The sequence below is a fragment of the Rhipicephalus microplus genome, chromosome 8, assembly GCF_043290135.1.
Source record: "Rhipicephalus microplus isolate Deutch F79 chromosome 8, USDA_Rmic, whole genome shotgun sequence".
Taxonomy (NCBI): Eukaryota; Metazoa; Arthropoda; class Arachnida; order Ixodida; family Ixodidae; genus Rhipicephalus; species Rhipicephalus microplus.
In genome coordinates, this window is record NC_134707.1 from 90,530,591 (window position 1) to 90,674,769 (window position 144,179).

Genomic DNA, 144,179 nt, shown 5'->3' on the forward strand with positions numbered 1-144,179 from the left:
TGGGTCCCTCCTCTGGAAGACATCCCAACTGACGGGGTCCTTTTCCGCTTGAATGTGGCCGTTTGATGTGATCACGTTGGTATAGAAGACGTAGTCACAGTACTCGGCGTCCGGGTACATGTCTTCTGAGGTGGCTGTCTCGCTTACGGTGCAGATTATCAGTTTCGCTGGGAATAGACAGCAATGAAACACAGCATGACTCTTCGGTGTCTGTTACTTATATTCTATATCACGAGGATAGCCATAGATATGCCTCATCAAACAAAAACTGAGCGTTGGCGTTGGAGGAGTCAACACTAGTATTGTGAAGGAGACTCATCGCGTAAAAAAATTTGTCTTACGACACCATCATAACGCAAGATCAGCGACACTTGGGACGTCAATATCACTTCAAATATTGAAGATATTTGTGATGTTTTACCGATGCTAGCGAGACTACACCACCTCACAATTTCACTTGGCGAAAAAAGCGCACCGTTCCCGAAGGTGCGTCATTTGCCAAAAGCTGACAGTATGCCTATCTAGGAGACACAAAAGCCACAATAAGTGCAGAAAAACTTTGAATAGGAAAATTCACTTCCACTCCAGCAACGATTTTCACTTCAGCAGCTTTCCGGCTGTGGCACTAAAACCCTCTACACACGCAGTACGGTCGATGGGCTCAGCCACAACAAAGTGGCCCGTAATCTCCACTTTATGGCTACTTAACCTATCACGTGTAGTTGTCAAACTCATAGTACAGGCTATGAGTTTGACAACCACACGTTTATCATATCGAAACCCCAATATGCCTGTTTAAATATGGCCCCGTAGTGAAAAGCTCCTGGAATTTCAACCATATGATGATTTGATATGTGGGGTTTAGCGTCCGAAAACCACCATATGATTATGAGAGACGCGTATTAGAGGGCTCCGGAAATTTCGACCACCTGGAGTTTTTTAACGTGCATCCAAATCTGAGCACACGGGCCTACAACATTTCCGCCTCCACCGAAAATGCAGCCGCCGCTACTAGGATTTGATTTTACAACCTGTGGGTCAGCAGCCGAGTACCTTAGCCACTAGACCACCACGGTGGGGCTTCAACCATATTGAGTTTTTAACGTGCATCAAAGTGATAAAGCTAAACACACGAGCCTCAAGCATGTTAGATTTAAGTAAATATAAGTTGTTCCAGTCTTCAAAATTGAAACCTTTTAACTTTGCGTGTGCGTATTCACTGCCTAATGCATGAGTTGCGAGAAAGCCAGAGAGTCCACACACCCACCTTCACTATTCTCCTAGCTTTCTACATGCGGAGGAAGTATTCAGCACGAGAAAGTGGCCGGGAAAACTGATTTGCAATGCAACGAACACGCGGCGTTAAACGTTGCCAACGTTGGCAACGTTTAACGCTAGAACCTTATTTAGTGAGGGAAGTCTAGCTGTACTATTCGAGGAGCGAGAGGGTGTTAAACGGGATGTAATAGGGCTCAGTGAGGTTGGGAGGACAGATGAGGCCTATACGGTGCTACAGAATGGGCACGTCCTTTGCTATCGGGGCTTGGCAGACAGAAGAAAACTGGGAGTGGGGTTCCTAATTCACAGAAACATAGCTGGCAACATAGAGGAATACTGTAGCATTAATGAAAGGGTGGTAGGTATCGTAATTAAACTGAATAAAAGATACAAGATGAAGGTAGTACAGGCTTACGCGCCTACACCCAGCCATGATGACGCTTCAGTTGAAAGCTTCTATGAAGACGTCGAATCGGCAATAAGTAAGGGAAAAACACAGTATACTATAGTGATGGGTGACAATAATGCAAAGGTAGGGAAGAAGCAGGCTGGAGACCAAGCAGTAGGAGATTATGGCACCGGTAATAGAAAGGCCAGAGGAGAGCTACTTGTAGAATTCGCAGACCGCAATAATTTACGGATTTTGAATACCTTCTACCGAAAACGAGAAAACCGCAAGTGGACATTGAGGAGCCCCAATGACAAAAATAAGAGACGAAATCGACTTTATAATGGGTGCACACCCAGGAATCGTGCAGGATGTGTAAGTGGTTGGCAAGTTACGATGCAGCGACCATAGAATGGTATGGTCTCGAATTCGCCTAGACTTGAAGAAGGAACGACAGAAACTGATACGCAAGAAGCCAATCCATGAGCTAGCACTGAGAGGAAAAGTACAGGAATTCAGAGTGTCGCTGCAGAACAGGTACTCGGCTCTTAGTGAGAAAACCAACCTTAGCGTAGATACAATGAATGATAATCTGACGAGTATAATCACGGCGTGTGCAGGGGAAGTTGGAGGCAGGGTAGTTTGACAGGACCGTGACAAGCTTTCCCAGGAAACGAAGAACCTAATTAGGAAGCGTCAAATCATGAAAGTGTCAAGTACAACAGACAAAAGATAACTAGCAGAGTTTTCGAAGTTGATTATTAGACGTAAGGTATGTGATGTAAGAAGGTATAGCATGGAGAGAATTCAACACGCTCTGAAAAACGGAGGAAGCGTCAAAGCAGTGAAGAGAAAATTTGGGATAGGCAAAAGTCAGATGTATGCACTAAAGGACAAAGAAGGCAAAATAACTACCATTATGGATAAGATAGTTAAAATAGCGGAGCAGTTTTACAGAGATCTGTACAGCAGCCGAGACAACCACGATCTTAATACTATAAGAACTAGCAGTAACCCAGATGACACCCCACCCGTATTGATAGAAGAAGTCAGAAAAGCTTTGGAGAGCATGCAAAGAGGCAAAGCTGCTGGTGAGGATCAGGTAGCATCAGATCTGCTGAAAGGTGGAGGACAGATTGTGTTAGAAAAACTAGCCACCCTGTTTACGAGGTGTGTCCTGAAGGGAAGAGTACCAGAGTCTTGGAAAAACGCTAACATCATCTTAATACATAAGAAAGGAGATGACAAGAACTTGAAAAATTACAGGCCGATCAGCTTGCTCTCTGTAGTATACAAGCTATATACCAAGGTAATTGCTAACAGGGTAAAGAAACGTTGGAATTCAATCAACCAAAGGAACAAGCAGGATTTCGAACAGGCTACTCAACAATAGACCACATTCAAACTATGAATCAGGTAATAGAAAAATGCTCAGAATATAACCATCCACTATACATAGCCTTCACAGATTACGAGAAGGCATTTGATTCAGTATAAATATCAGCCGTCATGCAGACACTGCGGAAACAGGGCGTAGATGAATTATATATATACATTCTGGAGGAAATCTACAGGGGATCAACTGCTACCATAGTGCTTCATAAAGAAAGCAACAGAATACCAATCAAGAAGGGTGTAAGGCAGGGGAACACAATCTCCCCAATGCTATTTACCGCGTGCTTACAGGAGGTTTTCAGAAGCCTAGAATGGGAACAGTTAAGGATAAGAGGTAATGGAGAATACCTTAGTAACAAGCGCTTCGCCGATGACATTGAATGGCTGAGTAACTCAGGGGACGAATTGCAACTCATGATTACGGAGTTAGACAAGGAGAGCAGAAAGGTGGGTCTTAAAATATTCTGCAGAAAACGAAAGTAATGTACCACAACCTCGGAAAGGAGCAGCGCTTTGAGATAGGTAATAGTGCACTTAAAGTTGTAGAAGACTATGTCTACTTAGGGCAGGTAATAACCGCAGAGCTGAACCACGAGATTGAAGTAACTAGTAGAATAGGAATGGGGTGGAGCACATAAGAATGGGGTGGAGCACATTCGGCAAGCACTCTCAAATTATGACAGGTAGATTGCCACTATCCCTTAAGAAGAATGTATATAACAGCTGTATCTTGCCGGTACTTAGCAACAGAGCAAAAACCAGGAGACTTTTAAAGAGGGCTCAGTTTAAATTGAGGACGACGCAGCGAGAAATGGAAAGAAAAAAGGTAGGTGTAACCTTAAGAGACAAGAAGAGAGCAGAGTGGATTAGGGTACAAACGGGGGTAAAGGATATCATAGCCGAAATCAAGAAGAAGAAATGGACATGGGCCGGGCTTGCAGGGCGTAGACAGGATAAATGCTGGTCATTAAGGGTAACTAACTGGATTCCCGGAGAAGAGAAGCGGGTTAGGGGGAGACAGAAGGTTGGGTGGGCAGGTGAGATTAAGAAGTTTGCGTGTATAAATTGGCAGCAGCAAGCACAGGACCGGGTTAACTGGCGGAACAAGTGAGAGGCCTTTCTCCTGCAGTGGACGTAGTCAGGTTGATGATGATGATGATGAACATGTGGCCAAACTCGTTTTTCCGGGTTAGCTCGCGACGCCCTAACGCGGATAGCGCCGTGGTCACTGTAAAAAAACAGCTCGAATGTACTCACGATGGCTGCTTAGGCTGTAAAAAGAGAGAGCGAGGGTCGACTCCAGACCGGCCGTGATCGCACTTTTGCTTTGGGAAAAACGTCGAATGGGACGGACGCTTAGAAACGACGTGTTGAAGAAAGCAATCGCGTAGGTCATGGTCATGATGAATCACTGCACTTTACCAAGAAGGCTGAAACACTACAGTGGTAGATATAAAGGACGTATCGCTCAATGCGTACAAAGTAAGGAATCATGGCGCAGTGGTTAGCGTCATTTCAGTGACTGAAATATGTCACTGAAGTATTGGTGAATGCCAGCCTAAAACACTTTGGTGTTAAAAAATTAACGCGAAAATAGTCACAGTTTCACCATAGGAGCGAAGCAATGAATGTGACAGCAAAAAAATTTGAATGTTACATGACTAACTGCAAGCAGCTGCACACCTTTGGCGAGCAGCTGAAGCACATAGACGGAAGCTCAACATGAACGCTCCAGTGCGAACAGAACAAGTGTAATCTAACAACTTTCACTATACTTGTGTCGTTCAATTAGTGCCAAGAAATAAAACTAGACGCTCTGACATATTGTTAGGTGTGAAGCACCAAGCCGTGGGTGGTCAATCCGCGATGTATGTATGTAGTAGTAGTAATAGTCATCGTCGTCGACATCCTTGTAGTAGGTAGCCACCTCTCGTTTAGTTCTTGGAATGTCCACTGGATGGCGGTACTTATATGATGAACACATGAAAAAATGCGAGAAGGCGGTACTTGGAGTGTTTTCTAGATAAATGGACGCATGGACGAACGCGCGGACGAACGGACACACATAAATATACACGGATGAATGAATGGACGCATGAACGCATGGACAAATGAACAGACGCACGCACAGACGGACGGTTGGTCGGACGGACGCACGCAAGGACGTACACTGGGATCGACACACAGACGAATGCAGGAATGGACGTATGGACAGACGCATGGATTCATGGACGGACGCACGAACGTACAGAAGGATGCACAGACGGTCGCATGGACGGTCTCACGGACTTACGCACCCAAAAACGGAAGCAAGAACGAACGAATGGACAGAAGCGCGGATGGACTGACGGACGCTTCGCCCCACTCATCATCAGTCACTCCGCGGATATGCTGTGATTTTTTTTTGTTCAACAACGCAAGCGTTCACAGAAAGGGGCCAGTTATGCGTGTCCGTCTCAAGGACAGCTTTAGAAGCGTAAAAAACTCTAGGAACGATGCGTGCCAGCAAATGCGCTCAAGCTCGTCTGAGATCTGGAAGCCATCAGAGGTAAATATCTCACCCTTATTGCATCGAAATATGAATGACGCGTGGCTCAGTGCTCTAAAGCAGCACGCTGCGGAGCGTCACTGCTTGAATTCCCGGTTAGATTGTTTGAATCGCCGGTGGGGTGCACCGAAATTGTTTTATTTGTGTTTTATCTAGACATCTATATTCATATCATGACATGAAGGTGACGGGAAAGTTCGCTGAGATTGTTCATGCAACTGCTATCGCAATAAAGACGTCGTGGTTCCCCTCATGGAGCCTTGCTTGGCGGGAGCTTTGTTGACTCGATTTCCAACAAAGTTACCATTAGGGTATCAATTTATTCTTTTTTAAGGTGGCTGCCCTTCTCTTAAAATCATGATGTTAATTACCAAGCAGAGGTGCGTCCATCAGGAACGCCAGCTTCATCAAGTGCGGAAATTTAACAGTACCGCCAGACTTTTAGTGGTTGTGTTGATTGATTGATTGATATGTGGGGTTTAGCCTCCCAAAACCACCATATAATTATGAGAGACGCCGTAGTGAAGGGCTCCGGAAATTTCGATCACCTGGGGCTCTTAAACTTCACTCAGATCAGAGTATACGGGCCTACATTTCCGTTTCACATAGAAACAGCGCCATAACGAATCATGTCGTACCAACCCGCCCAAGCAATCACGTTACCTACATTTACGCCTCCGTCGGAAATGCAGCCGCCGCAGCCGGGATTCGATCCCGCGAAGTGGTTGTGTTGTTCCATTGTACTGCCAGCAAAGTACAAATAGATGTTGTATTCGATTTGTGTGGTGATCGCTGAGTGTAATGTTGCATTGAACAATGTCTTTCCCTAAACGAAGTTGCCGATAAAATATCGCTGGTGGAGCAACGAGTCACACATGAGTCGCACAGTCCCCACTAAAGGAGGTACGGCTGGGTAGAATCCGCATAATTCGTGTACGGCCAGTCATCGAAGGTGGACCAGCAGCGAAAGTACTACTAGCCCCGACGTCCCTCACATCTTCATTTTGCCACTCTAAGAATGAGAGCTTCATTTTTATGCTTCGTTTAATTGTTACTCGTATAAGTACTACGCAAATATAAAGGAGTAATAAAAGCACTGACTCTCAGCGCAGATTGCTACGAAGTTCTGAGACGAGTGTGGTGAGAATCAAGTTGAGAGTCGGTGAAAGAGGAAAAACGGTGGCAAGTTGCCAGAGTATGGACCCGACGAAGACGTGGTGACCCAGTGTTCCGTGCTCTGGAAGCCAAGGCTAAGCAACAGCGAATAGCTTAAGACATTGCGTTTTGGGTGAGGGTGGTGGCGTAACTGGAGTGCCACGACAAGGCTCGAAGGAAACAAATGTGTTCGAATACCCACCAACAAAAGGTACGCGACACTTGCTTAGGACTTCTGAAAAACTTCCATCTGCAATGAACAGAGGCTACATCCTCAGCTGAGGAATGTAACTCTGGGCAAACGAAGGGAAGCAACTCAGCCAAGTAAAAATTTCGTGTTAAGTTCGTAAGCTCTACTGAAGTGCGCTCTCCACCATGCTTCCACAATGACAGAAGTGATGTAAATACAGGCTACTCTTGTCAGTTCCAGCATTGCATTCGCTAATGTTGGCTATTTTCTATGGTAACGATTTAATGATTCTTTATTAGCGTCTTGAATTGGGCTGGTTGGTACATACTGACTATGAAAGAAGAAACCACGCAGACTAGAAGACTCGACAGCGTCAAGTTTTTGTCTTCTCGTCTCCGTCCTGTTCCAGCACTGCTTCTTCATTTCAAGTTGATAAATTTTAGCACGCGTCCAGCCATGAATACCACTCACTCTCTCAATTGTATCAATCTATAAGACATTTCACTTTGAACATATATATAAAATATATACCTGATTGGAGGTTATGTGCAGGAGTGTATGAAAAACAGGTGCTTACCTTGGCTCAGTGTAGTAGTTGTCGTCGTGGTAGTAGTGGTTGTAGTAGCGATCGTGGTAGTACTGGTCACGGTTGATGTGGTTGTAGTCGCGGTGGTTGTTCCTTTGGTGGTTCTTGTGGTGGTTGTTGTCATTGCACTTGTCGTGGTTCTTTTTGTTGTGGGAGTAGTAGTCGTGGCTGCAGTCGTAGTGGTAGGCACAATCGTGTTTACTGCCGTCGTGCTCCGTATAGTCGAGTTTGTTGTAGCCGGTACAGTCAGGGTCGTTGCAGTGGTAGTCGTGGTTTTTGTAGTGAAAGTCGTTAAGGTAGCCGCAGCTGTGGTCGCTGCTGTCGTGCTCGGCATTATCCAGCTTGCTGTAGTCATAGTCGCGACATTTGCTGTTGTAGCCATTGCCGTAGTTGCTGCGGAAAGTTTTATGTATAAGCAGTATTCATTCATCTTACAGCTCAACACAAAAGTATGAAGGGGCCACTACATAAAACGTGCAGCTCTTATGTCATATTATTCAGTACTTTCCACCTACCTAAACTTCATAACTGCACGTTTATACGCATCGAAGCAGGTACAGCTGCAGTGTTGATAATAAAATGTCCGGATTTCTTTGTACTCTTCTTGAAATTACGGAGGAACTTTGTGTTGTTTGTTGGAGGGTACCATAAGCTTTTTAGGTCGTAGTAGTCGTGAAAATTCAATATCTGAGACATTGCGCGTTTTTGTCATACCCAGCTGGGTTGGAAGGACCTTCCTTCGTGTGCCAGGGAGTTCTCACCTACGTAGATGCATGTGTGCGGTACAAGAAAGAGCCTCGCGCTCAGGGGCGAGGAAAAGTGGCAACTCAGATGGTGCGTGGAATGTGGTTTTCAACTTACAGAGTGGGTGTTCAAGATGGTAGCGTGGGTGAGGGCTCAACAGGCATCCTCCGAGTCTACAAAATTAGTGTTATATTGAACTAAACGTTCACAAATTTTTACAGTCCTTCGTAATATATTTTATATATCGACATCTCGTACAATAAAAACGCGAAAAGCAGGTTCGGCGATGCATAGCCGTCTTTAGCTCCAGATTTTCTGCAAATACAGCGCTTATAACACTTACCGATTACCTCAAAAAGGCAATTGATAAAGGTGAATTTGCATCATCAATAATTTAAGACCTATCTAAGGCCTTTCATTCTATTATTTACCGCATTCTTCTTGCAAAATTAGAAGCTATAGAAATAACCAGTCTGCCCTTGCTTTTAATGAAAAGTTATCTACATGACAAAAAACAAATAGTTGGTATTTCTGGATCTTATTCTAAAGAAGCAACTACGAATACAGGTGTACTGCAGCGGCCCATCTTAGGTCTCGTACATTCTTAAACTTTTATCAATACTTGCCGACTAGCCTTTCATCATCTAAGTGTATTCTATACGAGGACGATGGGAGAATATTTCGCTAATTTATTTATTTATTTATTTTGTTTTCCAACACAAAACAGTTGGGGTTTCCTCAGACAAAAAAGCTGTTAAATTTAAACGGCTGCCTATCCAAACTAAGTAGTATGCTAAATGAAGGTCTTCTGAAAATTTTCTCGTGGTGCACACATGACAAGCTGAAAATCAACCATAATAAGTCCAATTTTGTCATCTTTACCCTACGCCAACGTCCGTCTGATCTTTGTCAATCGATTTTCATCAACAGTCACATTATGTCTCCAGTTGATCACTGTACATTTTAGGTGTGTAACTCGGCTGCCCCCTTAAATTAATTTACACCTGTCTACTGTAAAAAAGAAACTGCCTCACGGTATACGCATTCTTGTGAAATCGCAATTGCATTTCTCCTTTATTACTCTCTTATCCCTTTATTATGTTTTCGTGCATTCTCACCTCAATTACAACATTTAATCATGGGGTGACACATACAGCAGTCACCTGTCATCATTGCATACCATTCAAAACCAGGCCATTCGTCCAATGAATTTTACATCGCATTCTGTTAACGCGAATGAGTTATTGCACTTCTACAATATTCTGAGTGTGTCCGATCTTAATATATATAATCTCACCATATTTCTATTTAGGCTCCTACAGAATGATATCCTGGTGTCCTTATTACTAAGGGCATCGCTCATTAATACTGACAATTGTACATTCACTGGAAACAAGAATTTTTTTTGCCCATCGGTTCGCACAAACTACGGCAAGCAGTAGTTACCATTATCAGCACTTGCTTTTTGGAATTCGCTACCGCCTACTCTAAAATTAGTAAATGCTCATAGGTTCCGATCTGAACTTGGGCATTTTCTGTTTGATTTCTCTGATTCCGGTTTTTCACTGCTTCAGGTGTACTCATCCGGTAGTTTCTGTCTATCTTCTCGTCTTTCCTTATTCTTCTGTCCTCTTTCTGTGATTTCGTCTATTTGTTTTTATATACCGTTTATTGATTTGAACTTTACTATGTTTTATACTGCATTACTGTTTATTACTTTTGAATTGTGTCCCACACTGTTCTTACTCTCTTCGAGTATGGCACATTACTTGTTCACTGTTTTTGTTAAATCTGTTTAAAGATATTTTCTTACTCAATTTGAATCAGTCTATAATATTAATAATATTATTACTATTAATATTAACACCCATATTTGCCAATTTACTTGTGTTATTCACTATGTTGTCATGTACAAGAGGTCCGAATTCAGTTTGTAACTATGAGACGTTCTTCTGTATATACTAATCATGTATTCTTTCCTTTGGTTGACACGAAAAATAAAATGATTCAGAAAATGATCCTGGTTTGACCTGATTCCGTCATTTGTGACTAAGCACAAGCTCTTTGCTCAAGAAAACTTGTGGGGTATTCATATTATGAGCAATTGCTCAGATTTTGTCTTTGCTGCACATTAATTTATTTCATACTTGGCGCAATAAAGAAAACAAAATTGGCAGCAGGTCACTATGAAGCAGTAGACGTGTAGTGGGACTTAAGAAAAGTGCCAGTCTTGCACAGTAGATTGCTACGCTCAGGTAAAAGTTCGCATTGCTGGGCACTCGTATATTCATATAGGCTGTATCACTCTGTCCTCGAAGCCACTTTAAAAGCTCGCACGTAAAATAGCACAATCTGCACGTACCTTTGTGTACTGAGGTAGACATCCTCCATGACGTGACCCTTGGGCTGCCTTCAGTGTGCCGATTCGTTGAAACCGTTTCTAGGACTAATATATTCTCAGGTAGAGAGGAGGAGGCTCCACTAGCGTAAACGAGGTCCTCCGCGGGGGTGTCAGTAGATTCGTCCAAAGCTACAGGGCAATGCGCAGTTTGTGACGTAAGGGGCAGCGCGTCTGATGCAGAACGCACACACAATAAATGAAACACACATTCAGCGCCAAGAGTGCGTCTCCGCCGTGTTTTACTTGCGTCCGCCATGTTAGGATACACTTTTGTCGACAAGATACTATACCGACAAGCCCAGATGTAACACTGCGCAACAGCACGGATCACTAATGTGCTGATTTTGTATATTGAGCTCTCTTCGTTGCTTCGAACTACGTGGCACATTGGCAACATGATCGAAATTTCGATGCGACGTCGTATGCAGTGTTATCATCTGTTCCCGCGATTTTTTTCATTGCTTCTACTTTTTCATCTTTATCTAAAGTAATGACATTCTTTTGTTTTACGGCCATGTAATTCGACATTTTGTGATTGACACCAAAAACCTACCGCTCTCCTGTCACCATTATTGCAAGGAACGAATGAAAACCAACAGAAACACTGCTGAAACTTCTGCTTTGGTATTCGTCAGTGACCACCATTGCCAAATACCCACGCAGTACGAAGCCTAGTACAAGTGAGCAGACCCTTGTTGATCCTCAAAGATTTACGCTGGTCTCCTCACTTCGCACTATGCTGTGGCGGAGCAGCATAAAAATAATTCCCATGTTTGCTTTTCTGCTAGTGTAACTTGAAGTCGTAAGTAATACTGGCAATACTTTTTTTTCACAGAGAATTTCCTGATAATCTAAATACATAATTACACAATTAAGTGTAGGACAAATGAAGAGTTGATTTTCCTGACAGCAAAGAAATAAAAAGTGCTTGGGAAGAGGGAAATACTACTCCGCCTTATAGACAGACATATGAAACACCAGCTGTATCAGCACAGTATGAAAAATAAGCTGCAGCTCAGTAATGCTAGCTTACAAATGCCAAGAAAAATTCAACGCAACATGCTCTTTTTCATGTTTGTCTATTTGACACGTGTATTTCGGTCAAGTGGAGTGTGAAGGGTGCACTTACCTGTATTGGCTGTAGTTAAGCCGAGTAAAACTAAAAGGCAGAACAAGACCCCCAGACATACGCACATGGCAACTGCCAACAAGGTTTGTCCTGCTTGGGGGACTCTGCAAATAAGTTCATTTTTTTCATTTATTTAGAAATATTACTGAACCACGTATTCAAGAACTTCCTTTCATTTGGCATTCCACCTCGACTCGAGAGTGTCAAAGGCTAGAATGCTCGCTACATTTGAGCAATAACCGGCATCGATTCGCCAGAACCACTCAGTAACTTTCAGTCGAGTGGTAGCGCTTTGCTCAGTTCGGTCAAGTGCAGGGTGAAAGTGGAGTCAACGCTTGTTTCAGAATGCGTGGGTAAATACTGTTAAAAAGTTGGTGGCGTTTATACAGGATGTGCTTACTGTGATAAAAAAACAAACAGACCAGAGTCCTTATGACTGCCTAAAAAACGCACGCCCCTTTAAGCTTCTTCGTTTCTTGGTCTTCCTTCACAATATATACGTAACAATATGGTCACTACTTTAAAATGAATGTGTGTAGAATTCTCAGCAGATAAGAAGACAAAAATGCACTCAACAATCAATAGTTTATCACACAATAAAGTTTATTGTCATATGGTAATGCAATAGCTTGATTAGTTTTTTAAACACAACGTAAATCTGATATGATAATTACTCGCACATCTAAAAATGACGTGGTGTGGCCGCTATGCAGAATTGCCATTTGTAGTCTTATGAAGAGTAAAGACTCGCTATGATCGAAGAACCGTTAACGAAGGTTGTAGGTTCGACCTCTGCCGGCGGCAAGTTGCCTTTTGGTCCACCTTAGTTTATTCAAATCTCAATCGTATTTACAACAGTGCACTTAAATTAGTGCAATTAGCGTCCCCTATAGGTGCCTTGCCTTCCTCTTCTGGTTCTTTTATTGAGGTTATATTATAATCACCAAGGTCACGTAATATATAAATTATAGTGCCTTTATCCGCAAATTATATGAGTAGGCTGATTGGTTCTTTTTTCGCCTAATGAACGTGATTTGCACGTCGGTGGATGTGGATGATTAGCTACGAAATACCGATAAAAATGCGGCGTCGTTGTCGATATGATATAGCTTGCAAAAGGAAATTCAGCCCGCGCACCTAATGAGCCGCGTCAGTGCGCACATGATTTCGTAGCATTCCTGTATGCCAGTTCTAACAAAGAAAGTAGTACCTGATGGGAATTTTCAAGGTCATTCAAGTGAAAAACCATGCCGATGTTTCATAAAGATAAGAGCATGTATGTACAAAAAATGCCTTACGCTGACATTTGCTAGAGAATATTTCAGCTAATCAGAATGTGGCAGACATCATGAGCATTCGATGCCCGCAGGCCAATGCGCTAAAACACATATGATACAGAAGTGCGTTTCGAACGAGGATGCGATGAGAAGAAAACCCTAATACACAATCGCGTTTTACTCTTGAAGGCTATGCTCAAGCGTCTTCCAATAATTGTGTTTCGCCGCGGCGCTTCATCATATGGCAGTTATTATCTGGGCGGTTGATGCTTGCGAGTTCATTTATTCTATCCTAGAAAAGTTCGGTGGTTCTACTCATACACAACAGGAAAAGTTCAGGTACCGAAAACTATGGCTATACATTTGTTTCGGTGAAGTCAAGGTGTTCGCATAATAGCATGCTTATAGCATAGTTTCGCAGTAATCTTTTTAGTGTAAAGGGTTGTCGTGTCAAACGAAAACAAAAACTAAATATGACCAAACATTGCACGTACCTATAACATTACCGAAATCAAACAAAATGCCATGAAATTAGAAAACTTTGCACTTCGCAAAACTGAAGTAAAATTAGTCACACACGTGCGAGAAAAACTGCACTGTTTTTATTTATACTAGAACATAAGTAGTCTAGATACTAAAACTAGCAGGCCACAAAAAGATGTGGATGAAGATTGCACGATATAAGCAATATTATTTTAAAGAGTGACGAAGACTTGGGCATCTTGCAAAAACCGCTCTTCAATCATTTAGCATGACGTTTGGTACAAAAACATCAAAACTGAAACTTTTGTTATGAAGCTGAACACAAGCTTGAAAGAAATGTGCTGAAAATCAATGATTCTGTTAAAATGATTGCATTGTTGATGCTTTTGCAAATATTTAGCGCGATAACGATGTCCGAGGAGGACATTTAAAGAGCCATCTACTACGGCATTCTGCGTAATCATGATATGATATTTTCACGCAAAATTTTTAATAATGATATTGAAGTTCGAACACTCTAATTTACTGAATATCCATCAAGGCCTAATGCAAGAGAATCGCAGAAACGTATCGACGAAGATGTTTCTCTAACGCCAATGAGTGCTAAACGCCAGTCGCTGCCATGATACTATGTATTGATAATATGGCTAAAGTGAAAGCAACCAGAAAGTACTTAGATCGAAACAAATACATAAAATACCTTTTTTGGTGTTACAAGTCTAAAAAATTAGTCAAATATGCGTAATGCAGCCAAACCAGAAAACCCTGGAAGAACATTTATTCCCAGGGAACAACCAGTTACTCAGTTCTAGATGAATTAGTGGAATTGTTATGCGCCAATAATCTCAGTATAGATTTATTCGGCGACTCCTTCTTAGGGCAGAACTGTTCTACGGAGATGGCTGTTGACTGAGGAGTGTCCGTCGTGTCACGCTTCGGTTCCCAGATGCATCCACAGATGGTGCTAAGGACGAAGTGGCGTTGGCCGTAAAGGTTAGCTTGACAAATACCCTATGTTGGTTGGACATTCGAACACCAAAGCGAGGGCATGAAGTGCGCGATGAGGATATGCGCCGTGACGAGGAGGAGACTCGCTGTAGGCGTAAGAGAAGGCCTCATTGTACGCCACGCCTTTTCCGAAGGCCAAAGAGGTTTTTCATGCGCCAGAGGAAGAGGGTGCTCATCGTGAGTGGTAGCCAGAGCTAGCGTGACAGCGCATAATTGTCTCGACAAGTTCAATTGCTTTGAAAAGGCTCTACCCTTACTTTTTTCATTACCTCAAACTGCTGTAGTAAAAACGAATAATGACAAATACCAGCCTTCGTGATTTCTATTGTAATCATTGCATGTCCAATTTTACGGTTACTGGGATTTACAGTTTTTAACTATACTAAACCGAAGGTGCAGCATACGGTTGTAACCTTTATTACAGGCAGTTATAACAGGTACTGCGAGGCAGTTACGATAAGTGCGACAACTTTTGTGACTAAATATGAAAATGTTAGAGCGAGTAAAACTGCTAATACGCCGCTAGCGATGTTGTTTCGTTGAACTCTGGACTTGTCCTGCACCTCTCGAATATGAAAAGAGAGAAAAGAGCGTGGAAAAACAAAAACTTACGGCTCCTGGATGTCTGAGGCTGTAGAGAAAAAGCAGGGATGACAATGAAAAAAAAAATATAGGACTTTATTTTGAGAATTTTATGGGCTATTTTGACACTGATTATGCGTGATTGCTTGAAAGATGTGTAGTGATTACAGGTTCATATGTCAAGGCCTATGCAACACACAATACATCTTTGTCTGTACCTTGGTCCTTGAGCTGGTTGTTCCTTCTTCTCATGCTCGCACAGTAGACAGCTCCCCGAGAAAGAACTGATTTCCCACATACTTTATAGACGAATATCCCCAAGATGTTTTCGAAGTATATTCATAATAAATTATAAAAAAACGAGGCATAGACGCACGTGCATGTACGACAGAGGTCGGTCGAGCTTCAGAGAAAGCGGACGACAGCTTGCAAATGGTTGAGAACAAAAAACGATTCTTCTAGAGAAATTGTGTGGTTCATAAAAAGAAAACGTTGCCATTCTGAAATTAAAAGGTCCATCCTTTTAGAGGCGTGTGAGAATTTTGCGCATTTGGCTGACGCTTACCACAACCGCATGAACCTCAAGGTTTTATTGGGAAATCTGTGCGAAAAGATTACAGCAATAATCTTGTTTGCTGATTTCAGTCATGCCCAATCATATTTTCGTGCAAGTTGAACAAGTCTCTACGATGGTTACTACAACAAAAAGTCGTTATTTTGACCTCCAGGGGGACAATAAAATTGTTCGAATTAAGCAGAGTTGGTAATAGTGGGTGGGAGTTAGAATGAACGAACATCACCCCACTTTGCGCGGACAGAACCTAAAGAAGCCTCTTCTTGATTCCTTACCGCGAACTATGTGCTGCTACTCATTCTTCGCAAGCGATTTTGCAAATGTAGGTAATGGAGATATAACAGCGAAGAAAATAATTGACCAGTAAAGTGATACACGTTTAATTTGATGCAAGTATTCACGCCATCAGAATTGAGTGTAATCAGTAAATTGTATTTGGAAGAAAAAAAATACCTCATTTCGTATACGGCTTGTTAGAAAACTAGACTCCCACCCAAGTGTTGACTGGAAGGTTCTGCCTCGTAGCAGCTTCCTCGGCCCACTGGATTGCCCATAGCTGATCGTCCAGGGCTGAACTGAGCAGCACGGCCTCGCAACACATGCGGAGGGGGCGGGAAAGGCAGCGTTCTCAATCCGTGTTTTAATTTCACGGATGCTCATAGGATACGTTCTAAGGAAGCTCTTGCCTGACAGTATTTGCTTTGATCGGTCGTACAAATATTTGGATATATGACGTGTGTTATCGTTGAAGTTTTTTGAATCTGGTTTAAAATTGTCGCCATTGGTCAGACTGTGCCCTGTAGAGTTTGCTTCCGTTCCTTCTATCGGGACTCCATATGGGCATCGTATGCAGCTTGCCCAAGAGTTTTAGCGCAGCGGCCAAACGTTTTCCTTTTCAGAAATGTTGTTTTCGTTGTTTCGCGTCTCTAGTATATTTGGTTTGGTTTAATTTGCAAAAGATTGTAATCACTCTAAAGAACTTCTGCAAAGAGTGACTACAACGATGACCTCCCAGTTCAAGTTATCCGCAAATACCGACGCGTTGTAATTATTGGGGGTTTCGCCCCGTAGGCAAAGACAGTGTTGTGCCGGGACCTGGGTGTCAGTTCGAACTGACTGTTGGCTCGAAATAACTGTGCTTGTATTTAAGAAGGTAGATCTGTACCACTACGTCACTTGCCTTACTGCACAGGGTCCTGGCGTGCTACGCCTTCATCGTGTGTACATAATTGCTGAACAAATATGCTTCGTTTGTGTGGTCGGAAGACGCTTACTTGAAGTTATGGCACTATTTCTGAGTTCCTAATTGTTTTATTGTATTTACACCACACAGAGCTACCTAGTTTTGAGTGTAAAGCAACCGTAATAACTGACTTGAATTCCAGCACATTGTATTGCTCAATTGCTCAACACTTGCAATGACCCAAATCATTTCTCGAAATTCTCGTGTGGTATACTCTCTAATACATATCAAGCATAAAGAGAGAAGCACTTACACTGTAAGAAGAAGTCTGGCTGGGGAGTTGGTGGGGAGCCAGCCACCAATGACATCTCTTCTGAAAGTGAAGCGAAAAAGTAGGCAGAAGCCCGTCATTCTGCGTGGCATGCAAAGCCGTAGGTGCCACGATATTTATTGTTTCGCGTGAAGCGTTGCGAGGTAAACCGACCCATTTGTGCATCTTGAGCACTTGCTGGTATATCGTGGAAAGGACCGTAGCGAGTACCTTTTTTTTCGCAGGAGAGAGGGTATCACTGGGTTCAAGGGGAACTCTGGTGCATTTTCGACCGTATTGGTGCAATGCCGTTTTGAAATAATACTACCAGTCCTGTTAGCGCCAGAAGCCTATTAGCGGGTAAGGCAAGCTTGTTCATAGGCAAAAGTACGATGTATGCGTCGAGGAACAAGGAAGGCAGTTCAATAAGCAATAGGAATAGGATAGTTGAAGTGGCGGAGGAGTTTTATTGAGAGCTGCACAGAAGCCGGAACAACCAGGACGATATCGTAAGAAGCAATAACAGCCCAGCGTAATTCGACATCCTACCTGTAGCGTTAGGGGAAATGAGGAAAGCTCTAGAAGAAATGCAAAGATGGAAAGGTGCTGGTGAGGATAAGGTAACAACGCCCCTGCTCAAAGATGGCGGAACATTTGTGTTAGAAATACTAGTCACCTTATACACAAAGTGTCGCTGGACGGGGTGGGTACCAGAATCGTGGAAGAACGCCAACATAATTTTAAAGCCTAAGAAAAGAGACAGCAAAAATTTGAAAAATTACAGGCCGATCAGCTTACTGACCGTTCTCTACAAACTGTTTACGAAAATAATACCTCATAAAATTAAGAACACATTAAAGCTCAATACACCAAATGACCAAGCAGGATTTCATACAGGCTACTCCACAATAGGCCATATTCAAACAACCATTCAGGTAACAGAGAAATGCGTGTAATACAAGCAACCGCTATACATAGCTTTCATACATTACGAGAAAGCATTCAACTTAGTCGAGACACCAGCAGTAATGCAGGCACTACAAGATCGCAGCCTCGGTGAACCCTACAATAAAATAGTGGGAAAAATCTACAGTAGATCCACAGCCATCATAGTTCTTGAAGAAAGCGACATAATCTCAATGAAGAAGGGTGTTAGGCAAGCAGACACAATCTCTCCAAGGCTATTCGCCGCGTGTTGGCAGGAGGTTTTCAGGACCCTAGATTGAGAAGAGTTAGGGATAAGATTTAATGGAGAGTATCTTAGTAACAGGCGATTCGCAGATGACATTGGCTTGATGAGTAAGTCAAAGGATGAATTACAGCTCATCATTTCTGAACTGGACACGGAAAGCAGAAGAGTAGGTGTCGAAAGTGATATGCATAAAACTAAAGTAATGTTCCGGTAGAAACGAGCACTTTGCGATAGGTGGAGAGATGCTGGAAGTTGTAGAGGAATATGTCTGCTTAGAACAGGTAGTTACCGCGGAGCCGAAGCATGAGAGTGAAATAACTAAAAGAATAAGGATTGGGTTGATAAGATTCAGCAAGCGTTCTCAAATCATGAATGGTAATCCGCTACTAACCCTCAAGACGACGGTATACAAGGGTTGCATGTTGCGTGTACTTACCTACGAAGCAGAAACCTGAAGCCTTACAAAGATGCCCGAACTTTAATTGAAAATGATGCAGTGAGCAATGGAAAAGGAAATGATAGGCGTAAGGTTCAGGGACAAAAAGAGAGCAGAGTGGGTCAGGGAACAAACCGGAGTGTGGGATATTACAGTTAGAATCAAGAAGAAGAAACAGAGATGGGCCGGGCACTTAGCACGCAGGCAGGATAACAGCTGGTCATCAAGGTAACTGAACGGGTTTTTAGATAAGGCAAATGCACGACGAGGAGACAGAACGTTAGGTGGACCGATGAGAGAAAAAGTTAGCAAGTATAACGGGGCAGCAGAAAGCACAAGACCAGGATGAATGGCGTATCAAAGGAGAGACCTTTGCCCAGCAGTCGGAGTAGTCAGGCTGATGAGGAATACCGATCCTGTAGCAGCAAGGGTGGTTTATTTCACCTAGAAACTTGTCAGTGATTTTAAATGAGAAAAAAACAATGAGTATAGACGGAAACCGATGTAGGTAGCTGCTCCAGCCTGCTTTACGGTGACGTCACGACATGCCACCACCGCTGACCGAGGTGTGCACATGGCACTCGCGTTTCTTCAATCGTGCAAAAAGCAAGCTGGCGATGTCTTTCGACGCGGAATCACGCTGTGCGAGCTCGTCTAACCTACCTGTGACACGTTTAGCGATGCCTTTAGGTAATATCTTAGCGCGAAAGCATCATCAATTTATTTTGATTCGCCGGTGCTTGAAGTATGTGACATGCCGCGAATTGATCTCCTCGTTGCTCGATATTGCCCATATGATATGCAGCTGAGAAAACAGACCTGCTCTCGCGTCTTCGTCACCTCATAGAAGAAAGTGCGTGCTGCATACACTAGCTGGGCAAGTCGAAGTTTCGAAAAAGAGTGGCCACTTACGTCACATGCACAAAGTGGCCCACGTTTGCATGTGCGAGTCCAGAATAAGCTACTAATTTCAAAAATTTCATTCTCTAGAAAACTAAATCACTTACGGTTCTGCAATGTGGGACGTACAAGCATGGAAACAACAGGAAGTATATTTCCGAATTTTTATAGAAATTCATAAATATCAAAAAATGCCGGAATTCGCCTAGGTGTGAACTATTGAGAAAAAAACCTATTTTTATGAAAAAGAAAAACCTATATTAGAAAGAAACAACTTGCCGTGAGAGGAAATGGAGAGATGCTAGGCCTCTTCACCCACCAATGACTATGGAATTGATTGTGGGTCTACGAAAATCGCCGAGCGGGGTGATTCCCAAAGGCTACCAATGGTGTGCGAATTTGCGTCAGCACTCACGATATGGCAAAGAAGTCGGTCTTACCTTTATGAACCACACATCCTCCATATCATTATCATAAGTGGTTTGTGCCACATTCCTCACGCTTATCCACTCGTTGAGCATAGCTTTGCGTTTCAGAGTAGTTGATATGTAATGCTCATTTTTATAAAGCTGATAGCGAATCCCGTGAGCACAGTTTAAGTTTCCCAATTAGATGCCATTTCAGGGCATTTTTCGTTAGCACTTTGAAAAACTGGCGTAGGCCGAGTGGCTCTGTGGTACTTCACTTTTTTTCAAAATGCATGGGTTTGATTCTTCTTCAACTGTGGTCTTCCCCTCACTCCAATTTTTCTCTGACCGACAACGCTGTCGATGCCTGCCCCGCATTCTTCGGGACGCAAGTTTCCGTTTTTTGGGACGGCTTTGCGCAAATCTTTTTGAGAGTCGGTGTTACCTTTTATAGTTTCATAGATACACTCTGCGGATCGCGTGCGGCACATACGCGCATTTCTCGGGTCGTGGTATAGGAGTGTGTGCCCCACGAGACTGAAACAAAGAGTTTTACGACTCGCACGACGAGCTCCTAACGCTGTTTATGTCATAACCTGTTCATCGAGTTCGTTACACACTAATGCCCTCCCACGCAAATGTTGGCGTCTAAAGTAAAGGAGACGACCACAGACGTGCCCAGATGTACGCGGCTAAATATACAAATGCTTACACACGAACAAAACAATCGATTTGGTTCGCTAATAAACACACGTCATTTAGTAACCAGGTGTAACAAAACGGGAATACGAAATTTATTCGGAAAACTTAGAGTTCGGAGTTTCCCTAGATCAGCCGAATTCAGCTACGGTACTTTCCAACATAGTTGAGTATATTCAGCGTAAATTTAGCGCTAAGGTCTGATAAAATTAGCCACCACTGCGTTGCTTGATGGGGTGGCGCCGAAGAACAACAGGGAAACTTTCAATTATAGGAAGTCCTTCCGAAGACGGTGGTACACTCGCTTCGCAAACGGTACCGTTACGAAATGAAGCAGTCACCGTTCTGAAAACGTGCGAAGCCTTTTAATGCTCTCACTTGGACAAACTAGGGAAGAAGCTGGCCCCGTGAGAAAATATTTGTGTTTTTACGGGAAAGATAGGCACAGATAGGTCAATATATGCAGCATTTACTCCCGAATCTGCACGCGACATTTCCACGCACTGCGCTGCAATACCAGCTCACGCCAGATTTTTCCGAACGCTCTCATTGTTTTAATCATTTCAAGAGTGCTAATACTGCTTCTATCACAGAGTGATATCGCCTGGAAGCGTTTTAGTGCTCGCCATGCACCCTATAACGTTACAAAGGAATGCAGCTGTGGCCGAGTTGTCGGCGCTACTTACCCGGAGTTTGCATTGTTATAGAAAGGTATTACAAGTGTTGCTGCTTTAATATTTGCTTTAGAAACCGAGGTGTTCGCGGACAACGTTTGTCATGTGTCATCATCACAACTCTTCTATGACCTCAATCGTGGCGGCGATCAAGCCACTGGCGTATGCTCGGCTTCGGGAATGATTTTGAGAAGCTCACACGTGGCCCTGCAATAAAAATAACCAATTTATAGCTTACCCATCATTAGGCTTCCCAGTGGTACTCTTTGCAATCAGTGGGCGGCTCAGTGCATTCGCCGTTGCTCCGCCAGTTCGCACCAGGACGAGTACGTGGTAGAACTCCTCTGCTGTTCGACAAAAATGAGAACTTGAATCAAGCGGCCAAGTTTGTTTTCAAAATTTTTCACTCAAATGGTTTCTCCAAGTGCAATATAGAACGAAAAATCTCAGCGCGCCCAGTCAAGGCTAGCACAAGTATTGATAGTGAAACCGCATTCACCTCAAGCCTACGCCCACAGGTGAATATACCTCCCAAGACGCAGCCGCGTCTTGTCAACGTTTCTGTCCGTTCACCCCCGACCAATATCTTAGCTACTAGCTCTTCCCAAAAGCTTACTGACCCCTAATAAAAAAAATCTACCAAGCCAGTTAAGTAATTCACCTGCAAAGTGCTACGAAGACCCAGCTTCTTGTTCTTGTTCACCTATTGATCATAGCACATACCCACTATGAGGTATTGGCCAAGAATCGAGTGGCTTTAAAAATTCTTGTTGAGATTTAGAATAATGGAGATATACTAGAAAGATTAACGATGACCTAGGAAAGTGTGGTGCTCTTAAGAGCCGAGACCACGCGAAAGAACAGGAAATGTTGATGATACCTGAACCATGGCTAATGCCCACTCAAAGGGATTAGCCAGGAATCGGTTATGTGAATTCCTGGTCATTAAAGTAAAACTGATCCTTAAAAAATAGGGAAGAACCTATATGAACTGAACGCTGGGTGAGTTCGCAATCCACAACTGCAAAAGCTGCACAGAGAAAAAGGACACGAAAGATTTTTCGCTTGGATGTCCGGCTTCTGTGTTCTTGTGTTTTTTTTTCGCGCACTTTTTGTAGTTGAAGAAACATACATAAAAACAAAAATATTGCACTAATTACTTTTAGCATTCCGCCCAGACAGTATAAGTCTATGTCTTCAATATGAATTACAGTAATGTCGAACAAATTTATTGCTTAGATTTTGAATTGCCTATTGAAAACACAGCTCAAGTTTTCTCAAATTTTTCGTTAAGTAACTGATTTGTTGGGTAGGGTTATTGTGTTTCAAGATGCACAATTCGGTCAATGCATCAAGGGAGATAACCACAAGTTGAAAAAGACAAAGTGAGCACGCACGGGAGCGTGATGATGATACCTCCTCCTCGCACAATTCTGTCCGAAAAAAAGCTTGATGAGCTCTGTTTGAAAAACTTCAAACTTAAAAGTGTTCAGTGTAGCAGGCTTGGCGCACAAGAGCAAAACAAAAAGAGTGGTGGTTGCCGGGCTACTGAACTTCGCTGATCACCTAATCCTGACACCAACCCTACATTGCATAATTGAAAGAGAAAAAAGGGAATCGAAGGCGTTTCACATCTAGGGTACTCTGCACTGATTTACCTGAGCAAACGGTCAACCGACAAACCGCATGTTATTTCTAGGTATCACGTGCCGACTGCCCCCGTGAAATATTAGCTGCTCGAATCACACGAAAATTATTCCGGAAAATAATACAGCTTTTGCTCCAAACCTGCAAAGTGGAATCCCGTATATCATGCCGTATACATTATTTTTATTGTCAATATCTAATAATTTTAGTAAAAGTCTTGCAGGATGCGTGAAGAGATGACTTAGCAAGAGCGTAGGACGCTTGTTGTACACAAAATAAATAACGGATTCGAAAGCACACAGACGTTGAAGGTTATTTAGTTAGTTAGTCAGTTAGTTAGTTAGTTAGTTAGTTAGTTAGATAGATAGATAGATAGATAGATAGATAGATAGATAGATAGATAGATGGATAGATAGATAGATAGATAGGTAGATAGATAGATAGATAGATAGATAGATAGATAGATAGATAGATAGATAGATAGAAATTTGGGGAGCTATGTTCACGGTCTCCTTGCCAGTTTGTGCCACGTGATCCGAATAGGTCCCAGAACCCAACCCTGGGTCCATAAAAACTTCAGTCCGCTAAATAATGCTTATGAGCTACTAGGAGAGAAAAAAAAGAGGAAAAATAAAAAAAACAGTAGAGAACGAAGCAGGGAGAAAAAACTAGACAAAGAAAAAAGCGAAAAAAAAATAGAGAAAGAGGCAGAAGAGACAGAAAAAGCAAAACGCGGTACGGAGCCTTCGTCGAACAGATCTGGTTGCGAGAGCAGGACGAAGGCTGTAATAAGCTTGTTTATACCGACGCGGACAAAGACAAGCAAGGCGACGCTACCATTACCACTGTTTAAGCTGGAAGATAGAATGTAAAAAAAACCAGTGTCCCTTATTGTATAGAGTTTCCTGAAATTAACTAAGGAGGGCTTTGGCGCTGCGATCATTTAGCGGCAATGGGAATGATGGGTATTAAGACGATCGAGACCAGGGACTGCTTTGAACGAATACGGTTTATTAGAAGAAGTGAAGTAGCGCGCGCTCCCTCCAGGCAGCAGTATTCTTTCTTTTTCTTCCGGCGTTTGATGATGATATTTTATAGGCTCCCGCCCGCCGAAGTTGAAATGCGATAAGCTCTCGCGGGCTATTCGAAACGACCTTCCAAAGGGTATACGTGGTTCACCGATCTTCTTAGAAGCTCTTTTTTGCCTGTGCGAAGGAGACAAGCTCTTGTTATTCTGTCTCGCCCAGGGTACAGTTTTTATATCTGGCACATTTTCCAAAATGTTCTTGAAGCCTTGTCCTCAACCAACACGATGTCACCCTGTGAGAGTGGTTTTGCTTGCCATGTCTTGGCTTTGACCGTAGCTCTTATTTCCTTGATATATTCTTGATGCCATCTTTTCCACCAAGCGCGCACGAGTTTGCATCTGCGTCGCCATGCGTCTTTAATGTCACCGTTGAACAGTCTTGTTTGTCCGCTTTGAAGCTGTCGCCGTCCACCTATGATGTCTGCCGGCGTTAGAGGCATTGGCTCGTCAGGTTCTCCATATACGTAAGTCAATGGTCGAAAGTTGAGTGTTCCTTCAACTTCTGCTACAATAGTGCGTAGCTCCTCTACCGAAGCTGTGCTTTTCGATATTATTTTTCGCATCGACGTCTTCAAGCTTCTTATGAGGCGCTCGCAAAATCCTCCCCACCATGGCGCGCACACGGCTATCGTTTTCCATTGAATTTGTTGGCCACTGCAGTAATTCTTTAAGACCTCGTTTTTAATTGTTTCGAGCATTCTGTTGATTTCATTTCCAGCTTTTATAAATGTTTTGGCGTTGTCCGAGTATATTACTGGTGGTATTCTCCGTCGAGCTGTAAATCGTCGGAATGCTTGTAGAAAACTTGACGATGACAAATCGTTGGTAACTTCCAAGTGTACTCCTCTTGTTACCGCGCAGGTGAATATCAGTACATATTGCTTCACAATCTGGTACTTGTCCTTTGTGTAAAGAGGTCCTGTGAAGTCAACTCCCGTAACTTTGAATGGCTCTGCTTCAGTGACTCTGTCTGCCGGAAGTGGAGGTATGTCTTGAGTCGATGGTCGGGAGTTATGCCTCTTGCAGACGACACATTTGTTTAGAACGCTTTTCACTGCTTGTCTACCCTGCAATATCCAGAACTTAGTTCGAAGTTGCGCTAGCGTCACTTGAACTCTTCCGTGTGATACCATTTTATGCACGTGACGTTATTAGCAGTTCCGTGAAATGCTCATCCTTTGGAATTACTATTACGTGTTTGTTGAATTCTTGGCTGCACTGCAATCGTCCTTTTTGTCTGATGATTCCATCGTCATCAAGGTAGACTTCGTGTCCATTAATTTCAAATGATCGATTGTTTGAATAGGCCTCACCCTTTGTTTCTCTCAGTGATATTTGGGTCTGTCTTATTCAGTATTTCTCTGCATTTGTTACCTCTTTTCCTGTCAACGGCCCTTTGTGATTTTCCTTTCTTGTGTTGTTTATGAATCTGAACACCCATGCTGCCACTCTTATAAGCTGTCCGTATGATGAATACCTTTCGATTTCCGAGATTGGCGCAATTTCGGCTCTTCCCATGCATTGGTGACATTGTGTTTTATGCTGGTCTTCCACATCTGTATTTGTGCCAATTATGCTTACTAAGTTCTTTTCGAGTGATGTTAATCATTCGGAACCGTTCCACCATAACTTTGACGTTATTAATGCCTTTGCGCTTACACCTCGTGTAAGTAGGTCAGCGGGGTTGTCGTCACTTTGAACGAATGACCAGCTTGCTTGAACTGTTTTTTTCTCTAATTTCTGCGATTCTGCTGGCAACAAAAAGATCTCTTTTGCTTGTTCCCTTGATCCAGTGCAGCACAATTATCGAGTCCGTCCGGCAGTGTATTTCCTGAAAACTTTCGCTGAAGTGACCATTTTGTTGTACAATCTTGCGCTCAAATTCTTCGGCCACTTCATTTCCGGTGTTATTCAAACTATTTCTTGTGATCCCCATTGACTCCAGGCTCCAGAACTTCTGTAGCTCTTGCTGGAGTTCTGTCTCCGCAGCTTCGACCTTCAGAACCATGACTGCTTGATTATGTGTTAGTTTTGCCTTGCTTTGCTCTGACGGCTCTTGCACTACCCAACCCAGTATAGTTTCTACAGCCATCAGTCTGTCCTTGATTCTTTGAGTTCCACCAGTAAAGAATTCCCAATAATAATCTGAGCCGATCAGTACTTCTACAGAATTTGTTGCAGTCGTCTTGGTCCTGTGATCAGCCACTTGCATATTTAGCTGTTTCGTTTTCTCGCTGAGTTTCTTAGTTGGAGTGGGTATACAACTGGGCGAAATAACGTCGACTTGTAACGCTTCAATCACTGTTGTCGTGCTTGTTTCTCGTGATCCTACAGTCACTTGCACCACGTTCATTAGTTTGACCTTTTCGTCTCCTCCAAATGAACCAATCGTCAGCCTTTCCTGTCGCAACACCTTCGCACCTATTTCTTTCGCTAATCCCGCTTCAATAAAATAACGTTGACTTCCGCTGTCTAATAACAAACGGCAATGTCGGCCACATGTTTCTCCTTCTACGCAGGCTACATCCGTCTGCAAAAGCACAAACTTATGCTTGATATTTTCGGTTGCTTGTAGCGTAGACGTCGTCGCTTCGGCTTGCGCTGATGAGACCAGCTCTGCCTTTGTTTTCTGCATCACCGTTCTACATACTGACGTGGCATGTGGTCCCTTGCATCGCTTGCATTTTACTTGGGCCTTGCAAATGCATGCAGTGTGGCTCGGTGGCGTGCATCTGAAGCATGCTCTATTTTCGGTAAGCACAGCTTCCTTTTCATCCATTGGAACGCTCCTACGACAGTTTTTGGTTGCGTGGGTTTTCTGCTTGCAGAATAAGCATATTCTGTCCGCTGAGCTATAGAAGCTTGAAGTTGTGCGCATCTGTCCGCGGTTCTCTCCTGGTTTTGCAGTTATCCTTTCTTGTTCACGTTGTGTTTCTTCACGAAAAGCCGCGTGCTCTCTTAAGAATAACATAAGCCTGTCCAGCTTTTCCTCACACGCTTTTCCCGTTGCGTTGTTTTGCTCGCCGTTTTCTGAAGCTGAGCTGTTTCTCATAGCCTTTTTTTAATTGAACTGCACTGATACTTCTGGTGGAATTGCTATTTTCAATACCGGTAACAACATCGGCGTATGGCTCTCGGTTTCCACTTTTAGTGACTTGAGTGCCAATATGTTAACTTGCATTCTCTGTACTAGCCTATTTAAGTCATCGGTATCTTAAACTGACCTCACTTTCTCCAAACTCAATAGCTCATTCATGAGCATTTCAATGGAATGTTTTCGATTGCCGAACACTTTTTGCAGTATTTTGATTGTGTTATCATAATTTTCCTCTTCCGGGTACTGAAGTCCTTCAATAGCAGCCGCAGCTTTTCCGGTTAGTGATGCTAACAAGTAATTGAACTTCTGCCCCTTGCTCATGTTCGGTCTCAGGTGAACTGCCGACTCGTACTGAGACCAAAAGCGGTTCCACTCCAAAGTTTTTCCACCAAACTTTATCATTTCAAGCTTTGTTAGCTTAACTAGCTCCGTTGCTTCTTGTCCTGTACTTGAGGGCGTCACCTGCCTTGTCCTATCGCTTGAATCCGATTGTTCAGGCTGTCGAAGTCTGATTTTTATTGCAGATAAGATCGTGGTCAGTTTCATGTCGTACTCTATGACGCTTTCGAATTCAGCTTCGGCATTGTCTTCTTTTAGAAACTTTTCCATTTGCTCGTTCGCGCTCTTGAGACTGTCGCTTATTGCTTTAATCTGCGCCTGCGCTGTAAGCAGCTGCTCTCGGTTAGCTCCATCATTATTTTGCTGCTCGGCTGCGTTAATCAGTCGCGTGACCTGGGAGCGAAGCGCTTTCCTTTTCTTCGTTATCACTTCTTTGCTCATATTGAGGCGGTTAACAATGACTGCTTACTTGTAAATCGTTCGTTCTGATGCTCGTACTGTCCACCGTGGTCTCGTCGCTCGATCCAGGTCGATCCTCTGCTCCTCCGCCGTTTTCTTCTCTGCTGCTCTGTGGCAGGTTGACCTTTCTTGCCAGCGAGGAGGTAGTATCCTGGCTCACGGTACCATTATTAAGACGATCGAGACCAGGGACTGCTTCGAACGAATACGGTTTATTAGAAGAAGTGAAGTAGCGCGCGTTCGCTCCAGGCAGCAGTCTTCTTTCTTCTTTTTCGGGCGTTTGATGATGATATTTTATAATGGGTATGGTATACGGATTTGCCTAGTCTTCTCTGCTTGCGGCCTTCAAGCGCCCCTGTCTCCTCGTTTATTTGCTGCATTTTGGTTTTGCTCCGAATGAATGAACAGTCAGTTGTAAGCCTCATGAACCAACTCAAAATGGTGAGCCTGAAAGTTTATTATAGTGAAGTGAAACTTCTGAATACTTGCTCATTCTCCTTTCGTGACTAACCAAGTTCAAGCCAGATGAAGCGAAGATGAACTGAAATCAAGGAAACTAGACAAATCCGTGTACTGCCCATCATTCTCATGCTCACTGAAGCTTCGTGCGTTGCAGCTCTCACGGACACTAGCGCAAGAGTTCCCTGTAGTGTACATGTAAAAAATCCCCGTGCCTCAATAACGTAATCTGTCTGGGAAGCGAAAACTACCTGCTTCATTTTCACCCAAATGAAAATATTGGGCATCCCTGCCCCGTGCGAGAAGTTTCAGTACCTAACCTGGGTTTCCCACAGCCTCCGCGAGTTTCCTTCACCTCCGCTTTACCAGCATCCGTGATGTGTGAACACTATGACATCATGATGACGTAAACTTATGTGGTTGTTGATGACAGGGGGCGTAGTGATTACGTGATGACAAATATTTCTTTCGCTCGTGTTCATGCTGCCAATGTCTACGGTGATGTCGCGTAAGTGATGAGGCATCTAAGGGGCTCGCATTGAAACAGCAAGATAGACATTCGTACGGAACGCTTCGCTTATGCCTATTTCCAACATATCGCAAGGACTACCGATCTTGCATGCCTGTTGGTGTGTTTGTTTAGAAATACACATTCAACTAACGAGAAGCTCGTAGTGTTTATTTGACAATGCGGCTCAATCTTGGCACCTTTCATCCGAGGCGCCCCTCAGCGAGTAACAAAACTGTCTGATGACGTCGAACGGGCGGTCACCGCATTGATTACCGATGCCAACATTGTGCACGTTGTACAGGAGCCATGCGGTACGGGCACGCAACTCTCCGAAGGTCCTTGTCGCGTAGGCAAACTGTGAGGGACGAAATATGTTAACGTAAGTCGGCCATCTTTGTTAATAGTGTAAAGCATAGCACAGGATGATGGTGAAAGAAACAATGACATATACAATGCACGATTTTCATCTATCGTCTTTGAATTTGATACGGACCAACAGTTTTGCACTGATCCAGTGGCATCATATTGTGCAGAAATGAGCAGTGATTGCAGCATATGCAGACATGAACAAGTCTCATAAGGCTTCCAGTACGCCGGTTGAGCAAGATTTGTGGCAAGGCTATTCGGTTGATTCAAAACGGATGATTATTAGCGCAAGAAAACAAACTAAGACGTAATGAATAACAATTTTTTCAGCTTCCTCCAAAGTATTTCTGAAGTTTTTCTTCCTTATTCCACACCAGTGCACCCCTTCGCGCTAATTGCAGCTATAAACGATTCACCTGCATCTACTTTTTAAATGGCGACACATGATACCCTCATGCACTTCTTTCTCGCACCTAACAATTTTTAAAGCATCAATGATTTTTTTAACTCGCCACATGGGTCACACAATGGTGATATATTTTTACACGTGAGCATGCATGCTCAATTTCGCCCACAAACTTCCAATTAATGAGCGACTACAGTGGTAACTTCGCAGTTAACTTAGTATGCAGTTGTTGCGATCGCTTTCTTGAACAAAATACGTTCTTTTGCTTTCAAGTAGAATGCCAAAAATAACTCAACGAACGCTGGTTAAATATTGGTTGTAATGTTCAGTATAACGTGCGTTAGTCCAGTGATACTTTTTTATGAATATTTTGTAATCTACCTTCCCAAGGGTCACGAGCCAATCGTTTCCCTTCACAGCGCTCTTCGGGCAGCCATCTCCACATGCCCGCGCAATCACACTGGCATTTATAAGATAACGTGATGGCGGGGACTGTACTACTCAGACAACCGTATTAATATTATGCTAAGCCCTACCACAGGGCACCAAACGTTTCGACCATCTGGAGCTGTTGAATTGACCTAAATTGAAGAACACGGCCTTGGAGCATACTTTTGCCTCCACCGAAAATTTGGCTGCCATTCTCTCGCTGACGAACCAAGAGGGCTAGCTTGCGTGCGCCATGCTGACAGCCTCGCAAAATGCAACACGTTGCTGGCCTCGCAGGCGTGCAAATAACTAGAACGCCCATCACAATGAGGCAAGAGATCGCCTTGTGCGACAATGTTCTTTTGGTCACCGTCTCGTTTATAAATGTTGTATATGTGAACTTCTCGCAAAGCGGTTGCCAAAAAGCCGCATTCGTTCACATTACAATGACACAAGATGTACGTGGAACTAAACACTTGCGTGAACAAAGCGCCGATACAGCACGGAAGTGTTAGCGCGAACACGTCGGTGATACCACTGCGCCATCTCGTGGTCTCACTTTGGTGAAGGAAGCTGAGACATCCGCGCTCCAATTACACACCATGACAGTGTGTTGCACCCAAGGTGTGCGCCGAGTGAACGCGTGTTAGAAGCTGGGTTAAAGTGCCTCTAGCGGCTGCGTTAATAAAGGACTACTCTTAAGGAGGCATACGTTGTCACTGACTAGTGTTTTACTGCTGATTTTTGCCGGCGTAAGCCTTCACTGAGATAGAAGGATACCGTCATCATCGGAGGCGCTTTTCGGCTTCTACCGGTAGGGCTCGAAATATCCCTCAAAAAAAGGGCAACGTTCCAAGCAGTTGATTCTCTGCAACAATCCCGAGAATAGCAAGCCACTGTGTGTGTCACACGTTCGGCCTGTCGTAAAAAAAATACAGCTTCAACTGTTGCGCCCAGCTGAAACCACCAGTAGCGTAGCTACTGTGTTTTACAGTGAAAGCTCTTATGAGATCGCAACAAGGACTGATTGTCATGCTGTATAGATGACCACCACCACCGCCAGTGCCCGTAACCACTGAAAAAGACCATTAGTAAAATAAGTAATGGTAGAACAGGAATCAAACATGGGCCTCGGTATTCCACAACTAGAGTACGCTGCTGGTGGTGGCTCCGTTGCAAACTCACTTTATTGAGGCTTCACGTCGCGTAAGCAATCGCGTTAGCATGTGCGATAAAGCGTTTCAGAGCAGTAAAGTAACAACTAAGAGTCATAGAATTCGAATGGCTTAACAAGTGAGTCACGAATACCTCAACCCATTACGAAAAACTCAGGACGAATCCTTAAGCGTCATCAGCCAGGAGCATCAACGAAGTGCCCGTACTGTCTCACAACTGTTTAGCGGGTGTCACGCATTTCCGAAGAATGACGAATGATGGCATTGTGGGCGCTTACCCTCTACAATAAATAATGAGTATACATGGCGTAGTGACTGCGACGTAAGGGGTCATACATTCATTGCACCAAGAGTATTGAAAAAAATTAAGCTATAAAAAAACCGCTCTTCCAGCTTTAGCGGTGACTTTACTGCGCGTACCTTGCAGACCTGGCGTTCTCTCGTGTTTTTTTTCGGAAGGAACACGTCGCGTGACAATTATTGACATGCTCATGGCGGATGCATATCAAGTGAGTAGTTATTCAATTTTTCTGAAGCGACCTCACGTCATGTTAAGTGAGGCTGACTATGTGACTAGCTGTTACGCGGTCATGTAAGTGTTCGCCAAGCTGGGAAAGGAAATCGCAGTGTACACGTAGTTGACAGGGAACCCGAGAGGGCATTACAGATCAACCGTTTCTTCTCAAGGCGACACTGAGATATTTCGAGCTCTCAGCGCGCCGCTGTGAAAAAAACCGACATACAGTTTACACAAACAAACAAAGATGAAGTTTACAGAAACAGTTACATGAAGTGTTGGCAATAGTTCGTGTAACGGCTTCCTCTTCCTACAATATGTCATATCAAAATGAAAAATGAATGGAGCCCTGCCATGGTGGTCTAGTGGCTAAGGTACTCGGCTACTGACCCGCAGCTCGCGGGATCCAATACCGGCTGCGGCGGCTGCTTTTTCGATGGAGGCGAAAATGTTGTAGGCCCGTGTGCTCAGATTTGGGTGCACGTTAAAGAACCCCCTGTGGTCAAAATTTCCGGAGCCCTTCGTTACGGCGTCTTTCATAATCATATGGTGGTTTGGGGACGTTAAACCCCGCGTATAAATCAATCAATCAATCAATAAATCAAGATGAATGTAATTTTGTTGTTGAGGTTCATCACGATCACTCGTCTTATGATCTCCATTAGTTTCTCGCACTCAGTTATTTGCTTATGTAGTGCAGTGTCAGACGCAAAAACAAAGAGAACAGCTGGCTCAACTTACATGAGCCATGAGGTTTAGTCAGGAGGCCCCCACTCTGAGCGTAAGTGGGTGCGTAAGGAGACACTCCTTCAGTTTCTGCCAGAATGCCTATGCATTTCATCTTGATGACTAGGGCTCCTCAGTGGACAACCTCTGAATTGTCACTCTTATAATCAGTATCGGTGTCTCTCGGTCTCACGTATCATAAGGTCACGCAAAATACTGAAGAGGGGGGTCGGGGGAGATGTTGCGCCGCGCAGGTCTTAGGCGGATGGCCACGCGAAAATAGAAAATAACATTGTCGCTGAGCATGCGTCATTCACGAGGGAGACAGAGAGGTGTGTCTCTTAGCCTTCCTCGTCACCGAGGCTGCAAATACCTCATTCCCTCGCTTAAGCTATGTTCCAACAAAGAGCGCCTACAGCACGGCGTCGTCATCCACCCCTATTTCAAACTTTTCTACACTCACACTAGGACGAGTTAGGCTTATCTCGACAAAAAGAAACAGAAGCAAAGTTCTTGACAATGAAGACAGTAAAGGCAGCATCACTTACACACCGCTTCTGTTGAAGTGCTTCCAATACGTATTTCGTCATGTGCTACAGTATGTAACGTAACGCTTGGTATATCATTAACCTAAATGTACCGAAACAGCGAAGCTATTATATATGTACAGTTGGCAAAGCATATTATTGGCAACAAGTATCGTAGCAGATAAGTCAAGGGAGATTGCAGAAGCAAATCTCGAATGGCATGCAGCAATATGGCGCGAAGGCAATTTCAAGGGCTCGTTTTTTTGTTGATGCTGTTTAGACAGGATAACCGCTGGTGAGTAAGAGTACGTCTGTGTTGTCCTCTTCTAATGCCCCTGTTTTGTACTGCGCCCCACTTTTTGGATTTAGAATAAATCATCGCCAGCTACCACTAATAGCTGTTTTCCGCTGCAGTAAAGGTAACTGACTGGATTCCCAGAGAAGGCAAACTGCTATGAGAGGGAGACTGCAAATTAGGTGGGCAGATAAGGTTATGTTTGGGGTTATACGGGGTAGTAGAAGGCACAGAACGATGTCAATTGGGTTGATGGGCGGAACGTTGGAGAAACTTCTGCCCTGCAGTGGACTTAGTAAGGCTGATGATGACAATCTATGTAACAACAAGAAAAAACAAGCCCTTAGAATTCTCTTGCTTTGGCAATTAAAAACGGGATGATTACATGGGACACGATACTCACAACACCGTGGCGGGCATAGGGGATGAACCTTCTGCTGCATCTTTTTTTTTTATATACGCTGCCCAACTGAGTTGGCATATCAATTGCCTACAAAATGGCTGGAGAGAATGAGTTCTGCTACTGACCTTGAGAGCCAAGGTATCGTTCAGTTCGCCCATCGTAAGAACTTTCGACGAATTCGATATAATTCCGTATGTGAACATGGGACTGCCGAGATATTCCATGGTGCTTCCAGTAACATTCGTTGGCTCACAAATCTGAAGGAAAGTGAGATCAAATAATAAAATGCAACTCCACTGCTATGAAACCTATGGAAGTGCGCAACACGGCGATGTACTGATTTCCGTTCGCAGAGCTGTCACTGCTTCGTTTCGTAGACCGACGATGAAGTTATAAACGTGGTTCAGATAACCAAACGAAGTTTCCCGGCAACGATATATTCTTGTTGACACACAAACTTGGTGGGCAACATGGGCGCTACTTTTTGTTGGGCGTTGCTGTCTTCTCGTGTTTTGCAGAAGTTGATATACGTGTAATCTGCAGCGAGTTGGTGCAGACTGCTGTCTACTTCAGATGTAGCAAGCAACGGCAAATTACACGTGGGCGATGCCATCATGTGTAGGCAGATGGAGGCGTGGTGGTGGTGCTATATGCTGTGCCTCACAGGAGTCAGCTGAATGTTTTTTTTTTTTGAAACGTTCCTAGTAATTTTAGGTTAATAATCATTGCTGTGGTACCTTTGGTAATATGGTATTTAAGTTATTATTCGTTAATATTTATTGCGTTTAGAACTTTGCTAGCTTCATTATGGTGTGTGTTCGTCATTTTGCAGGGAGGCTGGTCATGCCACATTAGACGCCTGGATGGTCTACAAGCATGGATCCTACTTAAAAAGCTTTGAAAATGACACATCTATAAATTTGAAGTAGAAAAGATAATAATGGAAAACTAAAGCTAGAATTTTCATTGGTGCAGGTGCCTTGAAAAGGAAATGCCGGTAAAGAACGTGTTGAATGTGGCTACCAAATGTCTTTTTATAAAGTGACGATAAATATAGGACTGGTATGTTAAACATAAAACCACATGTTTCAACTTTTGAATAGTGTTACACATTTTAACCAACTACGTGATAACACACGATATTCTGTGTGACAAATAACCCCTCCAACAAAACTGTTTAAAATATATTAGATGCGAAGCAGATTTTTGACTATCCTGTGTACCGCAATCCCTCCGTCCGCACCACTCCCCTCGCCTAGTTGTTGAAGCGGTGCCAAGTAGCTCACTGCCCTCCTAGTAGTGCGCGGTGACGTCTCTCTCCCTCGCCGTTCGCCCTTGCCACTTGTCAGCTCTCGCTTCGCTTTCTCCACCACTCGCAACGTTCGAGCCCACTCCTTACGTGGGTACCATCTCCCGCGTGCCACCTCTCTTTATCTGTCGGCGAGAATGAGCTGCGAGCTGGCGGGAGCACACACTGCGCGCCTCGAGAATCTCGAGGTGCCGACAATGTAAGCGCGCCGCTGCTTGCCGCGTGATCACGCCGGTGGGCGGGACACCTTCGCGGCATGCTTCCCGCTATTGTGCACATACTTTTCTTGGCCGTCGCTGGCGTTGTGAAGTTCAGCAAAGTCGATCGCGTTCGCGAAGGACGACGTTAACACCGACGAGGTGCGAGCCAAGACAGCCAAACGCAAGCGCCGGCAGTGGAAGACCAGTGACACCAATGAGGCGCGAGTCAAGAACAGCGATCGCATTCGAGAATACAGACAGCGCGTCTGTAACACCGACGATACGCAAGCCAAGAAAGCCGAGTGCAAGCTTCTTTAACGTGGCCCACCTCCTGTGTCTGCGTTTCATACAAACGTATACTCGAGTAAACGCTACACTCAGTCTGGCTTCAAAACGTTTTTGCAGCACCCACGTCGACACCAGTTCCAACCGGGTCAATGCCGTGCGCACCGCTGCTGCTTGGTGCAGTGGTGCTTCGCGAAGCAGCAGTGGTGCTTCGCATCCTGATAGTCTATATGGTCTATATAATGTTTTTACAAACCGTCGATCTTCACTTTCTCTGTTTGTATTCCAGTGGGGAAACTTCGTGAAGAGAGATTGACGCCAATAGCCTTGCACTGTTCCATTTTTCGCGTTTCATCTTCATTTCTATTGTTATAATAACCAGCAGAAAAGTCAGCTTCGAATACTACCTAAGCTGCCCTTGCTCTCAGAAGTGAATATCGAAGCTAAACTAGTTCTACACTCTTCTTTTTCATGAAAATTATTTTAAGCACAATAACATTTTTTGTCCCTACCAAAACAAAGTAGCTAACGTTGCGCACCCACCGATGGTTTATTGATGGGTTAGTTTGTGCTTGAGCGTGACAGGGGCAGTACCGAAATCGGATGAAGACAAGGAGAGAGATGACAAGACGCTAGATTCACTGAAAACTTTATATAGTTAGGAAACAATACTTCATATATATATGGCCACCCAGGCACTTCCACCCGGCACAGATAAGAAATAGCATGCCGAATGCATCCTGCATAGAGACAGTATACGCGGCACATCTTCGAGCGATAGCTCAGTATATCTTGTCTCGTCGCTTGGTTCTGGTCTATGTATACAATCTTTGATGAAAGCATATTTCACCAGTTAGTTACTTTCAATTTTGATCAAGAAATGTGGCAGCGTATATATATAAACTTCTTCAGAAATATAATTAGCTATAAAGGTAGCGAAACTTTCGTGGTTTCCATTTCCCTTTTACTTACTTTTAGCCGGAACGCGTTATACACGTCAATTCGATACGGTAAGGCATGCACACAAGGCGATCACTGCCTTCGGTTCAGAGGGAAATTACAGAAAACAATGTCAACAAAAGTATAACGTGCGCTCCAGGTGTTCCATTCCTGCCAGCGCAGACTTATCTTTCGTATACTTTGCTTTATTTTCATTCATATTCTAAATGCCACTACTGACATATCCTTCATAGAATACACGACAATTCTGTGTTAGTTCTCAATATTATGGTGCCTAAAAAAGAAAAATGAGCCCTTAAATTTCTCGTCTTCAGTCACAGCCAAAGTGTCAAGGTACTGTGCAAGTTGGTACGACAACGGCGAAACCTTGGATCTGCCCGATGTCTGGCGACACTTCGTTTTGATGACCTAAAAGTACAAAACTGTGAAATACATCCCTTATCGTGAGCTGCGTGTGGTTCCTACAAAAAAGTGTGCTTTGAGTAGTAGACGTTGGCGCTAGGGACAGCACGTCGCTATCGATTTCCACTCTCGAAGGGGAAGCTTAGAGCCCCCAATATTTTGTCGCTCCACTGAAGGTACAAGTGCACCCATGCGAGAAATGCGTGAAACTTGTTCTAACGAGATTTCTTCAGACGCTCGGACTGTTTTAGTTCGTTTTGAAGTATCTAATGTCTGCACTAAGAATCATTTGCAATAATCAGCACCACAACTCCTCAAATTTGTTCCGGCCAAACAACTTACAATACCGTGGGTGGAGCTAATCACTGAGGCTACTTGTATCTTTATAATGGTTGGCCTGTCTATTCCAGAGCATTGCCCGGCCAGCGCGTGCTGTCTTCGTTCCTTTCGTCATTGTGCGATCGCTCCTCGAGGATTTGCGCCCGGCTGATTATCTGACAAACTCAAAGCATGCTATGATCAAGCTAATGAGCCATGTCCTTCTAAGACAATGTGAAGCCATGTAAAACAAATACCGATATTATTGTGACCTTTATAACTTGCACAAGTCTAAGAGAGGGCGTGCTAATTAAAAGACACTAATTATGCCCTTACTCCCGCTGCAGCTCTATTTGTATAGGAACAGATGCGCTGCATGAAGGTAGCAGGTTCCATACCTGCCAGCGGCAAGTGATCTTTTGGTCTATATAATTTGTTTACATTTACCACCTAATTACTACACATAGCGAAGGCTACACTTTCCTTCCTTTTTTGATTAGGTAATCGAACAAAGAAGAAAGAAGCCTTAAGACTCTCAGTCTTTGCGTTCGGTTTAGAATAGCACTGGCTCCAAAAAGTGAATACAGATGAATCTGGACTACACCTACTGTTTGTCGTTGTCTCTTCACGGACACGCAAGGCTCGTAAAGGCTTTTGTTGAGGGATTTCATTCTATTCTTCATCACGTACTGAAGCACGGACATTTCAAATGACAGTCCAGTAATTATCAAAGGTTTGTTGTAAGTGCTTCCCTTTTTCACCACGAACCAAGCATACTCCTGAAAAGAGCAGTAAAAATGTATGCGAATAAGAATTCAAAATGAACATTGTGGAAACACCACTGCATAAAGCTTTTATATTCGACGTTGAACATTTCCCCGTAAACAAAGGCGTGCTTAGCATCGTTCATAAATTAGGTAATCAGGTTTCGTGAAGGAGCAAGGTTCTACATCTAAAGCTGTTATGAGCTTATTAATAGCCAAGTTTGGTTTTTTAGTAGTACGCAGGCATACTGGCGTTGCCACTTTCTGCTACGAACTACTGGGAACAAGGTGAAGCAAAAATAAATTGAGCCGAAATAGAACACGGGTACTCGGGCTGTCTGTCGAGCATGTATCTGAGAACCCCGTCTGTGCATGAAAGATCTTCATATAAAACCTTGTACAGATCCCATGTGAAGTCAGGAAGCATTTAAAACAGCTTGTGCTGTGGAGGAAAAGAATAATTCATTCTGTATTCAATACAATGATTTATTTGATTAGGCAGCCTAGGATCAAGCTCAATCCGCTGTGCTGCATGACAAACCTTACTGCGCATGTGCACCGCGCCACTTCTCCTCTCCTAGTCTCGCCCTCTCACCTCGAAACACTGACGCGGGGAGCGTCTACTAAACCTACACTCGCTCCTTCCTCTCCAACACTGTGCCCCCTTCTCTCTCCTCCAAGCATTGCTCCGAGTGTTGTTTACACACCCACTGCGAATGCGCGTCCCCTTACAATCTCTCTAGCCTCACAACACCGACGAAGGTAGCTTCGGCTAGATAGTTCCTTAATTAAAAATGCCGACAGATGGCGCTGCACAACCGTTCACTGGACACCCAGCCTATATAGACACTCGATTTGGACCTCCAAGATAATGCCGGTAGGAGATTTCTCTGGTGCATTGTTAAAAAAAACCCAATTAGCAGCGTGCACGTTACCTAAACTGGACAGCAAGTCTCTGTGTCCAATCTTATTCTTATGCCTCTCAATGTCCATTAGCAGCGATGGACATGTCTCAGTAGAAAAGATTGGCCAATAAGTGCGTGCTTTGAACCTCCTAGGTTTCTCGCTTGCGCAACTCCGCGATGAGTGGCACCTGCAATGTCGCTGGCAGTGAGAGTGGTATCGCTTTCTGCTTCGCGTCTACACATGGTATTCTCTATCGGGAGATGGTATAATTTCATATCTTTAGAATTGTCGCCGGCATCTCAAATTATAAATTGCACAACGAGCGAATAAGTTAATACTTCCCACAAAGGAGAAAGAGGTCGGCCAAAACTGTTCGTCATCGTGTCTCACAACATCAGCAACCAAATTTTAATATTTGCAAGATAACCCAGACGAAAACTCTTAGCAATGTCCAAAAAAAGATCCCGTGGGCGAAGGGCAAGCAACCAAAATACCATGCAGTGTACACAGGCTACTTGAGCTGCTCCAGTGCCATGGACTTGATGCAAATGTTTAGGTCTCTTCTTGGCGTAGTAATGGAGGAAGGGAACAGCCATTGGGCCGATTTCTTGACGACACGACTTCGTGGGCTTCACTTTGAAAGCAATCTATGAAGTGGCAAGCTATAGTACACTACCGCGGTCATTACACGCCCAGTACACGCCCAGTACACGCTGCAGCAGAATTTCTATTGCACCTCGTTGACAACTGAAACTCACATTGGCTATAGTGTGAATGTCTGCCCACGAAGTGTCAGCGTTTTTTTTTTTTACAGTGAATATGATACACTGATGCCACCTCATAGCCAGCTTATTGGGATAGTGCTACGGTGGGACGCAGCCTGTGTTACGTCAAGTAAAAGACACTTTCTTCATATATGTACGCATAAGAGCCGATGGTCGTCAACCTAACAGTTCTATACGAGCGGCACGTAGTGGTAACCAAGTCTCCCCGATTTCAAATCGTTCTGGCGAGGCCGTTGTGATTTTGTTTAGTTGCGAGGTTATTTTCACTACAGTTCACAACAACCTAACGTCTTGAATTGAGGATAAATCGGGCGATGATAATATTGGACGGAACTAGTGGCTAGAACAAGGTATTGGTGCATCACAGGGACACTAGAACAAATATTTCTAGGCTGGTCAATTTTCAATACTACTAAATTACTTACTTAGTGCTACCTCGCGCCGACAGTGGTTTTCCGCCACAGAACAATTAGTTACGCGGAAAAGGCACACTTTAGCGTCTAGCGAGAACACTCACCAGGCTGAAGAAGCGTTGGTTCGGGGTGATGACTGGGTTAGGCGGTGCGGCGACGCAGGTTCCCTGAGGCCCAATCCATCCCACTGAAGTTATTAACACGACGATGTTTGCACTCAAATCACTGTGACGACATAACAACGACCTTAAATTGAAACATCCTTCATCGTAGTACAAATTGAAATAGTTCAGTTGTGTATACACAATGGATTGCAGTGTCAAATTTGAAGTCGTACATCACAAACAATGTGCCTCCTATTTAGTCCTATTTACGTGCTTCACAAGGGGTTTTCGCTTCACAAGGACTCAACAATTCACGTTAAGATCAACCGATGTCGTAATGTGTACGCTGTCAGCATGTTTTCCCGGCAAAGGCCGATTTTCGAATATTGTATATTGCTATTTCTGTATGGGCTGAAAATACGAGAACTTGAAGGTCATGATCCTGAAATTAGTTTTATTGTTGTTAATGGTGTTTGAGCACGACGTTTGCAAAGAATTTAATATTTACTCTTTATAAGTGCTGGTATGGGCGGCATGGTTGCACACCAACCATGAAAGTTCACTTAAAGCAGGCATACAGCTATTGAGATTTATATTAAGGGCCCACTCTGTGAAGATTGGGACTGTTAGAAAAAAATCACTCATTTACCTTTAATATATTCAGCGAAACGCACCCTCCAACCAAATTTATGAAACCGGTGGTTGGGGAAGGAGCAGTGAGGGAAAGAAGCGGGTACGGGTCTGACTAAAAATTGATGGAGTTTTCTCGAAAACTTTGCTAAATATACGCATTTATCTGTAATGATGTCATGAAGTCGAAGTTTTTATTATTCAGTTGAACACAAAGTAAAAATATTAATTTTACAGCTATTATGTCATGGTGTGACTGTATATTGGTGAGGCGCAATGAAGCGCATATGCAGAGTTTTCTGTGAGGAAAAGATGCAGGACTCAACACTTGTTACGCTAGCATTGAAATTGTACTAACATAAAAGCACTGCTTCCACTAGAATAAAAAGTAATGACCAGTAGCAAAAGCTATGGGTCAATAATTTGCCTTCTCCAGTTAACTTGTACGCCTTCTCTAATCAGGAAGATACAATTTGAAATGTAACTGCAAGAGTGGGAGGAGAGGACTAACTATTAGACAGTTATTCCAGGCATCTCCTTACCTGCCAATCAATTTGTGCAACTCTCTCTGTAGAGCTACCATTCCCTAACAACATTATTTAGTTTTAACGATGGATTGTGATTCTGTAAATTACCAGAACATGTCTTCTTTCATAAAGGCTATCTTATTTGCAGCAGATATGCCGAAAAAAAATCTGGCTGACTGTATTTCTTGCACACAGACCTCTGAAGGACATCTCACCATATTCAGCACAAGGATCTCTTAAGATGTTTGCATTTTACGTCAAAAGCCGTACCAGTGTTTCAGGCCAAAATTTTGATGGTGGATATTGACTTACACTTATTTTCTTAGGCTCTCGAGTGACCTGCTGCTGTCGTGCAACATTTACGTTATAGACACCATATAAGCTAAGATGCGAATATTACTTTCAGGTAATTTGCTCATATCAACTCTGATAACGCAGGTAGACATGTTTCTCCATCTTAGGGTGAATTACACCAAATAGGTAGCCACTCTGATCTTTCACTTTGGTGTGGATTTCTGGCCCCATCTCACGCACTCCTGCTTTGACCTAAAGTTGAAATTGTGTTTTGTCACACTCTTAAAGGATGTGAGAGCGCATGTTGACAAAATACCATGGTTGATATCTGTCCATCATAATGATTCTAAGTACCCACTTTATGGAAATCTGTCTGCCGAATGAGCACTGGTTTAATCGTGGTCGTTCTTAAAATTCCTTCATGTGATTACACTTTGTTGTTAGCATTTGTCCGCTTACCATGCCACTTACCAAGGTTTAGACTTATTCATAAATAAGAGACACCCGTTGTTCGGAAGCTTACTCACATCCATGCCACTTGCCTATGTATTCCTTGCAACTTTTCTTTGATAGCTAACATGAAACACCTAAGTTCACTGTGTCGTGTCGTACAACCTCATTGACACAATAGCACCAATTTTCGGCATCTGTGTCTGGTAGCGGTACGAAAGAAAATACACAAGTGGCCTTGTAGGTGACTTCATCCTACTTGGCAGATGTTAGCGGTTTGGCAAGTGGCATCTAGTGCACGACTACCAAGCTTTCTCTATCCCAATCTGCTTATCAGTGGCCTTCGGTAATTCCTTTCTGTCATTAAAAATTATCTACACAATATTGAGCATATATTGATATGGTTTTTGTGCAAGAAGGATTAACGTTCGTAAAGGTGCTAACACAGTACATGTTACGTGCAAGTTAGCCTCGTATTATTCTCGCACGATTCAGTTGGATCGAATGTCAAGAATGCAATCTCGAGGGCAAGGCAGAAAATATGTAATGGACGCTTTGACTACTTACTTTACCGCCTCACGAAATCCGTGCCTCAGGTTGATTCTATAAATATTAGCGTAGCCGTAGGATCCGATAGCGAGGACGATCTTCGCTGTCTCTTCACGCTGCATCTGTTTCATTCTCTGAAACAGCACAATAATGAGTTTCTTTGTGGTTACACGTCCCAATACCAGTATACCATTGTGAGAAATGGCGTAGTACAAAAAGTCACAGCTTTTCCTCAAAGGCGAAGCAATGAACGCGATAGCAACAAATGGGATGGTTATGCGCAGGATGGCAAGCAGATTGAAATATGCCCTGGTTTTCTCACGCACAACTTACGCACGAACCGAACTCGCGGATATGATGAACGCGAATAAGCGTCTCAGTTGTTACTTTACTGTGTCTGAAAAGCACGTATTTTTTGCAAACGAAGAATGTGAAACAATTGAAGTGACTTTTGTGCACACGGTAAATATTGAAGAATCGCTTCGGTGAAAGCCACAGGCCAGCCAAGACGTCAATCCTTTTCACCGCGAGATAAGGGCGTGTGAGCGAGCGTCCACCTTCTCTTCTATGCAAGGCAAAGTACGCGTGGGAGATGAGAGCACACGCCATCACACGCTCAACGCACCATATTGATGATAATGCTGAAAACACCATAGTTCCCGCCGAGATGCTCATCACAAGCGTCATGTGGTAGATATAAATAGCTTACCGTTTGAACTTTGAAGGATGTGCTTCTCAGTGGTTAACGCCTCGCATTCACGATTCAGAGGTTCCACGTTCGATTTCGTGCACTGGAGTCTCGGGATTTTTTCTGTTTTGCGTTTTCATATATATATATATATATATATATATATATATATATATATATATATATATATATATATATATATATATATATATATATATATATGTGTAAATATATATTTATATATATATACCGTGAGTGACGACGAATGACGACGCTGACGCCGGCGGCAAAGTCCAGCTGAGGGTGCCCACCCATATAATTGATATTGCAATAAAATAGTGAGATTTGGACCACCTGGTTGTTTTTTAACGTGAACCTAAATTCAAGTAAACGGCTGCTGGCTTGCTGAGTGCTACGAATTGTGGTCTCCGTGACAGTATTTGCACGCATGCCATGCAGTTCAGCTCTCGAGCACCATTTCCATACGACCCCTACATCGGATGTAAAACAATGAAAAGCATGACAGTGTTGTTTTACTAAATTCTGACACGTGAATGCACAACTTACTTCTTAAAAAGCTACACACTGCATTTTTTATACTTTGGTAATAGGACACGGGCACTGCTATTGCAACACAAATAGTGTACATTCTGACGTTAGAAAGGTAAAAAGTCACAGCTTTGCCACAAAGGCGAAGCAATGAACGCTATAGCTACAAATTGGAAGGTTACGAGCAGAATGGCAAGCAGATCGAAACATGTTCCACGTTGCTCACACAGAAAGGACGCACGAAACGTACACACAAGTACAGATGAACGCGAATAAGCGTCTCAGTTGTTACTTCGCTCTGTCTGAAAAGCGCGCCTCTTTCGCAAAGGAGGTTGTGCAACGATTGCAGGGACCTTCGTGTGCCAGGTAACTACAACAGAATCGTTCCGACAAAACTCAAAGGCTAGCCAAGACATACGATTCTTCCCACTGCAAGATAAGGGCACGCGATTACCCCCTTATTATCTACGCATGCAAAGTACGTGTGAGAGCAGAAAGCCACTGTGTGCTCACAGCGCCATCTTGCTGATAATGCTGAAAACACAATAGTACCCCCCCACCCGAGATGGCCGCCAACAGCCGTAAGTGGTAGATATTGCTACGGGGTCCCACAAGTGAACAATGTAGGAAAAAGGACGATGCTTAGGGCGAGCTCGTGCAGACTGGGCTCCATATTGTATGCCTGCCTGTTTACCAAAAGTAAAGGTATTTTTCAGACGCCTTCTCCCCGCAACATTTTGGTGGAGAGGGCGGGTCTTCTCACAATCAACACCACGACGATTCTACGCAGCGGACGTTCCTTGGCTGCCTGTGCGATGCCTGATCAAGACGAGAACGAGAATTCTTCAGAGACTACTCCAACCGTGCTTCGTCCAACTACGCAGCAACCAACAGCACCGCATCCAGCTGCTACTAACTGCACCATCGTCCTGACTCAACCGCATGACCCAGGCACCTTTTCGAGCAGTGACAGTACTGACGTGTAGGAATGGCTTCAGTTGTACGAAATGGTGAGCGCTCTTTACAACTGGAATCCGACGCTCATGTTGGCCAATATTATTTTCTACCTTGATGGTACAGCTAAAGTTTGGTTTTCCAACCACGAGGAAGATATCACGAGTTGGGACATCTGTAAGCAGAAACTCATCGCTCTCTTCAGCAAGCCCATTCGGCGTCGTCGTGCTGCGCAGAAAGAACTAGCGTGCCGACTACAGTCCTGCACCGAGTCGTACGTTACATACATACATGTGGTTGCCCTCCGCCGGAAGGTTGATGACAAGATGCCGGAATCTGAAAAGGTCGCGCACATTCTCAAAGGAATCCCCGATGACGCCTTCACTCTCCTCGTATTTCGAAACTCATCGACCGTAGACGACGCTATTAATGAATGCCGACGCTTCGAAGACGCGAAAAGTCGCCGTATCACTCCACACTTTTCGTGTCTTACCAACACGGCTGCAACATCTACCTGCGAGGACGTCCGTTTGTCACTAGCCCCTTCTTCCGACAATATCGTGCGCATCGTGCGCCACGAAATCGAGGCAGCATCTCCCCTGTCTGACCAAGTTTAGGCCCCCGATGACTCTCGCGCCACGATTTCTTTTATCAAGAGTGTCGTACACCAGAAAATGGCCAACGCCGGACTTCAGACGCTATGCCCCGTTAACCGACCTGACTACCGTACACCTAATATGTCCTGCTGACCGAACAACCACCCACGTTACCGGAACCCGGCAGAATGGCGAACTTCCGATGACAGGCCGATCTGCTTCAACTGTAGACGAGTCGGCCATATTTCACGTCATTGCCGCACTTCCTGTGGTTGCAGCTGTGGTCGCATTATGCCAACACCCGACGCCCACATGCTGGCTCTCGGATGCCGATCTACACGGCACAAGATGATACTTCGCCATCCAGGCCCGCCCAACCAAGCCGCTCCCCGTCGCCCTCTGGACGCATGACCCGCTCAACTAACCGACGTCACTCCCCCTCACCCTCCTACCACCAGTCCTCGGCAAATTGACAGGCGCAGCTCATAGAGGTGAGCCTGCTTCGACGACCTGACCCGAAATTCCTCTACACATGATACCCGGACACAACAACTTCATTAAAGTAAATGTTGACGGTACTTCTGTGACAGCACTCATTGACACTGGCGCTCACATATCAGTCATGAACTGCAGCCTTTGCGCTCGACTCAAGAAAGTGCTCACTCCTGCTCCGATCACTGTTGTCTGTGTAGCTGATGGTGCAACACCAGTGGTCACTGGGATCTGTGCCGCCCAAGTCACTGGGCGGCACAGATCCTGCTGGACGTCATACCACTGTTCTGTTTTACGTACTGGACCACTACCCACGTGACATCATTTTGGGACTCAATTTTCTGTCGGAGCATTCCGCCCTATGTGACTGTTCTGCTGGCGTTGTTCAGCTCATCCTACCACACGCCGTTGATCGTACTGATCCTGCGCCGCCAAAGCTATGAACCGTCGACTTGGTTCGCCTATCTTATCGAGCTGTGACGTATATCGACGTTTCTTCTGATCCACCTGTGGCTTACGGCGATTATGTTATTTCACCCAATCCTACAGAGTTCTGTTCGCTCACTGTTGCATTCCCCCACACCATCATCACAATGAAGGACAACGTGGCATGTCTCCCTATTGTGAACTTTGGACTTTGCTCTGAAGTGCTGCCACGAGAGATATCCCTTGCAAACCTTGCCCCGGCCGGCGGCTACGACCTATCTGCCTTAACAGAGGGTACACCGTCATCTGCAAGTATTCAGTCGGGCAGTACACTAGACAGCGTAACTGGAATGATTGCCTCTGATCTCCCGGCCGAGCATGTGTCCTCGCTTCGTGGCCTTCTTGCGTCGTATAAAGACGTCTTTGATCGCTGCGACCAACCCCTAGGTCAAACGACCGTCGTAAAGCATCGGATCAACACCGGTGATGCAAATCAACTACACCGGTGACCCTATCGGGTTTCCTCCACCGAGCGCCACGTGATCCAGCAAGACGTCGACAAGATGCTTGCCCGAGACATCATTGAACCTTCTTCAAGTCCTTGGGCTTCGCCCATTGTGCTCGTGAGAAAGAAAGATAACAGCTGGTGCTTCTATGTCGATTACAGAAAACTTAACAAAGTTACAAAAAAGATGTGTATCCTCTGCCGCGGATAGAAGACGCTCTTGACTGTCTTAGTAGAGCAAATTATTTCTCTCCCATCGTCTTTGTTTCGGGTACTGGCAGATATCAGTTGATGATCTGGACCGTGAAAAGACGGTATTTGTAACTCCCTACGGGCTCTGTCAGTTCAAAGTAATGCCGTTGGGGTTACAAAATGCCCCGGCTACATTCGAATGAATGATGGACGCTCTTCTTCACGGTTTCAAGTGGTCAATATGCTTATGCTACCTTGATGACGTCATTGTTTTTTCGCCAAATTTCGAAAATCACCTCGAGCGCCTCTCAACAATTCTTTTGCTTTTCCGCATAACAGGGCTTCAACTAAACTCGTTGAAATGTCACTTCAGCCGCCGGCAGCTCACTGTCTTTGGACACCTTGTCGATTCTTCTGGTGTTCGTCCCGATCATGAGAAAATCCGCGCCGTCAAGGATTTCCCTGTGCCAACCTCTGCGAACGACGTTCTAAGCTTTGTGGGTCCTTGTTCTTACTTTCGTAGATTTGTGCGGAATTTTGCTGACGTCGCACGCCCACTCACGGAACTACTAAAAAAATGTGACTTTTGTGTGGGGACCTGAACAAGCCAGAGCATTCGTCGAACTGACGAGTAGACTTACGACGCCACCGATTCACGGCCACTTTGATATATGCGCTCCAACGGAAGTGCGTACCGACACCAGCGGCCACAGAATCAGAGTCGTTTTGGCAAATTGACAGCATGGCAGCGAGCGCTTAATTGCATACGCTAGCCGTCTTTTATAGCCATCAGGGCGAAATTACTCCATCACAAAACGCGGATGCCTCGCGCTCGTCTGGGCAGTGGCTAAATGTTCGGCCAAATTTGTATGGACGCCCGTTCACGGTTGTCACTGATCACCGCGCCTTATGCTGGTTGTCGTCTTTAAAAGATCCTAGTGGACGTCTCAGCCGGTGGGCTCTACGGCTACAGGAATATCCCTACACGGTTGTCTACAAATCAGGTCACCGTCATGAGGATGCTGATTGATTGTCGCGTCATCCGGTAGACCCAGCCGACTTTTCTGAGAAAGATTAGTCTACTTGCATTTTGGCACTTTCCGCGTTTAGCAACATCGGAGATCAGAAACGCCGTGTTCCTCACCTCAGAGATATAATCCTTCGGCTTAGTGGTCCCACAACTCCTCCGTCTCTTCGTATGTTCCTGCTCCAAAATAGCGTCTTATATTGCTACAGCATACATCCTGACGAACCTGAGCTGCTGTTGGTCACACCACAACAAATGCGTCAGACTGTCCTTGCACAGTTGCATGATATTCCGACAGCTGGTCACCTGGGAGTTTCAAAAACTTATGACCGCGTTCGACGTCGCTTCTTTTGGCCCGGTATTAACCGATCCGTCTGCCGTTATGTCGTCTCATGCAAATCCTGTCAACACCGCAAAAAACCAGCAACACTTCCAGCGGACGCCTTCAGCCCATTCAGATCCCTTCCGAGCCATTTTATAGGGTAGTTGTTGACTTACTAGGACCGTTCCTTTTATCGGCCAGCGGAAACAAGTGGATAGCAGTTGCCACGGATTACCCCACTTGGTATGCCATCACGTGGGCCCTTCCAACCAGTTGTGCGGTCGATGTCACTGACTTTCTTGTAGAAGACGTCATACTACACCACGGTGCTCCTCGGCAACTGCTTACCGATCGGGGTCGGTACTTTTTATCACAAGTTATCCAAGACATACTACACTCTTGCGCTACAAAGCACAAATTCACAACGGCGTATAATCCTCAAACCAACGGGCTCACGGAGCAGCTAAGTAGAACCATCACGGACATGCTCGCCAGGTACGTTTCATTTGACCCTCGTGACTGGGACTCTGCCCTTCCATTTGTAACATTTGCCTATAATACATCTTGGCGTGACACTGCAGGTTTCTCGACATTTTTCCTCCTGTACGGACGAGAACCAACGTTGCCTTTTGACACGCTCCTTGCCGCCATTAGCCACACGTGAGAATACGCCCGCGGTGTGATTTCTGGAGCTCTAGAGGCAAGTGATATTGCTCGCCGGCGTCTGAGCGATTTGCAGGAACGACAACGACAGGTCTGCGACGCGTGCCATCGTGATGTCCACTTCAGTCAAGGTGACACAGTCGTTCTCTGAACGCGGTCGCGGAGAGTTGGCCTGTGCGAAAAGCTGAATTCACCGTACTCGGGTCCGTACTGTGTGGTGCGCCAAGTCGCCGACGAAACATATGAAATTGAACCTCTTAGCGCCACCAGCGCGTGATCGTGTTCTGACGTTGTTCACGTCACTCGGCTGAAGCAATATTACTCGGACCAACCAAGCACCGAGACGGTGCCTTCGCCGCCGGGGCTGATGCTACGGGGTGCCACAAATGAACATTGTAGAAAAGAGGACGATGTTCAGGGCGAGCTCGTGCAGACTGGGCTCCATATTGTATGCCTGCCTGTTTACCAAAAGTAAAGATATTTTTCAGACGCCTTCTCCCCGTAACATAATGAATAGCTTGCCGTTTGACAATTGAAGGTGGTACCTCTCGGTGGCTCAGAAGTTAACGCGTCGCATTCACGACGTGGAGATTCCGTGCACTGGAGTTTTTTTTGTGGGATTTTTTTCGTTCTGCGTTTTCATCTATATATATATATATATATATATATATATATATATATATATATATATATATATATATATATATATATATACATATATATATATATATGTATATATATGTATATATACATATATATATATATATATACATATATATGTATATATGTATGCATATGTATGTATATATGTGTATATATATATATATATATATATATTTATATATATATATTTACGGTGAATGACGTCTACGCCGACGTGGACGCCTACGTCAACGCTGCCAGCAAAGTCAAGTCGAGAGTGTTTAAATAATTGCTATCGCAATAAAAGAGGTTCATATCTCTCCTCGTGAAGCTGAAAATTGTTTTCAAGTTCGTCCAGAGACACTTGTGCGGTTTCTTAGAATATATATTCGGAATGCGATGAAACCAGATGCCTTTTACCCACTCTCGGGTTCTCAGAAGGTAATCAGGGATTGCTGGAATAGTATTCATGCTAGCCTTTCTTCGTACTCAAGTAGAAATGTCATGCCTCACAGCTGCCTTGAATAAAGCTTTCTTTTTTCGTTTTTTAAACAGCAGTGTACTGTAACATTCGTTGCCTAGTAACCACTTAAACATTTTCAAAATCTATAAAGAGAATTCTAGATGAACCAACATGAGCTGCTAGAAGGATTTACAGACTTATTGTGGTGTTGAAGTAAACATGCAAAAGGTAATTTGAGATCGATTATTCAAGGCGCCACTTGGTTGTCCCAGATACCAACATTCATGCCCATTTTGAATGAGTGGTACTTATAAGCCTAGTTAATTCACTTATAGACCTCCTCTGGCGTCGCCACACCTCCAGCAACGCAGTCAGAACAGTCTATACCAACGCAAGCATTTGTCCAATATGTGCTAAAGGAAACAAAGTACCAAATTTATTGAACCAGTTTAATCGAACAGAACTAGTGATAAATAACCTAAATCGCTGAAACGTTTCAAAATTTGTTGGCTCACTCTGGCACCCGCAAGTGAGGCCATCACTGAGAACTACCATCAAATTGGCACGGCCTGGCACACCCTCGTCATAAACTTCAGTACACGGCTCGTACTATCGCCGCCACGCCGCGGTGGTCTAGTGGCTTTGGTACTCGGATGCTGACCCGCAGGTCGCGGGTTCAAATCCTGGCTGCGGCGATTGTACTTCCGATGGAGGCGGAAATGTCGAGGCCCGTGTGCTCAGATTTGGGTGCACGTTAATGAACCCCAGGTGGTCAAAATTTTCGGAGCCCTCCACTACGGCATCTCTCATAATCATATGGTGGTTTTGGGATGTTAAACCCCACAAATCAATCAATCAGCTCGTACTATCGCCCACGCTGCGCTCTCGCCGCGCGGACGGCACGAAAAATTTTGAGCTCCCATGAACGGTGGCGTGTTCTTACACTAGCACTTCGCATGGTTCCTCTACATTGGATCCCTAAGAACTTCGCTTCCAGGCATACCAGGGAAGGGAACAGATTCTCAAAAAAGTATTGCGGAACACACATATAGAAATACACGAGTTTTAGGCTTAATATAAATAAATCTAAAAACGTTTGTTTTTTAGCATTCGGGATATTTAAGAGATTTCCTTTTTTTGAAAAAGGAAAAAAAATATCCCAGAAGATAGATTCAGGCACGTACTTGCTAAAGTGGGATTTTTGTTCTGGGGGCGTTCCCACCTCACAAAAACTTTTGTAAAGGGCAGTGTATTGTATCAACACATAAACTTGCCGCTTATATATCACGGCACTGCGATTCCCGGACTGATGTGTGGGGTTTTACGTCCGAAAATCGCGATTAGTTATGAGAGACACCGTAGTGGAGGGCTCCGGAAGTTTCGACCACCTGAGATTGCAATTCCCGAGCCTCTTAAAGCAGTGCTCAGATTTTTATGCACCATTCGCACATACGCTCTTCGAATAAATAAAACGTGTTTGGGCTCAAGAGAACGTATGACAACTATAAATACACAACTACGTCAACCGGGTAAAAAACAGGTTTTTACCTTTGGATATCCTTCGAGGTTTGACGTCAATGTCCGCGAACCAGAAATCACCTTTTGTGAACCTTCTGCTTTAAGCACTGAAACACTTGATCTGTCCTCCATGGGTTTATAGATTGTGTTATCGTGCATAGGCGTACGCATGAGGAGAGAGGGGGTGCAGGGAGGCCAATTGCTCCTTCTAATCACCTAACGTGGGCTGTAAAGTCAGCCCCATACATTAAACTAACAGGAAGGGAGGGCGCTGCAATGATCCCTCACAACACCTGAAAGAAGTCCTGGTGAATTCCTAATTTATTCAAGGAACTTCGCCATATCGCCAACGAACAGACAAAAATTAGTGCCTTTTCCCTTATCTTTGACAATTACTATATATACTATCCAGTATCACCAGTGCTACACGACCATCACCGTTCGCCATTGCCTGTTTTCTGACGTGGGCTTCGTTGGTGCCTTGCCGGTCATCGTCGTACCTAAAACGGCAGCTCGTGCGACTTTTGCCAAGACTCCAAGGCTAAACCGTTCTACTGTACAACGAGGCGCCAGTTCGGTACAGCGGAGATTACTCGGCTACATTCTGCCAGACGAGGACTATCTAGTCTCGCCTGGTGACCCACCGGTGACAAGATCGAATCCTGGGTGCGGCTGCTGCATTTTCCATGGAGGTGAAAAAGCTGCAGGCTCATGTGCTCAGATTTGGGTGCACGTTAAAGAACCCCAGGTGGTAAAAATTTACGGAGCCCTCCACCACTGCTTATCTCGTATTCATACGGTGGTTTTAGGATGTTAAACGTCACTTATTGATAAATCTATCAGGACTGTCTTGTTGGCAAAGAACACAAACATTTCATGACAACCGCAGCAGCGATGATAGTTCATTGAGTGGTCATTGTGGTAAAGGCCCATCGACTTCCAGTCACACGCAGACAGAGACATCTGCATATCACCAGTTATTGGAGGGACACCGGCTATTAGATTGAGCGTTCAAAATGGCAAAGCAGTGTGGAGGTTGCACACCGTAGTCTGTAGGAAAGCCTATTAGGACAAAAAGTAAAAAACCTCCCTTGTTTGTCATCTTCCATCGCGCATAGACACGATGCGTATTTCTAAGGGGTAATAATACTACCGAAACTAATTTTGACGAGCAATGTTATGAAGATCAGTGAGCTCCTGGTTCAGCGTCCACAATCTTGCGCCTGCTCGTCCTTTTGGCAGTGCAACTCACGCCTCTCGTGCATGGGCACAAGTCAAGGTAGGTCTGACCTTGGAGAAAAACGACGCATTCGCCGAGAAAGAGTTCTTGCTTGGAACGCACTAGCGGAATTATTCATTTTGCACCTACTCATTAGCGAGCAAGTGCACCTACAATAAACAATTTTTTGTGTTTCCTCTTTTGGATCTGTTATAACTGGTCTCAGTTACTCGCAATATTATTGTCTTTGCGCCAGACTGTGAAACACACATATTACGCATGAAACGCGTTTTGACGTGCCGGAGCAATGCTCAAATCCAACGTAAAATCAAGAAGTGCCACTTCGCTGCCCGGTATCCTAAGATAGAGAGGACAAACTTTATTGGAGTGTCCCTTCTGGGGTCCAAGGTGGCGGGGGGCCGGGTGACGGGCCCCTCTGTAACCGCCTTCCCCAGGTGGCGGCTAGGCCTTGAATCCTGGCGGCGTTTTCTGCCTGCCGGACAGCCCAGAGCTGGTCCTCCGGGCACGTGCTGAGGAGCGAAGTCTCCCACTGCTCGGCCGTGGCGATTGTGAATGTAGGGTTCATGCTGTGTTTAACTGAGTGAGTAGCTGCGGAGAAGGCCCACATAATATGGTCGAACTTGGCGTTTGGTGCACCGCACGCTTTGCATTGTGGCGTGTGAACAACGTGGTAAATACGGGTGTACAGTGACGGACAGGGGAATGGGCGTGTCTGTAATAAACGCCAGGTAGTGGACTGCTGCTTACTAAGGCACTTGTCTGGTGGTGGGTATTTAAGTCTGGCCTTGCGGTAATACATTAGGATTTCTCCAAAGGTAACCATTCTGTCCCTCGCATTGTCGCGAAACGAGGAGACCATCATCTCTCGCTCAGCCACGTCAGGTCGTGAGGGGTGGTGCTCTGTTGAATGAAGCGCCCGATGGACGAGAGCTCGGGTGGCGTCATGAGCGTTTTCGTTCCCCGCGAGCCCCGAGTGGCTTGGAGTTCATATGATCTCAACACGGTGGCGATGTAACAGAGGTGTACTTGTGAGAATCAGGAGCACCGGTTGTGAGATCAAACGTTTGGTAAAGTTGCGGATGGCAGTCTTGAAGTCACCGATGATGCAGCATGCTTGGATTGAAGCGTCGGCGAGAGCGATGTCTGCTTCTTCGCCTTCTTCGGGTTCGTTTGCACGAATGGTGCCAGTTGCGGTAATTATGTACTGCGGCCCGGTGGCGACAGTGAGAGTCACGACCCGATGCGTAGGGTATTCCGCTGCGTCTACATACGCCACGTGCATAGGTTTCGCGTAGCGCTTGCCTAGTTGCTTGGCGCGGTTTACTCGTCTTTGCGGGTTATAATCAGTGTGCATAATGCATGGTATGAGGGGAATCATGAAGGTGCCGCTAATTTTCGAAGGAATTGGGAGTTTCTGGCAAAACTTGAAGATGTAAGGTATGCCGAGTGCGCACATTAGATGACGTCCTGTAAGAGTTTGGCCTAATAGTTCGTAGTGCAATATGCGTCGGGTTTCAATGAATTCGTCTACAGTATTGTGAAGTTCTAAATCATCGAGTTTCACATCGGGCGTAGACATTGGGAGATGCAGCGCCCACTTGTAGCAGCGCCTGATCATTAGTTTAGTTCTTTTCTTGTCGGCGAGTGTAAGTTCCATAAATAGAGCAACGTAAAGGATTCTGCTTATGGAGAAGGTGGTCACCAGTCGTATGAGAATGGCCTCTTTCATGCCATGCTGTTTATTGGCGATGAGGGAGATGAGCCTAGAAGTCTGATAGACATGATGATGTTGTAGTTGCATTGTTTCGGAATTGCCGCCGTTCTGCTGAATGTGGAAAGCCAACACGCAAATGGTAGAGACTGCTCATATAAGGTGATGTTTTATACGCAGATTTATCGTGGAAAGGTCTCTGTTGTAGGGAGATCTAGGTCGATAGACAAGTAATTCTGACTTTTGGGGCGAGCAGGACAATCCTCGTTATTCAGCGTAAGTTGTGATTCTATCAATAGCCAAATGAAGTGCATCCTGGATCTCTCCGTCGCTACCTCTGTCAATCCACAAGGAGATATCGTCTGCGTATATGCTATGGTGGAGGTCAGGAATATCTTCTAGAAGTGGCGGAAGGTGAAGCATGGCCCGGTTGAAAAGAAATGGAGAGAGGACCGACCCCTGTGGTGTCCCTTTCCCACCGAGTGTGATGGAAGGTGCAGGCAAATCGTTGACCGAGAGTGTGGTTGTCCTGTTCGTTAAAAAGTTGCGTATGTAGCGGTAGGTACGCGCGCGAACGTTGAGCGTGGCGAGAGCATCAAGGATGGATGAGTGTAGCACATTGTCGAATGTCTTGGTGAGGTCTACCTCCACAATAGCACGTGTCCCATACCGAGAGCCGTCTTCATCGTCGATAATGTGACTCTTCAGTTGCAGCATTACGTCCTGTGTCGAAAGCTTAGGACGGAATCCCAACATTGTATGCGGGTAGAGGGCATGCTCTTCTATGTACCTTTGTAGTCTGGTGTGAATAACGTGCTCGAGTAACTTGCCGACACAATATGTGAGAGATATCGGCCGAAAGTCCTCGATTGTGAGTGATTTTCCTGGTTTAGGTATCAGAATGACTGTGGCGGTTTTCCGTGATGTTGGTATTTCTCCTTACTCCCAAACCATTTGCAGATAATGTTTGAGCGTTTCAAGTGATTCTTTGTCAAGGTTTCGTAAGATTTTATTTAAAATTTTATCCGGGCCACGCGCTGATTGAGGTCTCAGTTGTGAAAGTGTGGACCTTACTTCCACTTTTGAAATCTGGGAAGCGAGGGCTGAATTATCTACCCCAGTGTAGCATGAGAGATCAAGCGAAGTAGGAGTGACAATGTACCGACTAGATAAATTTCAGGTAACATCTTTATCGGTACCTGGATAATTGTGCAGAACAGTGCTTAAGGAGTGGTGCTGAGAAGCTTTTGTCGGTGTTGGTTCTATCATACGACGAAGAATATTCCAGGTTTTGGGCACGTTAGGTAAGCGTTCCATAATGTTACAAAGCTGATGCCAGTTTTGGCGGGAGAGTTGAAGAGTCTAATCTTCAATTCCACGTGTTAATAGAGCAATGCGCTTGCGTAATGAGCGGTTAAACTTGCTGGAGTTAGAGCGCTTGCGCAGACCAGCGAGGGCTCCCACATGTGCAGGAGCTTGGTGTCTACCGTGTCGCCTACGGCGTCTTCTTTGGGAGTCTTGGCAGCACGCTTAACGTCTCGTAGCAAGGAAGCTGTCCATTGGTCAATCAAGGTGGCAGATTCTGGAGATGCTGTTGCCCGCAATTCGCAGAAGACATCCTAGGCAATCAGGGCAAGCTGTTTGGATTTTCTGTGCGGCGGACCAGCCTTGGCAATCGTTTGTAATATATAGTGGTCGCTGCCTAGATGTTCATAAAGGTTGCACCACTCTGCATGCGTAATGTTTGCAGTGAATGTGAGGTCAGGAGCGGTGTCTCTGGCAGCGCTGTTGCCCAACCGCGAAGGGTTTGCCGGGTCTGCGATAAGGGTGTAGCCAAGATTGTGGGTGTCTTGCCACAGCATTCGTCTTTTTCTGGTGTCGTGGATGTAGCCCCAAGTGGGTGAGGGAGCGTTAAAATCCCCTATCACCAGGAGAGGGAAAATCCTTGCCGAATTTTGACATAAGAGAGGAGCTTGTGGAAGCGATGTGGTTGCCGTAGACTGCTGTAAATATTGACCAAGAACATACTGGTGGGTGCCTGGCGAGATGAGGAGAGGATTTTCAATGTAACGTGTGGCACTGTATCAGAGAGCGAGGGGTGTTGAATAACAGGGATATTTCGTTTCACGAGGTTGGTAAGGACTTCGCGACTGTCAGGGACTTGGGCAGCCGTAAAGGGAGCGTATTCGACCAGCTTAGCCTGTCCGCCCGATTCTTGTTAAGCAATAATATCTGGTGCATCTGTTTCTTTGAGTATCGATAGTAATTGTTGTAGCACGCACCTCTTACGGCGGTAGCCACGGCAGTTCCACTGCCAGATGCTGTACTGAGTGTGTGGATTACTCTTGGCTATCTTGTTTAATGCGGCAATAAGGCTTCTGATGCGAGTGTGAGCGAGAGTGATGTGTACACCGCTCAACCTCTGTGACTCTGCTATTGTATCTGGCGAGAAGACTCAAAAGTGTGGCTTCAAGGTTGTGCTGGATAGTTGTCACTCGTGCTTCTAGCTTTCCGTCGAGCATTTGTGTGAGGTGGTGCCCTAACTCTGCTGTGAAGATTGAATCGAGGGATCGCTCTAGCGTTTGCGCAATGGTTTGTTCAAGCATTAGTGGTAACTGCCGTTCAAGTACGGTTTCAATCGTCTCATAGAATTGCTGCTGCGGTACAGATTCTACAGGCAGGATGGGTGCTGAGGATGTAAGCGGTTGCGATGATGTTGTGGCTGGTTCTTCTGTGTCTGGAGCCTTTCCTTTAGGGGGGTGGGGGCGGAATTGGCATGGAGGTTAGCAGAGTGAAGCAGAGAAGAGAATGGAGGTTACTGGGCAAGTTGTTTTCGAGGAGCAGCGTGTTCAACGCGAAGTTCTTGTACTAACGTACGGATTGAACGCAGCTCTAGTGTGATAGTACTTAACATGGTTTCCTTATTAGGTGTGGTCGTGTGTGTAGTTTTAGGCGCTGTATTATATATAGGAGCAGGTTGGGAAGCAATGCTAGCCCAGCTTACCGTAGGGGTGGCGAGAGTGAGACAGGGTTGCCACTACTGAAGGGGGCAGGGGCATCCGAAGTCTCGGGCGCCGCAGATCCCAATTGGAGCTCCTGGGTTTTTGCGCCGCTGCTTTGATTGGCTGCGTGAGCCACGACGCTTCGAGGTTGGACTGAGACTGCGGGAGCGGGTTCGTTGGTTTCGAAACTTTATTGTGGTCCTGCAAGGTGCGCGTCAGCGCGCAGTGGGCGACTCCCATGTCGGGACCGTTAAGCCAAGCTTATTGGCCGCACCGCGGGCCTGCTGGACGGCCCAAAGTTGGTCGGACAGGAGGGAGCTGCGTAGGGCGCATCGCACCTTACCGATTAGGTGTTGGGATTAGTGTACATTGCCTTGCACTCCCAGAGCATGTGCGCCAGCGTGGATACATCCCCACATGCGGGGAAAGCGTCATTGGGGAACACGTCAGGATAAATAGCGTGAATGGAGCTCAGGTTAGCGTACGTGTGGGTCTGCAGTAGTCTGAGCATAAGGGCCTGTGGCCTATTAGGTTTTGGATCAGGGAGTGGATATAGTCTTCGCGCGAGGTGAAAATGTTTTGTTATTTCGTTGTGCGGGGCAGAGGCGTCCCTGTTTTCCGTAACGCCGTCGGCCCCGAATCGTTGCCGGGAGCCGGTGCGGTCGGTTAGCGCGTGCGCCGCCTCGTGGGCAGACTCGTTGAGGTTGGGGGGAACGCCTTGGACCTGTCCAACATGTGCAGGAGACCAGATAAGTAGGTGGTTCTCGATACCGTCGTGGCCACCACTCTGAAGCACGCGCAGAGCTTTCTTGGAGATTACACCGTGCTCAAAAGCGTGAATAGCTGACCTAGAGTCACTACAGATGACCTCACTTTTACCTTCCAGGAAGGCCAGGGTGATGGCCATTTGCTCGGCAATCGTCGGATCGTCAGTGTGAACCGATGCGCAGTTGGTGATTTGCTGTTTGGAGTCGACGACGACTGCGGAGGAGGCGCGGCTTCCACAGTACGCTGCCGCGTCGACAAAGGTGACGACGTGCTTCTCACTGAATCTGCTTGCGAAGAGTGGCAGCTCAAGCCCGTCGCTTACCGCGATTATGCCCGGGATGGACATTCTTCGGTATCGGTGCCACGGTGATGAAAGTGCCACGGTGGGAGCTGATGAAAGTGCCACGGTGAGTGCCACGGTGGGAGCTTGAAAGGCACGCGAGCTGCTGCCGCTGCTGCGCTTCGGCAATCTCCTCCAACGTATTGTGTACTCAAAGCTGAAGCAGGCGCTCGGTGCGCGTCCTGATCGGGATACCGAGGGCCCGCATGGTAATTTTTCTGAGCAAGACATTGATCTTGTCACGCTCAGCACGCTGCCAATTGTGCATGGCCGTCACCTATGAAAAGTGACAAAGCACAGAGGCATTGACCAGGCGGATCAGGTTGTCTTCCTTGAGGCCTTGGTAGCGGTTGGCCACCCGCCGAACCAGCCGGACCGCGTTATCCATCTTGGCGGCGAGCTTAAGTATAGTCTTGCCGTTTGAACCATTGGACTCGATGGTCATGCCAAGGACCCGAATGGAGTCGACTCTGGGTATTGCGCCGCCATCTCTGGTGTAGAGAGCTTGATACTATTCTTCGACATCGACTGTTAGTTTTTGGGCTAGGGCACTCGCCTAGTGGGTTGGTAGCGGAGCAGCTCGGACTTTTTTGGGGTACACCTGAGGTCTGTGGGACGGAGGTAATCTTTTGTGGTGTCTATGGCCTCCTGCAGGGAGCGCTCGACTTGCCCGTCACTGCCACCTGTTCACCAAATGGTAATATTGTTAGCGTAAATTGTGTGGTTAATGCCTTCGATACATGAGAGCCTCTTGGACAACCCGACCATGACAAGGTTGAACAGGGCGGGCGATATCACTGACCCTTGTGGCGTGCCGCGCGAGCCCAGCTCGATCTTCTCGGAGACAAGGTCTCCCACTCTGAGGGTAGCTCTCCTACGGGTCAAGAACGATTTGACATATTCGTAGAATCTGACTAAAAGGCCGAGTGCAGCAATCGACTGCAACACGAAAGAGTAAGTAACACATTCGAAGGCTTTCTCTAAGTCGAGGCCGAGAATGGCCTGCATGTCTCGAGTGTTGCAGTCGATGACTTGGTGCTTGAGCAGCTGCATGACGTCTTGCGTCGAAAGCTTGGTCGCAAACCAATCATGGTGTGCGGGTAGAGCCCATTTTCGTCCAGGTACCGAGTCAACCTATTGAGTACCACATGCTCGGCCACCTTTCCCACGCAGGATATGAGCGAAATGGGGGGCATGTTGTCCAAGTTGCGTGGCCTCCCCGGCTTGAGAATGAGCACGGTGCGTGCGACTTTCCACGCGTCGGGGACCTCGCCGCTCTTCCATGCCTCGTTGATGACTTCGGTGACGAAGTCGGTTGACTGGTCGTCTATGTCGCGCAGGGTCTTATTAGTTATGCAGTTGGGGCCCGCGGCAGACCTTCCATTGAGCCCGTGGAGCGCCTGCCGAACCTCTTCGTGGCATATCTCGGCGTCCAGTTCAGTGTTGGCTGGTCCCGAATACTTGGGGTACGTTGTTGCGAGGTTCGAGTCGACAGGGAGGTACTTTTGCACCAGCTACTTCAAAACCTCTTCTTCTGAAGAAGACTTCTTGGCTTCGTGCATGGCTCACGCTAGTACGTTCCGTTGGGTAGTTTTGGTGTTAGCTTCGCTGAGCAGGTGCTTGAGCAGGTTCCATGTCTTGCCATTACGCATCTGGCCGTCTACCGATTTGCACACCTTGTCCCATTGCTGCTTGGAGAGGACGCGGCAGTGCTCCTCGATGGTCTTGATTAGGTCGGAGATTTTCTTGCGCAACCTGTGATTGAGGCACTGGCCTTTCCAGCAGGCGAGAAGTGACTGCTTCGCCTCGAGCAGGTGGGCAAGGCGGCTGTTCATTTTTTCAACCGGAAGTTCAGTACTAATATTCTTCGTGGTACTTATGACGTCCTCTCTGAGCTGGCTAATCCACTGCTCGAGGCTTGACCTGGTTGCATGTAGGGGTCGGTCGTTGCGGACTTTGCGAAACTGGTCCCAGTTTGTCCAAGAAAACCCCCGTGCCCTCTTTCGAACCACTAAGAACTACGTCACCAGGAAGTAATGGTCACTACCTAAGTCAATGTTTGAGTTGGCCCACTGTAAATTGGGTAGATTCTTGACGAAGGTCAAGTCGGGAGTTGAGTCTCTACAGGATGAGGTGCCAAATCGTGTGGGAAATGCCTTGTCGGTGATTAGAGTCAGATCCATGTCAGTCGCGTTCTGCCATAGTTCCGCGCCCTTTCTGGTATTGTACGGGTAGCCCCAAGTGTGGTGCGGAGCATTAAAATCGCCCGCTACAACCAGGGGGTTGGGACCGACCAGGTTGACGGCCTTCGTTATGAGGGCCTTGAAGCGCTGTCATCGGTCCTTAGCGCTACTGTTCGCGTTAAAAAGAAAGATGCTGCTTTGGTCCAAGCTGCGCGGCAGAATCTCGGTCATGACACATTCGGCGCTGCTTGTGGCCTTTTTGAAATTGTGAGAGATGTGTGTGAGCTTGTTACTGACCAAGGTTCAGACGCCCCGGCCACCAGAATAACGGAAGACAAGCTGGTAACCCCTCAGTGTGACATTTGGGGTAAATGTTTCCTGAAGCAGAATGACGAGGGGTTTTTCGCTAGAGCATCGAATGTAGCGCTGCAAAGACGCCTTTTTGCTAGGGAAGCCCCTGCATTTCCATTGCCAAATGAGAAACGTCTCACTTGGCTTGGCCATCTTGGTGCATTTGTGGGCTGGTGCTGCCCTCAGATTGGCTAAGAATAGCGTGAACGATGGAGCCCGTAGCACCGGGCTGGGGTTGTACGACGGTGGTTGAGGTCAGCGCGGATTTCACTACGCTTTCTAGAAAGGACTCTACCTTGGAATTTCGGTCGTTTTGCGCGGCCAAGGTAATCTGCAGTCGGGCGAAATTCTTCCCGAGCTTATTGATGCTTTCACTGAGCGCGGATAGCGTGTTTCGAAGCTCAGACCTGACTCGAATTGCCACACCTTCCTGTTCGTAGGCGACGGCCCTATTCTTCAGAGCACTTTGACCCTCACTGCTGCTGTCGCCGGCTTCAGTGCTTTGCATCTCCATGGGTAGGGGCATTGTATTGGCGACCCAGGCAGCGGTGGGTTGTGGTGGTGGGTTTCTCTCGTTCTTAATCTCGGCAATTTCGGACATAAGCCTGTTTATGGTTTCCCTCAATGCAGCGTTCTCGTGTTTCAGCTGGGGAATCTCGGGCGCGCTCGCTGCATGCTCTAGGAGTGACCCCGACAGTACCTCAGCTGACCCTCCTCTGACCGTGTCGGCCCAGGTTATAGAGCCCGACTCGTTGCTCCTCGCTGACACCCCGCTAGACTGCTGTTGACGCCCGGTAGACCTGGATCAAGACCTGGAGTGGTTCCCAGACTTGTGGCGCCACGCTCCTCTTCGGGACCGGAAGTGGCTCCTGGACCTAGAACGGCCAATGGAAAGGGACCGAGAACGTCGCCTGGAACGGGCCCCAGAACAGCGTGACTGCTGGAAGTACTGCCCATCCGTCGGGGGTGATGGTGGTGCCGTGGCTTGGCCTTGATCGGCGGTGCGAGACTTTTCCCAGTGCCTTCGTCGCACGACATACGGGATCTGAAATCTTTGCCTACAAACCTTGTCAGCCGTGAGGTGTTGCCCACCACACAGCTTGCAGTTAGGGGTACGCTTGTGTTGTGCGTCAGGATTCGAAGCCCCGCCGCCCCGACATATGACGTCGCGTGGGCTGGGACACACACCAGCATGGTGACCGCGCCGACCACAAGCGTAGCAAATGTCTATTTTCTTGCGATAAAGCGAACATTGCACATAGGTGGGGCCGTAGCGTACAAAGTTTGGGACTCTATGACCGTCGAAGGTGACGATTACCGTGCCAGTGCTGCCTATGCGCTTGGCGGCCAGGACGAGTGGATTTATTTCATTTGTGATCTTCTTGTCAATATCATTTGGGCCGTCGACGAGTGGAATACCTCGGAACATGCCCTTGCACGTGGAATGAGGGGCGGCCTCGTAGGCACTGACCTCGCATGTTCGGCCCACGACGACGATCTGCCAAACTTTGACGTAGTGGTTGGCATTTTCCCTTCAAGGTGTGCTGACAGACATAATAATCTGCTGCACGTTGGGGCATAGCGTGTCGCTTGGCTCCACCTCCTGGCATTACGGATCAGCATCTTGCGTGGAAGTCGTGGTTGAGAGAAACTGTTGTTGTTGGAGCTTAGCTCGTTCTTGGCGACAATAAATGAGAAGGCGAGGTGTCTGGTAGCATTGAGGATAGGCTTTGTCACCTGTCTGGTGGGCTTGGCCACACAGAAGACACTTAGGGGGCATGGATGAGCAGCAGCAAGGTTGGCTGTGCCACACAGCGTACAGATTACGGCATTTGGTTTGGGGCAGACATCCGAACGGTGGCCGACTGCCCCGCATTTGTCGCAGACTTCGGTGCGCTTCTAATATAGGTAATATTTGTATCCGGCTCCTCAATAGTAGACATGGAAAGGGACTTAGTCGCCATCGAAAACAATGAGTACGCGTTTGTCTTTCCCATTTGGCGAACTTGTAGTATCGTAGGGTTGCGGTCATTAACAAGACTTGCTGAGATGTCTTCAGGAGAGTCGTGAGGAGGAATATTGTGGAACACTCCCTTTGCTGTGTTCTCAGGGGACGTAACGTAGGCTCGAACGTCATAGGTTTCAGTTTCCACCTGTAGTTTGAAGATCCGACTGTATATTTCTGCGTTAGAAAGATGAGGTGTGCTTACTATGATGAGATTAACTTTAGCGCAAGTGCGGTAAATGTCCTCTTTGAGTAGCGTTGCATGCAGATCCACTTCGCGTAGAATAGCATCGCGCAGTTGTGCTTTCCCTAATTTGGAGAGGTTGAGGCCATCCCTCGGTTGAAGCACAACTTTGACGTGATCATCTAGCAGACGCGGTTTCCTGGGTTTGCAAGGGAGAAGCTGGGCAGATATATTCAGCATTGGGATATCGGACGCGCTTAACTTCGGTAACTTGAAGTTCTCACTCATCATCATCATCATCATCATCATCATCATCATCAGCCTGACTACGTCCACTGCAGGACAAAGGCCTCTCCCAAGTTCCGCCAGTTAACCCAGTCCTGTGCTTGCTGCTGCCAATTTATACCCGCAAACTTCTTAATCTCATCTGCCCACCTAACCTTCTGTCTCCCCCTAACCCGCTTTCCTTCTCTGGGAATCCAGTTAGTTACCCTTAATGACCAGCGGTTATCCTGCTTACGCGCTACATGCCCGGCCCATGTCCATTTCCTCTTCTTTATTTCAACTATGATATCCTTAACCCCCATTTGTCCCCTAATCCACTCTGCTCTCTTCTTGTCTCTTAAGGTTACACCTACCATTTTTCTTTCCATTGCTCGCTGCGTCATCCTCAATTTAAGCTGAACCCGCTTTGTAAGTCTCCAGGTTTCTGCTCCGTAGCTAAGTACCGGCAAAATACAGCTGTTATATACCTTGCTCTTGAGGGATAGTGACAATCTACCTGCCATAATTTGAGAGTGCTTGCCGAATGTGCTTTACCCCATTCTTATTCTTCTAGTTACTTCAATCTCGTGGTTAGGCTCTGCGGTTATTACCTGCCTTAAGTAGACATAGTATTTTACAACTTCAAGTGCACTATTACCTATCTCGAAGCGCTGGTCCTTTCCGAGGTTGTTGTACATTACTTTCGTTTTCTGCAGATTAATTTTAGGACCCACATTTCTGCTCTCCTTGTCTAACTCCGTAATCATAAGTTGCAATTCATCCCCTCAGTTACTCAGCAATGCAATGTCATCGGCTAAGCGCAGGTTACTACGGTACTCTCCATTAACTCTTATCCCTAATTGTTCCCAATCTAGGCTTCTGAAAACCTGCTGTAAGCACATGGTAAACAGCATTGGGGAGATTGTGTCCTCCAGCCTTACACCCTTCTTGATTGGTATTCTGTTGCTTTCTTTGTGAAGCACTATGGTAGCAGTTGATCCCCTGTAGATTTCTCCCAGAATGTTTATATATACTTGATCTACGCCCTGATTCCGCAGTGTCTGTATGACGGCTGATATTTCTACTGAATCAAACGCCTTCTCGTAATCTATGATGGCTATGTATAGTGGTTGGTTATATTCTGAGCATTTCTCTATTACCTGATTGATAGTATGAATGTGGTCGATTGTTGAGTAGCCTGTTAGAAGTCCTGCTTGTTCCTTTGGTTGATTGAATTCCAATGTTTTCTTTACTCTGTTAGCAATTACCTTTGTAAATAGCTTGTATACTACAGAGAGCAAGCTAATCGGCCTGTAATTCTTCAAGTCCTTGTCATCTCCTTTCTTATGTATTAGGATGATGTTAGCGTTCTTCCAAGACTCTGGTACTCTTCCCGTCAGGAGACACCTCGTAAACAAGGTGGCTAGTTTTTCTAACACAATCTGTCCTCCATCTTTACGCAGATCTGATGTTACCTGATCCTCACCAGCAGCTTTGCCTTTTTGCATGCTCTCCAAAGCTTTTCTGACTTCTTCTATCATTACTGGTGGGTTGTCATCTGGGTTACTGCTAGTTCTTATAGTATTAAGGTCCTGGTTGTCTCGGCTACTGTAAAGATCTCTGTAGAACTCCTCCGCTATTTTAACTATCCTATCCATATTGGTAGTTATTTTGCCTTCTTTGTCCCTTAGTGCATACATCCGACTTTTGCCTATCCCAAGTTTCCTCTTCACTGCTTTGACGCTTCCTCCTTTTTTCAGAGCTTGTTCAATTCTCTCCTTGTTATACCTTCTTACATCGCATACTTTACGTCTATTAATCAAATTCGAAAGCTCTGCCAGTTCTGTTTTGTCTGTTGTACTTGACACTTTCATGCTTTGACGCTTCTTAATTTGGTTTTTCGTTTTCTGGGAAAGCTCACCAGTGTCCTGTCTAACTACCCTGCCTCCAACTTTCACTGCACACTCCGTAATGATACTCGTTAGATTTTCATTCATTGTATCTACGCTAAGGTTGGTTTCCTCACTAAAAGCCGAGTACCTGTTCTGCAGCGACACTCTGAATTCCTGTATTTTCCCTCTCAGTGATAGCTCATTGATTGGCTTCTTGCGTATCAGTTTCTGTCGTTCCTTCTTCAACTCTAAGCGAATTCGAGACCATACCATTCTATGGACACTGCATCGTACCTTGCCAACCACTTCCACATCCTGCACGATTCCTGGGTGTGCAGTCGTTATAAAGTCTATTTCGTTCTTATTTTCGCCATTAGGGCTCCTCCGTGTCCACTTGCGGTTTTCTCGTTTTCGGTAGAAAGTATTCAAAATCCGCAAATTATTGCGTTCTTCGAATTCTACTAGTAGCTCTCCTCTGGCGTTTCTAGTGCCGATTCCATAATATCCTACTGCCTGGTCTCCAGCCTGCTTCTTCCCTACCTTTGCATTAAAGTCGCCCATCACTACATTACACTGCGTTTTTACCTTACTCATTGCCGATTCCACGTCTTCATAGAAGCTTTCAACTGAAGCGCCATCATGGCTGGATGTAGGCGCGTAAGCCTGTACTACCTTCATCTTGTATCTTTTATTCAGTTTATATACAATACCTACCACCCTTTCATTATTGCTATAGTATTATTTTATGTTGCCAGCTATGTTTCTGTGAATTAGGAACCCCACTCCTAGTTATCTTCTGTCTGCCAAGCCCCGATAGCAAAGGGCCTGCCCATTCTGTAGCACATTATAGGCTTCATCTGTCCTCCTAACCTCACTGAGCCCTATTATATCCCAGTTATTACCCTCTAGCTCCTTGAATAGTACAGCTAGACTTCCCCCACTAGATAAGGTTCTAGCGTTAAATTTTGCCAAGTTCAGGTTTCAATGGCGGCCTGTCCGGATCCAGAGATTAGCACCCTCTGCTGCGTTGCAGATCTGGCCGCCGCCGTGGTCAGTTGCTTCGCAGCTGCTGGGGACTGAGGGCCGTGAGTTATTTGACGTATGCATGTGGGAGGTAGTGGCCAGATACTGCACCAGGGTGGCCAATCCTTCTCTGGTGAGGGAGTGCGTTCCGGCGGTGGTTACCGGTGAGGCCGCACCCCAGGCCTCTTCTTGCAGTTCCATCAACACGCGGATTTCTTTTAATCCGGTTTGGAACTGCGCGGCACCGGGATTTGAACCACTCAGGATTTGAACCACTCATTCTCACTCAGGTCGTATCAAATGATAGTACACTTCTACACTCATCTAAATTGCTTGCTGTCGTCAACTTCTCCAAACCGATGGCTGTGAAGCAATCATGGACTTTGTTGGGTTACCCCCGTATTCATAAACGCTGCTTGACTTGAACTTGACTGGCTACTGACTTCAATGCAGCGCAAACGCGTTTTGAACGCGCTCTATTTAAGTGGTGCCAAGGCAGCACAAACGCACACACGAATTCACAACGCGCTGCATTAAAAGCGGTTTAAGTGAAGTTCAAATGAAGAAGCGTTCATGCATACGGGTGTAATTCTACTGCTTTCGTCGATGTGTGCACAAGTTCGCCTCTGCTGTTGCGCGTTTTACGTAACTTTTCAGCAGCGCCACCAATATTTCTACATGGTCTTCCAAACGCGATGAAATGCTCCATAATCTTCATCTTCTCCTCAATTCATCGCCAATACTGCACCACAGCGACATTACAGCGGCAACTGAAAAACAAACTATTTGCCAGCGGTGTTCCATCTAAACGTTTGTGGCTATACTATTGATGTAGTAATGGACCACAATGAATTATGCTGGTTCTTGTCGCTATAAAATTCATCGAATAATCTTGCTGGTTGGGCTCTTCGGCTGCAAAGAGATGACATCCGCATTATGTACCGTTAATGTCACAAAAATGCTGATGCTTATGCACTGTTGCGGTACCCATTATTCATACGGAACTTATCTATTTCTCCAGACCACGCGTTGTCAGCTCCCGACGCCCACGCTTTATATGCACCACAGGGCAATAATCCATGAAGAGCTGTGCTAGGTGATGTTCTATCACAGGCACCAACACTTTCGACCGCTCAAACAATGCGAATCAATGCATCGTACTTAAGCATTCAGGTTGGCCTTCTGTACCGGCACAACTACTCACCAAATTTTAAGAAGTAGCCCCTAGTTACTCCCTGAACGCTGCTTACCGCTGTCTAATTTTGGCTTGCAATGTGCAAACGCCGGCGTTTTCAAAACCTACGAGCGCCTACGGAAAATGTAGTGCTAACGAGGAATGTTTACCTTCGTTCGACAGCTCATTCGCGGTTGCCACCAAAGTCAGCGGTGAAAAAAATAACATGACATCCTGCAGCAGGGTAATCCACTGCAGCCACTTTCGTGCTTATACCACCCATTCTACAGCGTTAGAATTGACGTCTACCGACCATTGCATTGGTAATGGCAGGTCAATTGATGGGCTGTCGTTGCGTTGGGTCATCTTATGCGGTTCGTAGAAACCACTGGTCTTCCCACAGCAACTTCACAAGACCATACACATTTCTTCAACCGTTCTCTACTTTATCACGGTGCTCCTCGCGAACGCCTCAGTGACCACGGGCGAGCATTTTACTACGATTTAATGTAAAAATTTCCAATGTCGAGTTGCACAGCTAAAGCCTAACACCCAAAGACGAACGATTTGACTGAGTGGCTTAATCGTACTCTGGGTGACATGCTTGTGACGCAGGTCACACCTGATCATACAAACTTAACTTCACTCTTCCATCGGTGGTGAACGGGTAACAGTTTCCATCTTTTCTCTTTTGTATGGTAGCCAACCATCGCACATCGTCAACAATTTTCCGCCATTCCTGCCAGAACCTTCAGACTGCGCGCCCGTCACGAAAGCCACTTGCTACACAGAACAGTGTCGAGAGCTAGCCAAGCAACTTTTTTTGTGATGCATTGAAAAGTGGTACACTTTAGGTAGTAAATCAACTGTAGACACCGGTACAAAAGATTTTTGCACTTCGTTGGCTCACAGACGCACCTTAAGGACGCCCTTCGTGCTCATAACCGTTTTCTGGAAGTCCCTTTGATACGAAAGCACGTTCAGGAGTCCGTAGTGCCTGATGCCTTCTCTACGCAGTGCGTTCAGGTCATTGGAAGCGTCGTCCAAACCGTTCAGCGTAACATTCCTGCATAGAATATTTGAACTCTAATACGGCGACTGATAAACCCACCTCTGCATAGTGAATTGTTTACAAAAAAAGACAATTTCATTATCTAGTAATTCTGAATATATGTTGCTTTAGGATGTGTAGCCTGAAAAACATTCCTACGGGAGAACTGCTCCGAGGAACCGACGTCATCTAATGTCATCATTCGACATATTATTAGCAGAGGAAACACACAAGTGGGAAATAGGATTGTGAGCAGTGTACTTTGTAAATATAGTGCCATGGCACATATTCAGAAAGTAGCTAGTGCTGTAGCCATTCGTTAAAAAATATAGTTTCACTTAATGCTGGTGATTTGCATATTATTAGTAGAGAGAGCTGGCTGATAGCGAAAAGCACCTACGAGCAGTGTCATTTCCGAATACATGAATGCATGCAGACACACTTGTAGATAATGCTTGATCTGCAGCTTCAGGCAGTTAACCCGAAAACCTAATTGGGCCTTGTTAGCACTGCCTTCTCAATCGCTAGACTTGCTGTGTTTTTCAATCAACAGCCGAACCATGCCACATCGAAACAGACATCTCTCAGTAGAACACGGCCGCTTCAAACTCTTATATGAAGTGCCTGCTTGATATAACCTCCTTAAATCGACAGGTATTATATTTGAAAAATATCGGATAATTCGGACATGTTTTCTGGTTTCAGTAAGCAAGTACATTGTTCAAATGCACTGAACCTTCGTTAATTCCTATTGAGTCAGAACCGCGTTCATGCGGACAATCTTCGAAGCGTTGCATGCATGAAGCGTGAAAATTGAATAATTGATTTGTGGGGTTTAACGTCCCAAACCTCGATATATTTATGAGAGACGCCGTAGTGGAGGGCTCCGGAAATTTTGACCACCTGGGGTTTTTTAACGTGCACCCAAATCTGAGCACACAGGCCTACAGCATATCCGCCTCCGTCGGAAATGCAGCTGCCACAGCCGGGATTTGATCCGCGACCTGTGGGTCAGCAGCCGTGTACGAAGAGTGAAAATTCATGAAAAAAAGAAGGCGTAAGTGGTATTCGCAAACAACCGTTACGGCCACGGGTCAATACCCTAATTTTTACTTGGTGCAATAAATTTTGGGCATCGCGCGTGGACTATCAAACGTAAATATGTTGGAAACTGTTGGATATTAACAAAAAAACGTCGACAACTGGGCTCGTGAGTAAGGAATCGAACGCAAGTAGAATCAATGAAATGTTCGGAACTTCAGCCGCTGTCCACACTGCTGCAGTGATCACTACCTACAATTTGATGTGTGAACGATAAGTTGGTAGCCATACTTTCTAGCAAAAATATTTTCACAAGCGCGTGTGGTGTTGCTAGTAACGATACGTAACAAGAAGCGCTTCAGAGCATGCTGCTAGCTCAAAGCTCTGGGTCATGAGCTACGCTGGCATTGTGAACTACGCCACGAATAACGTAATTCATGGCCTTTACACTACTTTTAGACATAACTTGTTCAAGATTTACACAATCACAGTGAAAATGAACATGCCTTAGAAAAAGAGACACTCACTCATTGTTTTCTTGTTACTCTTGGTAATTACTAAATGTGCCACTTGAGAAAGCTAAATTAATAGGCTATGACAAAAGTTCAAGAAGTGCCAACTACGCCTTGTTCATTTTTCTCAATTGGTGAAGTATTCACTGCTGTTCTGGAAGACAACACGTGCAGGTCAAAACATTATCCGTGCTACTGGTTATGCAGTGAGGAGTTTTGTTGTATTGTATGACAATACTACAGACAAATTTGGGGAGGGGGGAGGGCAGAGTTTTGAGTAATGGCTGAATAAATTTCTAGAAGAATTGCTCGAAAATGAGCCCTTTATTTCCCCAAATTTGATGGTCTTCTAGAGATACAATCTGTAACAAAGCTTTTATGGAACCCATCGGCCTATCAGCTAACAATAATAACACCTTGCTGATACAATGGCCAGTGAAGGTGGCGTGGGTTCACAGGGGGGAACCATCATGCCCTAAAGAGCCAGTATATATTCATGTAATTTTCGATGCTTGAAAGAAGCCCGAATAAAATATAAAATTGCATCCAGTGGCCTCGAGATCTCGTCGCCACGCACTGTAGTTTCTTCTACAATGAAAGAGACAATGATAAGGACTTGCGATTCTAGCAGCCCGACACGTTACGTGCTAAGCATCCGGAAATGTGAAGCGTGATGTTAGCACGTATCTTTTCCTTTTTGTTTTATTGTACTTCAAGCGCACATGTGACCACTGAAGGCACGAGTCGCGTTTTAGAAATATTGAGCGTGATTGCGGAGTCATATTACTCGGAAAATTAGAGATGAAACAAAAGTGACATATGAACCGCGATTCTGTGATAAAACAAAATGAAGAAAAAATGTTTTCTGCGAAAATCATCACCGAAATTGCTTACTAAATTAATTGCTGTTTGTGTTCCTTTATAGAAAAACAATCACTGCCTTTGATAAAAACAACGTAAGGCACTGCTACGGTCTAGCTTCTCACTATTTTTATGCAATTAAGGTGTCTCTAATATTAGCATAATGATGTTTGAGTAGTTTGAATCTTTTAAGGTATGTGCACTTGGTTTTCACTTACTGAAGGTGGAACGAAATTCCCAGCTGGACAAGCCTGTACTTCGGGCCCCTCTTCTGGAAGACATCCCAGCTGACGGGGTTCTTTTTTGCTTCAATGTGGCCATTGAATGTTATCACGTCGGTGTAGAAGAGATAGTCACAGTACTCCGCTTCCGGGTACATGTCTTCGGAGGTGGCTGTCTCGCTTACTGTGCAGATTATTAGCTTCACTGGGAGTACGGAATAATGAAACAGAGGGTGAATCGTTGTGTATCTATTACTCCGTCTCTTTATCAATGCGAGACATGCCAACCATTCAAGCATGAGATGATATCATAAACTTTTTTATTTCAACCTGGCATTGGTATTCATGTCACAGTGACGTCCCAACGGACCACTTTTTTGTGTATTTCAAGCGGTCACAACAATTGCGACCTCACGACGACCATGGCTCATATGTAGTCGGGCATACAACAAGCATATCATGATTTTATGGCGCCTCTTATTTCATGGTACCTGCCATGTTATGATACCTGTCATTTCACCACATAACAGAATACCGGTTGTGCTCTATACCAATCACACGGATGTCAGCATGCGGAGACCAGGACTCATAAATCATACATTACACGATGTGCACGACATACCTGCACCTCAAGACTTGCTCAATAAATTCATCATACACTCTTGTCATGCCATACAAATTTTGGTGTAGGTGAAGCTTACAAAAAGGTTCTAAAAGAACTGTGACAGCCGAAAGTAAAGCATACCCTTTAAGACAAGCATGACAGCATTTTCATATTATGAACAGTCATTTACGACCGTCATATGGTAATGTCATGCCCTGCCACTTTATGTATGTCTTCCACTAACCGTACAGCCAAGAGACCACGAAGTCGTATATAGAGATGAATGGCTAGATAGATATAGATACGCCCAAGTACACCAAATTTCGCTTAAGTGCTTCACATTTAAAACGCAATGTTCTTTTCTATCCTACTCAGAAATATTACATACAACAAAATAACGTGCGCAGAGTTCCCCCTCAGGGAAGAAAGAGGGGGTGAAGGTTGTCGCAGCCACCCCTTCCGAGCATGTCAATGTATGGGGGGCTGGCTTTGGGCTCCCCTTACCACGCCTCCTTTGCATCGCCGCCAGGGCACATGTATATGCATACAACCAAAGTAACTTATGGGAGTTACAAAAAACATTATTACACAAGAGTTGCCCTATTGAAAAAACGTCCACCATAGAAATGGTGGATTCCACCATCCACCATTTTAGTGGATAATAATGCTGGAAATGTTGGTGGCACATGATGTATGGCGGCGTATGGTGGAGCAGATGGTAGATGGCGCGCTCCAGCCGGCAATGCTTCAGCGCGAAGGAGCGTCAGAACAACCGTGGCGAGTTGCCACTAAAGAAATGGTAAAAATATTTGCATAAAAATGTAGAAATCACTCGTTAAAAACATGCGATAGTGCGGAATAGAACCTACCACCTTCGAATTTTTAACTGTGCACGCTAACCGCTGCGCCACGCCGACAAATGGCAACCTGAACGTTCAAGAAGTAGTTGACTCACAAAATCACTGTTTAACTTCAGGTATGTTTGTCGCTTACTCGGGAGGGACGGGATCTGCACCTGCTACTGAAATGTGCACATTTGATGAACACGAAAAACTGCTGCCTGTAACGATTGCCACTGCGATAATTGCAACAGCGCTATGTTTTCGTTCACAATTCACAACTGCAAGAAAAAAAGAACAACTCATTGGACTGAGGAGCAGGTAGAGTTTATCGGCGATTACTACGAAGTTTAATAACTGTTTGCCGCTCCTTCCGAAGGGCGATATAAGTTTAGGCTTTATGACGCATCTTTGCTCATTCGATAGATGCGCCCACACATTTATTTTGATGTTTTTCGCGCAGCGCACTGCGATGTCATGCCAGCGCACCGCTGTTGCTGTGTCGTTAGTAACAACTACAAAACGGCTTGGCCAAAGCGAATGCCATGCGCCAGAAGCATTATGGTATCATATTGGTTCAGTAAGCATATGACGTGACGTGTCTATGTTCTCGCATAACAGCCAGCAAAGTGCCGGCGAGTGCGACCAGCGGGTGTCGGTGAGGGTAGGTGTACATTTGGTAGAAGTGCTGCAAGCGCGTCGCATCAATATTTGTCGCTTCTTGCGTGGACACTGTACACAACAAAAAAGGCTTCATTAAGTGTAAATGATGCCACAGCTGTGCTGTATTGTCATTTTTACTCGTCAAAATTGTGTATTCTGAAACGCAGAAGCACCGATAACACTTGTACGGGCTCGGTCGGTATGACTAACCTTTGGTGGAAATCATGACGGTAGAACAGAAAGGCGAAAGTCAAATTCACTGCGGCTTGTCTCGACGAATGTCGAAAGCGAAAGTTTATGCATATTCGCACGCACTTTGTTAACCTAAAGGTACCGCTCAAATAATAGAGTGTGGAAGAATGGCTAGACCTGCGTTTCTAGCGTGGCGACATCAAGTGACCGCTGTGTTCTGCTCTAACATTGAAAGAGGCAATTGCGAACTGGAGCTCATTTATTCGTCGACAACTGCGCGCCAATGTAAAACATTGATTGTCACTGTTCACAATGACACTTCTAGTCTTCTAAACATCACAAGAAACAAACACATCGCGGATGTCAAACTGATGTAAGTACGTGTGCGAAATGTAAACATATTTCCAGTCGCATATTCTATGCTCCACAAAAATCGAAGCGTTGTTGACACCACAGGAATAAAAAAACAAACGTGCTAGAAAGCGTAATGAGCAGCGTTGGTTTTTTTTACCATAAACATATACATCTGCACATTAAAGAATGAAACCCTACAAAAAGTGATTTCACATACTGTCATGTGCTTTTTCATCATGCAATCATCATCAACCAAGCTTCCATCATGCCACCGTCACCCACTTTGCTCACCAAGCCTTTCACCAAACACGCTTTGCCTCGCCACCACCACCACAATCTGCCACCATTTGTTACACTCTAGCCGTCGTCAGCCGGCATTTTTCACCGTCACCACCATTGGCTCGCCTTCACCACCCCCATCTACCATCATTTTTTCCACTCTCGCCGTCATAGGCCTTTATGCCCACTACAGTTTCCACCATATCCACTAATATTTCCACCATATACACTATTTTTTCCACCATATCCCGCAATGGTTCCAGCACCCACCAACCCAGGATTTTTCAATAGAATGGTGAAGTGCGACTGTTGGCCTGAATAGTTAAGAGCCGGTTGTTCATTGCCGCTGTGACCCTTGGTTCATTCTCAGCCTTCTGTGTGCAGTGAAAAATCGTTCATAGAACACTTTCCCCCGCTGAAAGACTTCAACCTATCCTCGGCACCGTGTTTGCAAATACAGAAACTTCAGATGTTGGAAGACCTTTCGCCCTCAAAGGTTTCAACAAGAACATCGCTTGTGGTGTACTCCAACGTATCAATGACGTGCAAAAAGAAGCGGCGCGGAGCAGGGCGGAAGATGAAAGGCGAAAGAGCAGTCTGTAAGATGGCGTCGGAGCATTCTCTCTTGGATAGTGGTGGAGCGTAGATGACCTATAATGACGAAAACGTCCCTCGCGCGAATAACAAGGGCGATTTTCTGAGAAATGATAGCACCCCATGTTAATGTCTCGCCACACTGAGATTACATAGTTATAGAAGGCTACATCACGAGCTCGTGCATTTTCCCGCACTCGAAATTTGGAGATCCATGCGCTACAATATCACTGACGAATCCTACGTCACAACAGAAACTTCGCGATGTTTTTATGTGTATGTCGTGGCCCGTAATTAAAGTGCAACATGCCCTGTATTTTAGCGAAAAGATCGCGCCTCGTAGAAGCAAGCACGATTCTTGGTGTCACGAAGGACGTGGTTTTATCAGTGATAAAAAAAAAAAACTTGCTAAATCGCACTGATCTTATCCTGCCAACGCGTTAACTATCGAACTAGCACCGACACTGAGAAGAGCTGCCAGAGTTGCCAGTTTTTTGTCTGGTGACCCTTATCGTGGGGTTTCCCGATATCCTGTTGTTGGCGTGACAGCCTAAGCGCATCACAAAATAGGTCGTGCTGCAGACGAAATACAATTGAAAGTGGTCACACGAAAGTGATCGCAACTGTCGACGAAACATTGTTAGTCAAATAGAAGTAAGCTGATCCATGCAGAAGAATGCACTTCATGCGAATGCACTTGTGATGCGCATTCGCATGATTTTTAGGTGGGAAGCATTTTTTAGCAAACTTCGGCGATTTTGAGCGTATCTATCTGAATATCTATCTATCTAGCGGCCTACGAATTCAGGTCTCCTTGCCGTTTCAATAATGGTATTGGTACCGAACTTTGTATGGCATAATATTACAGCATGAAAAACATATTTGACTAGTCATAACATCAAAATCATGACATGTATGTCATGAATGTCATGATTTACAATTCACGGTCCCGCAGCTCTTGCGGTGGTTTTGTTCACATGTCATGTTGCAAAACTGGTGTGACATGACATGACTGCAATGCGAACACAAGGAACAGACCCTAACATGAAAATCATGGCATGCGTGTCATGTAAATGCATGGCTACATGTCACGCTCATGATGCACTCGCGGCCGTTTCGATAGCGTCACATATACCTAATTTGGTATGACAGTACGTTAATGAATGACGAAGGTATGTGACTGGTACAAACATGATAATCATGAGATGCCTGTCATGTAACAACATGACTACATTCCACGCTCACGATGTGCTGGCGGCCATTACCGTAATACCACATATACCAAACTTGGTATTACGGTATGTAAATCGATGACGAAGGTATGCGACTGGTGCAAACATGATAATCATGAGGTGCGTGTTATGTAAGGACATGACTACATGCAACACTCTAGACACGAATACACGTAGACGTGACCAGGCGCGAGTGCGCACCAGCGTTCGTTTCGTGGCGTCACGCCGGCGGTGCCACTCCGGGCGCTGATCTGCCTGCCATATACCGGGAGGCGCACGCCGCGCTGCGTTGCTTTGACGCATGCGCCTTTGAGCACGCGCGGCGTCCCTCCATCACGAATAGAGGCATGCAGGCGCTGTGCAGTCTGGGTAACGTCATCGGCGCGAATATCAGCATGTCGCATTTCGTACCGGTTTGCGCCAGGCCGCACCCACGGACGCTGGTCGTGCTGGTCGTGCCTCTCGTCAACTTTTAGAGTGCTCGCGTTTTGCTAGAGTCACGTCGCTGTGCTCAGCGTGCGAGCACGTCAATATTACGTTGGAGTATAGGGCTCTTCATGATGCGCTTGAGCCCGTTTCGTTACCTCCATATATAACAAATTTGGTGTTATGTGACGACAATGCATGACGAAAATGTATGAGTGGCGCAAACATGATAATAATGACACGCGTTTCATGTAAGAACATCACAACATACCACGCTCATGATGCGCTTGCGACCGTTTCGGTAGCTTCACATGTACCATATTTGGTATCACATGGCGTGAATAGACGGCGAGTGTGAAGTACACATCCAAACACGATAATCATGGTATGCGTGTTATGTAAAGCATGACTACAAGTTACGCTCATAGCGTGCTCGCGGCCGCTTCACTAGTTTCATATACCAAACTCGGTATTACGTGACGTGAATAGATGAAGAACGTAAATGACACGTCCAAACATGATAATCATGACATTGAATTCATGTACGACATTATTTAACTCTGCCTCATAAGTTTGTCCCGAGTTTAAAGTGACATATTAACCTTCCTCATTCGTGCTTTGCATATCATTGATTCTCACGGTACGTGAGGTCTGCGATTTTTTATTTGTTTGTTTAATTTTTCACTAATTTATCGCAGATGCGGAAAGTGTGTCAAATAGTATTACATGTTTTTTTTGTCATCTTGAAGTGTAGAGTTTTGTTGTCGATCTGATAGCCTATTTGGTGAATACTTATATTTGCGTGGTCATTTTTATTTTGATTGTAAATTCATTGTTGTTTTCAATTGCGAATCTTTATTTAGCGCACGCCCAGCGTGCGCTAAATAAAGCGCGGTCCAGCGTGGTCCAGCGCACGCCCAGCGTGCGCTGGACCATGTAGGGAAGCAAACAACCTCCGTTTGTCCTCACTGCGGGATATTTACTCGTATTTTCCAAAAAAAGAAAAAAAAAGAGTTAGTAGAACAGCCGAAAGGAGCAATTATGCTGTGACTATCTTCAATTCCTGGTGCCTGCTTTGCCATGTGTCTCTCATACCAGTTTTGCATGGTGCCCCGCTCACATAGTAATGATGTTCACTACATACGAGCTTGTGTTCCTGTTTATCTGAGCCTGTGTACCATGTCACGTGCTACGTCATGACTTATTTCAACACCACCTTGATTGACCGGAAACACTCAAAACCACGTCACGTAAAGAACATTAATATAAGTAACCACATTACGCACTTGGAAGCAATATTAACGGGTTTGAGTGAAATGACAATTTCTACTTTGAGCCGGCTCGCAGTGCTTGCGTGCTTGACGCACGAGGTCAAGCACCCTTTCTTTGGAAACCACGCTTGAACTGTGCGCGCGTGTGGAATCACGAGTGGAGTTTTGGTTTACGAGCTGCCCTCAGAGATGAGTACTTACCAGAGGGGACTGCTGTAGTTGAGGTAGTTGCAGTAGCTGCGGTAGTTGTGGTAGTTGTGGTTGTTGCGGTAGTTTGGGTAGTTTCGGTAGCCGTGCTTCGCGTTGCTATATTTGCCGTAGTTGGGGGGCTTCTCGTCGGAAACGTATGGCCTGCCAAAATGTTAGGAGACAAGCAACGCGGTTTGTTTTGAAGGCTAACTTCGCATTTACTTGAAATGAATAAGAAATACGCACCTTCAAAGAGGCTGCGCTACACGTCCCCAACCATCCATACCTTTGAAGCTATTTTATTAAAAGAGCTTGCGTTTCAGACAGTCGGCAACCTTGATGGTTTGGGTGGTTACAGCAAATGTTGGACACATGATCGGAGAAAAAAACAAGCGCGCCGCCGCTAATGACAAACCTTTATTCAGACAAAAAGAACACTATGTACCGCATTTGGCTTTTAGTGGGCGGCACAGTGTTATCCCATAGTTGAGCACTAAGTAAACGAAATCATTTAATATTTCTTCTGAACACAGCTATATATGTACATTCGGTTATTTAGGTTAAACAAATGGTCAAAGATTAAAAGGGTGAAAAAATACTAAAGAGAGGTAGACACTAGTCATAATTGCACTGAATTTCTCTCCGCGACAGCACAACTGATAGAGCATCAATAGGAGGCCCCCTTCTAATTTTTATGGCAATAGCCTTCGTGATTGCACAAACGTTGGTGTTATTTTATTGGGAGGGCCACCAGGGCGCCAGGGAGTTTGGATGTGCCTCGCATCAGCTCCGCAGAAAGTTGTTTGGTCTGGTGAAAATTGATCAGTCGCAGCAAGCAACTCCTATAATCGCCTGACTGAAGTTCTAGGGATCATCTAGACCACGACTTCAGGACTGTGAGTACGTTTCGGAATATTCTATGGCTATTTTGGTGTCGACTGCGTCTCCGCCTAGCAAAGCCTAACGCTAGCGGTGAACAAATGCGGCGGCTCGGCGGTGGCCGACGCCCCCGTCGTTCGCTTCAGAGCCCCGTTGTGGAGACGTGACGGCAATGGAGTTGACCGTGGAGGGTACTGAAACTACCCCTGGAAAATTTAGAACCGCGGACTGGATCACGAAAGTTGGAAAACATGTTAGACAGCTGCGGGACTCCACTAGAGGTGACAAACAGGGACGCCAAAATGGCAACGCCTGGACAGAAAGTGGAGTCGAGCCCGGCGAAGACAGGAAGAAGACGGCGGCTGCGAACGCAGCATACAAAAAGCTGGGGCACAAGATCGCAGAGCGCTCGATTGCGTCGTACCAACCGCGGTTGCCGGCGAACGACTACAAGATAATCATTCGTCCGAAGTGCAGGCTGGCGCTCACAAAAGTTCCGAACGCCAGGCTCAGTGAGGCGGCGAGCATGGCAGCGCAAATTTCGTGGATTAAAGGACAAGAAAAGGAAGTACTCATTGTTAACGACAAGCAAGGCACCCTGATTTTCAGCACTTCAGGCATAGACACTGTCTGGAAGGTTACCAGGATTGAGTCTATCAAGATTGAAGGCAAGAACTGCTACGTCACAGCGTACCTCGCGCTGCACAAGGATAGCGGGCGGGGTGTGGTGCGCGGCATCGAGCCGAGATTTTCAGTAAAGGAACTGAGAGAGGCTTTCGGCAACTCAAGGAACCCGCCGATACTTGACCTTAGGAAGCTGGGGAACTCAAGTTCAGCAGTCATCATCTTCAAAAATGAGACAGTGCCCAGGTGGATGTACTATTACGGCGTACCGATGAAGTGCGTGCTTTATAAGAAACGATACGAGGTGTGCTACCAATGTGGCCAACTAGGACACAGATCGGACGTGTGTATCAGCGACCATGTTCGCTGCCGGGGATGCGAAACGACAGCTTCACCCGAGGACCATGCATGTAAGCCCAAGTGTAAGCTGTGTGGCAAAGGTCATGTGGCAGCAGACCGGAAACGCAAAGAGGCTTTCAGGACCCCTTATACAATAAATAAGAGACAGTGGGAGGCCTGGCGGCACATGGAAGGAGAAGAGCGGAAGGCGGAAGACGCCGAGCCACAAACGTGCAGAATGAAAGAGATCAAAGAACGGTCCAGCAGCCGATCGAAGCATTAGAGAGGGTCAAGAGAAACAGCAGGTTTCTTCCCAAGACTACTGAAAAGACAAGAATGAGAGCTGCCACCAGTGACTGGTCCAGTAAATGAGGGGAATTCCGGCAGTGCTGTCCTCAACAGTGGGAGATCCACGTCGCCAAACCGCAAGATGGGTTGAGGAGAGAGGGCCTCCCAAAATAAACGTGATGAAGAAATCTAACCATTAAAGAAAGAGAATCGCATGCTTAAAGAGCAGCTAGCAATGATGAGTCGGCTTCATATAGCTATGAGGTCGTCTAACACAACACCGGTTTACCTACCACAAATGCCGCAGAATCCAAATATAGAAAGGCCGGAGGAGCAGAGCACTACTCCCACTCCAGCTAAAAAGAGGGCAAAAGAAGCGGAAAAGCCCGTAATAGATGAGAACGTAGAGACAGTGATAGATATGAAAATAGCGCAACTGGAGGCAAACATTGAAGCCAAATCTACCCAGGACGATGAATGGCGTACGGCCTTCGAGAAACGAATGTTCGAGATGTTTCAAAATCTGACACAGTAGTTGCTTCAGCGGGATAATAAACTTACCGAGGAACTTAAAACAGAATTCACGAGAGGGATCGGGCTTATGAACAGCTCGCCCAAGAAGTATTAGGCAGGCCAATGAATAACCTTAGTAGCAATCATGGCTCACAAATCCAATAAAAACACCGTTTGGCAATGGAACTGCGGAGGCTTCACGCGCAAGCGTGCGGTTCTGCAGAAATTTCTGAGGAAAGGGCATCGACCGGATGTTATAGCTTTACAGGAATGCGGGAGAAAGGCGACATTGCCGAGCTACAATTCCTGTGTAAGCGAAGGCAAGAGTACGCAGGTGGCCACCCTGGTCAGGCGAAACGTTACGACGGTGCAGCATGACATTGGTAATGCACACATCAACCATGTTCTCATAGAAATAATACCCCTAAAATTAAAAACGCTAGCTTTTACAGCTCTCCCAGGCAAAGGCGATGCGACTTTGGGGATCTCTTCGCTTCTACGTGACGTAGGAGTAGGAACAACCCATGGCTGATCGTAGGTGACTTTAACGCTCACCAAATAGCATGGGCGATATAAGCAGGCTTCAATTAAGGGCAGGAAATTGTGGGATGACATGCAAACTCATAACCTGGATCTAATAACCGACCCGTTGCAGCCAACGAGAAGGGAAATAGTGTCGCGGTTGACACCACACCCGACCTTACTCTTACGGGGAGCGGCACTAGTGCCACGTGGTGCAACACAAACGAGGACCTAGGCAGTGATCACATGAACATAGAAATAGTGGTAGAGAGAGGCCCGGCAACATCTCGGACACGAAGGGTAGAGGTCGTAAATTGGGATTCTTTCAGGGACCTCAGAGGTGACCTGACTCCCATTTCTGACATTGCCGAGTGGTGCGATGGGGTGTTACGTACTGCTAAGGAGGCCACTGAAGTGATGGAAACCGAGGAGGACCACTAAGTCGTAGACAGGAGATTAGTAGATCTTTGGAAGAAAAAGAAAGCTTTGGAAAACCGACTCCAACAGAGGAGATGGGATCGGAGTATCAGGAAACGAATAGCGGCTTTAAACAGGCAAATTGAAGAGCACGCCATCACGCTCATGAAGCAAAGGTGGGGGAACGTCTGTCAGGAGATAGATAGGAAGATAAGTACGGCCGGGACGTGGCGACTTCTTCGCCACCTTTTAGATCCAGAGAGCACGAAGACAGCGTCTAAACAGCAATTGGAACGAATGGCGCACCAATTTGAAGGCACTAGGAAGGAACTCTTAGAAGAAGTTCGGAGCAGATACATTAATCCCGCCGGATCCGAACCTCTCCCAGAATATGGAGGACGGGAAAATGCAGCCTTAGATGACCCTATCTCCCTGGCTGAGGTGCGAGCGGAGATTAATCGGCTAAGGACTAGGTCAGCGCCAGGGCCGGACAGAGTGCCCAACAAAATGCTCCGTAATTTAGACGATAGGTCCATCGCTATCCTAGCAACGCACATGCGGGAGTGTTCAGAAAAAGGGACGATACCACAGGAGTGGATGCTCGCAAATGTAAATTTCATTCCTAAACCGGGTAAACAACTCGGTTTTGAGAATCTTAGACCGATATCGTTAACGTCTTGCGTAGGTAAGCTCATGGAGCATGTCGTTCAGACGCGGCTCAATAGGTACATGGAAGACAATGGTATGTATCCAGACATCATGATTGGTTTTCGACTCTGACTATCGGCGTGCGACCTGATGCTACAGCTCAAGGACACAATTATAGACAAGCCAACGCGAGACGCAAAAGTTATCGTGGGGTTAGATGTGGCAAAAGCATTTGACAACGTGAGGCACGTATTGATCTTGGAGAATCTGAGCTCCCTGAACGTCGGAAAGCGAGTTTATGAATATGTGAACGACTTCCTTTCGAACAGGACAGCCACTTTAAAAATCGGGGAAGAATCAATCGGAGATATTAAATGAGGCAACAGGGGGACACCTCACGGCTCGGTGTTATCACCCACCCTTTTCAAGATTGTGATGTTGAGACTGCCTGGAGAATTTAAATCACACCATTTACGCGGATGACTTAACATTGTGGATGAAGAAGGGCAGTGACGGCAAAATTGAAGGCTCTCTGCAAATCGCCATTGATAAAATCGTGGAGTACTTGGACCTCAAAGGACTTAATTGCTCGACCGAAAAGTCGGAAGCACTCTTCCTCATGCCCGCTGGAAAAGCGGCTCCACAACAAGCCTGAAGTGGACATTCACTTGTATATTGACGGTGCAGAGATCCCCGCGGTCGACAGTATCCGTGTCCTTGGACTGAGGATTCAGGCGAACCGTAAGAATTCTGAAACTCTTGCTAGGTTGGAAGCCAGTTCTAATCAGACATATCGTCTCATCAGATAAATAGCAAACAGGCATGCTGGGATGAAGGAGGCGAACATTCTTAGATCAGTGCAGACCTTCATAATAAGTAGGATAGTGTACGTACCATCTTATCTAAAATTAAACCAAGCGGAGCGGGGCAAACTCGACACCATTATCAGGAAAAATGTTAAAGTCGCGCTCGGACTTTCCCCGAACACGTCCACTGACAGACTTATGAAGTTGGGGGTATCTAACACACTCGATGAGCTGATTGGAGCTACTGTGACTGCACAACATCAAAGACTACTCGGATCTAAAACGGAGAGAGCAATATTAAAGAGATCGGGCTATGAGCCCACGCGTGAGCAAGCGCGTTCAAAAGACATAACGATACAGATCAGGGCCAGGATAAAGATACCTCTGCTACCCAGAAATATGAACCCTACCTTTCACGAAGGCAGGCGTAAAGCCAGGGCAGAGGCATTACAATCCAGGTACACCCGTCGACAGGACATCGCGTATACAGACGCTGCGGAATATAAAAGCAAAGCGGCACACACGGCAGTGGCGGTCAGAGAAGATAGTGGCCTGATTGCGTGCTGCACAGTCCCTGGTGTCGAGACTGTAGAGGCCGAGGAAGTGGCCATAGCTTTGGCCATCAGCCAAAAGGGGGTCAGGGTGGTCATCAGCGACTCCAAAAACGCCGTGAGAAATTATGAATCGGGAAGGGTGATGGAGACTGCCGTCCGTATATTAAACATGGTAGGAGCACCAAAAGAGCAGGCTTTGCTTGCTTGGGCTCCAGCTCACCAGGGACTTAGAGGGAACGAGGAGACTCATTCAGTCGCCCGAGGTCTCACCTACCGGTCGATCCCTGGAACCTTCCAAGTTACCGAACAAAAAAGCGAGGATATGCGCACATACCATGAAATCTTCGCACACTGCAGGCCGAATCAGCAAGTATACCCGAAAGCGGACAACTCATTAAGAAAAACGAGATTTTGAGGCGAAAGTTACAGAGCGGGGTTTTTCCGAACCCCGCACTTTACAGCAAGTGGCACCCCGCAGTTTTCCAGTCCCAGTGTAAATTTTGTGATAAGGTAGCGAATTTGCTCCGCATGGTGTGGACATGTCGAAGTCAAAACGATGGTTCTCAAACTGTAGAATCTTGGGAGGCCCTGCTCTACAGCCTAGACCCCAACCGTCCAGCGCGACATCATCATTCAAGCTCTTGCTGCTGCCACGTTTCAAGGGATTCCGGCCGACAGCTAGGGGCGACGGGCAATGCCTGAACAATCGACTGACTTTTTAATAAAGTTTTCTCTCTCTCTCTCTTCTTTTATGGGCTAGTCCTTTGCTGCTGGGCACGCAAATGTTCAAGAATGGCGTGAAAAGTGCCCTATAGTGCTCATGGCTTAACATTGTTTATGTGCTCTCTGGTCAAGTCGTTTCCGCAGCATTCCATCCGCCCTATTGACTGTGAAACTAATAGAGTATCTGTAGCGCAATTGACAAAACCTACGCATCTGCATTAAGTGATATCGGGGGTTTAACGTCTGAACACCACGACATAATTAGAAGAGACGCTGTAGTCCAATAGCAGTGAAAGAATGCCAGGTGCTGTCATATTTAGTGACGGAAGTGATCTGCCTTGGTCAACGTGACGGGAAACCAGTGCAATCTTTCCGAGGTTATCAGTGCTAAAAACAGAGTAGAATTACGAATTAAAATTATTCGCCTTTATCTTGCACTCTTCAGCTGGAAACACTGATAATGTCGACCGTTTTACGCTTATGTAACGCCAGAATTTATCGGGTGCGCTTCTGATAAACTTTTGTAGGGTGTGTCCAAAAAAATGCCGTTTTGCGTTTCTTTTAAGGTCGATGTTAGACTTGCTATTTGTGAGCTAGCGCTTTCAAGCGTTTTTTTTTTGCCTTCCTCACTCACTTAATTTTGAGCTCAGGGTGAATTACATCGCGGGTAACCCATGGGTTGTGCTTTCTTGTAACCAGTTTTCGTTAGGGAATAAAGTTAGAAATACAATGCATCATATGATTCTTAAACTGTGTCTACACTTCATCTATGCTCGCGTTTTTATCTGCACATAGCTCAGAAAACTCGGGATACTCGTGGGATAGGTACTTCATTATTTCCGCGTCATTAGCTTTATTGAAAGAGAGCACATAATTTACTGGGCCAGATTGTCGTAGTGGAGTTGCTAAAGGCAAAGTGCACAGAACTATTTTATGATCCGATATGCCATCAATTGTTTCAACACTTACACTATCAGTGGAAAAGTGATCACTTGCAAATACAAGGTCTAACACTGAGTGCGACTGTCCTTGCATTCGTGTATTTTCTACCACAAGCTGAGTTAGATTTAAAGCAAATAAGAATTCGATGACTATATTATTCGACAGGAGGCCTGGACTCAATGAGGACCAATTTACATCAGGTAGGTTGAAGTCACCCGCCATGATAATCCTGCCACCGAGCGTATGCGAATTCGACACTGTTCACTTCCGGCATGAATGTGTAAGCGATTCCCTGCCGTAGAACAATTGCTACTCCGCCACCTCTAGTGTCTCTATCTTTGCGGACAATTGTGTAGCTCGGTGACACAGTTTCATTGTCATGTATATTCGAATGTAGCCATGTTTCACTCACTGTAACAATATCAGGTTGTTCGACCAATAAGACAGCTTCAAATTGTTCTGCCTTGTTCGCAAGACTTCGCGCGTTAACATTTAGAAGGGTTATGGGCGTTGTCGTCGAGAATACTGCGCCGTTTGTAATTGCTCTTCGTTTTTTTATTTACTTCTACGATATTTTTACTGTTTTCAACCCAAGTAAAAAGAGGACCGTTTATCTGAACTCTGTCAAATCTAAGCCTTACCCTTTCCCCTCTATCGCGGTTTTCTTTCGTGACTTTCCACAGTTTTCTTCTAGTTTCACGCACGCCAATCGAGTAATCCTCGCTTATTGAATAACAGCTCCCTTCGAGTTTGGCACAAGACTGGAGTATTTTAACTTTGTCGCGATATTCGAGCAACTTGAGAATTATTGGGCTGTTTTTAGGATCGCCTTCTCTAGTTTTACCAAGACGGTGAATATGTTCAATGCCTGCAGTCTTTACGTCTAGGGTATTTTCAAATATTTTCTTTGATACGAGGTTATGGAGCCCTTGAAAGCACTCGTTTTGTTTTTCCTCAACTCCGTACACAACCAGGTTGGACCTGCGACTTCTGTTCTCTAGTTCTTCGATTTTCTTGTTCATGCCTTTGATGTTGTTTTCTAGTTCCACTATTCCCTTTACACAATCAGAAACCTGCTTTTCCAGTCCACTAATTTTTTCAAGTTTCTTATCAACTGCAGTTAGTTTCTGATTTGTGACAGTTTTCTCTTTCTTGATTTTCTTTATGTCGTCTGCGATTGCCTTTAGTTACTTTGATCAATCGCCCTTTGTAGTGTAGGGCTTCGAAAATTTTGGCCACCTAGTGTAAATAACGTTCATGTTTATCTAAATACACGGGCCTCAAACATCTTAGCCTCTATCGGGAATGCAGCCGCCGCGGCAGGAATTTTATGCCAGGACCTTTCGATCTGCCTCGAGTGAATCATGACGAGTAGGCGATTCGCTGCAGGTTGTTCTTACCATAAATTTAAATGAGTTGTAATGTGTGTTTATGGTGCATGCAATGTCTTTTTCCCGTTGAGCCTTTTCTTGCTATGCCCTCAACTTTGGAATCGCAGGATGTTGTCGGTGTTGTGCTTTTCCGCAATTTCCTGAGCTTTAGCCTCCGGGGTGTCTTGCTGTCTGCGTCTCGGTTTTGCCTTTCGTGAGCGAGAGCGCACTGACGCTCGATTTCATCAGCGGCAGAAAGATAATGTGGGGTCTAGAACAATCTCATTCTTCATCTTCTTATCATATAGTGGGTACGTTGTAAAGTGATCAGCGCCATTGACCTCGTCACCATGAGTAAGGAACATGTAACCTAAGCATGGAAAAATCTGGCTTTAAGGTGCTCCACCTCTACAAGGACACTTAAGTTAACTATAGACGCAGTAGTAGGCACCGAATGTGCCGTGACGTTTGGATGACCTTTCATTTTGCGCTTCGTTGGGACAGTACCTTCGGCTTCTTTGACCACCACAGGGGCTACTATCAGCTGAGCAAGGTCCTCCGTGTAGTCGACGTCCGAGTCAGCCTTCACTGCAAGACAAGAAGGAGGGATTGGTAACGTGCAGTACTATTTTTGTTTGAACCATTTTTCATTTACCAAATCATTTGGGAACATTAACACCTTCACTGGCGGTTCGCATGACAGAAATTTGAACAAAGCAGATGGCTCGAGTAGATGTTTCAACAACACATCCTAATCAAGGTAGGTGCACTTTTCTTACATTGGTTTTATAAGCATGCGAAATACACTCGGTGTACATTTCTTCAAACTATCATTTCCCTGTCAATAAATGATTTGTTGTAGATTTCAAAAACTACATAATGCTAAATTTAGAGATATATATACAAAAATTATCTTATTCTTTCTTACTAATGAATGAAGTGATGAATAACATGATCGCAAATAGCACTGTCAATCTCCAACGACTTAGCGTTGCATTGGGCGCTAATGTACACGTGATATAGTGCCTTTAAGAATATGCTGCTACATTCGATTCAGCATGATTTTACACACTACAGGCGAATAGCTTTTCCCGTGTTTTTCATAAAAAGCACAGACTGCCGGGCGAGTTGGGAACTTATCGTTACGGCGGTAGCGAGAGAACGAACCACAAAATGAGGAAACCTGAACACATCGCACGCAAACAACTAAGAATTTCTTGCAACGGGCATACATATGCGGTGGCTAGAACACGTCTTGAAGAAACAGTTACATGTGCAGACTGAGATTGACTGCAAAATACCGCGCTCCAAATCAAGTTAATGGTTAACTCAATGGTATGGAACGCTACCGAGGATGTCCTCATAACTTTTTTCTGTGCTTGCTACAGCTATGTTATCCTCGTAAACTCCTTAAAATCACTGTCAATGGGGCTTTAACCGCTACCTCACGGTATTTTCTCGTCTTGTAATCCAGGCTGTTTTTTAATGATCAGTACTTATTTTTCTTTCCTGCTACCTCTTGTACCCATTCCCAGAAACTCGCTTCTGTTCTTCTCCCTTAAAACTACATCGTTCTTTTTGCCTTACATGGCTCAAAGTGCCGTAGGTAGTTTAAGTAGCACAACTGTGAGGCAGCTGTCATATATATCTGAAGGAATAGTAGTAAATACTTTTTGTATATTTAGAATGCTTACTAAAAATTTTCTGCGTAATGTTCAGGCATGCCTTTCATTGTGCCAACTCAGTATAAATAATTCAGAATCACTTTCCTGATGCACATCTAATAAATGTTTCTTTACTTTCACTACTTTGCTTTACCCATGCATATTCAAAGTGAGGAGCGAGTACTCACCAGGATTGCTGGAAGTAACCACGAAGGAGACCACAAGGACTACAAAAGTCAACAGGCACAACGATGTGATTATTGCCAGCATGGTTTCTTTAGCATCGAGGTCCCTGCACAGTGGTTCCCGTTTTACTTTTATTTATTAGTTAACTTGAACACAAAAAAGTGTGCCATAGTGAACTTAGGTGAAGAAACAAAATAACACTTTATCTTCTTTTTCTAGAGTCCTTGACGTCAAGCAACTTTATATTCTGAAATACCCCTCAAATGCTCGTTACATAAAGGTTTGGTTTACAATAGAGCCAGGTGACGTCATTAAGAACAGAAATTCGTTGTCCAAGAAGGTTGCGGATATTGACATGTCTGCAGTGGAGTGAAGACCATTTAGATCTGATACTACTCGTAAAAATTGAAAAAGAAAATGTGATGGTGCGAGCACGTGGGCGTGACACTCTTTCATCCCGACCACGATGATGTGCACGGCTAACGTGAACGATGCAATGTGGACCGTCCAGAATATTGTAAACAAAATGGTGGAATAAATACAGCGTGGAATTGCGACTCTGAAGACGAACTTAGATTAGTGGGAATCTACATTCAATGAAGATACTTTAGCTGAGTAATGATAGGTGGCATGGGTAGACCTAGACCCACGGTCTTAGACTACTTTCAGAGCAGTGGTGAGGTAGGAATGATGTGTGCATCACATGGCGGGTACGCGTTGGGGCTTTGGCCCACGAGCGCTTTATTTAAACGAGTTTTCTCGCGTGCTTGGGAGCATTACAAAAATTGCAGTTCAGAAGCCTGGGGTCTTCTTTATTCGCAGACGCTACATTGCTGTTAATATGAGTGACTGATCCCTGTTTATGGTCTCTACCAAGTTTTTAATAAATGATTTGCCCCGACGCAAACATCAGAAATTGTGTGCGGAAAAGAAAGGAGATTTCAACATGGAGAGTAGGTTGCTGATTTGGATTCGCTAGTATTTAAGGCTATTAGCCATTGGCTGTACAAGTGCAATACATGGCTAGGATGAGTAGAGAGGCTTATTTGTGGTTCCACAAATGCCCCAGTTTGCAAGAAATATGATGTTTGCTGTTTCACTGAAGGTGAATCAATCATATAATTTAGGAAAAATAGGGGCCCGAAGACAGACTCTTGTAGCACGCCGGAGGTTATTGAGAGTGGGCTAGTGATTTCGTAAATAAAAATAATAGCCTGAGAGAGTGGTTTCTTTCAATGCCTCAATCCTGTAAGATTTGTATGTTTTGTGACATAGAGAGGGGTGCGTTCAATTGTGAAAAAAGTTGAGGACTGATTCACTGCTTCAGTGTATATTAACTCTAACGCCTGCAAATAACGCAGCATCAGCACTATTTAGCTAGGTTATTTGCAGCTATCGCAAGGGTAGGAACTTGTAATGCCCCACTGTTACCACCCTCATTAAACAGCTTAATAACGCAGCATAAGCACTATTTAGCTAGGTTATTTGCAGCTATCGCAAGGGTAGGAACTTGTAATGCCCCACTGTTACCACCCTCATTAAACAGCTTGTGAGGAAGTAAAAATAATACAGAGCCACAACATTCCACCTATCGACATACCATAGATTTCGTTTACTGAAGCGACACGTGTGCGGATACATTCGTCATTGTTAATGAAGAAATTCGTTTACTTCAGTAAGCTTTATGAACATTAGTGTCTCTGAAGAAGAATGACTTCTGTGAGCTGAACGGTATTTCTCTACATTCACGGCTTACTAATAATGTTACCATGTGTAATATTATGTATGCCGTAGCGAGTTCAACCAAGTTATACTTCTAAATTTTGCAATTAGGTTGAGTGATTTTATCGCTTCTTGAACGTGATTGGCCTCTCTTAACTGTTCAGCGGTAAGATATGAACAATGCCACGCTGTGAAACCCTCACATGGATGATGCGCTTACGTGAAGACGCGCATAAATTAGCACAATACTGGCTATGCTGAAAGTCAATTCACTCAGAAAATCCATCAGTATGCACTTTTAAAAACTGGATTTGTAAGTATCTCATAGCTGAAAGGAAGGACCTTGCAGCAGATTATATACAGGTCAGCCAGGCTGTTATTGCTTTTCACGAAGTTACACTATATTGTTGTGGCAGGTAATTAACAATTGGGGTCTATTTTGGCTACTACTTATTCTTGCAGGAGGTGTGTCATGTTGGGACAATTTCTGTGCCACAGACCTTGCAGCAGCTCACATACAGGTCAGCCAGGCTGTCATTGCTTTTCACGAAGTTACACTGTTTTGTTGTGGCAGGTAATTAACAATTGGGGTCTATTTTGGCTGCTATTTATTCTTGCAGGTGGTGTGTCATGTTGGGACAATTTTTGTTCCACAGTAAATCGACAAACACTGGAAGCATCGATTTAGATCAGGTGATCTGCTACGTCATGAGCTGACGCATATATCTAGTTTCGGAGACATATTGACGCAGCTGGAGATATTTCTGCACACGCATACATGCGCATGGAAACTAACTAGGGTATGCGAATTTCTCGTTGTATCATTGGTGGAACACTGTGGGTGTTTATTTTGTGACTCAGAACTACCTGTTCAATGAGTATTTTCGATTTATTGATCCCCTAGTAACCGCTTATCTGCAGGTGAAAATTTTTCGCCTGTTCATTGTCTTTCTGCCATCGGTAAATTTCGAGGAAAGTCAGATATAGTGGAATACTAGGCTCTAGGTTTAGCCCGTGCTTTGTTTTGGTTTCCAATATTCTGTTAAATAAAGCGTACTAATACGAGGAAAGGTCACCCACAAGGTCACCTTGTTCACAAAAGTTGAAGAAAGTATACACCACGCATGTCTTACGCACAGCAAATCACAGCAACGATTATTACAGTTTCAAGCTGATATCTGAGTTAATAGGCACAACAACACTGTACGATCGCCACCTTTAAGGATAGTTATTAAAAGGTTATACCTTTGTTAATCATTTTTATGCTGAAACGCATGAGTGTAGGAAATTTAAGCAAAACAAAGCCAATCAAAATCCTCTAGAGTGGTTTTAAATCTAGCCTTATTCAATTAGATACTTTGGATTACGTGCAGTTGAGAGCCTATGCACAATGGTGTAATTGCTTTAGCGTCGAACGGGTGAATTAAGCTATGAGCTGGTCATTTTGAAGGCCCACTCATTACAACTACATAACTTACGATTCCTGGTAATGTTGAGCTGAAAGCAGACAAAAAGCATGAAATTTGTATAGTGCAATCACGATCACTGCATCAGCTTTGCTGTCGTGAACAACACGCAAGAAATACACACCCGCATGCACACATATTAGAGATGGTGGATTGATTCCGGTAAAAGACGGTCACATACAAAGACACTAGGTATAGCTCGCAATCCACAAATATTTAGAACGATTCGGAAGTGCTAAGCAATTGACATGATCTCGGGTAAGCAGACGGGAAGACCAAAAATGGTTCGAAATGAAGGAGGGTGCGCTGTGACATCACTAGGGTGTCATGTGTCAAAACTATGTTTCAGAGACACTAGTTTTAGACCAATTTTCAAAATTGTCATGCATGAGTAGGGAAGCACTTACGCGAGACCAGATTGAATGTATCAGAAGGCTTTATGACGTCAGGCATAATTGGCGTCTCTGCTGAAATAGAAAAATGTGCATGCATTTACAATAGGAACAATCCTTATATATTCAGAGAAGACAGAAATCTCACGGTGCTTGTAAAGGTGGAAATGAACATGAAAATTTCGTGCTGAAAGTGACAAAATTGGGGAGCCATCACAGTTTGGATACTAGACGACAAGCAAGGTGTTAATCATAGGACACAGTGCCGAAATATTATATGAAATTTTCGCTGACTACACACCCTGAAACTACAACCTAGATGTTGGTCAAAAAAGTTATTCTCGAATTTGGTGCATACCTATTTAAATTGTTTCATTGGAGCAAAATATGCGTTTTTCCCGCGCCAGGAGTCATATGGCCTAGCATGTCACGTGCATTTGGCTTGCCTTTCGTGGTCCCAATTGGGATTGGCCACCCTTGCGATCACTCCTTAATTTTCATGGTGTAAATAACGAGTAGTTACGTCTGCCCAATTTGTGTGGGAGATACGTTTCTCCTCCTTAACCAACGCAATGCCTTTTTCATACGCAATGTCGCTTTAACGAGTCAATTTTACTGAGCGCTAAACATCGGAACAATGCGTCTTGACTAAGTTGCTACTTTGGCCAGTCAACGCGCGGACTTGAACGACGGTTGGCGATAAACGCCCTTACTTAGCCGCAAGAGCTGGCCATAGCCCTGGCGTTAAAGACGTGTGCATGCGGTAAAATTGACGGCGAGTCGTTAGCACTGTGAAAACGTGACGAGCGTCTTAATGCCCTCAGCACTATTGGGGCGCTATGAACACTATTGTGCCATGAACAATTAACATTGATTGATTGATATGTGGTGTTTAACATCCCCAAACTACCATATGAATATGAAAGACGCCGTAGTGAAGAGCTCCGGAAATTTTGACCATTTCTGATTCTTCAACGTGCACCCAAATCCGAGCACACGGGCCTACAACACCTCCACCTCCATCGGAAATGCAGCCGCCGCAGCCGAGATTCGATCCCGCGACCTGCGGGTCAGCAGTCGAGTACCTTAGCCACTAGACTACCGCGGCGGGGCTCATATAACATTACCATAACTCTGACAAATGTGCGAATGGTATGAACGCTTTTCCTCGTAGAGGTAACACATTTCCGTATGTCCGAATGCCGTCTATATGGCATGGGCATGTGCCTCACCACGAAAAAAAGTGCATAGAATGTATTTCGAACATGGTGATTTTACCCAGCAGGCTCATAATTTAGACCCACTCGAAGAAATATTTACTTTCACTGATCTTTATACAGCAAGAAAACACAATTGTCCACTCTTTCGTTACATTTTCCTTCCAGCCACCTTTTATTCTCGCATGCTAACAGCTGGCTCGTAATCAACCTTCTGAACAGTACTGTCTAACTTGCAGCTGTATAGGAAATGCGATAGCAAGTTATGCTGTGCTACCAAAAGGGGAGCTACCTACCCATCTTCAGGATCGTGTACAGTGGATGTCCCGGGTGATGCGCTGTTGTTGCAGTGGTTGGTACGGAACACCGGTGTGATGTACCTGGTGTTTGAGAAAGACAGGAGGTGGAAATGAACTGGTGTCGACATACCCCACTGTAAATAATGCTTTCTGGGGATAAATAAAACTATTAAAAGCTGATTACCGTTATTTACACAAAAAATCCGCTTAAACTGATTGGCAAATAGAAGATATTGCAAACAACGAATAGAGTTCCATCAGCAGACAATCAGCTGCGGCCAGGAAAAATTGCAGTAAAAATAAATATTTTTAGGTGTTTAAAGTGTTTAACAATACTTGTTCTTTAACTTTTTTAATCAACCGTAGCTCTTTATATCCCCAAATTGAATGACCATCGAGACACCACGTGTGTTTACAATGAAGATTTCACATTCAATATTGCAGTAGGAATTTATTCTTAGAGATTGAGTTGTTCAAACACATGCTTCATTCCATAAAAAGTTTCCTTTGCTATGTAGTTAACTCAAAAGTAATTTCGTAAAAGTCTGCAAATTGGTAAGTTGTTCGTTTTAATTTCTTGCACAAATAGCGTCAGCGTATGTGTGTAATTACGCTAAGGCAGTATCAAAATGCGAAGCTACACTGGTAATTTTATTGCTTATTGACCAGAATTTTAGAGTGAAAGGGCAGCGTCTATGCAAAACAGATGTGCATAAAGTTTAGCACCGAAGTGATGTCAAGGGGATTAAAGTTAAACACCGAAGTGATGTTGAGGATTATCCAATGGTTGGAGACTAAAATCGTCTGTGTAAAGCAATTTGGAAATAAAGTTCTTTATTTGAACTACAAATTGACTACGTCACGTGAGTCTCAGTAATCTCATGTTTAGACACCTCGTCCGTGTTAGTGACGTGACCCGCAGAATTTGCAAAACTGGCGTTCAAAATATAGTTGCAGTGTCTGAATCATTATAAGCCTCTGAATCAGCAGGACTGAATAGGGGAATCAAGCATGGTCCAGCAAATTAAAACAACAAAACTTACGCTTCTTATGAGTCTGCGAGTCCTATACCTTGAGAAAAGTAAGCGTTCATGACCCCTTCTTCATGCTCTTACCCGCTATATTTATGCCAAAATATAAGTGAAGTAGTCATGCCTCTCTCCCCTCGTCAGGTAATAAAGCTGCAGGTATTCACTGATGGTAAAACAATCAGTCAGTATCCCTGGGCATATCCGCTTTCCTGGTAAGAGGTTACTGTTAGGACAGGGGTAGAAAGGCTACCATATGTCACTGCACCTAGTAAGACCACCTAGGTGCAGTGACATAGTAATGACTGCACCTAGTAATTAGTAAGATTCAGTGAATGGCTAACTTTTCCTGCGGACATGCGTATTGGTGGAATGCACCATGCCCGGAGAATGACCGTGTAATCCGAATCAGGAATGAAAAAAATAGATATAGGTGTCGAAATTTGAATCAATAAATTTTATAATGTTTCATCACGAGAACAGGTACGATTGCTTGCAAGGGACATACTTTTGTCTCTAAGGAGCGCAGACAATTCAGTGATTGCGCTGTTGACCACTCTAGGGTTTAGCTAGCAGACGACTGATGACTGTACGCACGGCTCATGGTCGCGGCCACGTTACGCCACCAACTGCTCCCAGGTAGATTCTCTATCAACAGGAAATCTCTGCTCTATCTTTGAACTAACGCTTTGTTGCTAGGCCTCACAAACTACTGGTTCGCCAGCTTTTGCGAAACTAGTCTATTCACGCAGTCGTACAATTTACCTCAAGGAGTCAAACAGCTGATGTTGCAGCAAGCACTGGCACACGATGTTGCAGGTCAAACACGGCTCAATGTCTGCAGGAAAGAGATGACCAGTTTGAAGGTCCCTGGCGCAAATCTGTTGCTGGCTTACGCCCTTCTTAATGCTGGCTCTCACCCACTATGAGGAAATGGTGAATGAGCCAATGGTTCTTGTTTTTGTTGCGGTTCCATTTACCATATCTTGTGTCAATACTTACTAGGAGGAATTTGTCTTGTCTTGTCTCCTAGGAGATCTTGGCTCATACCCACATGGGGAATTGGCCACACTGTACCTCATTATAGATCATTTTTACAACGCTTGCTAAAAAATGAAAAATTAAGAGAAATTTGATAGGAACAATAATAATGTTCCTTTGAAAAAACGTGAAAAATTGCAGAAGAAGGCGATAAACCACAATATATAAGACAAATTAACAAGAATGAGGAAGGGGGAGAAAGAATTGGATATATGTGAATTTGTCAGGGATTAAGAGGGCTTATAAACTTTTATACAATTTCAAATAGAGATAATAGCATAAAAAAACTACGAATTTGACACAACGTTGCGATGCTCACTCAAATGTATAAAACTTAATTCTCTTTATTAGTGATATATATTATATCAAATGTACACCTAAATAAAAACTTACATAAATAAAACAAAAGGTATGCATGTGTTGACAGGGAAGGATAATAATATTGATTAGTATCTTAGTCATTTCACTGAGATCATTCCGCTCAGCCACGTAAACTTTCGCGGGTCAAACCGAGAAATAGATGCTTCATAAGCCAAAATCGCGGTCACTAATACGTTCATTATAATTTAAATGTATCTCATCTTAACAGTAAGTAATTATGACATGTGGCAGTAATGATGTAATATATTGTGATGATAGATGGTAACTATGATATTCTTCATAAATGAATGACACCCCACCTCTTCTTTGAGGTCTCCAGTAAGGGAAAATTGAAAATATACAGCTTTGGCACAAGGCCAAGCGAGGCAATGAATGCGATAATAGCGCATGGGTTTGTTGAACTAAGAAAGGCTATGTGGTTTTGGAACCATACGAAACGTAGAGAACATGATCGATTGCGCTTGAATTGACAGTAATGCAATAACTACAATATATAAACAGGTGTTCTTGTGAATAGTTGACTGCGCGACGTCGAACAGAAGGCGAAGTCGAGAAACGCGACAAACCACTGGTTCTCACGTCAAAGTTTAGGAACGTGGCAATCTCCAGTGATTACCACTGGCACATACTGTGAACAAACCGCACGGAATTTGTGTAGCAAAAAGTTCATGAAGTCAGTCTGCAAGGTTCCTGGTGATATATACACAGTTGTGACGACGAAGCCGGCCGATGTCCTAAAAGTGGAAGCGTCACCACAACTCGTCTGGGGCAGTGAGTTGAGTTGGTCTATAGCGTCATCATCATCGCCATTCAACATCATCGTCATTTTTCTAGCCACCGCGCTGCGCCTCTCGTGCAGCTGATGCGACAGCTCGAGGCGCGAGCTGTGGAGATCGAGCTCACGTGCCTGGCGGTTCGAACGTGGCGGTTCGAACGTGGTTTGAACGCCGCCGCTCCGCTTCAGCAATCGCCCTGGAAAATAAAGTGGCGAGAGAACGACACGACCACGTTGGCCGCCGTCTCGTCTTTCTCTCACGGTACATTGGTGACCACGGACACACGAACAAGCGACCGGCGCTGCCCTACTGCCACCGAGCTACGCGGCCATGCTCCCGTCAGCACAAGCCTGGCAGCCTCAATTCGACCCGCCACTGCCCCCGTTCCGGCCTCTCGCATAGAGTCGTGGTTCGAGGAGTTTGCGGCGCCCTTGTATCACAACGCCATCTGGATCCAAGAGCTCATGTACGAGGTATTGGAATACCATCTTCCACATGACCTCAAACACCACCTCGCATACTTCTCCTGGAGCCCTCGCCCATACGATCACTTTCGAGATGCCGTGCTCAAGTTTTACGGCCTTAAACATGCTCCTCCTCCTAAAAATGACACAACTGCACCTGGCTCATCACCTTCCAGGACGCCTCTTGCCCTACAGCCAGTCCAGACCACTCCCCTGCCGGCAACTGGCCACATAGATTCGACACCGGCCGCTGCCCCGTGCACCATCACATTCGCTGCAGAGCCTTGGTCGGCTGAAGTGGCTGTCCCGGGCAATTCGACGACCTCAGCTGGGCCAAGTGACCTTTCTGCAGACTCCCCGCCTGTCCCGGCACCTGTGGAGGCCCACGACACCACTCACAGTATGGGCCCAGAGCCCGCTGTGACACTGCACGCCATCAGTTTCCCCTGCACACCGGTGCCTGCTGCTCAAAACCTCGTGGACTGCCAGCACCTACTAACATCATCCTCGATGTATCCTACAGAAGTTGAAGCCCCTGAGCATGCACAGCCTAACATGCATGATGCTGTGACGAAGCCAGGAAATCCCGAGGGCCGCACGCCTGGCTCACCACAGGTGGAGCACACCGTGCATGCCCCAACAGATGCGCAGTTAAACCATCCGCCTACCACTACGTACGCGTGCTTGAGCATTTCAACGCCGTCGACGGCCCATGACAACTGTGACGCCACCTACCCGCTGCTCGATCTCGCATCACCAAACGTTGGTTCTAGCTCGAACAACGCGACGACTCATCGGCGTACGCCTAGGCGTTACACGTCGTCAAAGGTCGGAAAAAGCAGTCTATCAGTGCCCTCTGAGCCGGCTCGTTATCACTGTAAACCATGTCGCACATCATCGGTCCAAAGCGCACCGTTTCCAACTTATCTGCACCCTACTCGGCCGAGCAGGTGGCCGCCGCAGCCGGTAATGTGCCACCGGAAGCGACGGTACCAACACGGTAAACACACTACCAGGGTTGACCGCACTCCCTGTCGACGTTCCCAGCAGCTCCATCAAGGAAGTAACACTAGACCCTCTGGACTGCCCGTACTACGCTAATGCTACAGTCCATTTTGTAAGCATCAGTGTCCGAGTGCGCGTGACAATCGACCGCACCGAAACGGCCCGTGTGTGTTCTCGGCCTTTGGCCATTTTTCACCTTGTCGTTGGTACTCGCTATCGACAAAAGTGTCCCTTCATCACGACCCTCGCCCACTCCTTCCAACAGCGTGCCTGCGTAGCCACCCTCGTCCGCTGCGCCATTCCCAGTGTCGCCCGCCACAGACTCACTGGTTGCCGATTGTTCCTTCCAGTTGACGACCTGGACTGCTCACGGACCCCATTTCGTTTTGCAAACCTAACTCGCTTGTATATACGCTCTCCATATTTTCATTCCGGCTTCATATCTGCGGGGGGGGGGGGGGGGAGTAATCTTAGCGTCATCATCATCGCCATTCATCATCATCGTCATTTTTCTAGCCACCGCGCTGCGCCTCTCGTGCAGCTGATGCGACAGCTCGAGGCGCGAGCTGTGGAGATCGAGCTCACGTGCCTGGCGGTTCGGACGTGGCAGCCGCCACCGCTCCGCTTCGGCAATCGCCCTGGATAATACAGTGGCGAGAGAACGACACGACCACGTTGGCCGCAGTCCCGTCTTCCTCTCTCGCTGCAGGTCCGTCTAGATGAAAGAATGAAGGTGGCAGTGCGTATATTGATGGGATTCAATTTCACAAGCACGAAAGGAACAGCAACCTCCCGAGTAGTCCTGGACTTGATGGGAGCAATTTTCCTGTTGCTCAAGAGTGGAAGTGGAGCCAGATGCGTTTAGGAATTCCCCTTTCATTCAACTGTATGTGCTTCAGTGAACCAACCCCTCCTATGATCAAGCAATCGCACATGTAAATGTTTAGTGATTTGAAATCATGCATGGCTTGTCCTAACAAAGCACGTGCTCTAAATAAACTTTCATTTAAATGCATGGTCAGTAGGTCAGTGGTATATGGTGTCTAAATATACCTCACCGTTGATCACACGGACAGCATGAGTGGCGTCAACTAGTTAGATATTGCGCCACGCTGAGGAAGGAAGGAAGGAAGGAAGGAAGGAAGGAAGGAAGGAAGGAAGGAAGGAAGGAAGGAAGGAAGGAAGGAAGGAAGGAAGGAAGGAAGGAAGGAAGGAAGGAAGGAAGGAAGGAAGGAAGGAAGGAAGGGAGGAAGGAAGGAAGGAAGGAAGGAAGGAAGGAAGGAAGGAAGGAAGGAAGGAAGGAAGGAAGGAAGGAAGGAAGGAAGGAAGGAAGGAAGGAAGGAAGGAAGGAAGGAAGGAAGGAAGGAAGGAAGGAAGGAAGGAAGGAAGGAAGGAAGGAAGGAAGGAAGGAAGGAAGGACCTCCCCTGGAGTGGGCCGCCTTTCCTGTTTTTGTGAAGTCTAGAGGCTTCGGGTCCTGATGACTGGGATTAGCTCCTTGTCATTGATGTCTGGATTCGAAGTCATATATGCGTCACGGGCTTCTGCGGCTGCTCGCGACCTTTCCCAACGTTTGCGTCTGACGACATATGGAAGGAAGGAAGGAAAGATGGAAGAGAGAAAGAAAGAAAGGAAGGAAGGAAGGAAGGAAGGAAGGAAGGAAGGAAGGAAGGAAGGAAAGAAGGAAGGAAGGGCCTGGAAACTTTGGCACATCTATTGTAGTCATTTTCTTCTGAGCATGTTTCGAACGCAATGTCGGGATTGGCCGACTACAAGGTTAATTTTCTTGTGTGTTGGGGAGAGCCTCGTCTTTCTCTCTCGTTCTTTTCGTTCGGCATTTGCCTACCTCCATACAAAGCATCGATGCGATTCCTCTTTTGTACTACGGCATCGTCGCGAAGCTCTGCTACAAAGTACGTGCAGTAGATGTATGGTGCGTATTGCTCAGAACAATTGGGCTTTATTCGCAAACATGCGCACTTTCCGGCTTGTGCGGGCGAGTTCTCTAGGAAGTTTCAGGAACGACCTCGCAGTTAACATCACTTTGGCGCCATACAACTTCCTCGCCGGGGTGACAGATGACGTGTCGATAACAGATGATAAAGTTGTGCGTCGTAACTCTGCTGCTAAGGGTGATTCGAAAGCACGCAAGCTCTCTCGCTTTTTCAGCTCATTGAGTAAAATCTGCAGGTTCCGAATATGTAACATTGTAGTCATGCAGTACCAGGTTGTCGTCGTCACTTAACGCATCGTCGTCACTTAACGGCCATGAAGACCACTAAACGGTGTCATTCACATAGTTTCTTGCAGTGCTGTTATATAGGCGAATGGGGCATACAGTAAAATGTCATTCGAATTTTCGTGATCCACTCAATGCACATACACAACATGCCGGCAATAGTCTTGTTGGGGCGTTATGTTAAACCACTAGGTAGCGAGTGGCAAGCAGTGGTTGCTCGATGGACTGCTTTACTGAGTTAGACTATTGTCTTCAGGAATGGGGCCATGAAAGCGGTACTTCGATCCATTGTTATGACTGTCGGAGCACCATGCCTGAGAAAGACATTAAAGGCGAAGCATTTCGGAGCGAATTTCGACGATTTCGAGCGTATCTATCTATCTATCTATCTATCTATCTATCTATCTATCTATCTATCTATCTATCTATCTATCTATCTATCTATCTATCTATCTATCTATCTATCTATCTATCTATCTATCTATCTATCTATCTATCTAGCCGCCTACGTCTTTTAGCTCTCTTGGCCGTTTCGATAATGTTATCATTACCAAACTTGGTATGGCACAACAAGACTGTATGAAGAACATATTTGGCTAGTCATAACGTGAAATTCATGGATTGAATGTCATGAATGTCATTATTTATATCTCATGGTGCTGCAAGCCTTGTGGTGATTTCGTTCACATGGCATATTGCAAAACTCATATGGCATGACATGATTGCATGGTGAACACAAGCGACAGATCCTAACATGAAAATCATGGCATGCATGTCATGCTACATGCATACATGCCACGCTCATGATGCGATAACTGCTGCTTCGCTAGCGTCACATATACCAAGTTTCGTGTTACGGTAGGTGAATGGATGACGAAGGTATGTCATCCATTCATCCATCCATTGTGTGAAGGGCCGAGAGTGAGGTGCCTCTGCATCAAATAAACATGCTATGTTCCACGTAAAACATTATCAAAAAAACCATCGCATCTCCAGCAATGTTAATCAGGACGAGTGGCGAAGTGCCAAATGTGTTAATATGGTGATGTATTACACATCACCATAATACTCATCTCCATATTACATGCGGTGATGTATTATACATTGCCATATGTATATTACATATATATCTAAGAGTATTTATTTGGTTATAGCCCTTTTCATGTGATGCGTACACGGTCTGCAGTTATCAATTTCGTTTCTGTTTTGTTTTACTGTTTTTTAATTTGTGAAATGGAAAGCCAATAGTTTTTTGAGTGGATCTAATCTAAAGTTCACAGACACGTGCTCTATGCATGATCTTCTGGTGGTTTGGTTCTTTCCACTCATTTGGAAATTATCGTATATAGTGCGTATCGAGAAGTCACATAATGCATAATCGCTGTCTATAATATCTACGTGGAAGTCACTCACTAGTATAAAAGGTCGGTGCTGTTTTTTTTTCACTTAGTTTTGTAATCGTAACTGCGGCGTACACACATACGTTTCACCTTAGAGGAAAAAATGCCGTAGACCTCTCAAGTTGTCCCCCCCTCCAATTCTTACGAAATCATTTTCGCTTGGTTTTTTGTTGAAGACAAACTGCCAGGCACAATAAAATGATGTTGTTTTAGCACAACTCAGTTTCAGCCTGAAGAAAAGATGCTAAACAGTCAAGAAGGGGAAATGTCACAGCATATCCTCGGAGTGAATTATGATGAGTAGGGCGAAGCGTCCATCGGTGCGTCCGCGTTTCCGTCCGTCCATTCGTTCTTGCTTCCGTCCGCTCGCACGGCCATCAGTGCGTCCAACCACGCGTCCTTTCATCTGTCCGTGCGTTCATCTGCGAGTCCGTTTATCCGTCTGTCCATATGTTCGTGCGTCTATCCGTCCGTACGTCCGCGCATCCGTCCATCTGTCTGTGCGTCTTCTAATCTGTCTGTCCGTCCGTCCGAGCGTTCATCTAGTGAACACTCCAAGTACCGCCATCTCGGATCTTGCATCCCCTGTAACACACACCCGCTCCGCGCGTCCATCTCTCCGTCCGTCTGTCTGCTAGTCTGTCTGTCCGTCCGTTCGTGCCTCCATTTTGTGAACACTCTAAGTACTGCATCTCCCATCTTTCATCCCCTGTAGCACATACCCGCTCAAAAGTAGGTATGTGTCACCAGTGGCTACGTACGATAACTACGGAGCAAGGACAGACCCACACTCTAAGGAGCTTCGCTCCTACAGAAAATTGTCAGTGTAAACGCTAACTTTCAACTCCCCGAATAGTTGAAAGTTAGCGCTCAGGCTTTTGTTCGTTTTTTCGCCTTCTTGACTAGTTAACATCTTTTTCTCACGCTCCAACTGAGCTGCGCTAAAGCAACATCGTTTTCTCGTGCTTCAACTCGCCGAGTCAGCAGTACTTGTCAGGCACAGCACTATTCACTTCCCACTGTGTACGTCCTTCAGTATATTGACTGCCGGATTGGTTGATTTCTGAAACACAGTGTTTAATAATATTTTAATAAAGTTTATTAAGATATTTCAGAAGTACTTAAAGTGGCATACGTGACTTCCTTCGATATAGCTGGACCACGGACAGCGAGAGTTGACGACAAAATTAGGTCCTGAGGCGCTTCGTTACTAAAATAAACAAACGAACTACTTTGTCATTTCCATTTCGGGAAACTGGGAGCAACCGAAATTTGGTGTTCGCGTAGATCTCTTATGCCTAGTTCACATTGAAACATCCGCTTTCTACAGCGACCGAAATTCCCCTGCCGCCGAAACGCAGCGTTGTTCGCACTGGACGCGCCCCGCGCCGCCGAATATGCCATTTACTACGGGACGAACGCTGGATGAATGCGCTGTCACCCGGTTGTTGTCGTGGCTCGCAAACGCTACTACGCTATCCGGTGGTGTATACTTCGACGATTCTCGTACGCAAGAAGCAAGAAAAGACAGTACTGCTTACTTTGCAGGCAAGTGGCTGTCTTGTAATGCACGAAGAGCAGAAGAACCACCGACGCCAGCGGCGTTAATGGGTTCGTTTGGCTCTGCAAGACCGCAACAAGCTCGGTCACGCCAACAGTAAGCTCGGTCACTTCTTTCACGAAATACGGAGGTGAAGTAGGCACAGAGTAGGTTAAACTCCCGTTGGTTTCAACATTCAGTTACATGCACTGCAGCATAACAAGTGAGTAGGGCTTGGCCGCCATTTTTCAAAATTCCTTGACTAGCGTTCCTATTGGTCAGCGGTGACCGATTCGGCGGCAGACGCTGCGAAAAGCGGTTCGAGAGCGATCGGCGCGGAGAGGGCCCTTTCGGCGGATCTCGCCGCCGCCGAACCGGATTCGGAGCACTTTCGGCGGCCGGAATGCTCAGTGTGAACGTGGCCTTACAGTTTTAAGCCAAAAGCGGTAGATGATACATGAACGTGGAGATTAGGCGTCGGCGGCGTCCGGCGGCGTCTGGCGGCATAACATGAGGGATAACAAAAACATGTCGTCACGTCATCACTGGGCCTCACTAATCACGATGATTTGGTGCAGCTCATTTGTTCAATGCCACGCCGAATGCCTGGGTACAACTTGTGCCGTACAATGAACGTCAGCCTGAGAGTACACCTGCATCATAATGGTACCCAGGTATTTTTTAAAATAAAATCATATAGCCAGCACTGCAATAACAATTACCAGTGCACTGACCTAAGACGGTTTTGCCGCACAGGAGCTTTGGGACCAAGCATGACTCTGTGGTACGATAGTTCAATGCCACGCCGAATGCTTGGGTGCAACTTGTGCCATACCACACTGATCTTCTGCAGGCACACAGCAACCTTTGCATATCATATAGGCCTTAAACTCGTGCTTCTCAAATCAATGGCATTTATTGCTGAGAAAGCGCCATGCCTAAACTCCCAACTGTGCTGCCAATGGCTGTACAATCAATTCACATGTCTTCCTTGCACATTCTCTTGTCTATGTAGAGTAGTATGAATTGAAAACAGGGCTGTACGAGACTGTAGATTTTATCCGCGTTTTTGTTACCCCGCGTTTTTGTTTCACAGCGAAAACTGTTATGAGATCAAAACTCGGGTCAAGCGCGGCCTTAGTTGTCCATGGCAGCCATCAATGTCCGTAACCACAACGTACAAAATGAGAAATAAAACTTAGTGCCAATGACACACTGGAACTCAAACCCGGGTGCGCTGGGTGCCAGCCCAGAATTCTACCACTGAGCCACGCCATTTTGTTTTCTTAAAAGAATGAAATTATCACCAGTAAAGTACACGGAACATACTTCATCAGAACTCCGGCAAACACACACTAGCGTCAATAACGGCGTGGCTGAGCCACGCCGTTGCTTGGGTCTTGTTGGCAAACTTGCTTTAGGCAGGCTTTATGCCGGAAAAGCAACTGCGGTGATACCTATAAAGTGTTCTAAAACAGCGAAAGAACAACCAGTCCTCGCAGAATGCAAATAGCGTAACTAGTGGGCAGTTAAATGCCCCAACCTGTTACAAAAGATTCTTTTTGTTCACCTATTACCTATGGTGCTCACCCACTTCAGACACAATTCCTCATCGTCATCAGCCACTGCGTGAATAATTGGCACAAAATAGCTTGCAAGTGTTTAGCGGATACCATGCTTCTGAAAAAATAGCATAGTGAATGCCAGCCTACTACACAAAAACTTTTATAATTAATGCCGTATGGTGGGTATCAATCAAGTGCGCTTGCAGCAGTTATGCAGTGAGTGTTTAGAAAAGGCTCTGAAAGGCCACTCTTCTGGCTTTCGCTGTGAATGTGCAGCGCCTCTCACGCAGGCCTGGCGTTTTTTTGTACATAGCTAAGGTCTTTTGCAACTCTCTGGTTGGTTCTGTTCTGCTTTTCAGTGGACTTTATAATTTCTATGTAAGCGCACATTTTTAGCGGATTTCGCTGTACATACTTCGAGGATATGCTACAGCTTACACCTTTTCTTGTTTATCTATTCTGGAAAGTTCTTGGCACATACCGTTACTATTACACATTTTGGTATAACCTACTTTCTACCACTTTTTCTCATTTATGCCACAAGAGCGCTTGCGTTCTATAAGCAATGAGATAGTTGTGCGTCGGCACTGAATGTTTTTGTCTAAACTTTCTTACCCTGCTTAACTTTCATTACTTGGATGCAATTTACCGAAACATCTGTTTTAGGTGGAATCTACGGCAACATACCTCTCAAGCAATGTCGCTTTAAAATGCCTCTCAAAAGGCCAGTTCTCAGCTTTCGCCGTGACTGCGCCGGGTGTTGCAAGCAGGACGGGGGTTGTTTCGCGAGATCGTTGAATAGCTCTACTCGCAGAAATTTTGATGTCAGCGTCAGTTTCAGTGCCAATGCTTGAGGGCGAAAAATCATCTCCTTGTTGACAAAAACTTGAGAAAGTATAAAAAAAGAATAAATAAAAACTTCCAACTATGTGAAGGCTACACGGAGGCCGTCAGCGTCGCAAACAGACGTTCAACCCCAGAGTCACCACATTTGCTGAAATCGCTTTGATTAAAAACGCTAGAAATGTGATCTCATGGAAGGAGTCTACATAACGCATCACACAATGCGTGGCCTTTATACTGATATGTAATGCCGTTTGTAACAAAATAAGAAGACGCCCCACTGCGGTGGTCTATTGACTAAGGTACTCGGCTACTGATACTCAGGTCGCGGGATCAAATCCCGGCTGCAGCGGCTGCATTTCCGATGAAGGCGGAAATGTTGTAGGCCCGTGTGTTCAGATATGGGTGCACGATAAAGAACCCCAAGTGGTCAAAATTTCTGGAGCCCTCCACTACGGTGTCTCTCATAATCATAAGGTGGTTTCGGGACATAAATCCCACTTATGAACAAAAATGAGGAGCCCTTAAACTCATGGTTTTTTTTGTTGACCAACTGCGCTGCAGAAGTGCAGAATCGCTCCAGGCGTCAAAAAAAGTGAAATGATTAATGAGTGGTTGAACAAAAAGCCCAGCTGTTAATGTGCTCAGACATGTTTAATCCTCATCAGCAGCAGGACCATGAATAATGTTACCAGCTGCGTATATTAATTCACGTGTTGCTAACGGACACGTAGTGGGCCATTCGAAGGTTCTCTAAAATTACATTTATGAAGTAATCGCACTTAATATTTGTGCTTGCAATAGGCATTCAAATATTTTTTTTCAAAAAGCCAATTTTGCGCGTACGGTCATTTGTTTTCTTACGGCATGGCTGAGGCATGCACTGCAAGCTAAAGCAGACTAGCAGTCCAGAAGTTGATGTGCATGAGGCCTGATTGCGCTATCGCAATCTGTCATTGTAGATGAAGTTGAAGCGTCCTTTAAATTTTGTTTTATTGAATGAAGACATTGTTGATCCCTTTTCCAATGTTCACTGCAAATTCTTTTTCATTATTCTAGACGTTCGCGAAACAGTGCGCTTACGCGTGATACATTTAGCGGAGTTATTCTTGGCTGAACCTAAGAGGTGGGCGCCACTCAGTCATGTAGGCGGCCATAATTACTACCCGCTGTGATCAGATGTATAAATTCACCTTAAGAGAATATCTCACTAAATTCTCTGTCTTTGAATGCTTTGTTGTCAATACTTTATAGCTAAACTGTTTATATTTCGATATTTTAGCTTTTGCGAGTAATAAACTAAAATAAACTGAAAAAAAAATACCTACGACTCGGCTGACCCCCTGCATTGGGTATGAGCTATGAAACGCGGGGACAAGAAGCAGAAGGGCCACCCCATTTAAATATTTGTGCCTTGACAAGTGCCCAACAATGGGCGTGAGCCATATATATAGGTCGTAATCATCATATTCATGATTCTAGCCGTAATTTTACTTCTAATTCCTAGTCAAAGCCGGCACTTTTGGTGTCAATTATTTCCGCATTGCCGTTGACAGTATGCATTATAATTGCAAGATTTCGCGCGCCTACATTAAAAAAATGCTTATCAGACCCTGTCTTGACAACTTATCCGGAATAGAAGCACCTCTTAATTCCCTGGAACAGTAAATTATTGCGGTCGAGAATAGTGTAAGTGGCTATAACCAAGCTTTGCTGTTGGGTTACCTCCCTCAACATTTGCTTGCATAGAGCAAGTCAAGTGCCATCTCCTCTTTGTCTTTCCTGTAATAAAGATAAAACAATTAGTAATTACTTTTCATCCTATCATTGGTACACCTCATTGAGGCGAACTTTCATAGCACCACCTCTTCGAACTCTTGGTTTGGAAATATTCAAATCAGCTGTTCTTTCTTTTGGTGCCTCTACTCAGGGCTACAGTCACAGGAATCTGTATACTATGCCATGGAGAAATTGATCAGTAAGTCTAAAATAATATCGAACTGAATTCTTCCTCCTTTATATATTTCAATACTAATATTCCGTACTGTTTATCAGCTATTGCGGTCTTATACGAGAAGTACGGCGAATATAATACATAAAAAGTTCACATATTAGTCGGCCAGTCCCCTGCATTGGATATGAGCCATGAGAGTAGGAGAAGAAGATGTACTTGAACGTCAGATATCTGGTTTGTGGCACATACTCACTGCGAGGTATCGGTTAAGAGTTGGGTGGTTTTATAAAAGAATGCCACAATTTTAGAGTAATGGAGGTTATATTGATTGCTTTATTAGAATGTACTGCAGCCCCAGTACAGGGCTATAGCAGTGCTAAATGAGTGATACAGGACGAATGTAACAGAGCAAAAAAACATTATAAAACCGGATTACATTATAGCAATACGCAAAAAAATTTCTTTTCTTAATAAAAACAAGAAATTACATATGTTCGAAGTGGTTAGTAGTGGCATCAATTATTTTTTTAATGGTAGTGAGCAAATACAGCCCTGTAGCGAACTGCATAGCTTTATATACGCGAAAAAAAAAACTAAATTTGAATGTGTTTGTACGAACAAATAAAAACTAACTTCAACTTATGGGAGCTGCAGGTCATAGTTTCTTCCATAAATGCTATGTCATTACCGTCAAGGATGCTATTGCAGGAGTTGATAATTTTATATAATTGTTTCAAAGATTCGACACGGTACCAGGAATGCTACGGTACAACGTTCAGTAATAGCAGGGTCTGCAATGGCGAGAAACTGTGGCGTTATTTACGGCATATGAAACGGATTGCTTTAAGTTAAACGTTGTCAAGCATTTTGGGTCACGGATGCGTACTCTAAAATCAGGCGAATCAAAGTTTTATGCAAAAGCAGTGGGTCCTCCGAAGATACGCAAAAGGAACAACTAAGAAATCACCATTTAATACTTGTGCTTGCAATGGTCATTCAATTACACTTTAAAAGAATCAATGTTGCACGTACAATCACTCATGAAATGTAATATAAAAGAGTACAGATAGCCCAGAAAATGGTGGTGCTTAATGCAATGCATGTAATTGTTTAAATAATGAAAATAATTTATTCTTAAATTAGAGCAAAGCCCTAAATTTTATACCTATATATTGTTGTATACACGTTAAATTAATAAAACAGAAAAAATAGTCAACGAATTAGCTTCAATAATACAGTACCTAAGAGCCGGCCATACTCTCGCACTGGAGAATCCCGAAATGGGGGCTCCAAAAGACATATTGACAGGCACCTATAAATGCATACAAATACAACAGAAAGTTAAAGGGTTTTTCGTACTGTAGTAAACCGCCTGCTGGTCAAAAAGAAATGATCTACCGTCTCTAGTTTACCACAACACATGCACAGTGGCGAAAATGCCTGGGAAGACCTGTGTTTGTAGAATTTAGATTCGGTACCCGGCAGCACAGACTTGTGATTGCTACTTCTATTTTACAAGTTTGCCAACAGGCTCTTCGCCAGGGATATAATAAATTGGTATGCACAGTGGGTATGCCCCACAGACAATATGTAAACAAGAACAAGCTTTCTGGTCAGTCCCTCGTAGAGGGTAGAAACCAGCATTAAGAAGCAAGTAAGCAAGCAACCGCTTCGCTTCCGTGATCTCCAGGCCTGGCTATTACTTTCCTGCGACCATCAAGCCGTTCTTTACCTGCTGTTTCCACTGGCTGTGCACCGTGTAAAACTCAGCTGTTTGACGCATCCACAAGGTACAATTTACGAATACATTAAAAACCTTCTTCTGAAAAATGTGCCGAGCAATTCGCCGGAGAGATATAATAGACAAGGTACAGAACCACAATGCCTTCTCTTATCATTTCGCTGTTCAGGTTCGACACAGAACGAAAATGTCTTCTGTTCAATACAAGTCTACCTCAGTGCATACAAATTAGTGGTCAACGTTATTGCGGGGGCGAGCCTTGCTTGTAGTTATAAACTGTCTGCTAGCTGAACACTGAGGGGCTCAAAACCCGTTCAGTGATCACTGTTCGCCCCTTACAGAACTAAAAAGTATTTCTGTTGTACGGTGGGTTCAGGTGCATATCTTAACCCTAATATTATTGTAATAGCTATTGTATGGTAAGTCACCTTTTTGTCATGTTTTTAAGCTGAAACTGACGTGATACCCCCTCATATCCTGCGTTCTACTCACATGCAATAGCACGCGCGCGGGGACGACAAACGCTACTGAAGCAGACATCAAATGAACTGGCCCAACTTCGTCACCGTAGATGCAATGTGATCCGCCTGCCTATTAGACCGGCCGTCGAATGCTGAAGGAAGGAGCAGGCGCCAAGCCAGAAACATGAAAAGACGCGAGGTGTTGGAAGGAGCGTTGCTCAAGCAGACATTGTGAACTGTGAATTTACAGATGCGGTTGTTATCACTGGCACGCGCACAATCGCATTGTCGGCAGGCACCAGCGGGTGCCTCATATAGCCTACATTATTCGTCTTGAAATCGAAGAGACTGAGTGAGAGCTGTCCCAGGAGCAGTCTCTTACACGAGATTTTTGTGAAGTTATGAGACATCGGTAACAAAAGGGCGAAGTTTCACCAACGAAGACATCATCAACGGTGACATCTTCTGAGAATGGAGCGTTATGTAATTCATGAACTTAAACTTCGGTGATTATTGTAGCACTGCTCCTTTGGTTTGCTTAGTCATGTTTCGCGGATAGCGTATTCGAGCAATACACACGTCCGCAGCCTAACGTATCTGTGTATGGAAGCAAAGTAATATTTTCAGCTCTAAGGTGGCGAAATGGATTACTTTCTCGCCGTCCCACCGTAGCTGACATCTTCCGCCAGGAATTGTTGATTTGCCCAGGTATGCGAAAACACAGCTGTACTGTATCTGAATACCTGAACAATTACAGGGGACGAATGAAGAGAGGCATGCACTTGAACTGATTCTTCGGCGTGTTAGAAGAAAAAAAAAACTGTTCATTGTCCCTTATATTTAAATCTCTTCGGATACATGACATGCACAGTGTGATCTCATTCCTTACTTATTTTGATGTTTTTATTTCTTGGCTCATGCCTAATTACCACTTTCACTATGGCTCAGAGCAGAGCTGAATGGTGCCTGATTATTAGCATACTAATACCGTATGATGAAGTTCCCCACCTAAAGTGCACTGTTTTACCGGATGGTATAATGATCCTCTTTTTAGCCCGGGTGAGTCATGCGTGTATGAACAGTCGAGACGATACGGTAAGTTTTCTCCAACTCTTTAACAATTCAATGATCTTTCACTAATTACGGATAATTTATATTCACGCATTTTGCATCACATCTTTTGGAGAAACTTTACACAAAGCAAAAGAACGCCAGTGATTTACTTGTTACAAAACAAACTTATTTTCTTCCGTACCCTCAACCTTTCTCTGTGAATAACATCTCATATCTCTTACGTCATAATCTTTTCTCACGCGCTCTGTGTTTTCGTAACAGGATATTGAATAAGCGCCCTTTTTTCAACTTCCTGCAAGTAAAAAGTCTTTTTTTGTTACATAAACGATGTGGCGCCTTCATTTGTATAAAAAAGTTTTAATTTTATTTGATTTGTATATTATTTGTGTCCCTTGATTTCTATGTCTAACGCATTGTTTACGTAACAAGCACAGAGTTTACATGTCCACACCATGATTCCTGAAGCGTAGTAATTTGCAGGGTGTAGCATATTATCTTAATTTGAAGGTGCCTCATGCAGAACATATTGTGAAGTAGTGAAGAAGAAAATTATTAGCAAATGCTTATCGATTTCTGCCCAAGATTCCTAATGCACCAAGTTTTGTGGTCGTTTGTTTTGCGAATAGGCAGGCCATTTTACTGCAAACCTTTGACACTAGTTTATAAAATTACGAGTAATTTGTAGCATCATTATGTTACCTAAAATGAATTACTTTCGTACGTTAGCAGCATTTGGGAAACAAGTTCAATTGAACATTTTACCAAGTTCAAGACTATCACTAGTGAAGCTTTCTTATACGTACACTTGCTAAATAAACTAATTTACAAAATGTAGCGGAAGTTTGAAGCAGTGAACAAGTAATAACGATGTTTGATAGTAATACCGAATGTGACATATGCATTCCTAATGAGCGTGTTGTCTTGAATATTATTTAGGTTGTGCGAATATAAGGTAGCAGGTAATCAAAATAAGCTTAAGACTGGATCCTGTTTATCGCATGCAAACATTTACTTGAGAAATAGTGATAATTGCTGTAATTGTCCTTACAGAACCTAATTATACAATTGCGGTGCTTTAGCCGTGAATTCCAATATATCCTGGTTACTAATCAGTTTAAGCAATTTGGTGCGAATACTGACAACTTAGTTTTGTTGACGCTTTGGGAGCAAGGATTAGGCACACTACATTTATTGCAGCACATTTTCAGCCGCGGCTTTTGTGGAACAGCAGCCATATCCACCTCGCTTGATTACGACCTCAGCAATAACAGCTCACCACTTCATTAATCCGCTGAAGAGAAGACTGGCGATGGGTAAGTAGCTATTTGCTAGAGGGTGAGGTCAAACTTCTCAATGCAATAGCAATAGAACCGTCCGTTCAGCAAGATCATCCACAGAGTTCACTAGAAGGTGGTGGCTGTTGGGGAAGAGCGAGAAGCGGCTGAAGCGAAAAAGTTACGAAAAGTGTTGGCGTAGAGCTTACAGCTGTATATATGTGGCTACAAATAGCTTGTCGAGTGGGCCTAAATGTAACGCTGGTATAGTCATGTTCCGCTGCTCAAATTTCTACTGCAAGTGCCAACTTTATGTTGCAGCTTTGGATGCCCAAGGCTTGTAAAGGAAAACAGAGCCTCTTAACTTAGATATATCTAAGAGACAAGACGTTCATACAACTCGCACAATTGACAGTGTTCCGGTAATGTTCCTTGTGTGGTCTAATTGCTTGTTACTTTTCCTAGCGTCCGCATATTGCTAGAGCTTGTTAAGGCACTTATCACAATTTTACGCAGCTTACGAGTCGCCATCAATTTCACCACGTGCGCAAAAGTTTGACGTTCCTAATTGCACCTGCTTTCACGGCTATGAAACGACTTTTATTGTCTACAACCGTACGATTCCACGCGTCGGCTGCACTGGCCGCCAACATCATTGCGAAGAAATGTTCTCACATTTTGCGCTTAGTAAACATTGACTTGTTAAAGTGAAACGGTAAATGGTGCAGGCGTTGCGTTGGCTTGCAAGGAGAAACTTATGTATCACAGAAATAGGACGGATGAAGGTCACTACTCGGTATTTACCCTCTAAACAAAAGGGGGCAAATTCACGGGTCGCAAATACCATATAAGACCATGTAAGGCGCGCCAAACGCATGCGGCAAGCCGGAAAAGACGGTACGTGTCGTAGCAAAAAGGCGCGTCCTGATCAAATGCAAAACTTGAGAGGAGTGTTCACCAGACTCAAGAATGATTTTGGGCACCGACATTTACATTTCAATTTCTCTGTGCGTGGCTGACAAAGGTACCAAAGTCTGCATTGCCTCTGTGCCCAACGATTAACACCTTGTTGGCCTCCACAATCACAGGCTAGGATGCCCCCTGGACATTTTCACTTTCCCTGCAAAAATTTTTTTTTATCGGATGAGCCTTTCTAGGTGTCTTGCGACAAGTACGCCTTCTGAATTCATTTAGAAGTAGTTTCTTTCATCACACATGTACTTCTTCTGTTTCAGAGGCGACTCCATTCATCCCTGGCGTCACGAAGTCTTTAAAGCCAGTTCCTGAGGTCTCTTACTCATCTATCACGTTTTCAAAAAAAAAAGGTCACACTCCTTTGCTAAACAAGATGCAAGACATCCTAGTAATCTCACAATGGCCACTTCTTTTTTTCAGCCCTTCTTCAGTGTTGCTGTCTGCCTAACTGGGTGTACAGCTATGGGCTAACATGGCCTCATCATTTCATGTCTTTGTGGGCTGTGAACTGTGCCTTGTCTATTAGTACATGTCCTTGTTTTACGGTGGTTCTTTGGGCATCTATTGAATTGGTGCATGTGAGTGTGCAAAACAGAACACGTACTTTTTGGCATTGCTTACGTGTTACTTGCTGCTGTGAATATAATTGCACCGGTGAAATTTCAATTTCGGTCTGCTTCCAGCTGGAGGTTCCCAGGATTCGTAAGTAATTGAGTTGCCCGGCGTTCAATTTCATTCTTCTGAAAATACAAGATCTTTTAGGCCTTGATTTCAAAACTATTTGAGAGTGTTCTGGCTGGCTGCTCACTGCTTGCCTGTTGCTTGGCTAAGGTACTCGGCTGCTAACCCGCCGGTCGCGGGACTGAATCCCGGCTGTGGCACTTGCGTTTTCGATGGAGATAGAAATGCTGTAATCTCGTGTGCTCAGACTTAGGCGTTCCCCAGGTAATCGAAATTTCCGCAGCCCTTCACTACGGCGCCTCACATAATCGTGTGAGAGTTACGGGACGTTAAAACCCCCACATTGATCAATCAGCTGTTCAAAATTAAGCAGCCAGATTCATTAATTTCACCTATCATTACGAAGTTAGTGTATCATCACTGAAAGCATAATTCAGTTTATCTAATTTATGACACGCATTTTCGCGCTGTTTCTATTTCACATTCGTTTACAGTGACCTCTCCCATCCACCTTACATCGTTCACGCCACCCGCATCGTGGTGGACGCGAAATACAAGTGTCACGCCCACGCACTCGCACCGTCTCAATTTCGCCCTCATTTTTTTTCTTCGAACATTATCACATTCGAATGGCGTTTCCTGAAGTATTCCAGCCATCAATATTCAATCGAACGTCTTGAATAATGTTACCAATCTTTAGGGGCTGAAGCTCCTAAAGCATGGGTCGGTCGTCACCTGCTTGTATGCATGTATGTAGTAACCACCTAACAGCATATCCACGGAGTGAATGATAATGAGTGGAATGAAGCTTCAGAAGGTTCTATCGGCAAACAGTGTATCATTCGCTGGCCGCATGGATGGACACATGTACGGAGGGATGGACAGATGGATGAACGGGCGAATGAACGCACGGATAGGACGTATGGATGCACGGATGAACGGACGCGTGGACGAGTGCATGGACGGACGCAATGATGAACGCACAGACGGACGCACGGATGAACTCATGGGTGGACGGTTGGATGAATGATCACATGGACGGACGCGCAGACGGATGGATGGATGAATGCACGGACGGACGAATGCATCGACGCATGGATGTACGTATGGAAGGACGGATGTACGTATGGAAGGACGGATGCAAGAATGAAGGGTTGGATGGAAGCGCGGACAGACTGAGGGGCACTACACCCCACTCGTCCTTATTCACTACGTGGACATGCTGTGATTTTTCTCTGATTGACACCACCTGAATGTACCGTAAATCCAAACCTGATGGTAAACTGCATTGACGGGCCTTGAATTAAAGTAGCTTGATGATGTGGTGTAAAAACGAGCAAATATGAAGGATGTTTTTTTTTGTCTCCTTCGTACACCCTGGCGCACTATCCTTTTAATATTATGTGTAAGTTAAGTAATCATTAAAAATATGAACTTGTGTGCAGTGACAACGAATCCAAGGAAACCGTGCTGGCAGTTTTCATGTGTTTGTGCTTAGTGGCACTGCTAGGCACCGTGATTGTCCTTGTGTTTACTGCGACCTACCTCGGTGAGTACTCGCTTCTCACCCTTTTTGAACATGCACGTGGAAGACCGAGTATAGAAAGTAAATAAATATTGCATAGCTGTGCAACTCTGGAAGATAATCGCAAACCAAGATTACTGAGTTGGCACCATGCAGCACAGTGGTGGTTCTGAATATTAGTGCGGAAAGTAATTTGGTGGCCGTTCTCAAATCATGAATGATAGTTTAACCACTATCCCTCAAGAGAAGGATGTACAAGAGCTACATCTTTCTGGTGCTTCCTGCATGAGACAGGTGTCTGGAAGCTTCTGAAGAAGGTTTTCTTGAATTAGGGATGACGGTGTGAGCATTAAAAAGCAAACAATAATGGCATTATTTTAGTCAACAAGAGCAGAGCAGATTGTGTGGGCATGGGCAGGGAATGAAGCAAGAAAGCAAGACCATCACTGGCAATTACAAGAAAGAGCCGAGGGTAAAACAGCGCATGCTCACGGGGGCGATCGAATGAAACACAGGACATGGGCTTTGTTTAGCAAGTGAGGATTTATTGCTCATAAGCCACGAAAGAAATCGCAACGTATGGACAAATACAAAAAACAGTAGACTGGGTTTCAAAAAAGGTGAGTGCTTGAAGTAGGGTATGAAGTGAAGTGGGCAGAGTTTCAGTAGGAAGTTTGTGGGGAAAGTGTAGTTGCAGCATGTGCAATAACGAAATAATGAAGAAACCTGGAAGAAGCCAATGCCCGGTAGTTGGCTGATAGTTTTGTCTCATGGGCATATACTGCGCACAGATTTGTGTGCGACGCCATGCTAAATTAGCACATGGTTTTTCAGCCACGTTTCTACGTCATCTTGTTATCGATTACTCAAGTCCCTAGTAATGAAGTGTAATTGGATTTCCGTAAAAATCTTGAGGTTCTTGAATACGTAGTCTTTCCTATACAAAAGAAGTCGATGATTGAGAAGAAAATGATCGCTTGAAGTGATGAGCAACCACTTGAACATAACACGTGAATGTAGAAAAAAAACGTTCAGGCAAGTGAACCTGCCTTAAAAAAGATGTATTGATGAAACATTGGCTTTCACAACGTGCTTCTTTAAAATTTTAGTCGTGAGAGCAGTGCGGAAGGTGCCCTATCATTGGGTTGAATAAACACGTAACAAGTGAATCTTGCTCCACGTGACTAATTCGCGTCTTTCATTCTGCAGATAAGGTTGACTCGGACGGGGCCTCCACGGAAGACCTCGCTGAGATTAGCGGACCTTCTTCACCTCCACCTGGGACCACCGAAGCACGAGGAACAGTCTCAACGAAGCAGCAAATCGGGAGCAGTACAAACGCCACGATATATTCTTTGCCTACTGCAGCGCCTACAGGTATTTTGTCCATTTTGTCAAGCGTGTAACGTATATGTGGCGTTCTATATTACGTATATGTACGTTCTGCAGTGCATAGGGCACCTTCGATGATTCCTGAACGACAGAGCCTGAGAACACACACACACACACACACATACAAATAATCAGGCGTGCGTATACATAGGGGCCATTTTTCAGAACATTGTCGGACTTGTGGGTGTCAAGCAGTCTTTAAGGCAGTGAAGCGATTGCCAACATGGCCGTTGGTGGAATCATGGTGGCGATCGACATAATAAGGAATTGTATGAGCACTTCATCAGTTGTGTTTTCCTGGAAAGAAATTGACTACCATCATGACAAGTGTCCTCCTGTTTTTAATTTTGTTACACATTCCTAATCTTTTAACAATAGTTTTGAGGGGTTGATGACCGCACATGTATATCTTGTTCATGGTTTCAATGAACCAGTTTTAATAGACAGCAGTGTCATTGTGCTCCTTTTTTTTGCCCATGCGTCTACGTTTGCTGCAAACAGCAAACACGCAAGTTCACCCGCAACCTAAAAAGCAAATAGTCCTACTCCAAGGTATTGAAATGTACAGATGGGGGGGGGGGGTTGTATAATACGGTCTCTTTCGAAGTGCTCACTACTTCTTATGACCCTGTCAAGCAGAAGCACGTCAAGCGTGATGAAAAACGCCAGTTTCCGGTCCCATATTCCGTTTGCAGATCATACCTTTCCGACGACAAGCCCCCAACTATTGGTGACTACAACGATAAGCACGATGACTACGACCAACACGTCGACAACTACCCCAACGAGAACCACGACCAAAGCAACGACCACCACAACAATGTCAACAACCTCGACGACAACACCAGTTCCCTCTGGTAAGGCAGCGTATCAGAGGCCTTGCTTGCTATCTAGAACCCCGCGAACACATCTAAAGGCACACATAGCTCAAGCACACCTTTTGAAAAACGGGGAATTAAATGAATACGTCAAGCCCACTGGCATGCGCACGCTTCGAGCTAAGTGAAAGTGTGAACCGCTGTTTCATGCACTCCTGTTGACATAGCTTTAATGCTTACAAGGCAGTCTTGAGACGTTCCGGTTATTAAACCTGGTGTGGGAAAAGCAATTCTTAGCATAGTAGCATGATCCGCAGGCACATAGAAACACTGCGTGGTCAGCTAACTAGTAATTGCCTCACGAAGAGTAAAGGTTATGCTTGTTAATTCCCTGCAGTGCATTTCGATAGTCTTCCGTCTGCGGTACGACTCATTTCTTTGAATGGACATAGACTGTCAAGCCACCAAGCAGATATAATGAGAACATCCGTGAACGTTGTCACTAGAAAACAAAATGGCTGCTGTGGAAGTCGTTCGCTTGTTCATTTTGCTAGTCTGATGGGTAAAGCATTCGCAAGATAAGAACAATTTAACCTTTTAGCGGTCCTGGACCAGTGGTGAAACCAGCTCTTTTGTGACACGACAAATCTTAATCTCTGAATCAAGAAATTTGGTGTCAGGCTTTCAATATTGTGACGAAGGAACGCGTTTATTTACAGGAAAATGGTTGAGATCGGTACAGCTCAGAGCCAGAAACCGGCGACCGAGCTGCTCGTGAGCCAGACCGCTTCTACCTCTTCCTCTTCATGCCCCCATCGAGGTGTGTCATTTCCCCCGTTCGCAGACGATGCCCACTGGGCGAGTCAATAGGAAGGTTGGTGGTGATATGGCTTGAGGCGCGCGACGTGTGTCAGCTGTGTCTTGCTAGAGCGCCGACCATTGCTTGTGACGCCGGAGATGACGTATGTGACGTCACTGAGACGGTCAATGACTACAAATGGTCCGGAGTAGTGGGCCAGAAACTTTTGGCATAAACCACGTTTGCGGACAGGTGTCCACAACCACACCAGGTCACCCTTTATGTAGGCAACGGAGTGATGGTGGGCGTCGTACCGGGTCTTGGAGCGCTGTTGAGATGCAATGGTTCGAAGGCGTGCGACGCGACGGGCTTCTTCAGCGCGGCATAGTGACTCGGCAACCGATGTTTCCACATCTAACGTAAAAGGCAGAATGGTGTCGAGGCAACTGCGAGGGGAGCGGGCGTAGAGCAGGAAAAAGGGCGCGTACCCTGTTGTCTCGTGTTTCGCGGTGTTGTAGGCGTATGTGATATAGGGCAGTACTTCGTCCCAGTTTTTGTGCTTGGCATCAACATAAATTGACAACATGTTCGTTAGCGTCCTGTTGGTCCGCTCTACGAGGCCATTCGTCTGGGGGTGATACGGGGTTGCGTGGCGGAATTGGCTGGCAGACAGGCGTAGGATCTCTTCAACGACGTCAGCGACGAACTGACGTCCCCGGTCGCTAATGACGACTCGTGGAGGGCCATGACGGAGAATGATATGCCGAAGCATAAACTGCGACACGTGAAAGGCTGTTGCAGTAGGTATAGCCGCAGTTTCTGCGTAGCGCGTCAGGTGGTCGACGCACACGATGACCCATCGATTGGCACTGGCTGACCGCGGAAACGGACCTAGAAGGTCGACACCAACAATCTCGAAGGGAGAGCTAGGAGGTGGTACGGGATGGAGAGGTCCGGGTGATGTAGTCGTGGGACGCTTGTGACGTTGACATTGTTCGCAACCCGCTACGTATTTTTCTGTGTCGCGTCGCATCTTGGGCCAGTAAAACCTTTGCTGGATGCGATGAAACGTTCTGGCGAAGCCCATGTGCCCACTGGTTGCGTTGTCATGGCAGAACCGAAAAATTTGGGGACGTAGAGCGCGTGGAACTACCAGAAGCAGACGGGCGCCTTGGCCAGAATAATTCTTCTTGTAAAGGACGGCGTCATGGACTACAAAAGAGCTTGAACTGGCCGGGTCATTCGCGGAGGCAAACAGGTGATCTAAGCAATGATCCTCGTGCTGTGCTGTCCGGAAAGCCGCGATGTCAGGAAAATGAGAGTCAATAGCTGTGATAAAATCGTCAAAATTATCAGCTTCACACTCGGTCGTTGGTAGAGGAAGCCGTGACAGGCAGTCATCGTCTGCGTGGCGATTACCGCTCTTGTAGCGGACCGTGAAGTCAAATTCTTGTAACCGTATGGCCCATCGCGCAAGTCGACCAGATGGATCACGTAGGCTCACCAACCAGCAAAGAGAGTGATGATCGGTGATGACTGAGAAACGACGACCGTAGATGTAGGGGCGAAACTTGTGTACGGCGAAAACGACGGCGAGGCACTCCAATTCGGTAACCGTATAATTACGCTCTGCCTTGCTCAGGGACCGGCTTGCATAGGCGACGACGTGTTCAGCATTGTTGTGTCGTTGAATAAGCACCGCGCCGAGACCAACTCCACTGGCATCGGTGTGGATTTCCGTGGAAGCAGAGGGATCGAAGTGGCATAGTATTGGCCCGGAAGTGAGAGCGAACTTTAGTTGCTTAAACGCTGACTCACAATTTGGTGTCCAGTGGAAAGGGACGTCCTTGCGCAGCAAGTCAGTCAGTGGCTGGGCCTTTTCAGCAAAATTAGGTACAAAGCGGCGAAAATAAGAGCATAGGCCCAGAAAGCTTCGTAGCTTGCGGATAGACTGTGGCTGCTTAAACTTGCTGACGGCGTCCACTTTCTGCGGGTCCGGCCTAACACCAGCTTTGTCCACAAGGTGTCCTAAAACCAGTGTTTGCCGTTCACCGAAACGACATTTTTTTGAGTTCAGTGTCAAGGCGGCTTTCTCCAAACATGTTAGAACAACGTCAAGGCGATGATTATGTTCTTCAAAAGTTCGTCCAAAAATAACCACATCGTCCAGGTAACATAAACAAATTTCCCATTTAAGGCCTCTCAAGACGGTATCCATATAGCGTTCAAATGTTGCCGGAGCATTACACAAGCCGAACGGCATAACATTAAATTCAAATAGACCGTCTGGCGTTACAAAAGCCGTCTTCTCTTTATCAACTGGATCCATGGGAATCTGCCAATACCCGGATCGCAAGTCTACCGAAGAAAAGTAGGAAGCTGAATGAAGGCAGTCAATTACGTCATCAATGCGGGGGAGGGGGTACACGTCCTTCTTGGTTATAGAATTGAGACGCCGATAATCAACACAGAACCTCCAGGACCCGTCTTTTTTCTTTACCAAAATAACAGGTGCAGCCCACGGACTTGACGATTCTTGAATTACACCAGTGGCTAGCATCTCGCCAACTTGTTCAGCAATAACTTTGCGTTCGGACACGGACACGCGATAGGGCTTTTGTCGGAGAGGATGAGCAGAGCCAGTATCGATCTTGTGACGAGCGCGCGTGGTCGGTATCTGAGCCCTAGGCACCGTCCGTGCAAAATCAAATACTTTAGCATGTCTCGCCAGCAGTGCAACCAGGTCTTTGCGCTTCTGTGAGGAAATGGACTTGCTAACCATTTTTGAAAATTCAGCTTCCATACCAGAAGTTTCCGGACCCGCCCTTTCAAGATCGCTTAAAGCTCCAATGCAGGTGCTGCTCTGCTTTTCGAACAGGGCAAGGCGCATACCAGCCGGTAGTACAACCGACTCGGGTGAGCTGTTTATCACCCATAATTGAGCCGTCTCGTCTGCGAGAGATACAATGCACCGTGGTACAAAGATGTTTTTCTTGAGACAAGCTACAGGCAATGGCTCAATCACTATGTCACGTGAATTCAAACTCGAGTTGGTTTCCGAAGTGGTCACTTGTACGCTGGCCGTGGACCACGCTGGCAGAAGTACATCTTTAGCTACAGTGAGGTTACCTTTCTCACAATCAGGCTGCTGGGCGAGAGTAGACAACAGAACCTCACCTGCTCCACAATCCACGGTCGCACGACACTCTCGCAAAAAGTCTATGCCAAGTATAACGTCATGCGTTGATTGAGCCAGTACTGTGAATTCCGCCTTGAACGTTTTACCGGCAACACTAACAGACGCAGTGCAGACGCCGACAGGACGCAAGAATGCGCCGCTCACTGCCCGAAATGTGGCAGGTTTGTCCCAGTGAAACATAACCTTACGGCCCAGTCGTTGCTTAAAAACTAAACTCATCACGGAAACACTTGCGCCAGTGTCTATCAATGCCATCGTGGGAACGTCGTCAACAAGTACCTGAACCTTATTCTGAAGCATAGAAACTGGTGGAGGCATTCTTTGATGAAAATCGGTACGTCCAGCGACCTCACCTCCGTCGGCCGCGCTGGCTAGTTTCCCGGTGGCGGAGACGACATTCGTGACCGGCGCCGTGGAGATGGTGACCGAGGTGGACGGGTGGTGGGCGGCGTTAAGCTGCGCACAGATCCGGGCGAATCACTCCGGTTGATCGGCTGGTAGGCGTGCCGCTCGTCAGTTGGGTTGGGGGGCCAGTAGGTGTAGTCAGGCCGTTGGCTTCGTTGTGCAAACGTCGCGGATCTCTGAGGGAATGTCGAACGTGGATTACGTCGCATTGGGCAAAATCGGGCGATATGTCCACGAACACCGCACTGGTAGCAGACGGGCCGTTCACGGGGCATAGGGAACGTCGCTGGATGTTGAGGGTACGCGGCGCTCTGTTCCCACTGAGACGCAAAAGGAGGTGGATGGCTGTTGTAGCCGTAACGACTGTGGGGAGCATGAGGCGGCTCTACATAAGAAGACGCCGGTGGTGGAGCCCTTAGCTGAGGGCCGCGGTTGGAATAGCTGCGCTCCTCGAAACTCGTAGCATTGATACTTGTGGACGGTGTATCGCACGGTGGTTCTCGGGCGTTCAAGGGCGCGTAAAGGTGACGACGAAGTTCCTCACGTACAATGAGGCGAATCGTTGACGAAAGGTCGGTAGGCACGGAGTCTTGGCACACATCGACAGTGGCGACGGTCGTAACATTGGCAAGGCGTCCGAACTTCGTAGTGATGCGGCGAGTCTTCAGGGCCTCAAACGTTCGGCAGTGCCCAATCACATCGGCCACAGACTCAAGACTCTCCTTGCCGATAAGGAAGTGGTAGACGTCTTCCGCAATTCCTTTGAGAATGTGGCCCACCTTGTCCTCTTCCGTCATGTTGGTGTCCACACATTTGCACAGTTTCAGTACCTCCTCAATGTAGGTTCTGCATGTCTCACCACAAGCTTGAGCTCTCTGCGACAACATTTGCTCTGCACGTTTCTTCTTCGTCGCAGGGTCGCCAAAGCACTTCTTGATCTCCTCCATAAACTGGTCCCATGTTGTCAAGGTGTCTTCGTGATTCTCGAACCACACTAAAGCACTGCCATCGAGAAATAGACCCACGTGGGACAACTGGCTGGCCGCATTCCAGCCATTGGCTCGGCTCACCCGTTGATAGTGGCTGAGCCATTCTTCAACGTCATCGCCAGGTTTTCCTGTAAATGTGCGTGGCTCTCGGTAGTGGAAAGACGGCGCCCTCGCGACCGGCTGCTGGATGTCTCCGTCCAAGTTCATATCTTGAGGTAGTGGTGGCAAGCCCGCTAGTCGACGGCTGCGGCGAAGCTCGTGCTCTTGCGGTTCCGTCGTTAGTAGACGGCTGCTCTCCGGTCTCGCTTGACAGTAGCTGGCTTACCCAGCACCTTCCACCACAACTGTGACGAAGGAACGCGTTTATTTACAGGAAAATGGTTGAGATCGGTACAGCTCAGAGCCAGAAACCGGCGACCGAGCTGCTCGTGAGCCAGACCGCTTCTACCTCTTCCTCTTCATGCCCCCATCGAGGTGTGTCAATATTATACCAGAGAACAAACATCAGACCGTCAAGAGGTTTTTGCGCGTAGCTTGTTTAAATGTTATTGTACGACTTTTTCAGCCACAACCCATAGTTTCTTTTCTTTTTGTGCAGCATTTCTCAGTCACGCATGTCAAGCGTGAAAAACGACGCACATTGCTGGTGTCATATTGTTTCTGCAGATCACGTGTTTTCGACGACAAGGCCCCGAACAATAGCAACTACAACAATGAGTACCTTGACTGCTACAACTTCAATAAGAACTACCACAACGACAGGCGCGAAGACAATCACTACAACGGCAAGAACGACATCCACTACAATTACAAGCTCTACACTGACATGCACCACAACCACCACAACAACAACCAACACAACCAGAACGACAGCAACTTCGACGACAACTACAACTAAAGCAGTCCCCTCAGGTAAGTTTGCGTTTTGCGGGGCAAGTTGTAATCTACAACACCACTCAATCTTCAAAATGCGCGTACAGATAAAACGCGCCTAGCAAGCAACCGGTGTGCAAACCAACATGTAGGTCAAGCATGCCATCTTGAGCGCACTCTGAGAGCACTGAATTTGGGAATAGTCATTTCGTGCAGACTTGCTAATATAGCTTCAAAGTGTGCACTGTAGACTTGAGCAGTTTCGGTCAGTCAAGACTTGCTAATATAGCTTCAAAGTGTGCACTGTAGACTTGAGCAGTTTCGGTCAGTCAAGCGGGAGTAAAAAAAAAGCGATGTCATGTGGCGTAGTGTGATAAGCAGGCACAGATAAACGTGAACTCGTATGCACTGAGCAGCATAATTATTTTAGTTAGGCACTTTTGTACATCACGTGGCAGGCTGGTGGCGACGAAGGAAAAAAGAGAGTAAAACAGTAGTCGCAGCACCATGACTGTTTGGCTCTCTTCTGGCCCTGTTTTAGGTAGAAACATCAGAGTGCAGCTGTTCTGCACCAATCACCTGACTCCTAATAGGCTCGCGAGGAATCTCGGTCAATGGCTGTTTGTTCCGCGCAGCTCTTTTGGATTGTCTTCCGTCTGCAGTACGACAAATTTTTGTGATGCCCACAAAATGTCACGCCACTAAGCAGATATAACGAGAACCCTCATGTATAAGGTCGCCAGAAAAAAAAAACAAAAAGCAGGCAGCTCTGGTAGCCTTGCTGGTACGTCGGTGCTTGTCTGCAACTTTCCGGAAGTCTGCAACTTTTTGGTGTCTTGCATCAGTGATGCAACCGGCTTCTCTATGACACAAGAAATCTTATTAGCTGACAGAACAAATTTCATGGCCCGCTTTCAATAATAGCACAGATCATAGATTTAACAGCGCCACCAGGTTTTCCGTACGTAGGCTAGTTGAACGTTTTTATTTGACGTTATGACTTCAAAATCATCGCTTTTTACTAATTCTTCAATTTCGCACGTCAACCCTGAAAATCGGCGTACGTTTCTGGTCTCCTTATATTTTTTCAGACAACACATTTTCGATAACAACGCTTCGAACTTGGCCGATAACAACAACGAGAAACACGACGACTGCAACAACTGCATTGACAACTACCACAACGACAACTACGATGACCAAGTCTACAACACCCACAAGTACAACAACAACAACAACGATCCCCCCCTCAACGACAACCTCGACAGCAAGTACAACTACAGCAGTACCCTCTGGTAAGTGCGAATTTTGCAGGGCCGCTCACATTCCAAAACCCCGGGAATTGCTTCCAAACGCTCGCATGACTCAAGCGCACCTCACGAAGAACTGGTTTTAAAATCCATATGTCAAGCAGGCAGGCGCGCACTCGCTGCAAGTGCACTGAAAATGGGTATCGACATTTGGTGCAGGCTTGTTAATGTCGTTTCAAAGTGCGCAATGTCATCTTGGGATCACTCTATACCGCAAGCTGGTGTCACAATAAGCCTTGTCGTATCACGTAGCACAGTTCGGAAGCAAAACTAAACACGAACGAGAACTTGCATAGAGCTCAGCGAGATATATAAAACTCTCTCAAACTAACTCATAAAATATATTATCAGCTTGGAGCTCCCTCGGACTCACAGCCACAAACATTTCCCTGATAGGACTCAAACTCAGCAAAATTTTACTGACTCTGACTCACACTCATGGCTCGAATTGAGTCTGAGTCCTAGTGAGTCGACGAATGTGTTATCTGGTCCAGAATCAGCTTTCCCAGCTTTGTTGTCAATGCTCTTCCACACCATTATGTCACGTAGTCGGGCGCTTTTTACCTTCGGTGCCTTTTAGATGGCGCCTTTTGCCTTTAAGTACGATTACCTTCAACTAAGAAGGTATTTTTAGTTTGTTGAAACAGATAAAGACATGAAACGTAATTATCACTAACTTCTCTAGGATAAATGACGATGGGAGGTCAAAGGATCCCCGACGCAATTTATGCCTCTATTCAATAAGCACTGAAATGAAGTATGAACGATAGTGTTTTGGAATACACGTTAGTAGACGTGAGCACATATGTGAATCCTGGTAAGGCTTTTATAATGCTGAAGAGGAGTAAAAAGCACGCAAGGGGACAAAAAATGTGCAACTCACTCAAAATAGCTCAGCAAAAATATCTTGTCTTTTCGACTCACTGAGGCTCACACTCACAAGAATTTACTTCAGCCGGGCTCACTCGGACTCACACTATCAACAACTTTCTACGATCGGTCTCACCGAGACTCAAACTCGCCAAAACTTACTCCCCCTCAATTACACACGCTCAGAAACGCGCTTCGCTTTCAGTCTGAGGGATTCCGATTGAGTGACTTCACCAACTTATGTTTGTGTGCACTGAGCATCAAGATCATGCTATTGAAGCACCGTGTGACACCAGGTGGCAGAGGCCCGTGGCAACGCGGAAAAAAAAAGGATAAAAGAGTCACAGTACAATATCTCTGGCTGTTATCTTAGACCTAATTTAGTTGAGGGCATCACATGCGAATTTTTTCTGTATGCGTCAGCTGACTTATAATTGGCTTACGAAGATTTCTTGTCAACAACAATAATACTATATTATAAATATTATTAACAATAATTGTCTTTCTTTTTCCTATGCAAAAGGGGGAAGGCACCCCAGACCAAGAGGTAAAGACATTTAGCTGGAGTGTGCCTCAGGCCCAACAAAAATACATTCATGTAACATACATGGCAGAGAAAGCTAAAGACTCAGTCAACATCAAAAATTGGAAAGCGTTGCACATACAGTTGTCACACAATATACAATACATAAATAAAGGAAACGAAAACCACGCAGGGCAGCAAAATCATTTTTACTTCTGTGCAGCGCCTATCGTTCGTCTTCTGTCTGCAGTACGCCTCATTTAACAAAGGTATGCGCATAAATGGTCATCTCACCAAGCGGATGTAACAAAAACCTTCAGGAAGGGTTCACGAGAAAGCAAGCACACAACACAAGTAGTCATTCGCTTGTTCGTCTGTGCTATAGCCACATGAATAACACTTTAGCAAAAGAGGAGCACTGCATATTTTACTGTTAATTTCATCAGTGATGAAACCGGGCCCTCCGTGGCACGCATAGGTGTTCGCAGGTTTTTCTTAAGGAAGAGTGAATACTAAGCAGGGTCAGGCTACTTAGTATGTCAATATTGGGAGCTGAAATTGCGTGTCCCTTCCCTTCGGGAGTCACAGTGCCCCCTTCCTTATTTTTTTATGTATAGGATTGACATTGCTCCCCCACTCTCAGGAGACTGGGGGCGAGCGACTGCCTTCACTGCTCCCCCTTGTGCATGCCTATGGACGAACGAGAAATCTGCATTCCCGACAAAATAAATTTAACGTCGCATTTTCAGTGATAGCCCAGACCACACACATAAGAGCATCGCGAAGTTTGCTGTGCGTCGCTTCACTAAAAGTGATTGTTTAACCTTTTCATTTGAAACTCGTTGTTTTATATGCGAATAGATTTCGTAATAGGGCTGTGTTAGGCGTTAGGTGGTATCCGCGCGCCGAAAGGTGTAACCTCTCCGCTCGCACTCATTAGGGAGTTTTAGTGCTGGGTACGCATTCTCTTGGGGCGTTGCGGGCTTGGGAGTGCGCGGCGTTGCATGCCCAACTCATTCCCAACTAGAATAGGAAGTTTTAGTGCTGGGTACGCATCTTCTTGGGGCGTTGCGGGCTTGGGAGCTCGCGGCGTTGCGTGCCCAACCCACACCCAACCAGGATGCCTTTTAGTTGGCACCACGGTGGCACGCACGCAAACACAAGCCGCACGACGTTCACACCCGCTCGCAGAGCCAAAACGTCTTGTCGCGTAAGTATTATTTAAGTCTTTTCATGATTTAAAATGTTAAATAAACATACATAGTGATCAGTACACTTTTTTATTGTGTACAGTAATCTGGTATACGCAAAAAAGTGAAAAATACAAGGTTACTGTAACGACAGTGTTGACACCTTGTGACACTTCTTGCAACCGCAGTTATGAACATGTTACCTGACGCGTAATGTTTTTGAGGTGAAAATGAATAAAAAGGTTATCCATTTGTAATATTGTCGCTGCACAGTTTTTTGCACCGGATGTACAATGCGCAATGTTTCTGCAATAACAATGTTGTGGTTGTCTGTTTCACTATGACCGCGTTAGATGGCGCCACCTATTCAGCTGGTCGGGGGCTGGCAATTCCTTTTAGTTTTTATGTTCCAGGCCACTCTAGCTTTAGAAATCTGGCTGAAACCGTGTAATCGCTATGAATGCTCGCACTTTGGCTTATTTTAACTCGACAGCTAGTGTATCCGCAGTGCGGGTACCCTGAGATCTTGCGTAGGTGGACCGCGCGAACGCATGGCCCCATCGCCCCAGCGATCTTGCGACGCATTTATTCGGGGTTTCGCGCATGCGCAATACCGCTACGCCAACGTCCTGCGTACGCAAGCCGCTTGGGTACCCAGCACTAAAATTCCTTATTCTCTTATGGCAACAGGTGCGGGCGCGTGCCCTTATCCTTGCCCCTAGCAACCGGAGCAAGTGGTGCGGGTAGTGGAGAGGAGGAACGTGCTTTGGCTTGTGAGGGCGCTCGTATCGCAGGAGCTCAGCGGAGCTCCCGCATGTGTGGAAGCAGTTTAGAAGAGAATAGGTGCCACTGCTCTCGCGATTCGCAAACTCGAGCGACTTTTGGAAGCCACTCGCCATGGTGATGCGTGTTCTCCTATCACGGTAGTTCTTCCTTTTTAAAGACGAAATTAAAGGGGATAGTCTTTCTTGGGGACGTTCGACAAAAAAAATTGGGGCCGTCTGTCTGTACAATTGTCTGTTTGTCTGCCCTTAACACTACCCTAAATGGCATCTAAGTGGCCAAACGATACTCCAAACAACCGACCCCATCCGCAGCGCCCACCAATATTGCTCAAGATTCAGCGTTCATACTTGCGCGATTGTCAATTAAAAGCAATTATTGCGCATATCTGAGGCACCATAACAACACGTCAATATTCTGTATGTGTGTCTATTGCTAGAAAAGGCATCCATAAGTAATTCTAAGAACGGTAGCGCTCAATACGCTGCACTGACCATGCAATGATTGCACAAAAAGGCAAGTGTTTGCAACGCTTTGCTAAGACGACACGGTGGTGGCACATACCCGTCGCGTTGCGTTCTACACCTTGTCGCCCCCGAGAAAAGCGCACAGGGCGCCCCTGCTTCGGGTTTTGAGGTAACCGCCAGATAGAACTCATGTTTTACGTGTAACGCACGTGCCTTGATGCGCTCGTTCACCTCCACTGCCCGCTCGAGGCACTCTTACGAAGCGCCTCCAGAATACCGTTCATCAATTGTCTTGCGCAGAACATCCAATAAACGTTTTGTTCACTCTCTCCAGACACAAGACTATCATCTTTCGACGACATTTGCAGGGTAACATGCAGATACGGGCCATTTTTTATTCTCTTTGACTTCACCCTCCACCCCTTCTTTCTTTTTAGCCTACTTTTTTCACTCTAACTGTCCCTTACTTCCCCGTTCCTCTGTAGGTGTATCGGTAGAGGTGTCCTCCCATGAGAGGCAGTTATTGCGCACTCCAAACTCGATTTTCTTACCTTGCCGCTTTTTCCTAAAGAACACGCCCCCCACCCCCCGAACACTCCCGTCCGCTCATGCGTACGTATATATAAAACGAATGAAGCGCGTGCCCCACTCTCGGCCGTTCGCTGGCTGTTGAATGTGTAAATGAATGGTTAGGGTACAAATACTCGCCTCGTAGTTATTTACGGCATTCGAATTGCTACGCTGTGCACTCTCAGCGCAAAAAGTGCATTCGCATTTCATCACAATTCTCTTCGGTGAGGGGGGGGGGGCAATTTTTTATTCGCAAATAGCATTCTATACGGACGCTTGTCAAGCGTGATAAACAAGGCATGTTGGTATGTTGCCGGTAACGTAACATCTTTGCAGACCACACGTTTTCGACAAGGCTCCGAACTACGTCGACTACAACAACGAGAAGCACGACAACGACAATCAAGTCATCAGCTACCACAACGTCAACCACGACAACAACGACTACAACAACAACTACCACAACAACTACAGCAGTCCCCTCTGGTAAGGGCACACTTCAGCGACAGCTCGTGTGTGCCCCTAAACACGCCCACAGCTCAAGCGTGCCTAGCGAGCAACTCAGATTCAAACCCATACAATGGCACATGCCCGCTCCTAGGACGCTCGATTTTATACTAATCAATTTGTACCTGTCAGTATAGCTTCAAAATGTGTAATGCATTGAGTCTTCAGCCCTTTCGGCCAATCAAACTTGTGCCGGAAAAAGCCATGGTGTAACCCGTAGCACAATATTTCAACAATACGCATGGGAAATTGCGCGAGTTTTCGATGTGCTCTTTTCTAACTGAGCAATCGTAAACTGACGCTCCGTTAAAATAGGCTGGTCAATGAATTGCAGAAAAATGCTTTTATTAAGGGTTTGAGCGACGTTTTGGTATTTCGAGACGCATTCGCGGGACGAACGTTCGAAACACCATCCTACGGCTTTCTGCTGCTTTAATTGCTAAGCGAGGAGCCACCTGTTTTAATACGCCATTGATAGATGGCAGCTCACCACAAGAATTTTTTTTGGCGAAATTTTTGAGAATGATATGTCCTCCAAGCTAAGTGGTTTCTGTAATCATAAATATCGTGACGAGAATAGGCGGAAGTCTTTTGGCGGGGACAACTCTTCAGATCACTTTCTTCAGCATCAGCAGAAACTATCTTGGCGACGACGATAAATCATGGGACGTAGAAGGCTGCGAAAACAACGGGAGTGACAACCTCAACATCGATCAGCTAATAACTCTGAAAGACCAACTTGCACTTGACGTCTCCTCAGGCATTAATGTTTTTTGCGCTTGCAAGTCACCTAGGGTGTACGTAATGTATATTGTACTTGAGTAGTAAAACGCACGCTTTCTTGCATTGCTTACAGCGCAATATATCGCGCATATTTCTGTCTCCTGACTTGGACTCATTCCATTATCTCAGCTCCACGGGTGCTTTAAAGATCGGCATACCTTTTACCAAGCGAGAAGATCCCGTAGTGACCTCTCTATAACATTATTATAACATCACAAATGTCAGCGATGTCTGATGTCTAGATGACGTCACCAGTGTTGGTGTTGTCGCGTCATGAAAGCATCTTGATGGTTAGTGGATTATGGGATCGATATCCTTCTTATGACAGGTGTCGATGCGGCCGACGCTGACGTTCACTTTATGTTGAGAATTAGTACAGGTAGCAAGCAAATAGGAATAAGTAACAGATACACAAAATAGTGTTATTCTGATTCATTATCACCTACTCCCAGTGAAGCTGATATTCTGCACCGTAAGCGAGACAGCCATCTCAGAAGACATGTACCCGGATGACGAGTACTGCGACTACCTCTTCTACACCAACGTCATCGCATCCAATGGTAGCATTCAAGCGGCAAAGTACCCCGTCAGTTGGGATGTCTTCCAGATGAGGAGCCGAAAGTACAAACGCGTGCAGCTGGGAATTTCGTTCGACTTTCAGTAAGTCAGAAACTTTGTAAATGCTCAAAGACATACACGCTGTCCTAAGACAAGTATGTTGCTAAAGATACACATTTCTGTTAAAGCCGAGGAAAACTGTCCCTATGTGAATTCAGGAAGTACATTTTTTTTATTTTATCACGAGCAGGAGATGCCGTGATGGCGTGGTGGTTAGCGTATCAGCCTCGCGTGCTAGAGGTCCGTCGTTTGAATACCACTGCCGCACATTACCCCACGAGATTTCAAAAAAAAGTTATCCACGTGATCATACAATTCCATTAAAGTGGTGTGAGTTGTGGCCTGACCGGTGTCCATCCTCGCTAGCGTGCTCACTCACTAGAGGATGACTGACCATCCTGGGGCAGTATGAATGCGCCAATCAACTATCGGCCCTCAGACCGCAGTGGCTTCGAAGTAACTGACCAAAGCGGTGGTCAGATTTGTGATGCAGTAGAATGTTCCAAGAATCTCTGGGCCCAGTCAAGCCGCTATTGCAACATGAACTTGCGAACGTTTAACGCTAGAGCCTTATCTAGTGACTCTAGCTGTGCTATTCTAGGAACTAAAGGGTAGTAGAGGGCATGTAGTATAGCTCAGCGAAGTTATGAGCTTACATAGAGCTAAATAAAAGACATGTTCTATGCTGCCGGAGATTATTTGACAGGAAACAAGTATACATGGGATTACTTATACACAAGAATATCGCCGTCAACATAAAGGAGAACTGTAGCATTTATTGAATGGGTGGTAGCTATCGTAATTAGGCATAACAAGAGATATATGATGAAGGTGGTACAGGTCAACGTCCCTACACCAAGTCATGATGACGTATTAGTTGAAACCTTCTATGAAGACGTGGATTATGCAATGAGTAAGGAAAAAACACAGTTCAGTATCCTCATAGACGACTTCAAGGCCAAAGTAAGAAAGAAGCAGTCCACATATCAGGCAGTAGGGGATTATGACATCGGTACTAAAAATGCAAAAGCGGAGTGAAATGCCAGAGTGGTGTAAAATACACGGTATTCATTGTTCCCGTCTTCGTTCACAATGGGAACCCGGCTCAATACCCGTGTTTTATATAGAAGCGTGCTCTGAATAAAACCCATTTCCCCAACATTGTCACCAAAATGACTATGCACACTTGATAATTATTTTCTTGTCGGCAAAAAAATGGCAAACGATTGATCATTTGCACATCACGTTGTAGCCTGTCATTTGTACATATTCGCAGCATGCAGACCACGGCTCAAGACCTCAACTTCCTGCCTAGTGTACCTAAAGAAATACACATACTTTGCTTCAAATTATAAATAGACAACAGAATATTTTATTCTCGATAACTGGAACTTCGGATGCCAAAGGCAGCAGTAAGATAATAATTACTTGGCGTGTTTACTGGGTTCTATTTTTTTTTGTTCTGAGCATAGCTAAACTTTAAAAAACAAGAGCCCGTCAAGCGCAAATGTCAGGACTCCTGTTTGCAAATTGATTTCATGTTTTAAAATTTATTTGTTAAAGAAGTGGATATCTCGAGCAAAAAAATAATACTTGCACAGAAGGAGGAGCATATTGAGTACACAGTTTTGCTGTGAGGTGTAATGAAATGTTAGTGCACTACCGCAGCGTCATTTCAATGTATTGCGGCAGAACTCAATCGTTTTTCAGGCTTCTTGTGAAAATTCTGTTTTGTGGTGCTGTGCGACCTCTTAAGCAGCAGTAACGATAGCACTGAAGCGGCTGAGCTCAACAATAAAGCTGCGAATAACAACAGAAGTTCTTTTCCTGAAAAAACGTGCAACCAGCTCCTATTAACCCCGATTATTTGAATGACCACAGACAATTGCATACAGAATGTGCTACTGCAGTGGACGTTTAGGCACACGCTATAGGTGTTGGTCATTGTCAGTTAGCCGCATATTAGCAAGACATTCTCGGAGTTTTGGTGTACCCAGCAGTAGTTGTTGTACCCAGGGAAGGCTTGAGCATCGGCTGTACTTGCGTTTACCCTCAACTAATATGCAGATTATCACAAGATGCTTGAAAAGCGATTGAGGTCTGCCGCAATACAAGAAAATGATGTTCCGGGAAAAGTGACAATACGCAAAGTGCTCGTGCTTCAATAAGCTATATTAGACAAGACTGTATTATCCTTCGGCATGGACATGGTGGACATGGCGTGCTTTTGTTCTTGCACCAGACCAGCTTGCCAGCTGCGATGCCGAGAGCCGAGTGTACTTTCTTAAGTACAGTACACGAACTGTTAAAAAAAGAAGCTTTTTGAACATTTGCACGCGCAGGCTTGTATTGCAGTTAATTATTAATGTGAAATCTCAATCAAATTGAAACAGCAGTTTTTGTGTGAGATTTCATAGGTGAATGTTTGTTGGGTCTCGTACCGTTCAACTCTTTACCAACTAGCCCTGTTGTTCACTTCATTATCCTAATATGTAGTGGTTTCAAATATATACGCGTATTATGACGTTGCACGCGCAATGCCCCAAGTAAAATGAAAGGTACAGGCATGTGACTGTTTCGGTTGTTCGGGAATGCCGTTTCTCTACCTTTCGGTCGCACATCTTCGCGCTTCCTCCATGTCGCCTTCTGAGGACCGTCCGCCTTAACCGAGCTTGGGCCCAATATGCTTGAGCTATGCAAGGTTTAAAGAACACAATTGCTCGTTGGAAACCTTCAACATGCCCGAATTATCTGAATTTTCCATATATAACCGTTCCCGAATGAAGGAGCTTTTACTTTATGCGTGGAAGAGGTACTAGGCAAGAATTTCAAACGGCCACTGTTGAACGCACAGGGTGTTGTGGGTCCCTGTAACCTATGCCACTACTGTTTAACTACAGAATTTAGGCTATTTACAAGGTTGGCGCAAAAACAGGTTCAGCAGAACGGCAAGGATATTCAGACTCAAGGCATCAACTTTGCCTTACGATGCAGCATACAGAAACAACAATGTACAACATGCGCAAAGTATTACTCATCGACTGCGCTGCAGAGCTCATCCATTTCATGTGGTATGGTTGAGCTCTGCACCCTAATTCATAGCGAGGATGGCTATTTGGAGGGCAATACAAACAAGTGCCGATAACGTTTTGGCCATCTACTCTTCAAGTTGCAGCGTAAGCGTCCTTCAAATGATTTTTTCTAAATACATCTGGAAATTCACAAATCACACTGTTCGTAGTGCTCTTCGTTATTACCAAGCCGGCTCTGCTAATACTAGGCTAGTCTTCAGAATGAGGTGAAACTACCTTTTACAAAAGACTCTACTGGAAACGGGCTTTTATGAATATCTGCCATGGCAGTGAGCTTCCAGCGTGCACTTCTCGCAAGCATGTTTTTTTTTCTCGATCTCGTGATTCTATTGTAATGACATCTTTAGCTAATGTCATTTAGTAGGGGTAGTCATCGCGTATTAACGTTTTTTGTGAATACGCGTCCTGACGATTGAGGAATACAACGTTTAAGCATTTATTTCATGTAATTAGTCTACTATGTTAAGATGGCTTTTATAATTACACTATTGCAGTTGAGATTGTCAACGCAGAAATGTTACGCCATATGGTGTGGACGCCGCCTCCGGCGACCTGGATTCACTGCGTGAGCAGGGCATCAGGCACTACGGACTCCTCACCGTGCTTTCGTATCAAAAGGACTTTCAAGACACTCTTAGAAGCACGAAGGGCGTGCTTGAGGTGCGTGTGTGAGGGACTGCAGCGCGTGAAACATCCATGTAAGCGTATTTTGGATTGATTGCAAAAAGAAGCCACACATTCTTCGCAACCGTGAAGCAGTGTATGCGACATCTATAAATGGGTATGTTAAACACAGCAGAGCTAGACGCAGAGTACCTTAGGGCCATATCTGCAGTAGAAATGCGAAATTCTAGCGTAAAGACACACTGCCCTTTTAAGAAACGAACTGCATGGTTCTTGTGTTGTACGTCGAATCAACGTGAAATATGCGGCGAGAGTACACAACGGGAAAGTTAGGATCGGTCTGCTGAATTCTTTGGAGAAACAGGTACTACGAACAGGTTTTATAGCGCCTAATGTAAGTACGGTAAACCTTGTCTCATATAATGGACAAGACGTACGGGGAGGTGGTGACGGCGCACACGCTCTGTATTCAGGAAGATGAAGTCAAACAACCATGTAGCGACCACAGGAGCGACGATTTGCACTGGGCGCCGCAGGTTTAAAACCATGACGTTCTTTCTCATTCCTGCACACCACAAACATGCACATTTACTGCTAAGCAAAGTAAGCAAGAGCAGAACAAGGTCGCCTAACCATTCCCGTTCGTAGAATTACCGCAGCTTTATTTAGCAAGAGTGGAAACTTGGGCTAGTTGGTGCGTAGTCATATTTGCAAGATGTTTCAGCGCGCGAACAAAGGAAAAAGGACAGGGTAGACAGAAAGAGCGCTGTGTAGACAGGGTAGACAGCGCTCTTTCTGTCTACCCTGTCCTTTTTCCTTTGTTCGCGCGCTGAAACATCTTGCAATTATTTAGCAAACTGTCCATGACACATAGGTTTGGGGCAAGCATATAGAGTTTTCCCGGTACGAGTATAATGTTGTTGGGGAGATACGCAAGTTGAGTGTGCTACATGAAAGCTACTATTGCTTCGTCCTATATTGTCTTCTAACTCGTTAAGGCAGGTTAGACACTTGCCGTTTCCCGCGAGTTAGATGATTTCCTTCTTCAGATTTCTAGCTGTTCAGACCCGGCAAGACACGAAATCATGGCTCATCCAAGCAGGAGCAGGCTCTCTTGCGGGGAGCCCAAGTCAGCTATATGTTTACGAAACGTTTTTTGCAATTTAAATTAAACATTTTGATTACTCGTGAGCGGAGTTTGTTGATTACAATATTTTGTAATTTTTTCACCTCAGGCCACTGCACTTCAGCCTTGTTATTACCTTTATTTAGCATGTTACTGTGGCCGTGATGACGTCAGATGAGATCAATGAACTAACAGGCTGAGAATCGAAAGTATTACGTACTCAAAGGGAAAACTAAGGCCGACATTTGAAACCTCCAGCCTTTGCCATGAATTGGCGGTGTTATTTACTTCTGAAAATTAATTGCAACACTAATTTATGCCATTGTAAGCCCTAGGAGTAGCCCGGGATGTTTCAGTTAGAATTCTTGTTTAGGTTTCTGAAATCTTTTTTGTGAATACTGGGCAACGAAAGTTGCTGCAAGCTGCTGTCTTGAAGAAGAAAAAAAATTGGTGTAATTTTCGCCTAAACTGCTGTCACACCGGTCCCGTTAATTAGGAAGGCGATTGCCGGGCTAATTTCAAGGGCCGAAGTATCGGCCCCCCGAACCGCACCACGAAAGCGTGGACAATTCAGAAGTGGTCCTTTTTGGCGCGCCAGCGGACGCCGGCTGTGGCCCAAAGAACAAGTAAGAGCCCAGAGTTGATAAACAAACCAAATTATATTCTCAATGGCAGATCGAAAACAATACACAAGAATGCACACTTCTCAATAGTTACATACAATACGTCACCAAACAAACAACGTACTACACAGTACAATCAACCACACTTGGAACAACGGACACAGACAACAATACGCACTACAATGCAGTCGCATGCATTGAACAACCAAGACACTTAAAGACTAAAGAGATAGAAAACCTATTCAGTCCAAAGTTCTTGGAACCAAAGTCTAGATGATACTCTTCCGAGAATCACTCACTCAAAATCCAGCGTTGTCGTTCCGCAGCCCTCGAAGTTTCTCTTCCAGGAAACCTCACCGAACTTTCTCTTCTAGGAAACCTCCCGTCTTCAATAGGCCACTCTCCAAGCTTCAAACTTCTTCGCCCGAACACGTCGGCTTCACACACGCAGCTGTTGCCACGCGTCCTCGCTCGATAGCGGTAGACACACGCTCTTGCCTGTAGCTCGAGCCTTCACCCCTCAGGTGGAAATCCTCTTCATCTCCTGCTTCGTCCCTACGGACAAAACCTCCGCCGACTACACGGCGGGATCCCTACGCACTCTGGCGCTAAATTCCGTCTTCTCCTCATCTCTCATCTCGGCTGCTCGGTTAAATACCTTGCGCGCGACATTCCAGACGGTTCTCGTCATTTCGTCGGCGCGATACGCAGCGAAGGCTGTGAAGAGGGCGAGACGGTTGGAATGCCCTCCGCGGCTGATGACTCAACTCGGTATGACCACGCCCCTTTCGTTCTAGAACTTTCGCGGGTATCTCGGCCGCCGATGTGGGGCGAGGAGGTTCGTCGGTGAAGCCACGCTTCCGTGTGGAGAGCGCGCGCCCCGGGGAGCCTTTAGATGTTTGTTTTCTTTTTCTTTTGACCTCGCGGTGCCACTTCGGCGTTTCGTTGCGACAATTTGGCGGCACGCCCGTTTTTAGCCCTCGTTCTGTGACACTGCCCCCCACTTTAGGAATGTTATCTCATAATATTCAGAACCACACAAACGAGCGCGAACAGTCACCACACACTCTGAAAGACTGTAACACAAACCGTCGCTCATGACACTTCACATTCACAATATATCACTCGATACGATCTTACATTGTAGTTCGATTCCACAACACATGAAATATAGCCACAGGTACATGACTACAACGCTTCATCACACATTCCAAACAATACAAACGTACAAAGTTCACTCATTACCACAATTATACAACACTATACATCACATCACAGCACAAACACTTCGACCCTTGTGACACAGGATAACGCAACATTAACACAACATATGGCACTCAGCACTGCCAAACACATTCTGATTCGACCTCAGCACCTATCCTGTGTATTTCAAGCAGCGCTGGCGTCCTTTCTTGCGGTGCTCGCTCGATCTCTTCCTATTGTTTTTGCTCGTTTTGTTCCGGCAAGCCTTTTCCAACGACGGTATCTGAGGCAGCGTCTCAGCCATCGTTGTCACTTCTGACACTGTTAACGGGTCATAACATTCAACAGGTCCTGTCTGTTTATTTACCAGCTTGATCATGTCTATACATTTTGCCGGGCTGGCCGACGCCGTCTCCTTTACACTGTCGGTCGGTTGAGTTCGTGCCGACATAAGTCCAGTTGCTCGGTCCATGAACTCATTCAACACGATCAACTTCTCACTCACTGTCTCTTGCGCCGCGGCTTCCCCTTGGGCTCTAGTGAGATCCGTCACGGGATGATCCTCCACTGTATCTCGCGGTCGCTGGGTTGGCGAGGGCTCTATCTTCGGGTCTTCCCCCAAATGTTCTGGATCATACGGCCCTCGCGCCCCGTCGATGTTTCCGATGACAAGGTCGTACAGGAGGGTCGTCATGCATAGAGCGGTAACCTTCCCGCTTAAGTACGGAGTTTCCACTTCAATCTCGGCTTCGAGAAGAATCCGAACCGTACGGTCAATTAGGCAAACCGGTTTCGTTCTGCCTGTCAACTCGCTTTCCCGTACCAAATTTCTCCGCACGATAACAGTGGAGCTGCCGGTATCTCTTAACAACGTAATCGTTTTGCCCGCCACTTTTCCAGGCAGCGTTGGCATTCCTTTCGTAACACCGGTTGGCTGTTTTGACATTACAGCACCCACAATAGGAATTTTCTCCCCATTCTTCAACTCTACGAATCCATCGGTGACGGCATTATTATCAGATTTCGGTGCCGCTTGCACACAAGCTACCTGGTGAGTTTGACTCACTCCGTTCCGACAAGCGTCTGCTTTGTGCCCAGTCTGACCACACTTGAAACATTTTACTGCCGTAGGGCTCGTAAAGATCGTTCGACAGTTTTTCGCGCGATGACCCACTCGGTTGCACAGAAAACATCGTGGAATGCTCTCTGGTGCACGCTTCTTTTCTTCGGGAGCCAATTTCTTCGAATCGTCGGGACACTCCTTCTTGACCTTGTCCAAATTAGTTCCACCTTGCGCTTCCAAGAATTGATCAGACAATTCAAGCATTCCTTCAAGTGACTCAGCCTTCCTCTCTTTCAAGTACAGCGACAGGCTTGGGTGGCAACTAGTAAGAAACTGTTCTCTAATTAGGAGCTCTCTAAGTTCATCGTACTCCTGCGCTGTCCCTGAAAGTTCAATCCATTTGTCGAAATAATGGCAAAGTCGGGCGGCATACTGCGTAGCCGTCTCACCATCAGCTGGCTTTCCTGTCCGAAATATGTCCCGGAATTCTTCTACAGTAAACCTAAATCGCTTCAGCAAAGCAGCTTTCACCTTTGCATAGTTGGCTGCATCGGTCGGCGTCAGCCTACCATACACACTGAGCGCTTCACCACTCAAGCAAGTACTCAAAGCAGTTGCCCATTGATGTTCCGGCCAATTCTGGCTCCTTGCAATCGTCTCAAATCTGTGAAGCTACGCGTCAAGGTCGTCCTTCCTTTCATCAAACGCTACAAGCAGCTTGCTTGGGTTCAAGCGGAAACCATTATCTTCCCGTTCGCTGCTTTCAACTCTAGCTTAGACCGGAGTTTCACTTCGCTGTTGCAAACGGAGCCACTCGAGTTCCATCTCATGCTGCCGCTGCCGTTCCCTTTCAGCCATGTCCGCTTCTCTTTCTTCTTTCAGCTGTCGCTCCCTCGCTTCTCTTTCTTCTTTCTGTTGTCGCTTCCTCGCTTCTCTTTCTTCTCTCGCCCTTTCGGCTGCTAACTTCTCTCTCTCCAACTCCAACTTCAATTGTTGCTCTCTTTCTTCCTTAGCCCTTTCAGCGGCCAGCCTTTCTCTCTCCAACTCAGCTGCTTTTTCTTCCTTGGCCCTCTCAGCTGCCAACCTCTCTCGTTCCAACTCAGCTGCTTTTTCTTCCTTGGCCCTCTCAGCTGCCAACCTCTCTCATTCCAACTCAGCTGCTTTTTCTTCCTTGGCTCTCTCTGCTGCCAACCTCTCTCTCTCCACCGCCGCTTTCTCCTTCTGGCTTACCCACTTCCGTAGTTCGGCGCCAGAAAGACCCATCTTCTCACCAAGAGCTACTAACTTTTCGAAATCCATCGTGTCTCGCAATTAAAGTCTGGCGGTGTGCAAAAAGTATCTGCCTAAATCATTCTATTGGAACACTCCCCTGCACTCGTTAACGAGAACACTGAACAACACACCAAATCGTTCCGATAGCACTATCAACAACTCGAGGCTCTTTCTCACTACTTTGGACACACTGTGCACCAAAAGGTCCTGTCGCGGACGCCAGATTAATTGTGACACCGGTCCCGTTAATTAGGGCGGCGATCGCCGGGCTAATTCCAAGGGCCGAAGTATCGGCCCCCCGAACCGCACCACGAAAGCGTGGACAATTTAGAAGTGGTCCTTTTTGGCGCGCCAGCGGACGCCGGCTGTGGCCCAAAGAACAAGTAAGAGCCCAGAGTTGATAAACAAACCAAATTATATTCTCAACAATGGCAGATCGAAAACAATACACAAGAATGCACACTTCTCAATAGTTACATACAATACGTCACCAAACAAACAACGTACTACACAGTACAATCAACCACACTTGAAACAACGGACACAGACAACAATACGCACTACAATGCAGTCGCATGCATTGAACAACCAAGACACTTAAAGACTAAAGAGATAGAAAACCTATTCAGTCCAAAGTTCTTGGAACCAAAGTCTAGATGATACTCTTCCGAGAATCACTCACTCAAAGTCCAGCGTTGTCGTTCCGCAGCCCTCGAAGTTTCTCTTCCAGGAAACCTCGCCGAACTTTCTCTTCTAGGAAACCTCCCGTCTTCAATAGGCCACTCTCCAAGCTTCAAACTTCTTCGCCCGAACACGTCGGCTTCACACACGCAGCTGTTGCCACGCGTCCTCGCTCGATAGCGGTAGACACACGCTCTTGCCTGTAGCTCGAGCCTTCACCCCTCAGGTGGAAATCCTCTTCATCTCCTGCTTCGTCCCTACGGACAAAACCTTCGCCGACTACACGGCGGGATCCCTACGCACTCTGGCGCTATATTCCGTCTTCTCCTCATCTCTCATCTCGGCTGCTCGGTTAAATACCTTGCGCGCGACATTCCAGACGGTTCTCGTCATTTCGTCGGCGCGATACGCAGCGAAGGCTGTGAAGAGGGCGAGACGGTTGGAATGCCCTCCGCGGCCGATGACTCAAGTCGGTATGACCACGCCCCTTTCGTTCTAGAACATTCGCGGGCTATCTCGGCCGCCGATGTGGGGCAAGGAGGTTCGTCGGCGAAGCCACGCTTCCGTGTGGAGAGCACGCGCCCCGGGGAGCCTTTAAATGTTGGGTTTCTTTTTCTTTTGACCTCGCGGCGCCACTCCGGCGTTTCGTCGCGACTATTTGGCGGCGCGCCCCTTTTTAGCGCTCATTCTGTGACAACTGCGCATTATCGCTAACACGAAAAAAGTTTTAACAAGCAAATACAAACATTTCTGAGGATTTGTAAATGCGATGATGGCATGCCATTTTATTGAATTCCGAATGTATCTTCTAGAACCGCGCATAGGGCTCGCCCAAAGTTTTTACAAGCTTGAGAAAGCTTTATGAAGGAAGACGTGAACCTTTTGCGTTGTGATTGTTTGTCAAACTAATCATTAAGTGCTTTGCAATAACAGTGTGTAAGCTCTCACTGCGAATAGAAATAGAAAACGTACTGTGTAGTAATGTTAAGGAAGCACTTATGCATTTAAATGGACACCAGTTTGCTATGAAAGCAGCCGCCTCTAGGCACAACTGGGTCCATGGATGATGGTGCTTGAGAGTACACTAGCCAGTCCCGCTGACCACATTTACTACGCCCATGACCTTCGAGTTAGGTGTGCTTTTGGAACCCCATATTGAGAAAATTTGCAGAGCCCTCCACTAAATGGTACATCTCATAAACACGTCATGCTCCTATGACGTAAACTAGAGCAAAACTATCTTTTTGTTTTTTGCAGAAATTGAAAAAGATCCAGGGTGAAGATAGAACCGCAATGGTCACTCTCGCTATCGGCTGCTACGATTTCGGACGTATTTATAGAACTAACATCAAACAAGGATTCACGGACGCGGTGAAGTAAGTAATTAAAGCCCTTCTCTCTTTAGCCTTACCCTAAAATTGATTGCTTAATTCTTTTTGCCTATGCAAAATTATACGAGATTGTAGTGACGCCCACTTGCTTATACAAAGTTTGTGTTATTGCCTTTGCGAACGTTGAGCTGTTCCTCTTCATAAAATGTATCGAATTTGTACACTGTCATCCTTTATGAAAGGGAACACGCAAACGTGTGGCCTGCGCTCTACGGCGTTGCTTACAGCACCAACCGACAAGTGAAGAAAGCACGTGCGCTATTGGCGTCATCAATGACTAAGCAAGATAACGAGTAATGGCCGGTAGACAAGTGCTGCTAGATGACGTTCCCTCACCACTCGCGCGGCGAGCAAAATCGGGCGATTACCGCAGCCTGCGCCGTGGTCGTACACAACGTTTGATTTGTTGGTAATGGACTACGCACTGCAGGCACCAGCAGAGAGGGAGTGCAATCTAGCAGCCCTTGTCTGCCAGCCATAACTCGTTATTATTATATTTTTGGCAACAGATGACGCTGAAAGCGAACGTGTTTTCTTTTGCTTTCGGTTGATGGTGCTGTAGGCAGCCGCCGCGAAGCGCAGGTCACGCGTTCGCGTGTTCCCTTTCACAAAGGACGACAGTGTAGATTGATTGGTAGATAAGTTTGTTTTATTATGAAAACGAAGAACGCAGGGTTCCTGTTGAGGAGATCGAGGTAGGACGACGGTTGATAGACATACATTAAAGTGACGTGTGCCAAGCAGCACACAGCTTTGAAATAGACAGATATGGTGCATTTAGGGGGTCGCTTCTGTCGTCTTGCACCACTTTCAAATCGAGATGCATAAAATTTGCACTGTTCATTCACAAAGATTGTAGGACATGTGTCTGTAAAATAAGGTGCTTCTTGTAGGCTATGCGTGAAAAGTGGCAAAGGTTTCATATGCAGGGGGCAGAGTTGTCAACGTCCATCTTCCGGTTAGCAAGAGTGTGTTGTTTATCAATTGTGTGGAAGCACTGTAAGAGGGCTTTGGGCGGAAGATGCTCTCAACACAATAGCAACCAAGCCTAGCTACTATGCATTCAAAGCATTCATTGAGTGTATACAGTT

The 144,179-nt window shown here is 45.5% G+C and overlaps 2 protein-coding genes across 2 annotated transcripts in view; both read right to left on the reverse strand.

Annotated features, from left to right (window-relative positions):
* Window positions 1-12,535, reverse strand: part of LOC119165115 (uncharacterized) — a 12,552-nt gene extending 17 nt beyond the window's left edge. Inside the window, exons 1-4 of the mRNA XM_075870678.1 lie at window positions 11,815-12,535; window positions 10,647-10,814; window positions 7,532-7,933; window positions 1-167 (exon numbers count right to left, since the gene is read on the reverse strand). The exon at window positions 1-167 is cut by the window's left edge and continues 17 nt beyond it. Of these exons, the coding sequence (XP_075726793.1) occupies window positions 95-167; window positions 7,532-7,933; window positions 10,647-10,675 (504 nt within the window). The 5' untranslated portion in view covers window positions 10,676-10,814; window positions 11,815-12,535 and the 3' untranslated portion in view covers window positions 1-94. The remainder of the gene's footprint in view (window positions 168-7,531; window positions 7,934-10,646; window positions 10,815-11,814) is intronic.
* Window positions 12,536-29,309: 16,774 nt separating this feature from the next.
* Window positions 29,310-95,831, reverse strand: LOC119163904 (uncharacterized). Its single transcript, XM_075870277.1, has 13 exons — window positions 95,746-95,831; window positions 93,950-94,033; window positions 92,452-92,511; window positions 88,859-88,962; window positions 87,514-87,594; window positions 78,394-78,543; window positions 71,736-71,943; window positions 68,971-69,118; window positions 42,897-43,012; window positions 40,429-40,549; window positions 38,065-38,235; window positions 34,108-34,239; window positions 29,310-29,493 (listed from the first exon to the last, which is right to left on the reverse strand). Exons 4-13 carry the CDS (start codon window positions 88,938-88,940, stop codon window positions 29,323-29,325), a joined length of 1,380 nt encoding a protein of 459 aa, XP_075726392.1. The 5' UTR covers window positions 88,941-88,962; window positions 92,452-92,511; window positions 93,950-94,033; window positions 95,746-95,831; the 3' UTR covers window positions 29,310-29,322.
* Window positions 95,832-144,179: the final 48,348 nt, after the last annotated feature.

Bases quoted from the DNA above. Each gene is read 5' to 3' on its own strand.
- LOC119163904 (XM_075870277.1), bottom strand. From the start codon at position 88,940: ATGCTGGCAATAATCACATCGTTGTGCCTGTTGACTTTTGTAGTCCTT. The intron at 69,119-71,735 runs GTAAGTGAAAAC...TATTCTATGCAG, and splicing joins GGAATTTCGTTCCACCTTCA to GAATGTTACGCTGAACGGTT. The intron at 29,494-34,107 runs GTCAGTAGCAGA...CGTCCCTCACAG, and splicing joins ACGATACCTTGGCTCTCAAG to TTTGCCTACGCGACAAGGAC.